Raw genomic sequence first — 144,179 nt, forward strand, 5'->3', positions numbered from 1 at the left:
TTGAATATATGTCGAGTTAAACTGAAAAAAATATCCTTGAACAGATTTTTCAAAAAATAATAAAATGTCAAGAGATAAAATGGAGAAAGCTGCTGCACTAACTCTTGCCCATTGAGAACCAAACAAGGAACAGTGTTTAAACGGGTGCAAATGAACAAGACTCTCCACAACTAGCTGTGAAAAACAGGAAATTAGAGAAAATGAAAAATGCTTTCTTATGGAGACAAGTGCATGCCTAACACCAAATTCGTGCTGTTTCCAAGACATTAAAACTAAATATAGCCCAGCTGCTGTACAGCATCAAGATAATGTATCTCAGTAGGATGTTCTGGGATGATGATGTGCATTCAGCTGGTTTCATCCTCTGTGCTGCCATTCCTTGCCTGCATTAAACAAAGGCAGAAAAGATGCACTTTAGAAACCAGTTTTTTTAAATCATCCAGGTGCTGCAATAATGAAGCTTGTTGCAGTGAATAATTCTGCTATTTGACTGGATACCAGCTTTGAGCCTTTAATATATTACAGATGAGAAGAAGCACACCAGGAGGTAAGATGCTGTCTGAAGCTATTACACATCCATGCAGGTATATGCTACAATTGCTGTGAGTTTGGAGAGGGGTTTTTTTTAAAAAAAATCTTATTTGTTTGTTTGTTTACTTATTTATTTAATTAGATTTTATACTGCTTTTGGGCTCAGCAGATTTTATGCTGCTGTTTATACCTGTTGGGCTCAGGTGGGTTCCACAAATAGAACACATCATCCAATACAATAAATACAATAAAATTCAGAACCAAAACCATATATTACAGTACCTATACATCTATAATTCTTTGAGGGCAATAAAATATCCAATTTATACTAAAATTAACCAACAAATCAAAGAAGGAGGAAAAAAGGAGGGGAGGTCAGAGATGGTTGCTGCCTCAGCCCCACCTACCTCACAGGGTGTTTGCTGTGAGGGGGGAAGGGCAAGGAGATTGTAAGCCCCTTTGAGTCTCCTGCAGGAGAGAAAGGGGATATATAAATCCAAACTCCTCTTCCTCTTCCTCTTCCTCTTCCTCTTCCTCTTCCTCTTCTTCATATGCTTAGTGGAACAGCTCTGTCTTGCAGGCCTTGTAGAACTGCATCAGGTCCCACAGGGCTCTGATTTAATTAAACAGAACATTCCACCAGGCTGGAGCCAGGGGCAAAAATGTCCTGGCCCTGGTCAGGGCAATTTAGACTTCCTTTGGGCCAGGGACCTCAAGTAAGTTCTCACTAAATGAACAGAGTTCATATGGTTGAGACTCCATATGGTTGAGAAAAGTGGGGTATTAATTCAAACTCCTCTTCTACTTCACCAAGCTGAATGCAGCCCACCAGTCACGTTTGGTAACTCACCAGCTTCTAGGTACACATAATTCTATTCCTTAAGCAGGGATTGCAATAACAGGGCTGTCAAGCAGCTGGTGAATTGCAAAATATGATTAGTGAGATACTAGGCATGAGGAGGGGCAGTTCACAAATTGCATATAGTTGTTTTTTAGTCACATATTCAAGTTTATTTCTGCTGCATCTTTGTGAGGACTCATAATTCAGTTCCTCTGACTTTGGCCCTTGCTTTGATTACATTGATCCCACGAGCTGCTTCGTAACATGGAGGTAGTAAGTGTACTTAGGCCCTTTCCCCACTCACCATAAGCCCCGCGCTACTCTCCGCAAGTAGCGCGGGGTCCCATTGCACTCCCCACGTCAGGGGCGGCAACAGCGCAGCCGCCTCGACGCTGCCGCTCTTGCGCCCGCTCAGCGCGCGGCATCCCTGCCGCTGGCGAAAACAGCGCCTTTGGCAGAGCGCGGGGGTAGCGCGGGATCGTGGGGACGCCCAGACGCGTGCTAGGGATGCCGCGCGCTCAGAGCAGCGCGCAGTGACGGCGGCAGCAAGAGAAGTGGGGAAGGGGCCATAGAAGATAACTGCCTATATTTCAATCCCTAGTTTTGATTTCTTGCTGCTCTGTCCCTTTTTGATCATCATGGGGAAATGAAAGTAAACTAAACATGTGGAAAAATATGATGTTATATGATGAGGTTTAACAACAACAACGTGTTAGTTATGTGTACTATACTTTTTAGCCCAGGATTTCAACACTACCAAGGACAAAAGCTTCTTATGAATGCATTCTTTTTCTGTGCATGTGTTTCCCAAGTTTTTTTCACTGAAACAGAATTCACGCTGAGGCATTGCAATATTGTTCACTGCATGAAACTATTTTGTTCTGCCTCAAAGGCAATACATTTTTATGTTTAAATTTGCCCGGAGTATCTACAACACTTGTTTATGTCCTTAGAATGCCTTTTAAAGAGATTGATTTCAGTGCCTTCCCAGTAAATCCTGCTTCGAAGATTTAATTCGATCATTTATGCAGCAAGACAGAATTTACATCTTATTTTGGCAGCACGAACGTCTGTTAGGTACACTGCAGCTATAGTACGATCCAGTTGAATACATGAGGATGGGTGCATAGATCTTTTATTCATCCCCTCACTAACATTTTAATTATGTCATTTTACTTAAAGTTTTATCACCAGCTCCAGATATCACTTTAGTTTGAAGCGCTGTTACGAAATTTTACATCTACAGTAAATCAAGTTCCTATAAATACTTATACTTTTTTCCCTTTCGTGAAAACAACAGGAAGTAATGAAGGCAAATGTAAGAAATGAAATATCTCATATGATGCAACATTGCTACCCATTAAAATGTTCTAAGTTCTTACAGAAAAATGGACACATAGAAAATATTATTTGCTGCCATTCTGGGGCTTTCCGCACTGACAGAGTTGTACTGGTTTCTATCTAGGTTCACCTCAGTGTATCCGCACTGCAACCGAGCTCAACATTGTTTTGTCTCAGCCCCCCCCCCCCTCAGAACTGCGACATCCCTGTCGCAGTTATGAACTGCACCTTTCTGCTGGAACAAGGTCGATACCGCTTCGAAGCTTCAAAGTGCGGACGCATCGAAACGATACCTCATCTGTTCAACCAATCAGGAGCCGCTTTTGTGGCATGTGCAGAATGGGAGAGTCATGGCGGGCATGTAACTGTAAACTGTAAACTGTAAAAACTGTTAAAAAAATAGAACGCTCCCATTTCCCGTGGTAACACAAGCTCCAATCACGATCGAGGAGCGAAACAGGCACCAAGATGATCCCACCTACTTAGCTCAGTTCCAGGGGGCCAAGTAAGTTGCTGTGCGGACATCCTGGAATCGCCCTTCACTGAAGGGAACTGAGTCGACCTTAGCTCCCTTCTGTAGTGCGGAAAGCCCCTCTGTCTGCAGCGGTAAAGGATACCTTTCTCCTTTTGAAAATAGAAGGAAATGGATGCACTTCCTCCCCAGCATCCTTTGGCTTCAAAAGGGGATTGGACAGGTTTATGGAGGAGGAGTCGATCTATGGCTACCAATCTTGATGCTAACTTCCATTGTTAGCAATAATTCTATTTGGATTCTATACATTTTACATAAATACAAATTATCTCCAAATTACTATTTCCAAAGCTGGTTCTACTCATATGAGAGATTATCACAGATTTTCATTTCTGGAAATCTCATTAAATATATTACAAAATTATTCCAGATTCTCATGAAGTCATCTTCCTTTTTACTTCTTGACTGCTTACTATTCTGATAACTTTTTAATTTTATTTTCCATTCCTTGTTCAGCAGCTATATTTATGAGCTGCCATGTTATACCATTATAAGTTTGTTGTTATTGGTAATCAGTGGCTGCAGTTGGGATTCAGGCAGCCCTTTCCAAGAGCTGGGCACCCAACCAGGGTGCCATGGTGACCACTGCCCCAAAGAAGCTTCCTGGCAGAGTAGGGAGGCTTGAAAAGTGAAAGAGCCTCCCCACCTCAGAGAAGCTTCTATTGGCCTCAATTGACCTATGCTACCCAAGAGGGTGACTTAAGTCTGAGAAATAATCCTCCAGAATAACATCAGCAAAATCTTCGCATGGCCATGCTCCTGGCCCACCCTCAATATGCTGGTGGTGGTGACAGGTGTCCTGGGACACTGGTTAGGCATTCAGCACCACATTTCAAAGCTGGGGGGTGGCAACACACAGGCGGAATTGCCCTTCTGCTGGGGTAAGTGCCCCAGGAAAGATGAATCTACTGGTGTGATGGTGTGCTGCTTCCAAGAGCAGATTTTCCCATCCCCCCTTTGCATTGTGCTCTTATCATGCAATCCTAGGAACATTTTCCTAAGTGGGGAATTGGCTCAGAGGAGTGTGTCTGCTTCACATGAAGATTGCTGCATGTTCAATTTCTGGCATCACCAGGTAAAAATATCAAGTAGTAAGTGATGTGGAAGACCTCTACCTGAGATCCTGGTGACTTACTGCCAGTCTGAGTAGACTAGCCTGGATGGACCAAGGGTTTTATTCAATATAAAGCAACGTCTAATGATCTGTTTCACTTTCCACAAATAAGTTCCATTGAACAGACCTATCAGTATCTTGCGTAGATTTGCTTAGGATTGCTATTTAATTTTGTATTGGGGACAATCTATTATGATTTTTGTTTATTTGTTCATTTGTTGTAAAACTGTATGTTGTTATTGTGCCACACACCAGAATTGTTAGATTCTATGGGTTGCTGCTGTTAAGAAAATAGCAACAGTTGCTTTAAATATCTTTAAGCTATTGACAATGATAATATCAAGATTCTTATAAGACTGTTTTGACAGAACTTAAGTACAATTGCAGCACAATTTCTGCTAGAAATATGGGATAAATTGAGAGGTATAAGTCTCAGATTTACTTCTTACATATCCCTTATAAATAATACGAACAGCCATATGCAATTATTAAAAATTTGATTGAATCATCTTGTGAATTGAGGTAGTTATTTAAAATCTTCAGTATTTAAATAAAGTCAACAAGTCTACTTGTTTAATTAAAACAGAGTTAACAAGTCTACTTGATTTCACTACTTGCAACAAGAACTTTATTTTGTCTGCTGTTAATAGTGGAAGAGCAAGAGCAACTGGGACTATTTTGAATTCCTTATTTCAATTTTGCTAAAATGAAAGGTATATTATCTAAACTTTATCTGCTGACCTTTTATAATTCAAATGTTTAAATAACAACTTTAAAATGAAATGGAGTAAAATTTTAAATGATGACATTTCTGATTCAACATGAATAAGAATACCCATTAAAGGTTCATCTTTAATGAAAAGTTTTATAAATTTCTGCACTGTTGGTATTTGATTGGTAATAGAATAAAAAAGACACTACTGCCGTTTTCATGTTGGAGCTGTTTTAGTGTATAAGCAGAATTTGCCCACAAGTGATGAGGTTGTACAACCAAGGCAAAATTTACATTTGTAAGGGCAGAAAGGCAGAATATACATTTTGCAAGCAAGCTAATAAATAAATAAGATATCAAAGCAAAAGCTTATATTTGAACCACTGAATATACTTTCAGGGCTCAATGATGGCTGTAACATCTTGAAACTGACCTGGAGTAAAATCTCTTCTGCGAAGGAAATGCTCCCTCGCTGTGCAGGAGAGCAGTGGTGTTAGTTCCTGGACCTATACAAAAATAACAACTTTCAACAATCCAGTAAAAGAAGGGGTCCCTCAGCTCCCTGGTCCTCAAATGCCCAGACTCTTCCTTTCTTCATTCCTCACATTATACTTGTTTTTTTTCCATCTCATGGTGTGGCATTCTGCCTTTCCCAGGTGATATTTTACTACCCCTCCTTCACAACAATGTACACAAGGTGATTCATTCATAGACTTTTTCTGCCATAACTCCTACATTGTGAAACACCGTATGAGGAAAGGATCCAGGCTCCCATTTACCATTCATGCATGACACTTTTGCCTCTCTACCCACTACATCCTACTAGGAACAGCATGCAAGTAAAATTTGAGATCTGCAGCAAGAAAGGGGCATTGGAGGAAATTATTGCACCTCTTCCAGTAATGAGAAAATAAGTCAAAGGCTGTGTTTTTTAAAAAGGCTTTTGGGGCTTCATAGATGGGGAACAGTGATATAATACATGGCAGCTCTTCTTATGTATAATATTTGTTGGTTTTATTTGTTTTTGGCTATAGTTCTTGTTACAGTGGTTTATTTATTTATTTTTAATTTGGTTATCTGCCAAGAAGAAAGATGGGTTTATAAATATTATAAAAATGTTACTTTCTGAACAATGTCACAAAATCAAGACCTAGTTCTCACTGAGAAGGTACACTCAGTAGTGGGATTCAAATAATTTAACAACTGGTTGTTTTGTCAAAGGCTTTCACGGCTGGATTCAACTGGTTTTGGTGGGTTTTCCGGGCTGTGTGGCCATGGTCTGGTGGATCTTGTTCCTAACACTTCGCCTGCATCTGTGGCTGGCATTTTCAGAGGTGTATCACAGACGGAAGTCTGTTACACACTGTGTGATACACCTCTGAAGATGCTAGCTACAGATGCAGGCAAAATGTTAGGAACAAGATCCACCAGATCATGGCCACACAGCCTGGAAAACCCACCAGAACTAGTAACAACTGGTTGTTTGTAAGCACCATTTTAACAACCGGTTCTGCCAAAGTGGTGCGAACCTGTTGAATCCCACCACTGTTGTCCCATCTCAAACTACTCACATAAATATGACAATCATTAAGTGTTGTACCTTATGATTCTTGACAAATGTATTTTTCTTTTATGTACACTGAGAGCATATGCACCGGAGACAAATTCCTTGTGTGTCCAATCACACTTGGCCAATAAAGATTCTATTCTATTCTAAATATCCACTGTCCATAGACAATCTTTGGTATAGCCAAGACACATAGGAGATGTAAACAAACCTACATTACCAAACCAGGAAACCTCTGCTGCTGAGAAACCCCTACTTACTAGTGCTACATATGTTTCCATTTTTTCTGTTATCATAATTTTCCAGTGCAAAATGCACATGGTATAGTTCCACTGAAAATGGAACACACTTGCATTTTACTGTTTTATACATTACATATGAAATACATGTTTCTTTAGAATCTTTTGAAATTGTGCAGCAGAACTCTCTGCCCCTAATTTATTTTCAGTAACTAAAATTATGAGCTACTGAAGAGACTCCCACAACTATTCTGGTAAGATGTGCAATAAATACCAGTTAAAACAGTGATTCACTCAATCTGCAAGTTACCAAACCCTGCATTTTTCACTTTTATGGAAAGTATTTTTAGTCAACCAATCTAATCCAGCACTGTGTGATAAAATTTCATTTTGGAACCCTTGCAGAAATCCCTATTGATTCCCAATGAAAAACCTGGGGTGTTGAATGTGTGCTTTCTAAGCTGGGAGACACAGAATAACAGCAGATTCCTTAAAGCAGATAATTGACATCATTCTCGTGTTATGTATTCTTTTCTTGGAATAGCATCCAGCATGCTGAGCCATTATTATGGCTGAATGGCATATTTCTGAAATAATTCAACTCAAAATAGCAGACAATAATCTGAGTTATTGTCTAGATTTTGTTAGATTCTGAGCTGTTCTGAATTCCCAGCAGGGCACATGTTTTCTCTAACCTTTCAAATAACAAGCCTAATATAGACAGAGAGGCTACTAACGCAATAACTTTTGATGTTACATACTATGGGAAAACAAGTTTCTCTTTTTCATATTTGGATACATTATCTCATTGAGAGAGGTTTTGAAAGAGAGACAAGTTTTCTCTTTACGTAAGTGGACAGAAGTAGATATTTCAGTTTTTTCAATGTTAGGGTATTTTCAATTGAGTTCTTGGGAAGAAGTCGCTGTCCATGGAAATATGTTAATGCATTCAAGGCTATGATTATTCATGTTGATTTTTTTGTAAGATGTTAAAAATCAAACAATGAATCCACATGGATATATGGGGGGGGAGTACTGATTAACTAGAGCTTTTTAAAAAAGGATTTCCCTCCATATACAAGTTATTTTTGAATTTTTAAAAATTATGATAAGCACCTTTTTCCACAGTGCATATAGCTGCTTTGGAAATTTCAATAGGACTGCTAGTTGTGTGCAAGTTTCTCCCCATGCACGGATATAGGATTGCTGGATGGCTGCAGAAGACAAATGCAGTAGCTGGGTTTTCATTCATGTTTTTGAAACACCCTTCCACACACTGGAGTACATGAAACTGCCTTCTACTGTATCAGACCTTTGTCCCATCAAACTCAGTACTGTCTACTCTGATTCACAACAGCCCTTCTAGGTCTCAGATACAGTTCTTTCAGAGTTCCTACAGTTTAATCCTTTTTAACTACCCAGAATCCTCTTGGCCTAGGGATGCTAGTAATACTGGAGATCAGTTCTATTCAGTAGACTAATATAAGGGTCACAGATAGCTTCTCTTCCTCCCATGAGTAAATTGGCATAGATGGAGAGCATTAGGTATTCTCTCTGAGCTCCTTGACTACTGATCTTCCAACCTGCACAAGAACTGACCACAGCCTTCTTTTCAGCTTGCCCCAATAAACTCACCTACATGGTCTGAATATCTAATAATTTCTTTTCTCTTCCTCCCCTCACGGAAAGAGATTTTGAAGAAAAATATCTACATTTGCACAGGTTTATTTTGTAGCCGCCAATATGAATGACCACCTGCGTTTTCCTAAGTGTGGAATCCCTTCTATTAGGAAACAGAAGGAATGGTACCCACCATAGACCATCAAAAAAGCTATCACATGGTTGCAATTCATCATCAGTCCTGATCAGCTGTGACAGCAATGTGTGCCAAAGGCTCGAGATCCTTGCCAGCCCCCTAAGTTGTCTGGCCCTGGGAAAGATAGATTCTAATCATCTGCACATTAGGTGACTCACAGCTATTTGCCAGCACTAAAATCAGAGTAAATGAAAGCTTTTATTAAAATTAAAGCAATTTGCTTTGCCATCTGCCTCTTCTTTCTGTGAGAATCTTTAGAGGAGTCATTGGAACTACTTTCTATGTCCATCTGCCACTAGCAAAATCACTAAGCATGCAGAAATTCTCTTCCCTGTAGGAAAAAAAATTGCTATCCAAATTAATATTCAGCAGAAGAGTTCTGTAGCATCTTTGTTGAATTGTACACAAAATGCAGCAATTTCAAGGCAAGTGCCTAAATTTACAGCCTGTCACTATCTAAGCCCCAAGTATTCAAATGGAGGAAACACACCAGATATTAATGTTTTAATATTCATCACTTCTTCCCCAACAAAAATATTTAATTCACAACAGACATTCAGCCCTAATGTCTCATATAACTTACTGATCAAAAAAGCAGGCAGTCATGTATTGGGAAACCCTGGTTTGGATCCTGACTTAATTTTCCTCTAATGAAAGTGTGGCGGGGTAGGGTGTGTGTGTGCAATGTTGTCAATTTCCCCATTCCCACCTGTAGACCCCCTATTTTTTTCTCAGCCTGTTCCTGAGGATCCCCTTCCTTTCAGGAGCAGCATTTGGGAAGACCACTGGACTGAAGTAGGAAGGAGAGGCTATAAGGTATAGTTCCACTAATGAAGATGTCTAAAGGACAGCATGGAATAGTAGTTAAGAGTGGTGGACTCTAATCTGGAAAACTGGGTTTGATTCCACACTCCTTCTCAAGAATGGTAGACTCCAATCAGGTGAACCAGGTTTGTTTCCCCACTCCTTCACATGAAGCCTGTTGGGTGACCTTGGGCTAGTCGTAGTTCTTTCAGCCTCACCTGTTTCTCAAGGTTCCTTTTCTGGGGGTTTGAGAATCCTTAAAGTAGAGAAATGTAGAGTGTAAAAACCAACTCTTCTTATTCCATTAGAATCTTCCATTAGTTAACAACAATTCATAAATATTCTGGTTCAAAGCAACATTTCATGTTTCTTTTATGTATACCTGATGTGAAAATCTTGACATCAGTTTTCTATTCTCACCATCAAATTTCCTGAGGGGAAAAAAATGCTCGTTTAGAATTCTGGAGTTAAAAGTTAAGTTGTACAAACTTATATATTTTCCAATTCTTACTGAGTTATTTAATGTTGTTGAGCCCTGCTTCAGCCCTTCCTGAGTTCTTTTTCTAAAAATCTGAACTCAGGCAATTCTTTCATGCAATCATGAACTAAATGACTTGTAGTATGTTTGTCTTCATTATGTTGCATTTTGTAAGGTGATTCGGATAAGTTTCTTGGAGAGGCAATAACAAACTTTGTTTGAATAAATAACTAAAAGCATAATGTTTTTTACATCTTTAAAAATTATTTCAGGGTAGGTGTCAAGTATTGAAGTATTTGCTCTATGCTAGCTAGGGATGCCTTCGTATTTTATGACCCTGACATGTGTAAGATCTATCTGTCTGAAACTACTATTCTCTTTATATAGTATTATACAGCCATATGTGGCCCGAATACATCCTGCCTGAATATGAGATGATCCGAATACAAGTATTCAGATCAGCTTGTTCTTATTTGGTCTTTGGCGCGGTGTGGGAAGATGACAAAAAAAAACCACGATTCCCCCCCTCGCAGTCACCGTGAGTGGCTTGTAAAACTTTAAAAAAGAAAAGAAAAAAAACGTGAATCCCCAGAGCTGCTGAACATGGCTTGTTAAAGTAAAAAAAAAACTCCTGGAGATTCCCGCCCTCCCCACCCATGGCTTGAAAAGCTAAAAAAAGGGGAAAAAATGACAATCTCCCCCCAATAACAACCTTGCATTCTTGTCTGTCCCAGGGGGACTCTTCTAGGGTATGTTATGGACCCTCAAAGGGGTAGCCCCCACCTCCTGTTAGTTCCCATTGGAAACCTGGAGATGGGGGCACCCCTTTTGGGAGTCCATAACATTGGACCCTCTGAACCAAACTTCACCAAAGTTGGGCGGCATCTTCAGAACAGTCTCCAGATGATACGCTGAAATTTTGGTGCCACTATCTTTAAAAATGTGGAATATGAAAAAATGTCAAAAAAAATACAAAACAATTCAGATGGACCCAAGTATATTTGGATATCCAAATATATTCGGGCATACCGAATATGGTATTTGGGCTTATTCATGCATACAGATACTTTTATGCCTGAATAAGCCCAAATCCGAATTTTACTGAATATTTAAGGTGTTTCTCAACCCTAAGGTTATCACCACATCAGTCTGAGTGAGAACAAACTGCTCAATCCTGCCTATTTGCAGGTCAGACTCTTTTGTTGGGAAATGGTGCAGGATATGGCTAGGAGCTGTATGTCATTAACTTCTCTCAGCTTTTCACAATGGAGTGTAGCATATGTGTGTGATCTGGCCAGTAGCCTGAACTTCATATTTTTTTTAGAGAGTGTGTGTGTGCTCATTCAGCAATGAGCCTCTTCTCCTTTACTGGCACAATAGATATGGCTGTCAGCCTGAGGCAGCACACTCTGTGGAATGAAAACAAAAAGGAGCCTGTCTTCACAGCTTGCTTGCTGTCGAGGCTTATCTTAACTATTCTGTCTCCTCACAATATAAGAACCTGTCAGGATGAAGCTTTTAAGTTGAAGATGACTTGAAATGCAAATCATGTGATCATGTACAGAACACAGTAGAAACAGACTAATGGGAGCTGGACTTTACATGAAGGGTGCTGGCAGCCATTTTGTGTAGTTGTTCCTGCTAGAAAGCAGGAGACTGGGATTAGAGTTGACGGATCTCCCATACTGGCCACTTACCAGCAGGCCTGCTCCCTCACTGCTGCTCACTTAATCAGTGATAAGAAAGGAGGGTTTGCCAGTGATGGTAATGTAGTGATTGCCACTTACAGAATAACCTAGAAATGATATCATCATATGGGGGGATGCTGTAGCATAAAACTATAGAGTTTTGGACAAATTCTAGAGCATCAGCCCTAGGTGATATCACTTCCAGGTTGAGTCAGAAATGTGTCAGAAACTATGTCACCAGTATGCCCCCACCATGGATCATCTATCTATGCAAGGTCAGTCTCTGCTCACCTTTCTCCATGCTTCAAAACCGAACCATGTGGCTTACTAGGTTAAGTCTCGGTTTCAGATAATGAATCCCCAGTTCAGGCTAAGGGGACCTGACAACATCTATGACCAAGGATTGATCTCCACAGAAGGATGTTTCTGGAACTCTGTTGTGAATTTCATCCAAGCTTTTGGAGTTACAAATGATTTGAGTTTGTATTTTGAATAGTGAATTTATTGGTTATGAATTCTTAACGATTGAATTTCATTTTCTGAATATTTTACAGATGCATTGTGAATTTACACATTACCACAGCTTTCATTTCCTGTAATGTTTTCCTCCCTTCTCCTTATACCTATTATCATTGGTATATGTATGCAATTATTTTCTTTCTAATTTTCATTATTTAAGTAAATCAAACCATATCAATGTTAAAATCAACACATCTCCAATACAACCAATATTCATTTGAAACCCATTATAATTACAGTTGTTAGGAAGCAAGGTCCCAATGGGGACCCAAAGCAGCTTACAATATCATCTCCCCTCCTCCATCTTATCCTTATAATAACCACCATCCTGCAAGGTAAATTAGTCTGAGAGAAAGGGACCCAGTAAGCATTTATGGCAAAATTCGGTTCCCAATGGGATCTTCCAAATCTTTGTCCAACACTCTAAATACTATATCATATTTACTCTTTTATCCCTATTTTAACTGTCATCATTTCAAAAAATTGTTTTGATACAATTTGATGATATCCTTTCATTCTTTTTGACATCTCTTGAATATCTCACATCATAGACATCAATATCTTGTAATTAAAATTTAAGCCACAGTAAACAAATCCCAAATAAATTCCCAAATAAGTGATGTCACCATTAAATGAATCAAGCAAAACATGGGCTCAGTACAGATGTAACATAAAACCATGGCTAAATTTAACTATTGCTGGTTTGTGAACCTAGGCTCAAAGATTTATTTACCTCATTCATACCTCATATTTCTCCCAAAGTGACTTGCATTCTCCTCCTCCTCTCTTCATCTTGTCTTCACAACAGCCTCCCAAAAAGCCTCATAGAGGAAACAAACAAACTGTATTCGTGGCACAAGTCTAAGGGCTTCACCGAGGGCATTCCCAGGGAAAAATCACAGTGGAAGCTGACTAAAGTCAGCTAATCCCCTGAGAACATCTCCATAATGCCCGCAACCATGCCAGCTGACAGCTTTAGACTGGCGCAGCTCTTTGGGGCACAGGCTGTTTCGGGTCAGCCTTAAATGGCTGGGTCCCTTTCTAAAGGTGTGCCTACACCCATATGAGCGGGTCCGTGCACTGAGGTCAAGTGGGAAGGCCCTCTTAGTGATCCCTTCTACTGCCAAGGTGACGCAGGAGGGGGCACATGGGAGGGCTTTTTCTGTGGCAGGCCCCAAGCTGTGGAACAGTCTCCCTGCAGTAATTCACCAAGCACCACTTCCCTTTTACTCAGGCCTTCAAATGTGTGACCCCCAGCGTCTCCTGTATTGGTGCCAGCTGAAGGGAGTGGGGACGGAGGGGTGAAGATTTTTAATTGATGTTTTTATTGACTGTTTTAATGGACGCTTTTATGGAGGTTTTAAGGTTTTATGTTTTTAGGATTGTAATGTTTTAATGCAGATTTAAACCTCATTATGTAAGCTGCTCTGGGACTTCAGTGCAAGGCGGGGTATAAATGGAATGAATGAATGAATGAATGAATGAATGAATGAATGAATAGGATGCCTCTGAGTCAGCTGGGTTAGTTTTCGGACTCTTCCCACCTTAATCTAGCAACCTAGCCAGCTGCAATGGTATGTTCCCATCATAATCACTGCTGTAATAGTACTGTTGTAATGAACTAGAGACTGACTCAGGCTGAGGCATATTGCAAGGCCTGGGATGCCATAAGTGATAATTATCTACTGCTAAGCTTTTTCATATGTTATGTGGCATTCTTTATAACCATAGGGATCTAGCAGTATAAAGTGGGCTTCTTGTCAGATTGTTGATTGAAAACAAAGGGCTGAAAGCAAATGGCTGATGTCTTTTGAGCTGCCAAAGGCATCTGCCATTTGTTTCAATTTTGAGCCAGGCAGCCATGCAATTGACTTGATCCAGAGCTAACCTTGATGTATATGCTGTGGATGGCCTGAAAATATCTCTCCAGGCTTGTGGAAATCTTGTATAGCCCACAAGTAGATTTTGTGATAATTATAGTAAAAATCCAGGCTTTGGATGAGGTTTACTAAAAGGGGCAGGACTGAGAAACAGGTCTCTCTAGTTGTCATGCATGGTACTGTTTTGATTCTAGAGGTAAAGGTGGGCACAACTGATATCTGACTCCACTGGTCAGAGGCCAGAGTCTGGCAGGGGGCTTGCTGTCTGGCTTCTTATTTCCTAGCCTCCCTGTGAGCAATATCTCAGCAATGACGAGAGGAGAATATGTTTCTTCAGCCTGGCTCCCTCTTTCTCTTCCTGCCCTGTGACATGGAGAACAAGATTCGTCCTCTTTGGCTGTATTCATGCAGGTTTACCTGAGGCAGAAGTTCCTCAGGCTCCCACCAATACATTCCAACATCAGATGACTGGCCTCCTGGCCAATGGTACATTCCACCCTCCATGTCTTTAAAAGCTTCTCCTATCTCCTTTACAGGATTAACTCCTGCTCCAAGCAGTTCTCGGAGGTTGCCCCCAGTTTCTGGTTACTGTCCAACAACTCCTATTTACTGTGAGGTAGTAGCAGTGGTGTAGCACCAAGGTGTTTGGGGGTGCACAATGCACCAAATGTGCGCCAGTGTGGGGGCATGGTGGGGCATGACAGGGCATGGCAGAGGCAGGCAGGGGCGCAGAGCACACATGTGTCCCGGGCACAGTTCCCCCTCGCTACACTCTGATAGCAAGGCCTGGGAATACTTCATTTCCCCCTCCAGCCCCCTTCCCATATTATTTCCTTTTTTACTGTTCCTGGAAGCCCCCATATATTCTTTCCTTTCCCTGCTTCCTTCTCCCTTTCCTACCCACTAGGGTTGCCCAACTCTACATTGGGAAATTATTGGAGATTTGGGATGGAGTCTTGAGAAACTGGGGTTTGAGGAAGACAGGGCTTCAGTAAGGCATAAGGTCACAGAGCCTATCTTCCAAAGCAGCCATTTTTTTCTAGGGAAATTGATAACTTCAGTCTAGACGTCAGTTGTAATTCCAAGTATTCTCCAGACCCCACTTGGAGGTTGACAGATTTAACATCCTGCCAATAACCAACCTTTTATCTGCTGTCCATCTTCAACTATATTTATTATTTATTTGCTTTATTTATAACTCACCTTTGTCCACAATAGAGACCTAAAGTTGCTTACATCATTCTTTTCTAAGGTATATTCACAATAACCCTGTGCGGTAGGCTAGACAGAGAGGGATTGGTTCAAGATCCCCCAGCAAGTGTCCATGGCGGAGTGGGAATCTGAGGCTGGATTTCCCCAGAGGCATTAATTTCTTAGAGCTACAGCTACTAATTATATTATTATTTTATGGAGTAAACGCCCCCACACACCAATATTTCACGTTTTTCTGAAAACCTAGAGATTTTCTCAGGTTTGTGGAAAGATTTATCTAATCTGTCTATGAATCCAGTCTCTGGATTATGTATCTACAGGTAGGCTATGTTGAGAATTAGATATATTGATTTCCTCCTCTATTTGATTGGAAGAAGTTGTAGTACTGATTTTGCTATAGCTATATAACTTATTCAAGTGCATTTTTAAAAAAGTTCAGAAGAATGAAAGGAAAAGAAAAGACAAAGAGGGAGGAAAGTGGATGGAAAAACAGGCAGGACTAATAAGACTGGGTGAGCCAGCAGCTGCAAGGATGAGGAAATCACTTATAGATTTGAACTAACTAACCAAACTTCTGTGCTTCTAGGAAAATGACACAGCAAACCCAGCAATGGAAATTATCATCAGAATGAAATTAGGGATAGACTGCCCATCTGTAGAAAATAAATATGTAGAGAATTATTAATTTAAAAAGTGAAAAGTAGAATGTGCAGGTACGTTAAATAAGAATCTATTTAATTTATTAGAATCTCTTGAAACCAAGTTGAAGAAAGATTCCCCAAATCATATCTTCCTTGTCATTTAAGGAAAGGCCAAACAGGATCGTATTGCAAAAGAGAATTTGACATTTCTTCTACTGGCATCTGGGAGGGGACGGAAAGGGGGGGATAATAATTCTGAAACACCAACATATGTGGTATTCTTTCTTGTGTTTGTTTAATGAGGATCCTGTTTTTTAAAAAATAATCTGATGTTTATCTGAATTAAGGTAATTTCTATACACAAAGGTAATGTGCAAAATAACTTTTTAAATATGGGGATTATACAGGCCTTTTATTTATTTCTTTTTGAAAAAGAATTGTTTATGCCACTTTATCTTTCAGAAAATATGGTCCGTTCTGCACAGTCTAAATAAGATGTTCTGGGGACACTTTAAAAGGTGTCCTGAGAAGACACTGTGCACAGCTTTCTTCCCAAGACATCCTCATAAAGCCTTATTTTATCTTAAGGTTCAAAAATGCACCTTTCCCCCTAAGCCACCTACAAGACATTTCCTGCTTTGCTGTGAGGAACGCAGAGCTCAGGAGGCATCGTATTTTTTTTTTTTTTGCCCAACTGCTTTGCTCTCTGGTCTTAATTTGTGCCTGACATTTTGTGTGCAGCTGAAGGGATTCACTCTGCTGCCATTTGCTAAAGGTTGCTGCAGGATGTTTGCTCTGCAAGTTCTGATACTGGGCACCTTTTCAGCCCCAAAAGTACATAGTTGAACTCTGCTGATCCTGCCAATTCTTTCATTATATAGTTTTCCTTTTGTAAATTATTTTTGATGAGATATCTCCGTAGCTACACAGACACAAATACGAGAATCTTAGCTACTCAGAAGATGCATCTACCTCCCATTGAGAAGCATTGGGTTGACCTACCCTCCAGAAACTGACTAGTTTTTCTGTGCAGTAAGAAAAAAATTGTCAGTCTGCAGAGGTCAAGTCAACTCAACACTTCTCAGTGGGAGGTAGATGGGTCTTTGAAGCAGCTAACGTTTTTATATGGATGTCTGTGTAGCTAGGATGATAGCTCATATTTTTTTAAGTAGGAAAACTATAAATTGCCAGAATCAGCAGGACAAACTGAGTACAACTATGTACTTTTGGGGCTGAAAATGTGCCCAGGATCAGAGCCTGCAGAACAAACATCTCGGGGCAACCCTCAGCAAATGGCAGCAGGGAGAATCCCTTCAGCTCCACACAAAATGTTGGGTACAAGCTGAGAGACACACTGAACAGAGAGCAAAACACTCAGGTGGGAAACAGGCTCTTTTCCCTTCTGATGCCTTTGCTGTCTGGAAAGCACACCAGAAGCTGTCTCTTTTTAAGATGCCTTCTGGACATCTTATTTTCTGTGTGTGGGGTAAAAAGAGGCAGTCAATTCTTTTCAAGATGTCCCACAGACATCTGTTTTGTGCTGCGCAGAACAGAACCAAATTGATGCATTTGCTTTATACTTGTGGTTTTATAATTTTTCAGTGGGAGTGGAAGTTACATTGTTTACCAAAATCTCATTATTTCCTGGGAATGGAATATCTAGGTAAAATGTAATGTTTGACTTTGTTTATGTCTGCATTTCTCCATGTTTTGATGTATTTTTCTGAATCTTGGTCACTTTGTTATGCAAATTAGTATGATTGGTGGTACTGAAGCAGCCATCTGAGGCTGTGTTTTGCTAGATATCTGAAGAAGAAAACATGGCCATCACTATACATATTTCCAAATACCTCATATGAATTTCTTCCTAGACCCTAAACAATCTAGTTTTGTTTTTGAAGTGGTACTAATAGATGTCTTTGTCCTGGTCCACCAAATAAGAGAACTTCATGATATATATCTGCCACTGCTCTAAATAGAGCTTGATAGACTTATTAGTTGTAGGAGTGGGTGGTATGCCTCATGGAGCTCAGCCAGTAGGAAGAGAGGGCTTGGCAGGACTGTGCCAGGCCCAGTGGGGGAGAGGGTGGCTTTATGTTGCTGTCCTAACAGACCTGGCTTGGTGTTTGGGGGTGGGTTGGGTTGGAGGGGAGGAAGTGTTGGCATAATAGTTCACAATTCCACTTAGATCTTTTAGTGGAAAAGGATATAGTTTCATTACTAAGCCAGACCCACCTCTAGGCTAAGGGGTGCCCCCTCCCATCCCTTGAAATAAAGTGGTTCTTAATCTCTGAGTGGAATCTATTTGGGGAGGTTGTAGGTTTGCTTGATGCCAGTCTTAGAGGTTCCTTGCCTCCAAGAAACCCTAAATGGGCAGAGTTGTCCAATTGCTAACAATGTCTGGGACTGCCAGATATGGCTTACCAACTGGTAGGAGCCCAGGGAGTTGGAACATAGGGATACTGTCATGCAATGCCATGGCATCACTTCTGAGGAAACTCAAGAGTGATATGACTCTGGTCAAAGGATCACCGGAGACTCTATGTAAAAAAAAAATCATGCCAGAGACTTGGAGCCAGGATTGGGGCATTTCCTGCTACCCGTGGGAACCAGAGAATCCATGTGACGTGACTTCCAAGTTTATCCCCAGAAGTGATGTCACAACATCACACAATGGTCTAGGAACTTCTAAAATCTCCATGGTGAAGTCATAGAGATACAGGGAATTCTTAGAGCATAACAGTCTATCCCAGCAATACTGCTGCAATGTACAAAATCCTCTGAAATGCACTGAAATTCCAGGGCACATGCGTAACAGAGCTTTCAAGGTAAAAAGTTTGGAAACAATTGCTTTGACTTAGAATGGGTTTAAATTATTCAGTCCATATTCAAAACCAGCATCTTTAACTTTGTATAAAAACAACAGGGGAGCCCTGCAGAACTTGAAAAGTACAGTGGATTTCCATTTTGAGTTTCCTTTGAATGCACTTCTTTAACAGGAGAGTTTAGATTTGAATTAATTATCCCTGTACATTAGTTTGAGAAGACACTTTCCCTCCCACCATACATCCACACACACGCGGAGTCAGACAGATGCAATCCTTAAGGAAAAAAACAGAATTTCTTCTTATTACAGCTTGTTTCTTGCTGACAGTACATATTTTCTTAACATAACATAGATATTATGTAAATTAATCCAAGGCTGGCTGCTGGAGATCTAGGAAGCCTCATGTAATTAAATATACATAGAGCATTTTGAAGTTTAATTAGTGTTAAACTTGTTGTAGGTAGCAAAATTGAAGTTCATCCTCTTGGCAGGATTTAAAGTTTGTAACTGAAGAAAAATAATGACTGTCAGAGTAATTGTTACTGCTTTGGGAAAGTAAAGTGAACATCTAATGTTCGGAAAATGAATGATGAGGAGAAACTGGTGCACAAAAAAGATTAGAATTCTGAGTGGGATTTTCTTAGGGAAGAAAACATTGCAAGAAATTGGAGTTTCCAGGAACAGCTTACAACATTGCCCAGCTGAACCAAGCTGTTAACCAGGAGCCTATATGCTGGTGTCACGCTTATTTATTTGTGGCATTCAAATTTTAATTAGATATTTATGCCCTTCTATTTTGTCCAATGGGGACCCAAAGCAGCTTACATCATCATTCTCCTTTCATCCATTTTATCCTAACAGCAGCAACCCTGTGAAGTAGACTAGACTGGAAGAGAGTGATTTGCTCAAGTTGAACAGCAAACTTCCCTGGCAAAGTGGAAATTTCAACTTCAGTCTCTCAGATGCTCGTCTGACACTACACCATATTACCCAAACTTGCTAGGAATCTGCTGAAATCTGCAGGATGAAAACTGATAATTGCTTCAGCAATATCTGCCAGATGTCTTGGATCTACTGTAAGCTTGCAAGTTTCTCCAAATTGAAAGTAGAAATTCTACAGAAAGATAATTCTTGTTGCTTCACTGTGACTTCCCCATCAACTTGGATACATTAAGGACCACTCCGCATGGGCCAACAACACTGGTGCGGACCTGGTAAAAACATCAGTTGGGGGGAGAACTTCACACGGCTGCTGCTTCTGAAACAAGGCAGGGCAGCACTGTCCTTTTCCCTTCCCCAACTGGAGTTTTTGAAACTCACTAAACAAGTGGATTTGTGTGTGGAGCTGCGCAGGGAAGAGAAGGTAAGTTTTTTTAAAAAGGACACGCCTCCACACGGAGGCACCTCTGCGAGCTGAAGCAGCTCCGGGGTCACCCACATGGAAGTATGCTAACAGCCCCGGGGCTGCGCCTGGGTCATTTATCCCAGTGTGCAGCTGCTTCACTGGCCAGTGCGGAGTGGGCCTCTGTGAATTGGCTATCTTCTGGTCCCACATTGGCCCACTTCAGTCAGTTCTCAGGATAATACATTTACTGAATTCGCTATCTTTTGCATTTCCTATGTAGACCAAAGTATAAAAGCTTCCAGTTTTGAGTTGGGGCTTTGGGAAATGGTCAGGTTTAAGCCTTGATGTTCAAGCTTCCTTTTTCTTCTTACCACCCCTACAACTGATACTTCTGATTTAACCATTGGCAAGGAACAAATTAATTATATATAGCCCTTTTCTGCATAACCCCTTGAAACCAACAATGGCTCCTGACAATCCCTGGAAATGCCAGCTGTGATGAACCACAGAAGAAAGTATGATTTTAAAAGTGCAGCTTTGACTGCAGCCATTATTGTTTACACTCAGAATGAAGCATAAAGGCCTAGAAACAGGGAAGCCACCTGAGGCAACCCTGTGCTCTGATCAGACGTAGAAGACTTGATTTCACAGAGAGGGTGGAGGTTATCTCCCTTTGTAAAACTGTTTGAAAGACTTTTGCAGTTTGAAGTTCCTGAAGTGAAAAGCTATTTTGCCTTTGGTATGTGACAAAACATACCAACTCTGAAGAAAGTAGAGGCAGTGTGATTTTGGCCTGCCCTACTGTGTGACCGCACTGTGTGCTGTGGTTGAAAACAAATATACATAGGCTAGGACAGTGATGGTGAACCTTTTAGAGACCGAGTGCCCAAACTGCAACTCAAAACCCACTTACTTATCGCAAAGTGCCAACATGGCAATTTAACCTGGATACTAAGGTTTTTGTTGAGAAAAAATGGTTGGCTCCGAGGTGCGCGTTACTCAGGAGTAAGCCTGTGGGCACCTTTGGAATTTTCACACAGGGACGCTTTTTGAACACACCATTTTAAATGTTTTTTAGGCTGGAAACAAAATGTTTCGTCTGTGGAGTTCCACACTGTTTTTTCCCAGGGGAGAAAATGGCCTGGCACAGCTTTGTTTTAGCTTTGTTTTGTCTCACTTAGGCAGCGGCAGAAAGCAAAAGTGAAAACAAAGGGCTTATACAGCATGTGGCTGCCAAACTTTGCAAGTGGAGGGGGGAGGTTTGGAGAGTGCCGGCAGCTTGAACTCTGTTCTCTGACCCGGTGGTGCACTGCAGCCGAGCCAGGGGAGAGGGGCCTGTCATTGCATATCAGCTGCTTCTTGAGTACTTTCTCACATGTGGAGGGATTAAACTGTAAACGGCGCCCACAGTCACTTTTCTATGGAAGGCACCACGCTGTGCGCCTGGGAGAACAGAAGCGTGTTGGGTGTCTCCACAGCCAGGAAGTGCCTCCACCAGAGCGGATTGTCCCAACAGCCACACCCCCGCCTTGGGGGCATAGACCCCACGCAGCTGTTGCAGGGCCACTGGCAGCTGTGAGATATCAGAGGAGCATTTTGCACACCATTTGCCCTTGTGTGCCAACATAGAGGCCTCGGCATGCCACTTCTGGCACGAGTGCCATAGGTTCGCCAACACGGGGCTAGGAGATCTGGTGGTTAGGTTATTGAGGAGCTCAGGCTGAAGAGCTATATATATTTGGGTGCTTCTATTGGTGAAAGCTGGGTAAGGGTGCTGAAGTTAATGTACCAAGCCTGATAATACCCTGTGTGTGAGAGAAGGAATCCATTAGCCAAAGTACCATATGAAGTATAAGGAATTATACAATTTAGGAAACGTCTTATTTATCATTTAAGCTTACTAAAACTTACAGCCCGGAAAACCCACTACAACCACTTACTGAAACTGTCCAAACTTATTTGAGACTGTGGCTGAAAACAAATACTGTTTATCTGCCAAAGCTCTTTTTGTAAATATTTATTTTTCCTGCCTTATCTATTCCTTTCTCCAAATTATTCATCTCCCATTCTCATTTCCTCCTTTTTAAATAAATATTTTATTCTGTTTAGGTTGTTTCTACCTTAGTTTTATTATTTTGCTGTACCTTATAAAGGGGGTTTGCTAAGAAAGTTTTTAAAATCCTTCACCCTTTGGAATAATTACAGGCTGAGGGAAAGTGCTTCTTGTCACCAAATGCTACCATATTAGAATCTGTTTCTGAGATGAAAAAGGTGAAAAAAATCTGACAAGCCTGGTCAGTGAGAGGTTTCTTTGCCTCAGTGATATTGGAAGGTGTGGGGGGTACATAGCACCAGCCTACAATCCTTCAGTTGATCATGTTTTTGGTCTGTCTTGTTATGACCATTGGTGTTGCAGTGGCACAAGAAATCTGTCTGAATTAACTCTCTAACAGTAACAAAGGCTATTGTTACCACAGTAACAAAGGTTTGGCCACCACGCTTGCACCCCTACTTCCAGGTCATTTATGAATAGGTTAAAAAATACTGGTCCCAAAATGGATCCTTGGGGGACATCACTCCCTGTGTCTCTCTATTGTGAGAACTTCTCATTTACACCCACCCTTTGTTTCCTGTTTCTCAACCAGTGATTGGTGTTCTGAATATGTTGCCACAGGAGGTGGTGATGGCCAATAACCTGGATAGCTTTAAAAAGAGCTTGGACAGATTTATGGAGAAGTTGATCTATGGCTACCAATCTTGATCCTCCTTGATCTGAGATTGCAAATGCTTTAGCAGATTAGGTGCTTGGGAGCAGCAGCAGCAGCAGCAGCAGCAGCAGCAGAAGGCCGTTGCTTTCACATCCTGCATGTGAGCTTCCAAAGGCATCTGGTGGGCCACTGCGAGTAGCAGAGTTCTGGACTAGATGGACTCTGGTCTGATCCTGCAGGCTCTTTCTTATGTTCTTATGGTATCCCAGGGAAGTCATTGCCACTGAATGTGCCATAGCAGATTAGCACATTAAGCAAAAATTTGATAGGGAGGGGTTGTAATACATGAATTATATGGAAAAAAATGAGAATAACTTAGCTGTAGCACTGTTAAGCTGTTTCAGCCATGCCTTCAGCAGTTACAGTAAGGGCTCAATTGAGCCAAGTGGCTTCTTGGGACACCAGAATTTGAGAAGACAGGAGCCGTGGACAAGCATGGTTTGTGCTCATCTTTTCACCTGAGGTCTACTGAACTGCTTCACCTCATGGGCTCTAGAAGCTCTGGCAGCACCATTAGGGTTCACCTTGTTGGCAGATCAACCTATTGTGGACCAAGATAACCTTGTTTGGAGGTCAGTGATGTCTCTCAGCCACCCCTTGGGGTGACTAGCAATACAGCATCAAAATGGGAAGCCCATTCCTTGATTTGGCTCAGTGTACCCACAAAGAGAAAGAACCACCGTGTTTCCCCAAAAATAAGACAGTGTCTTATATTAATTTTTGCTCCCAAGGATGTGCTATGTCTTATTTTCAGGGGATGTCTTATTTTTTCTGTGTTCTGTTCGTCAGGCATGCTTCCAAACAAAAACTTTGCTATGTCTTACTTTTGGGGGGTGCCTTATATTTCGCACTTCAGCAAAACCTCTACTACATCTTATTTTCAGGGGATATCTTATATTCGGGGAAACAGGGTATGTCTGGACTTGTCTGCCTCCTGCAAAATGCCTTTCTCACACTCTTCTTGACAGGATTAAGTGAACACAAAGACCTTGCTTTGGAAAGAGCTTCCATCTCCAGCCCTGGACCATACACCTAAGAGAAGACAACAGATGTGTTAATGTGATTGCCTGCCCTAATGCTTCTTCCTCTACTAACTTTAATGACCACCTCATTTACATTGTCATTGTTTTACAGCTGTAATTTCATCAGCTAAATTCCCCTTTAGAGGCATTTCTCGAGCTTGGAACATCAAGCTGATGTCTCAACCCATTAGACCAAAGACCCAAACATAAAAGTGGAGGTCTGGCTCTTGTCTTTCCCTGGAAAGGCAGGATTCTTCTTTGTCCTGGGAGATTAAGGATCACTCTGCATAACTCTGAGGGTCCATTTTTTCTTATAAGAAACACCCTATCCCAATAGCTAGTGTTCCATATCTCCGAACACTTCTCTGTCTGTGATCGGTCTTGATCTATATACTAATTTATTATTTTAAACTCTGTTTGTTACAATATGAACAAATAGTTTCTAACCATTGTTCAGAAGTGCTATTGGCCTAAAATCACTCACTTCGGGTGGATCTTTTTGGTTCTGTGGAATCAATGAACCAATTGATAGCATCTTTCCATGTTTCTGTAGCATCTTTCCATGTTTCTGGGATCTCCCCTCCTTCCATAATACTGTTGAATAGGGATTTCAAATGTGGCACCAGGATAAGTTGGAATGTTTTGTAGAAGCAGGCACCAAAGCAATCTGATCCTGGTGCCTTATTTATTTTTAATTGGGCAATTGCCTCTGATATTTACTCATCCTCTATTATTCTATTTATATCCTTTGTGGCTCCCTGATTTATTTTTGCAAATTTTTGATTTTCTAAGTACCTTCTTATATCTTGAACTGACATTTGTTTTTCTGCATATGATGCTGTAAAGGAAGGGGCTATTATTCTGCGCTGCCACCTATTTTATATAGCCCCACAAAAACTGATTTTTAATGGCCACCACCCTTTTTGGGAAAACGCAGACACAGACAGAAAAATAAAGACTGGAACAGTTTTTTTAAATGATCAAAACTCAAAACTTTTATTTGCTGGCTTAACAGAGGCTTCTCAGGTACTATGAGAGGTTGTAGCATACTAGTTTCAGAGTAAGTTTGTTTTAGCTTGACGGTTGCAGGCACTTCACTTCAGTTACTAAATTAACATGAACACTCACAGGTGTCACTTTACTTGAGATTTTACTTCTGGAAAAGCTGTTTCATACAAGACGTTTCTATAGAGGTTTCACACTCCCTCATAAAATAAACTTCAGTTCGCTGTACCTCACCACAAAATAAAACACCCAGTCTACGCCCAGTGGGATTCAGGCATAACAGCCTCCCTCTCCCACACTCCCAAAATCTGGCTTCTCTGCCACAGGAACTGGGCCTCCCAAGACTGGTGTTCACTGTATTGGAGGACAGACCTATTGACTTTTAGAGGTTTCCCTCACAACACACCTGAGGGCGGTCACTTTCCTCCCCACTCAGGGTTTTAGATGGCCTAATACAGGGGTCGGGAACCTTTTAGACTCAAAGAGCCATTTGGGCCCATTTTCCCCGGAAAAGAAAATTCATGGAGCCGCACGGGGGGGGGGGATTCCGCTTTCTTCTCTCTCTCCACCTACGCCTCTGTGAAGTGGGCCAGATGCCAGCGAGGTCAGCTTTCTTCTGGGGGGGGGCGGTGCAGAGAGCCACCTTCGGGCAGGTTTCACTTTCACCCGGCCCGGACAGCTGTTGCGGCTGCTGCTTCTGCTCCCCCTCCTTCTCCTTGCTCCTTCCCCCCTCCCTTCTTCGACCTTGGCTGGTGTTTTGGACTTCTGATACAGCGAAAGCCATGCAAAAAAATCCCCTGCGTTGCCAACTCCAGGGCTGAGCTGGGGATTCTGGACTGTGTCAGGAGTTTTTTGAGGCTGAGCGGCTGGGTGCTGGCTTTTTTTCTCTTCCACGGCTCCCCCCCTGAAGAGAAAGCCAACACCAACCGCTTCGCCTAAAATGCATGGCTGAAACAGTCCAGAATCCCCAGCTAACTCAGCTCCTGGAGACCAACATGAAGATCCCTGATGAGTTTCGCTATCAGAAGCCGGTAAAAGTCAGCTGGACTGAGCTTCCGCTGAGCGCCGGGGCGTGGAAGAGGCGGCTGATTGGAAGAGCTGGCGGAGACAGCTTTTTCTCTTCCCTGGTGGGGCCAGCGGCCGCCGGGTTGCGCTTTCTTCTCTGGGGGGGGGGGGTGGTGGTGGCCGGCGGCGGTATGCAGGCAGCTTTGCTTCTTCGGTGAGCCTTTCTTCTCTAGAAGTGACGCTGCTCATGTCTTCTCTGGGGGGGTGCGCGGCGGCGGTGACGCTTTCTTCTCGGGAGGCGCGGGCGGGCGTGAACGCGCTTTCTTCTCTAGGCTGACGGCATGGGAGCGCTTTCTTCTCACCAGGCGCGTGCTTGGGATTACGGCACAACGCTTGGGGCAGAGTGACTGCGCCGGGCGGCCTTTCTTCTCTCGGTCGGAATGACGCGGCGGCAGTCTCTCTGTAGCGAGAGGAGAGTGAGCGGAATCCCACGCTGCCCAGGAAGGGGCGTGGAGCCGCACCACAGGCTCTAAAGAGCCGTTTGCGCCTCGCGAGCCGCAGGTTCCCGACCCCTGGCCTAATAGCTTCCTCAGCTATGATCTAACAACAGCAGTGAGAGATCTAAGCAGATTCTTCTCACGCTGTCACAAAAAGCACCCGAGGGCACAAAAGCTCACACAGAGCCAAAAAGTCAGAAGACTCAAAAGCAAGAACCCTTCAGCACTCTTGCTGACAGTATTTATAGTATCTCCGTTTTTTCCCTGGCCAATCAGGGCTGGCCAGGGCTTAACTCTTTCAGGGGCGGTTCCACCCTGTAACCTGAATGCAGGATAAATGCATTCGTCACAGATGCCTCAAATAATTCCACAGAACAGTCCTGGATATTTTCCTTTTACAAAATATTTTTTTCCTCTTTAACTATACTGGTTACCCAACTCTTTTGTCTTTCCTTCTTAAATTTTGCCATTAACCATCTACCTGGTTTGTTCCTTTCAGTAAATTGCCTTTGTCTCTCTCTAATTAAAATTGATGTTCCTTCTTTTGTTTATTCTGTCTAGTTTCGTGTTTTGTCTCTATACAGCCTTCATTGTTTCCCAAATAATTTATTTGTGGGATATTGAATCTTTATTCAGTTCCTAAACATATTTTACAGCTTCTTCTAAGAATCCATGTTTTATTTGTACATTGCTTTTTCAGTTCCCACATGATTGGATTGTGGTCCAAAATTGTACTGAGTTTAACACATACTCTTTTAGTCTGAATAATCAAGTCATCACTGGCCCATATCATATTGATACATGAATGGGAGTGGTGCCTAGGTGAATAAAAGATGAACTCCTTGGCATTGCCTTCTTTAGAACACCATAGATCTTTCAGTTTAAAAAAACAGTTAAGAAGGATTTAGAAAGCATACCATATTCCCCTTTTCCCCTTTTCCTTTTTTCTCATTTTGTTTTTGCCTGTCCAGTTCCACATTTACCACCCCATTAAAGTATCCTACCAAAATTATCAATTGATATTAAAGCTCCAAGATTTTATTTAAAAGTATCTGGGAAAAGGAGCTCTTACTGTCATTAGGGGCATATATTCCCACCAATAAAATTTTCTGGTTATTATTTTCTACTTCAACACCCAGAATTCTAACCTCTGCATCTTTAAAGATTTCTTTTGGTATTAAGTTTTCTTTTATATACATTTCTATCCCTCTTTTTTCTTAGAGTGGGACACTGTAAATTCTAATTTTCTGCAGGTCAAATAATGTTCATCTCCTTGTTTCACATGCATCTCCTGTAGGCAAACTATATCAGCCCTTTCCCTTGCTAGACAATGAAAGACCTTCCTTCTTTTACAACTGTTATTTAAACCATTAATATTACTAAAGAAGATTTTGCAAAAAATATTACCCTCCATTATTGACATATAGCAATTGTAAATAAAAATACAAGAAAAAGCAAAATACAATATCAAATCAAGGAAGGAAAAGTAAAAAATAGAAATTACCATAAAAGAGAGCAGAATACAGGCCTTTCCACTAACTAACAGTGCTGAAGTTACTTAGTTGGACATTGGATATTCTTTTTTTTCTGACAAAATTCCTGTTGTTAAGTTCACTCTTTTGGAGTTCCATACAAATGAAACTCCTTCTGGAATGAGCCATCTGAAATTAATCTTGTTTAAACGAAGAACATAAGTTAATCCTTCCTCTTTCTAAGCAGGTGTATTAGAATTTCTTTAGGTATGTTGACATCACAGTTTTCTAAAGTTAGTCTTTTAGATGAACGTTTTTGCAGGATTAAATCTCTCATGTGCTTCCAAAGGCAGTTAATAAGTATTTTTTTTAATATCTGGCATACCTAGAATTCACTCTGTACACACTGTCTGCTTCCTTGTCAGCCTCATCTTCAGACATTTCCCAAACTTCTGCAAATAGTGGAAGAATTCTCTTAACTATATTATCATCTGGCAGCTTTTTCAGGCCTTTTACACAAATCATTGTTTTTTTGTTGTTGTTTAATTTCCAGAATAGCCAGCTTGTCCGATTGATCTTCTACTTGTTTCTGGTAAATCTCAAATTTGTCCTCTATTGACTCCAATTTCTCATTTGCTTCCTTTTTGGATTCTTTAATTTGGTTTAGGATAATGTCAAACTTCTTAAATGGAGCTGTCTCTCTTTTAATTTCCAAGATTTCAGATTCCAGTTTGTTCAGTTAAGTTTTATTGTCATTTTGAAAACTTGTCACAAGTCAAATATGTGTTCAAGGCAGTTGCCTACTTCAGCAGTTTTCTCCGGCATTCTCAGTTCTACAGAGCTATTGCTCTTCATGTTTTTTTTTTGTTATTAGCCATTTCAAGTTTCATTGTATTTTTTTAAATTTAATTTGCCACCAGAGGGAGTTCTTGCTGTTTTAACTGTATTTTGTTTGTTAAACATTTTATCTGATTGTATCCACACTCTGTAACTAAGAACGTACTATCCATTTCTCTCAATCCTTTCACAGATGGCTTCTGTTTAATTTCTGATCTTGTCTAGGCACACCTTTTCTTTATTTTCTTTCTCCCAATGGGGGGAAAAACTCAATTTACTCTGAACAGGCCTTTTTAATTTTCACAGTCTTTTCCCGTCACTATACTTAACAGCATTTTGTCTCTCCCGCAATGTAGTTCATACAGTTGTCATGTACCAGTGGCGAGGGAAGAGGAAAAAGCCACTCCCAATGGCAGCTGCTTTCTCTTGTTAGCCTACCCCTCATACCCCGCTTTACTGAAATATGGATCTCATATTATTTTCCTGTAACACTGTATTGGCAGAAGCCAACTTCTCATATTTGTGTGTGTGTGTGTGTGTGTGTGTGTGTGTGTGTGTGTGTGTGTGTGTGTGTGTGTGAGAGAGAGAGAGAGAGAGAGAGAGAGAGAGAGAGTTCACCCCAGAAACAGGCCAAAGGCAAAAGGTCCGTTTGCAAGATTACATCAGTCAATGAGTTACTCCAGTCAATAGAATCTGGAAGCCTCATGAACCATGGACATGCATCTTGATTACCAAACCCGCTAAGCTGTTCTGACACAATGGATCCCAGAGAACTCCCTGATACTAGGTTATACATTTCCTCTGCTTTTGAGAAACCATTTCCTCAACAATAGCTCCTTCCTTGCATTTTCTCCACCTTTAGATATGATCTCCCTAACAATCTATCCCTTCCTGATCCAATCTAAGCCTCAGCTAAATTTGAATACCTGAGCAGAAACTCCAAGGAGTTACTCTGCATAAAGCCATTCAGAGCTCCCTTGATGTAATCATGGAACAATTGACTCTATTATCCCAACACTTAGAAACACTAGATAGAGCTACTAATTAGCTCAAGCCAGCAATCCCAGCAAGGAAAATCCCAGAAGATTCAGGAAAATTAAACTGAAACTTGCTTGTTCCCACCCCCACCTGCGCTAAGGGGTATAAAAGTACTGTGCACCACAGCCTCAGCACTCTTTACTGGCTAAACCTCCCTTGGTCAAGTTGGTTTGAGACATGATATTGTCCTTCACATTGGGTTTCCATGCTAGCATAGGAATCCTTGCCTCCTTCAAGATGTTCTCTGCAGAATTTAGGTAACGTATAAGTCCCCCGCTCCCCCTCCTACTCTATCATCCAAACCTATCTTTTTCCTCCCTGCTTATGTCACTTAGGATCTGTGTGTATGCTTCTTAACATCTCACTGTGTGATTGTTTGCAACCAAAATTTATATAAAAATATTTAAGCTACAATTCGGTCTCTTGTGCATTCTCTGTAGAACATTTCAAAAGCCAATTCTGGTATAGCTGTCTAAAAGATCCCACCTAGCCTGCCTCTCGCACTGCCAAGCTGAGTTATTTCCCCATTGCTACTTTGAGAAAAATATTTATACTGTTAAGCTAGGTAACACTCTGCTCTTAAGGCCTCAAAACCCTTGTCAGAGCTCAACATACACTGGTCATGCCTCCAAACATCCAGATTTCAATCTTTTTAAGCACGACAAGGCTCATTGGTCATTGGTAAGCTGACTTCTTTTCATAAAATCCTCACTTCTCTGGTGACAGTAGAATATGTGGGTGTCTTCCTCCTCTATTGCTCTCTCAGCTACATAAGTAAATGGGGGGGATAAGCTTCAGAGTGCCACGTTGGCTCACGTTACCGAGAACCAAGGGTTAGCTCTAAAGCCTCAAATCTCCCTGAATATTTTGGGCTCACCCTTGCTGTTTTGGGGGTGGTCTCCAATGGAGATAAAATTCCAGGGGGGGCAAAGACTTCCCACACCTTCCAGGAAGTGTGCGAATGCTGCGATTGTTCCACTGGAAGTCCAAGGCTGTTCTTATGGATGCTCTCAAGCACAGAGAGAGGCTATATATTTATTGGCTGTGCAATGCTCATCATTGTTCCCACTCTACAAAAAGAGAATGTAAGAGAGATGGGAATGCAGTACATGTTTGATGTTCCTCTAAAAAAGGCTTGACATAGCAATGAGCAGACATTAATTCACATCTCACACCAAGACTCTCTTATGGACCTTTGTACAGCAATTCTGCAAAAAAAGAGTCAACAGACAGCACACCAGAGTATTGTTGTCTTGATGAACAGAAATGAAAGCAGACATGAGGGAAATAACACAGCGGGATAGCACAGTGACCCAAGTCACTGGGGAGGAAATGCGGGAGAACTGCTGCTGCATTATAAATAAAGAGTTTAATGAAGAACGCCATACTCACTTCACCACTTCTGTAGAACTTGCACTGTCAGCAATTTTCTAAAACACCTTAATTAAACACTGCCTTAAACCAGCAGTCTCATAAATTAAAATAAGCAGGTTACAAAGAGATGTTGGGTTTCCTGTTGTATTTCAAATCTGATGCAAACAAGATTCTTTGACATTCTGGAAACCCTTTATTGGAAAGTTCTTTTACCGCCATAATAGGTAAAGGTAGTCCAGTGTGCAAGCACAGGGTCATTATTGACCTATGACGTGACATCACATCACAATGTTTACTAGAAAGACTGTTTACAGGGCAGTTTGCCACTGGCTTTCCCAGTTGTCTACACTTTACCCCCATCAAACTGGGTACTTGTTTTACCAACCTTGGAACATTATGTCAATCTGGTTGCAACAGTGCCTGCTTATGAAGCATGGTCTATCTTGCTGCCTGCATGGAAGACATACTTGCAAAACCTGTGGATCTGTGGCCTGCAGCCAGAGGGCTTGTGAGTCCCCCCATTTGCAACACCTGGATCCACTTAAGGAGAAGCAGCAGCCCAAGACAGATAGGCCCTTCCCACACAGCAGAAAGGGCGCCTCTCCACTGGCAGAAATTATGCCGGTGGAGGTAGAAGGCCGACCATGCGGCATCGGAGCATGTGGAGTGGCCCGCATGAAGCTGGTGCAGGCAAGAGGTGGCTTCCTGCCACGCGGGGCCGCCTCTTCTGCAGAGTCCCTCACTCATTCCTAGTCCTCCAGCATCACTCTGGAGGCCATCAGAGACCCATGCCACGCTTCTGCCCTCCAAAACCCTGGGAGGTCGGAGGGCAACATGGGCCGAGGTCCCCTGACAACTCTCCCAGAGCCACGCTTGGGCAGGGCGAGGTGAGTGGAAGAGAGATAGAGGCGAAAGGCCCGTATTCCCCAGTGGTGCAGCCTTAACTGCACCCCTTTTGATGGGAAGATGATGGCGTTTTGAATAACCCTGGCTAAGCGAGCGAGGTTGTTAGAGCTAGGAGCGGACTTCACGCGCGCCCATGCTCCTGGGCTGACAGGACAGCTGCTGCGATCCAGCAGTTCCTCCTGTGCGAACAGCTGCCCAGGGATGGCGTGCTTTGCTGTCCCAGACTTGCAATAAGTATATTGTCTTGAGGGCGGAAAGGGCCCTAGCTTCCCATCCCTATTGCAACAGCCACTTAAGAAGCAGCAACCCAAGACAGTGGCTTTGGGCAACAACATAAGGATGCTATTCATTTGGGATTTGTTTGGGTGCAGTGTGTTTTGGCCCTGAATTATACAGGATTTGAAGATCTAAACTGCTATACATGTGTATACAAAATCTAAAACTAAAATCACTTTCTGGGGCAAACTGAAAGAATCCAAACAGCACAAACTCTACCAACTAGTACCATGTGTGAACTGCAGGATTTATGTTTACAATGGTAAAATCCATACTGAGTTTCCAGTACATAGTTCAGGCTCAAGCTTCAATGCTGTGTTGTATGTAACACAGTTCATTCTGAAGCTTCCTGCTTGGTGATATGTACATCACCATGAAAAGAATCTTGATGCAGCCTTACATTTCAAATCACATCAAGATAACTTTTGCAAAGTTTCTTCCATGTGAAAAAAAAGAACTACGAAGTTCACAAAGTACTAGAGAAACCCCCCAAATCATCATCTGAATTCTTCCACAAATATTGAATTATCCGATTGTGTCCCTGAAAAAGAAATGCTGCAGTAGTAATTCTCCATTGTTCTATTTAACTTAATTTTTATAGAGCACTAAGCATGTGTGGAATTCTGTTAGTTGGAAATCTGTTAGTCTGTATGCATCTCCCCTTCTTTATGTTATTAATGTGAATATGAACATTAGAATGGCTGCAAAAATGTTATAAATATGAGTGTTGCACAGTTCTTTTTATATGGATTTTCCACAGATGCTTCAATTCCAGCAGTAACTTTAGAAATTCTCCTAGGCTGTTTTCGCACGGCCGTCGAAACCTCCACGCCCGTGAAGAATTCTGCCTAAGGCGATGGGCGGAGAAACTTCGCTAAATGCAGATGCATGCGAGGCTGACCTCGGAGAGGAGCCGAGCAGATGGCGAGGCTGACTCCACGCATGGAGCCAGCCTCTTCCCCCTTCCCGTCCCACTCACCTTGTCCCCAGCCCTGATGCGGCCTGCTGGTTGCCGTGAATGCCCGCCATACGCTGCCCCTCCGACCTCCAGGGTCAGAGGACAGCATGAAGGCTTTCGATAACCAACGAGCCTGAATAACAGCTGAGTACAAGGTGAGGGATCGGGAACGGAAACAGGCGTGTTCGGTGCTATCTCGGTGACTGCGCCAGCACTGCGCGCTGGGACACGATGTCGAAGAGCTTTCAACCCTTTAAAGGGTTGTTTTTTCAGAGCTGACCTAGCGCCCGCACTGGGAGAGGCGGCATACGCTTGTGCAAATGAAAGGCTCCCTGGGGGCCGGCGTTTATCGATCCGTCCTAGAAGCTTCGACTAAAGAACCCGTCTTGAGAAGCGGCCCCTGGAGTTAAAATGAGAAGTAAGTGCAAGTGAAATGCAACATAGAAAGAATTCTGTACAATAAAAAACCTCAAAAAAGCCATCACTACATTACATACTGAACTTTATATCAAGTATAAAAACAAATACAGGAAGAAATGGATGAATGAATGGCTCCAATTGTTCTCTTAGTGATAAATAGCTAAAAATGATTTTCTGGATGACCAATGTTACAGGAGGAAACAAAGGGGGGGGGATATTACTCATTTAGTATAATAAGGGGGACATTGAACTTGTCTTAGTCTGCAGATAGTTGTCTTGCTGATGTATTACGGAAGGTTCACGAATCGTTATAGATAGTGAATAATAGTGAATATAGTAAATAGGATTTTTTGTAAACATTTGTGCGATTAATAACAATATGTAAAATTTTAATATTATAATATAATAATCTATATTTAGTAAGGATTGTTAAATTGTCATATATTTATGTTGTGTGAAAGCTTGATTATTGATGTATATATCAGTGATCTTTGGTTGGAAATAAATTTATTTTGGGGGGAAAAGCCATTGTTTCCTTTAAAATACATCATCTAGTTATGGACAAGACAACTATGTGAGCACATAATATTGGTTTCCAATAAGAAACGGAGCCATAAATGCTCTTCAAGCTGATTTTTCCCCCTTTGGAATTTCCCTTTGTATGCTTTCCAGAGAGGATTTTTGGATCTTGCTTGATCTGTCGCCTGAAATCTGAAATGGTGCTCAACACATTGATCCTCATTCTATCTAATTTCCGTAATGTATAATGAATTTAACTGGACTCCGGGAAGTGATATTTATTGATTTAGAATAATCACATAGCATTATTAATGAAGGTATAAATATATTTAAAATGAAGTAATAAATATAGATTTATTTTTCCAACCATTTTCAGCTGGACACAGCACTCTTTCATTCATTCCATGCTACCGATTTCTTTTCCTCCCAGAGACTTATGCCCTCCCTTCCCTTCATTTTCTCAGTATGATGCCATTTTAAAAAGGAAAGGGGGAAAACATCTTGAAAAGAACTCTTTTGGTCATTAACATTGTTTCTTCTGTCTGATACCGAGAGGAAAAAATCTTAGAGGTCTGAATCTTTTTCTTCAACTTCAGTAATTTGTAAGTTCATTCAGAGGTGCTGTGCTTTCATTTTCATTCCTCAGCCCCTGTAAAATGAGTCTCCATTTATTTGTGACATTTTGCCTTGGATTTTCCTCACAAATTACATGGGGGGGGGGGTGGATGGAAAACTCTTTTAATTTCTCTCTCTACATCCCATTCTTTTGATATTTGGTTACCTCCTAATTTCTTACTGAACTAATTACCTCAACCTCCAATCTTATATCACTTCTCTTTTGTACATTTAAAGAATTTCATATTGTTTTAGTCACTCTCTGAACAATAATTTCCCTTTTGTTTTATTTTTTCCCATGGTGAGCATCAAATATATCTAAAAGAGCCATTTTCTTTGTTTATTAATTTTGAAATGGAAGTGTTCTATTAATTTGCTGAGCCACCGTTATATATTCATGTGGCTTTACTCCCTTGATGCATTTTGAAACCCTTGTGTGTACATCTAAAGAGACAGATAAAGGATGAATTACCAGTTAGACTACCTACAACTTCGTGGACTGCTTCCACACAATGTTTTCCCCCTGTGTATTGACATCTAAAGTGGAGCACTTTTTTGGAACATCCACTAGTTTTTATTCTCTGTTTGATCTCCTTTTTGGGATTTCCCTGACCACAATATGCTATTTTCCCAATAAGTTATTGCTTCATTCTTTTTGGCAAAATTCAGCTCTGTTGCATTAGCACATCACATGGATGAAATAACACACTTTTTCTTGCTGCAACCATCCTGCTCATATGGTGCCATTTCCAACGGTTAGCCCATCACAGATGCTACCCACCCATTTTCCATGCCTGACACTGCAGGGTTTTTTCCTGTGCTTTTTAAGAACTGGCAATTGCTGTTATGCTATAATGCTTGTGGCAGAGGGCAAGTGCTAAGGCTGCATGATAGTTCCATAGCTCAGCTGTCCCATCCAGAAGAAAATGTAACTCGGCTGGAGGTGACATGACGCCTGTGACAGCAATCTACCACCCTAGGCATTGTAAAGGGGAAAGACAGGAGAATGAGAACACTCACTTGGTCTGAGAACAATCTGGAAAGTATGGAGAAGACAGTCAAGCAGTTTGTGGCCTCCAGGAGAAGCAGTGAATGTAAGCTATGAATGGGTAATACCCAAGAGTCCTGTAAGTTAAGAGGTATATGTGATTGCCAAAATATGCCTTTTAGTCCTTTCCATCCCATGCGATATTTCTGAGTTACTGGTGTATCTTGAAGGAATAAACTTACCTGACATTGGATGAACTTGTTCTAGAGCAGAAACCAGTCAAAGGAGACACACATGGGCTGATTCCGCATGGGCCAAAAACAGTGGAGTGAAAACGGTGTGAAAACAGTATAAACCCTTTTACACCGTTTTAAACCCTTTAACACCATTTTCACACTGTTTTCACACTGCTGTTTTTGGCCCATGTGGAATCAGCCATGGATATTGTAACACATGCCATTCCATCCTGTCTGATGTCATAAAAAGGGGATGCTACCCAACATGTGACAGCATTATAATGACCAATTATCTATGTCCATTTCAAAAGTTGATTCCTCTGAATTTCTCATTTTGTTTAAATAATAAAGCCTCCAGCCTTTTTCATCACAGAGATATAAGGGGGAAAGGTATGGGCAGTTCATCCCAATTGCTGGAAAAGATACTATTTGTATGTCACTAGGCAATATTGTTCTATAGTACTATAACAATCTATTGCCACTCACCTCTTTTTGTGCAGAAAAGAATTTTAAAAGATTGGCAAGTCTCTATGGCATCTGTGACAATTATGTCCCCAAGAGCCAATGTGGAACCACTGCACAAACTGTGTAGAAATTTTTTTTTGGGGGGGGGGATATACACAAAAAAGCCCTTCCATCTGTGGACATGCCATCACCAAAAGTACATGCCACCACATTTGTAGCAACAATGAAACCCACAAAGTCATTATTTTGTTGGTTGTGATGGGTTTTCCGGGCTGTGTGGCCATAGTCTGATGGATCTTGTTTCGTACTTCATGGAAGTCTCTCCCTTCCCAAACCCCACTTTCCTAAGGCTCCACCCTCAAATCTCTAGGGTTGCTGGAGCTAGCAATCTTAATGGGGAAGCAGGCAATTGCAAACTACCACTGAATATCTCTTGCCTTGAAAACTCCACCAGGATTTGCCAAACATCAGCTGTGACTTGATGGCACAAAAAAAATCTACAATGTAATCCTGAATTCAGGCATATATATATATAACTGAAATAATTCTCTTCCAGTTACCCATATGCACTCCACAGCCTCCACTCTATGCCTGTTAATAATGACATCTATTAAACATGTACAGAGCATGAATAGTGGCAAAGAATATGAGTTTTGATAGCCCAAATCTCCTCTCAGATAACAGCACATTAGATTGCCACAGGCCATTCTCTCATCTTAAATTCCCTTTTCTCCATTTGCAACATGGAGTTAATAATTCTGGCTTAGCTTTATGGACTTTTGTAAGGATTACTGAACAGTTGAAGTTAAGAGCTTTCAGTACTTAGGGGAGGTGTTCTACAGATGTTTATTACTATCATGTGGGGACACTCTAATAATCATGTGCACAGGTTGATTATATATTGGGACTCTTCTCCACAAACTAGTCAATGGTGTTTGGGTATTAGCTGAATACTTAATTTCAGCTGAAGAAACACACATTGGCAAGTATTATGCCTCTGAAACATTTACCTTCTGGATTTCTCCATCCACACAAGCAGTGCTTCTGCTCTGTCCTAAATTCACTGCTTCTCTCTGTCTACCAATATTAGCAGAGATATGATTCTGCAACATCTTTCGTGGCACCCCAGTTTGTACCTCTGCCCCTATCCCTGCTTCTGCCCCTGTAATGCTCCAGTTGTTTCCGCATGAGCACAGGGCTTGATTCATTTGCCCTGCGATGTATTCTACACATGCATGGTGTCATTCTCCCCCATTCCCCCACTCACTTTCACCGGGAGAGAAACCATGCATTAAGAAAGAAAAGCGGGCAAAAAGAAGAGGAACGATTAGCAACATGCCTTTGCCAGGCAGGATGGAAGGATAGCCTGTAAGCAGGAGGTGGCAGCGGCTGCTCCTGCAGACTCCTCCTTGCCACATTCCTGCAATGCATATTCTTGTTCCTTCCTGTGAGGGGGAAGATACTATTCCACACACAAGGGAGAGATGGCATTCCCTCTCCATTACAGAGGAACATGGCATTACTCCACCAATGCAAGGGGGAAATGGCATCCCCCTCCCCATGATGAGGAAAATGGCATTCCTCCTTTAAGGGAGACATGGCATTCCCCTGCTCTTGCAAGGTGAGATGGCAATTCCCCTAAAATGGCATTTCCTCCCTGGAATGGAGAGATGGAATTCCCTCTGTAATTGAGAGATGACATTCTCCACCCCACCTCCCTTGTGAGGGGGAGAGGTGTGCCCACCCACAAGGAGAAGATGGCATTCCCTCCACTGTAGGGAAGTAAGATGACATTCTTCCATCCCCACGATCAGAGATGGCATCCCCTGGATAAGAAATACACCTCCTGCAAGGGGTGAGATGGCTTTTCGATCTGTGAGGAGTAAATGGCATTTTTCTGTAATGGAGAGATGGCTCCCCCCTGTGTAGATAGCATACCCTTGCTGGTGGGGGGGTGGCATTTCATCACTGGGAGTGGGTGGACATTGGCATTCCCCCTCCATCTTGAGTTATGCAGGCCCTCAGATTTTTCCACTTTTCAAGCAAAACTTGACCTCCACATGGAAACAACTTTTCGTGCCCCAGCACCACTGCCTTTCTAAGATGTCAAGCCGCAGCTGCGGACCTTGCAATGGGTTGAGGGGGCATGTCATCGCCTGCCCAAGGAAAGGCTGGGTCCTCTGGCTTTGAGCGTTTCTGTGACTTATGGTTTTGTGAAAACATGGGATAGTCCTGTTTAAGAACAGGGCATGTTTTCTGAGATGTGGATGCCCAGCATGGCTGAGCTGGGTTGGGCTTGGAGTGAAGGAGGAGGAGGAGGGGAGGAGGGGAGGAGGGTGGGCTGTCCCCAACCTCAGCCAGCCCCTTCCCCACTCCAACCTTGGGAAAGGAAGGCAGGAGCACAGGACTGGCCATGAGCACTGCTCACAGGGTGTGCCCAGCAGGGCTGGGCTGGCAGCGACAGCGGAGGAGGGGAGGCATGGAAAGTGTTGGGCAGGTCAGAACAGTGAGGTGGGAAAAATACACTAGTTCTGCCCTGATTCCGCTCCTGTGTTGTTTGTATGGCAGCAGGGTCACACAGGGATATTTAAAAAGTACCACCTTGCTAGAGATTTTTGAAAGTTGTGGAGCAAAGGCACTATTGCAGGGCAATGCTGGGGAGACACCAGGGCAAACCCATTGCAGCTCCATGAGCTGTGCAGAATTCTCGACTGCACAGAGATATTTCCCATGCTCACACCAGTGCAATTTTGCCATGCAAAAACAGCCATGGGCACTGCATAATGGGAGCTTCTGCCTGTTCTCCCACACCATTTTCCAGAATGGTTATCATTGAGGGGATGGCTATTTGTCCTATTACCAAGGACCACATGACCTAGGATCATGTGATTGAAGTCACACCCTGAAATAGGGGCAAGCAGACTCCCCACAGACTCAGGAAAATAGTAGGAAGGTTAAAGTCCCTGTTATGCAGCCTTCCCAAGCTTCAAGGTGAATTCCCTGATGGTACATGTCACTGTGAGTCAGCCTAAATTATATCACATGTTTTGTGAAGATGAGCCTTCCATGCTCATGACAATGAAAAATACTTAGTGTGTCTGTTCAGCAATGACAGAAAAAGATAACAACAGATAAAAACCCTATAGCCTTGTTTCTACTCCTGGAATAATCAGCACAGAACAGAAGAATTGGCTATCGATACTGATGATCTCTGGAATCACAATTACAATTGACTGTACCATTGATGACAATTGCACCATAAGTAACAGCTGTGGAGAAATCTTGATTGTGCTGATTGCTGCCACCTCAGCATCTGCTATTTTGCAAAACACCAGCCACTTAGCTGTCTCCCTTAGGGATGCTACCCTCCAGGTGGGTCCTGAAGATCCACCGGAATTACAGCTCATCTCTAGATTTCCTTTCCAGTTCCTGGGGAGAAAGGTGAGTTGTACCCCATTGAGATCCCTGTCTTCCCCAGGCTCCACCATCAAATCTGCATGAGCTCCCTGGATTTGGCAACCCTATCCCTTATTCCCTACCAGTGGCCAGATGTGACTTGGTATCTTAATCTCATTTCATTGCTCTCCATCACATTTTTGCATGTTCTTGAAAAGGTGGATCCTTGGCTCAGCAGTAAAGCATCTGCTTTGCATGCTTTGGGTCCCAGGTTCAGTCTCCAGCATCTTCAGTTAAAAAGGATCATGTAGTGGAGGAATAAGAGGCATAAGTGTGTCCCTCCCATGTCCTATCCACCTACACTTGCATTCTCTCCTTGGCCAAGTTTACCTGCACTCCAAGAGACTGAGCAACTTGACTGAACAAATGCGAAGGCTGGAGTATGATTGAAAGTCATAGACACACATCCCTCTGGACTCTCTTAGGTCACTGCAAGGAAGGGGAGAACCAGGGGTCTGTTGAATCATGTGGAAATATATGGGCACAGAACCCACACATGGAAGGATTGTGTACATGAGCTACAGACTTCAGAGATAAGGGGAAAGTTCGGATTTGAACTAATTAGAGAGTCAAATTGTAGATGGCTGATGACAAAAGTATACCAACTGTTTAATAATGTTGATTTTTGAGCTGAAAAGTGAGAACAAAGCTCCACTGACCAAAGGCTGAAGAGTTAACTGGCCAGATTTCAAAGTGATAATACAGTCATTTTTAACTGCTTCACCAGCTCAGTCTTGCAGCAATTCCACTTCTTGTTGAATTAAAGATTTTGTTTATTTTGTTGCATGGGCTCACCAAGTGCTGAGCATTGTCACATATTAAAAAAAATTGTGCAATACATTCAGACACTAACTTCAACTCCAAACCCTCCCAATATTTTTGTAAGACTTTCGTGTTAACATTCCTTCTTTGTTAATGAGGAATGAAGCATCTTTACTGTTCCTGCTGACAAGATGTGGGATTTGTTTTGAGAAAATGGGAAGATAAATGAATAAAGATGCATGCATAAGTCAGATGTAATGAAAACAGAATAATACAGCAAATGGAAACTCCAGTTGTGAAAACCCCAGATGAATTTTCCCCCTTTTAATCATGAAAGGGAGAAAAAACAAGCACACAATGTGTGAAGGAAGGCAATGAGGGCAGATCACATTGTTAATTAAAATGCAGAACCTTCTGTTGTTTGCCAGTGTGACATATTGCCCTCTAGTTAAAACTGCAGTTTGCTCTGTGAGGACCAAGTTATGTAACAGTTTGCCATGAAGTTAAGAGTGTAGCTCAAAATTAGATTAACCCTTATCCATACGATACTGTAGTAGAGTGCATTGACAATGTTGGGGACCCACTAATAGCCAAACTAGAAGCAAAGGTGGGAGCAGAGATTATTTGAGCAAGTGTCATAGCAGGTGTTATGGAACAGATGGGTAGGAATGCATATAGACGAGGTATAGCTTCATGTTTCCACATGGAAAAACATCCTCTCTCTTTAGTAGAAGCTTAATGGGTGTTACTTATCAAATTATATTATTTACCTCTATGCCATGAAAAAGCTTCAGCTGTCCATTTACATAAATTAAGCCTCTATTATGGGAGCAGGACATTTTTCTCCAGACAGATGACAACTGAACTTGGCCACTGCAACGAAGAGGTGAAGGAACTGGGTAATACAAGGTTATCTTCACCTCAATCCAAGACACATTTCCTTGAAAGTAAATGTTATTAGTAATAACTTGCTTGTGCTCTTATCTTGATGTTGGCTAATCTTGGATCATAACAAATGAAATTAAATGTACTAATATTTTATTAGCCAGCCATGGAAATTAATTTCAACTTTGCATGGACAAGGTGATGTTGTTGGCAATGATGAGTCTAACAGTCCCATCCAAAGACCTAGTGGTGGGGCATGGCATTGCAATGACACCTCCCCACTGCCTCCAAGAGGGCTTTTCTGATGGTGTGGGGATGCAAACAACAAAGCAAAAACACACACCACTGCAGCCAGAGAGACCTCCATGGGGCTCTATGAACTTACATCCCACCCCTAGAACCACCCTCACCATGCCCCTGTTGCCTCAACATGGCTAGCGACAGTGTGGGAGTGCTGCTGTGGTGCTGGAGATCATGTCTAAGTGCCATGGGGTGCAGCAACAGCTGCCTGCCAGTGTTTGTGCCCCTCTGCCCTTGGGGAGGATGTGCACCATTTCCACAGCACAATTCTCTACCCCACCTTTTGATGGGGCTGTTATACCGGGATATCCAAGGAGAATGCATCCAGGAATTCCTTTCAAGTAGATCAGTTCAGGGTTGGTCTGCAATTAGGGCTGGTTCATGAATGAATGCTTATTTTGACAGCTGTAATATCAAGTGAAAGAGCCAGCATGATGTAGTGGTTAAGGTGTTGAACTAGGACCTAATTTTTATTCTCTTGGTTGCATCCTATGGAATATGTGATAGAAGGAATATAATTTCATTAAGAAGTGACTGCCTAGTTGTGCCAGCAGGATAGGATGGAGTTTATGAGCTTAGAAAGGTGTCGGCTGAGACTGTTTCTGCATCTGTTTTTCTCTGTGCGTTTTGTTCTTGCTTTTTAAACCATTTACCTCATGATGACTCTCGTGTAAATCTTGAATGTATCACTATTGATTTGTTTGTTTATTTGTTTGATTTATATCCCACCCTACTCCACCAATGTTGGGCTCAGAATGGTGTACAGCATGTTTAAAGAAATATACTAATACATAAAAAGTTATAACTATACAAATCATCAATAAAATAAAATATAAAATGTCAAAAAATTAAACCTATAAAAAGTCCTTCAGCCCAGTTCAGGAACATAAGCCCTTTTTAAATTGTCCAGGCATGGGTGGGTTTAGGAGGGGGAATCATACAAAGTGGTACTGTATTGGAATTGCATTGGTCCTTCTTGGAAGGCCAGTGCTGGCATCGGGACTCATGAGAGGCTATGACCAAAGGCATGACAAAACATATCCATCTTACAGGCCCTGCAGAACTGTTTAAGGCTGATTTTTCACAGTCAAAATGCCCCATGGTGGAACCGGGAGTTTACTTGTCGTGGCGCTTTCCCCCCTGCTTCTGATTCCCCATGGCTCCCCTATTCTTCCCAGGATTCGAGGCGGGGGGGGGGGGTTATGTCCCAGCTGTTTCTTCACAAGCCTGATGCTTTTCCATTTGCAGCACAAGCTCTTCCGCAATGTCTTCCATCCATGTGCGGACAACCTCCTTTTCCAGCATTCTGATTGGCTGAATCTCCTCCCATTCTCCCCACTCACTTTCACTATTTTAGTTTTAAATGACTCTGAACACAAAATAGGCACTGGGAATCAGCACCTTCAGTCCCCCCCCCCATCTAAAATCCTTTTGTATGCGAAAGAATTGCCGTCCTCCACCCCCCTGCTGTCTAAAAACCAAGCTTTCTCCTGCCGTGTTTTTTTCCACGGGGGAGGGTGCTGATTCTCAGCATCTGTTGATTGGTGGGGTGGGCCAGAATGGCAAGGCAGGAAAAATGGTCCTAGTTCTGCTGCTGAGGAGTTTTAAGGTGCCACAAAAGGACTTCCTTGGTTTTGCTGCAACAAGCACAGGTACTTGCCTGAAGCTGAATTAATTTTTTAAAAATATAATATCTTGCTCTTCCAGCACTATTCTAAAGCATTTGTTTTAAAGCAAAATGGGGGAAGGAAGGAAGGAAGGAAGGAAGGAAGGAAGGAAGGAAGGAAGGAAGGAAGGAAGGAAGGAAGGAAGGAAGGAAGGAAGGAAGGAAGGAAGGAAGGAAGGAAGGGAGGGAGGGAGGGAGGGAGGGAGGGAGGGAGGGAGGGAGGGAGGAAGGAAGGAAGGAAGGAAGGAAGGAAGGAAGGAAGGAAGGAAGGAAGGAAGGAAGGAAGGAAGGAAGGAAGGAAGGAAGGAAGGAAGGAAGGAAGGAAGGCTGAACAAAGCCAATTGCATTTTGCAATTTGTAATTCAGTCATTTGGCATTTGAAAATGAGCTGTGATACTTGGGAACATGCTGTCAAGTGAGTTGGAATCACAACATGCCCCAGAAACTGTAGTGTTCACACTTAGGAGCAAGTAAAGGTAACCAGCAAAGGAAAAAAAGAACAAACAGCATTGATAAGTAATATACTGAAGATCTCCTAGTGTGTAGTACAAATCATTCATAAAACAGGAAAGGAAAAAGGTATTAAAACAGGAGGAAACCTCCACAAGTGTGTGAGACTGACATTTTTTTGTTATTGAGTACCTTTATGAAAGCAACATCTGCTCCTATTTATATGTTAATTTTTGGCATTTAAAAATTTGGCTTTCAAAAAAGCCCTCCTCCGTCTTTCTCCTTGAACTAAAAAAGATGAAATCCAAAGCAGGTGTTGCTGAGGTTGTGGGGGCATCCTGTTTAAAATTACTCCAGTGCTTTCCTAATGAAGAGTCTGTGGTAATTAGCTAAGGAACTTATTAAAGGATGAAGCAACATATTTCTTTCCTTCTCCACTTAGCAGAGAGCCCAAGGGGGTCCGCTGAAAAGAGGACAGGAATAGATATTTTCAAGCATTAAGGGATTTTGAGGGAGTGGTGAGAAAGAAGCTTCTGAAAATGAATGGCTACCACTGTGAAGAGCCTCTAGCTATCACTGACTGAGCTTCTTAATTCTTAGCAGGCAAAAGGGTGAGTGAAGTTGCAGAGGCTTGGGACAGAAAGATTTAGGATCCTGAAGATGGGAGGAATGAGAGAGAGAGAACTCTGAAAGGGCAGGAAAATTTGGAGTAGGAAATAAATAGAGGGGAATATGGGCAAGAGCTGGTAATCGTATTGATTTGAAATAATTAGTAAAATCTTTGGCTGCAAGCCTCTAATGAGATCTTCTGTCATGACTGCCTGTTCAAGTATTGCACTGCCCCAAAGCCATCTAAAATTAATGTTCTTGAGCGGGTGTTCAGACAGTACAGTGGCAGAAGTGATCTTGATTTTATTAGTGATACAGATTTCACTTATCCACCCAGACACATAAGATACTTTCAGAATGGAAATCTGGATTACAGTTGTATCTTACATGCATGTTATTCATCTGCAGTAGACTAAATTGTGCATCACGTTACCCCTTCAAAATCAGTAATCTCTTGAAGTAGCATAGTACATATCTAAATCAGTGTTGTGCCCAAGGGTGGATCCCTTCTTGTGTGAGGCCCCTCTATAATGACACACATCACACCATTGCTGGGGTAATAAATTGGCCATAGCCATTTTATTGAGCAGAAGCGTGAGGCTAAGCATGGGTCTGGATCTGGTCATGCGGGTACATGCTACAGCTCAGCAGGGCGGGTGCCTGGTCCCGAGCTTCAATCTACTGTGGGGCTCTGCCGGGCGGCCGCTCCTGGCTAGAGATGTTCCCCCTTTCGGTGGTCGCCTCTTGTCTCTGTTGCCATTCCCAAGAGGAAAGCGTGGCTCCCTAGCCCCCTTCCCCTTGCCCTTCCAGATCAATACCCATGCGCCAAACCTCTGCGAACTAGGCTATGACATAACAGCATGCATTAACATAGAAAATTAGGGTGAGGTGGGTGGGCAAATTGTCAGCTGGCGAGCACATGGCCTGAATGAAGGAGGGCAAGCCCCTTTAAAGCCTCAGCTCACTCCTCCTTTCTTCCGGTGACGCTGCCCCTTCCCACAGTGGCTCCCTTTCCAGTTCCACCCTTGTCTGGGCAGTGTCAGCTGGGCTCGTTCCAACCCCCACCCCAATCAGCAACTCCGCCTCGGGGTAATTCACATGTGCCTTTTACACTGCTCATATCATGCACAGTAGATTTATTGTCTTGCTCGTCTGCATTTTTTGCATATCCAGTAGTAATATTCTCAGAACTGTTTGAGATGCAACTACACGGCTTTGACATGCTGACAGCATAAAATCACAGATAATTGAGGCATCTGTAAAAACCACTGTATTCATTTTTGCCCCAGGGCTACTAATACAGTTGCTAATTTATTGAGGGGCTGATTGAAAGTTATGTAAGAACTAGCTGATCTAATGTTATCAACCTCCAGGTAAGTCTCTTAGAATTACAGAGATTTCCAGACTGGAGAAGATGGAAGAGGGTGGACTCTATAGCATCAGCATCTATAGCAGCAGTTCTCAACCTGTGGGTCATGACCCCTTTGGGGGTTGAACGACCCTTTCACAGGGGTCGCCTAAGACTCTCTGTATCAGTGTTCTCCATCTGTAAAATGGATAAATGTTAGGGTTGGGGGTCACCACAACATGAGGAACTGTATTAAAGGGTCGTGGCATTAGGAAGGTTGAGAACCACTGATCTATAGCATCAGCATCCTTTTCTTCTTCAAGCTTCACCCTCTGCAGGCACTGCCCCCAAATCTTCAGGAATTTCTGAAGCCAGAATCTGCAACCCTAAGGTGATCCCAAAGGTCTATATTGTTCACCAAATGTCCTTTGTCTCTGGTAATGAGGGAGGGTAGGTGTGTGAAAGAATCACAGATGTCTGTATATTAAAAAGAGACGAATTCGTTGATGAACTGTTACTACCTGACCTACCTGTGTCCCTGAAGCTCTGTGACAGAGGGTGTGCTGGGTGACAGAAACTGAGAAGTGGGGTCACAGTGTCCTTCTCTAGCAATCCCTGTATATCTATATTTCAACATAAGAACCATCTCCCAAACATTCTTTATCTATGCACTTGCCATATGAAATCAAACTTGTTTTGTTCCAAAAATGCTTACGGAAATCTCTTTTAAAGGTACAACATTTTCCCCCTGAAAAAATTTATTTTCCTGCAAGTAGCCTACTAGGAATTAAAACTTTTAAAAGTAATCATTACTTTTAAAGATTTTGGTTGTTGTTTTTTATGAAGAGCAACAGATTTGCATCAATTGAAACAAATACAGCAAATAGTAAAAAAAAAAAACCCTCAAAAACAAACGCCCCAGTGTTAGGTTAAACAAATAGTTATAATTTCAGGGCATTATGTGTAATTGTTCCTGGGTGTTAAGCATTTCAAATGTACTTTCAGCAATTTCATGCACAACACACTACATAATGTTAAATATACCGCTAGCCCTCAATATGGTGCAATTTATGTGATTTCAACATAGATGATAATACAGCAAAAAACATCTGTCTGGTAATTTAATACAGTCTTCGGTAAGAAAAAAAGCTTCTAGTCTCAATAACTATATTGAATGTTTGCCTATGAGGTAAGAATTGGTTGACAATACAATGTGCATAAAATCTTGACAAGCTGAGTATACGGTAAAACTATTCAGCAAGGGATTGCATTTATGAATGATCTCCCATGTTCAAAAGAAGACCCTGTGAATAAAACACTAGAACATCTGGGAACAGGTTAATCTAGAATCTATCCCCTAATGCAGTATAGCAGAAATATGCCAGCAGAAGTATGTGAATAAGGATTGAATGTCTGAATACTGACCTATATGCAGTGCTCTCCACATATGCAAAATTATGTCAGGAAGCTCAACTCTCTGACAAGTTTGAGTGTGTAGTAGAGAAAGCTTTATATGGATACAAGCATTCAGTCTCCCATCTTCACCCTGTCAAGAAGTCCTGACTGAAAAACAGTCTTCTATGAGGAAAAAATCCAGCAGTGATCCAAAACAACTAGGAATTAGAAATCTCAACAGCTTTGAAAGACCTCTTAGAATTTTGGGAAGATTTTTCCTTGAATTTGCCTATGTGACATTCGCAGGTTAAAACTTCAGAAAGACCTTAAAGAAAGATCATTTTCACAATGTACATTGCTTCAAAGACAAGCATGAATCACAGAGTTTTTAACTCCACTCATTCTAGTTTTGCAAATGTATGAAGAGCAAGAGCTACACCTTCAGCAGGAGAACAGCAGCACGCCAGTGTTCTTAAAAAGGGGTCACTATGCTTCGGATTGCGCTCTAAATCTAGGTAAAAAGAAGAGCCTGATATTATGGCAACAAGATTTGGGTGCAACTGAGCTGGCACCTTGTTTACATTAATGGAGCCAGCAGAACTCAAGCACCCAAAGAAGACAAACTGCTGCAGAGAAACCAAGAATGCTGAACTGAGAAGCCTGTACAGTCATGTTATCTGAAAAAGACGCGACTCTTTCTATGGCAACATCCCAGAACCTCTCCCATTTTCCTGCTTCCTTCTCTCCTTCCCATGCAGCAGCCAAACTACCTTTACCTCTTATCTTCATCTTTCTCTCCTTTTCTCCCCTTGGCAGCCTGTCTGTGGGAAAAGTCTGGCCATGCTGCATAATGACTTTAAGAACAAACTGTAGAGCAGCTGCCATCACCAAGTCAAGCCAGGCTGAGTTGTTCAATGACCGCTGGGCCAGGTTCTACTGAAGCTTCCATCAGCAGGCTGGATTGAGCAGTAGCCTTAACATTGATTTTGAGCACTGGTGCGGTGGTTAAGAGTGGTAGACTCTAACCTGGAGAACTGGGTTTGGTTCCCCATTCCTCCACATGATGCCAGAACTTTTTCAATCCCACCTACTTCACAAAGTGTCTGTTGCAGCGAGAGGAAGTGAAGGAGTTTGTAAGCCACTTTGAGACTCCTTACAGTTGAAAAAAGTAGGCTATAAATCCAAACTCTACATCTCTTGTTCTTGTGGTAGGTGGCCTGAGCTTAGCTTAGTAACATGGGTATAACTACTGGGCTTGGCTAAGCTAAGTTCTGCAGTGGCTTCCACTGGCAAGCTAGGCTGGACAGTTGTTGCTTGATCAAGCCAAGTTATGCAGTAGCTGGGGCTGAGTTGAACCAGGCCAAGTTGTGAGGCAACAATGAGTGACTAGAACCAATGAGATGAAAAAAAAAAGTTGTATATCAATGGTGCAATGGCATTATTTTGTATATTGTATAACCAATTCTATAAACCAACATTATATATCATCACACCACAAGTGTAACAGTGTACATAAGGATCAAAAAGTATAGCAATCTAAGATATATAAGATCTTAAATATAATCCACTTTAGAACCTAAAGTCACAGCTTGTTAATGACAGCTTTGGAGATTCTTATATAGACGAACTCAGATACAGGTGCAGCCAATTACGTTTGTGGTTGCAATAGTCCGGAAGCCTCTAACTAGCTGCATAGGCTTGGCATTTATGCTAAAGTTCATTCATTTGGCTGGACACTTGGTCTTTGGAGTATCACTACAATCTGTCGATATAGATCATTATGATCTGGATTGCATACAATAATATACCACCTATGGACAGTGGCAGAGCGCCCATGGGGCAGAGGGCTCTGACATCCTGAGCACGCTCTGGTGTGGGGGCATGGGTGGGGCATTCAGGGGGCATTCCTGGGCGGGGCGGCCAGTGCCACGGCAGGGACACAGGGTGCATGCGTATCCTGGGCACAGTTCCCCCTCACTCTGCCCCTGCCTATGGAACAATGAAAATAAATGATTGTGGCTAACACATTTGAAAAACTCTGTTCTAAGAACTTATAATAGGTTCTAAAGTGGATTATATTTAAGATCTTATATATCTTAGATTGTTATTCTTTTTTATTATTATGTACACTGTTACACTTGTGGGCACTCATTTGTTCCGGCTGCATTAAGGATCTTCAATGCAAAGGTTGAATCCCAGCTACTCTATGGGGTCCCTATCTGGATCCAAGCAGTTAACCAAGCTCTGAATGTCCTCCAATCCAAGTTTTTCCACCAAAAAATGGGAGTTCCAAACTGCGTCCCTTACGCAGCCCTTTGTTTAGAACTGGGGCAAAACACTCTGGAACATAAAGCTTGGCTTAGAGCCTTTAGATTTTGGCTCCGCCTTCACTATCTGCCATCCGAACACTCCCTTGTCACATTGACACTACAGGACACGGAGGCTAACCCCTGGTTTTCTCTAATCGAGAGAAAGATTATTTCCATCGGCCTGCCTATTGAAACACTCTACCTAATGTCCTATTCAGAAGCTGCATAATAGGCTCCATGCTAGAGATCAGGCTTTTAGATCTAGAATTTGCAAATTTGCATCTAGCAGGTGCCAAACGAACCTGCTCTCCAACACACGTAACTCCTAATCTCCCATTTGAGCAGAGACGGTATGGCCTATGCTACCTCCATACCTTAATGAACCCACGCCAAGCATAGGGAGAGAGTCCCTTTACCATTGCACGTTTTAACTTTATGCCCTCTGCCCTATTAAAGGGTAGGTTCAGCAATTTAGATAAATCCGCAAGGTTTTGCAGTTGCAAACTTAATGTGATTGAAACCCTGACTCACCAACTCTTGCACTGCACCAGATTTGATAACATTAGATCTAAATATACCAACCTACATTTTTTCTTCCAATCTGGGCTGACTGATCTGACTAGGTTATCTCTATTGTTAAATAACTCGGACCCCGGTCTTTGTGAAGAGACCCCTTTCAACAGGTTCTGAAAGCCTCGAAAGGTAATTATCATGGATGTTGAGAAAAATCTTTCCAGCTTTATAAAGATCATTATTTTAAATTTTAAATATTAACTCCCCCAATTCAGTCCCTGTGGCGAAAGGCTCTAGAGCCATTCTTGACAGACTTGTGATCATGATGTCTATTAAGGGCCAGCTTACAATTTTGGAAAGGAAGGGACTATTAAATCTCAACATGAGCCTGGAATATTAATATGGTCATTTCAGTAAATTCACCATTGCCCTAATAATCTTGATAGTGGGTCTTTGGGACATGAATGATAATAATGTGGGTTATTATTATGACCTTTTCAATATTCTGACTTTTATCTGACTGGCCATACCCTTCAGCCTTAAATTTTTATTATATATAACACAGGTCTCAGAGCAGGTCCAGTCAGCAATTCCAATGCAAACCACTTCCTTACCCAAAGAGGCAGTTTAATGTGCTGAAGGGACTGAAAATCCATTTATATCAAACTGAGCTATGATGGTAATTTGAAGGATGGACCCAGTCAAAGAGTCAGCCGTGAAAGTCTGAGGGGAAAATTAGAGATTCTAAAGAACATGGAGCTGTCATCAGATTGTCAACTCTGTCTTGAGTCCCACCACCTTTCTCCATACAACATGTAGAAAACACAACATTTGGTATCATACATTTCCCAGCTCTACCACCACTGAGGTAAAGTCCAACCCCCCACCCTTTAATTATTGTTGTGAGGGAGTCCAGTTGGCTCTGACTCTGGCTCAGTCAAGTCACTGCTGGACCACCACCGTTAAGAGGGAATGGGTCAGAGGTGGGGTCCAACCAGTTCTCACCACTTCTCTAGAAGTGGTTACTAATTTTTTCTGAGTGTCGAGAAGGGGTTACCAAAGCAACCTCCCTGCCCAATAGGGACTGGAGGTGCGTGAGTGCAGTGGCCCTACTGTTTGAATCCCACCACCATCAGAACCTGTTATTAAAATTTTTGGATCCCACCACTGGAATGGGTCCTCTTAGGCAAAGCTCTGCCTCCTAGGCAAAGCAGGAGAGATGGTGCTGTTGGTTCCTGCTTATTATAAGTGTAAACAATGGGGCTCACTACTTTATACTTCACCTAGGGCCCACAAGGGCTTTAATGAGGTTCTGTGAGCCCCAGGGAATGAGAGATCCCAATAAAGAATCCTTGTGGAATTTACAAGTGAATTAAGCGTGAATTGATTCAAAGTTCTAATAACATGTCAGTTCTGGAGGTCCTGGAAGGCTGTCTTTTCAACTGTCACATCCATTTCACTAATGTTTTGTCATTGGTGGAGTGGCAGAAAAGTACCTGAGAGACCCAGGTTCATATTCTCCCTCTGTCATGGAAACTCATCATGTGAGCCTACCAGATAATTCTCTCTCAGTCTAATCTACAACACAAGATTGTTTTTGAGATAAAATGAAAATGGTTGGAACAATGTAAGCTGTACTATCTAAGTAAATTATTAAAAATTACTTTTAGACAGAGAAAATTAAAGGGCAAAAGTATGATCTGCAATGTTAGGTTGGAAACCACACATCTGCATGTTCCTCGTCAATTCTTGAGATTCATGTAACTTCCTTTCCATATGTGTGATTAACTAGGACATAGAATTGACTTTTTTTCTGAGACAGCATCCACTTTGTGGAATGCAGTGCGCTCATGGAGGTCGTGTAAAACCTTTTTTTTTTCTACAGGCAAGTTAGAAAACTACTTTTCTCCCAAAGTATTCTCATTTTGGTGAGGCTGGCCACAGATTGGTTGCTCCCTTGTGAGGCCCTGCCATGGTTTGTCATCTCTTAAATATAAAATATGATACATAAAACAAACGTAGAACTTCTTATAAAGGATAGGTATCGTCTCCAATCTGTCTAATCTGCATGGTAGGATACCTATTGCTGTATCATTTTGCTTTTAACTTGCTAAACAGATCTATTTTTATTGCAATTTTATATTAGATTGTATTTTTACATTGATGTGTAGGGGTATTTATTGTCATTTGCTCTGGCTATTTCTTTTAAAAAAAAATCTGAAGTGTGATTTTGAACCCCTTGAAGTCAACCGTCAAGTTATGTGGTCTATTTCCTTGCTACTGAACTATACTTGAGACTGAAGAATGTGTCTGTGTAAATCCTGATCTATTTATGCCTATTAAAGGTTAATAAAGATAAAGATAAAGATAAAGGTTTGTCATCTCTGGCAGTACCCACATTGGCTTCAGCTTTGGGCGCTGCCAGCCCCTCCCAGCCTTAAGACCAACCTTAAGACTGGGTGCCACCAATATGGGTTAGACTGTTATTATTGGAATTGATATGCTGCTTATTGAACTTTAAATGTTTTTAGATGTTTTAAGTAATTTATTGGTCTTTATTGTATTGTGAACCACGTAGAGCCCTTTGGGGATGAGGCAGTCTATGAAATCTTAACAACAACAACAACAACAACAACTACTACTACTACTACTACTACTACTACTACTACTATTATTATTTCTTGATAGCCTGTTATCACTGCTTTTTTAAAAAAATGGTACCTTTTGTATAAAATAATGATTTATGGTTCATTTTTCCCATAAAGAAGAACATCTCCAAACTTTTTTTCTGTTTCTCAGCCACTATGAAGTAATTATGAAAAATCATACCATAGTGGAAATAAATAGCACATTATCGATCCATTCTGGACAGCACAAATAAGACATCCTGAGGACATTAAGAAAGTGTCTTAGGAAGGAATGCAGCACAACTTTTTTCTCCAAGATGTCCTCATAATTTCAGCACGAGTCAAATTCGCTAAAATGTGTACTGCTCCCCTGATGTTGTCTGCAAAGCTCAGGAGCTGAGGCAATATCTTACTTTTCCCACCCTGGCTGATACCCAATATTTTTTGCTGCAGAGGTTATCAGTGCCCTCAGCTATTTGGTGAAGACGTTTGCTCTCTAGGCTTCGATCCTAAGTGACTTTTCAACCCCAAAGGTGCCTGGTTGTACTCCGCTCATTCTGCCAATTCTGGCAATATATACTTTCCCTTTTTTTTATTTCAATGAACTGTCTTCAAAGGCACAATATGAAAATTTGGCATGGATTCTGAAATCGTGTCTTCAAAGACAGCTCATCAAAAAAATTTAAAAGGGAAAACTACATATTGCTGGAATTGGCAGGATGAGCTGAGTACAACCATGTACTTTTCAAACTGAAAAGTCATCCAGGATTGGAGCTTGCAGAGCAAACGTTCAGGGTAACCTTCACCAGATAGCTGCACACACAGAGAATCCCTGCTGCATAAAATGTCAGCCGCAAGAGCTTTAAACTCGGGTGGGAGGAAATGACAGATGGGGGGGGGGAGCCTCTTTCTTCTCTGAAGCCTTTTTTGTCCATGCCGTCTGAACAAAATAGGAGGACATCCCCAGGACATCTTATTTGTGCCGTGCATAATGGACCATTTTTCCTCTGGTTATTATATGACTAAATGGAGGCGCCATCCATTTGTCCATCCCAGTATTTTATTTGTCAACTTACTTCTTAATATCCCACTTTCATTTATCCATGAACTATAAGATAACTCTACAAAACCCTGTGCAAAACCCAAAGAAGTGGAAACTATTGTGGGTTATAACTTACACATAAAGAACACAAATATTTTCCTCCCTTCCTCCACTGCTACAGGTTCTTGTGTTCCCAAAATGCAGTGGAGGTGGAGTGTGGTGAAGTGATTAGAGTGTCTGCCTAGGATCTGGGAGACTCGAGTTCAAATCCTTATTGTGTAAAGGACATTGCTGAGTGACCTTGGACTATTCATACACTTTCAGCCTAACCTACCTCACGGGAAAGTGGAGAGGATGTAAGCTGTAATATCTAAACACAGATTATATACAGATTAGAAGGAGGCACAATTTCTGAGTCAGTCTGTTATGTACTCAAGCAATATAAGCCACTTTGGCTCCCCATTGGGGAGAAAGTGGGAAATCAACTAAATAAGTGTAAATAAATAACCCAAAGGGTTGCAGTGAAAGGAATGTTTGGCAAAATTGTGACCTGTGACTGCACTGTTTTCAGTTCTGGTCGCCACATCTCAAAAAGGATATCGAGGAGATAGAAAAAGTGCAGAGAAGAGCGACGAGGATGATTAAGGGGAGAGGCTGCAGCATTTGGGACTCTTTAGTTTGGAGAGGAGACGTCTGAGGGGGGAATATGATTGAAGTCTATAAAATTATGCATGGGGTAGAAAATGTTGACAGAGAGAAATTTTTCTCTCTTTCTCACAATACTAGAGCCAGGGGGCATACATTGAAAATGCTGGGGGGAAGAATTAGGACTAATAAAAGGAAACACTTCTTCATGCAATGTGTGATTGGAATATGCTGCCACAGGAGGTGGAGATGGCCACTAACCTGGATAGTTTTAAAAAGGGCTTGGACAGATTTATGGAGGAGAAGTTGATGTATGGCTACCAATCCTGATCCTCTTTGATCTGAGATTGCAAATACCTTACCATACCAGGTGCTCGGAACAGCAGCAGAAGGCCATTGTTTTCACAGTCTGCATGTGAGCTCCCAAAGGCATCTGGTGGGCCACTGCGAGTAGCAGAGTGCTGGACTGGATGGACTCTGGTCTGATCCAGCAGGCTCTTATGTAAATGATAGAGGAGTTCGGATCTAGTTGAGCCTCAGTATCTTAGACCATCTGTAGAGAACTGGAGTTTGGTACATTTATTTAAGTTCTCGTAACTATCGCTACACCACTGGGAAGCTGAAAAACTTGAGGATTTTACATATAAGTTGGAGCATTTTAATAATGAAAAATAATTCTATTGAATAGTAATTTCTCCTTGCTAAAGTTAATACATCTTGTCCACATGCTGTGCAAGGTTATTTAGCTTACTGATTTTTTGTTTGGTCACAATTTGATTACACACAGCTCATATAGTCTTGCAAATCAAGTTACATGACTGCTTTCTTCCCCCTGTCACTCATCATTTGCAGCAGAAATCTTATTTTCCATCCTTTAGTGCATACAAAATAGTGTTATTTATTATTTTTTTCTGCTGATTATTGGTTCTAGTCTGCAGTGTGGAACAGGCATGGTAACTTATGGAACTAACGACTGTGAAAATTCAAAAATATTCACAGAAACAAATAATTAGTGGACTTTTATCTGCTTTCTGCTCTGTTTCTCCCTCCCTCATTCACTTGCTCAAATGTTGAACTCCCACATCCAGATCAAACAAGAAAGATTTAGCAGACCCGCAAAAAAGTTGACATTATCCTGTGAATAACCAGAGTGTTTCATGCTGACAACAGGAAAACAAAGGATTAAAGATTTCGGCATTCTTTCTTTGTCCACATAGTTCAGATTCGGTTTTAAAATTTCCTTCTGCAAACAACCAGCTGAATGAAGGCTTTATTTACAGTAGGCATGCAAAAATTATCCATAATTTTTTTTTGTTTTCATGAAATAAAATGAATATTTGCAGTTGTGGATAGGTGTCCAATATACAGATTAGGGGAGGGCACAGTTTCTGGGGTTTGTTAAGTGCTAGAAAGACTTCAGGAAGAAACTCATGGAGACTTCAGGAATCAGCTAGCTACTGTGGGTTTTCCAGGCTGTGTGGCCATGATCTGGTAGTTTTTCTCCCAACATTTCATCCGCCTCTATGACTGGCATCTTTAGAGTCACGTCACAGTAAGATGTATTTCCCTCTGTGTGACACAGAAATACATCTTAGTGTGGCATACCTCAGAAGATACCAGCCATAGATGCGGGTGAAACATTAGGAGCAAAAACTACCAGAGCAAGGCCACAGAGCCCCAAAAGCCCACAACAGTCACTTAAGAAAAGCTTCTTTTACCTGGCCTGACCAAGTCAGTGAGAGAAGAAAGAGAGATGAAAAAAACTCCTGGCAGCAAGAAGGAGGGGGGCTTTTGTGCTGATTTCATCAAGGCAGACAGAACTCTTACCGGAGGTCTGTGGGAGGCAGCCATCGCTGTGTATTGGCCTGCATACCTGAAATAGGCTTCAAGGTTGTAGAAACCCTGCAGAAAGTCCAACTTCCTAAGCTAAGGAACCTGCCTTATATTTGACATCTACTAGGACATTTACAGAGCAACTGTGTTTTACCTGCTCAAACTGGTGCTCTGCTAAGAGTATGCTTGAGAGCATTCACTTTTTAATGAATACTTCATAACTTTTGAAACTGGAAGTGGTTCTCTGACCACCACTATCTTAGGCTATTTTAAAAGAAGCACCAGGAGGCAGGGAAAAGACAGTCAGAAGAAAAATGGCTACTCTTCTAATGGTGCACAAGGCTTTAAATTGTCCTTGTGATAAACAGACACTGGATAGCAGGAGACACAGGCATTTTCCGCATATGCCATTTATTACATTTTCAGGCTGGAAATAAAATGTTTACATGAATTCTGTATTGTTGTCCCCTCTTTGGTTTAGAAACATTTCCAAAACACTTTCTCTCCATTGTTTTTTAAAATACTTTTACAATGTTTCTTGTTGCTGAAATGCCTGCAAGCTGGAATCCCTTGCACTGAGGTCATATTTAAAATGGTTTATCCTTCCTGCTGAAAAACCTGTTTTCTATGCCTCGATGACATTGTCCAACTTCTCTCTCAGAGTCATTTTTTTGCATCCCTCACTTCACTCCTTTCTCACATCTTTATTTTTGTCATTTTTTGTGTGTGTGGTTTGTTTTTGTTTTTCTGTTTTGGTTCAATGAACAAAGTAACAATTAAACAGAATTACAGAGCACCCAAGCAATGAATCAATGAAGCATTGTTTCAAGAAATAAGCAATTTAAAAAAAAACTCATGGTGGCCATGAAACAGGGACGTAGGTAAGTGGGGGTTCTCGGGTTAAACCCCCCATTACATGACAGAAGCTCCGCCCCGTTTGGGAGTTTTTTGTATTTTTTAATGTTTTTCAGTTTTTGGCCTGCAGGGGGCACGGTTTTTAGACTAGCAGCACCAATATTTCAGGGCTTTGTTTGTAGACCCTCCTTATGACACTAGCCAGGTTTGGTGAGTTTTGGTCCAGGGGGTCCAAAGTTATGGACTCCCAAAGGGGGTCCCCCATCTCCCATTGTTTCCAATGGGAGCTAATAGAAGATGGGGGCTACACCTTGGAGGGTTCATAACTTTGGACCCCATAAACCAAACTTCCCCAAACCTGGGAGGTATCATCAGGATAGTCTCTAACTGATACCACCCAGGTTTTGTGAAGTTTGGTCCAGTGGGTCCAAAGCTATGGACTCCCAAAGGGGGTGCCCCATCCCCCATTGTTTCCAGTGGGAGCTAATAGAAGATGGGGATACACATTTGAGGGTCCATAACTTTGGACCCCATAAACCAAACTTCACCAAACCTGGGAGGTATCATCAGGATAGTCTCCTAAAGATCCCCTGAAAGTTTGGTGCTGCTAGCTTAACAATTGCACCCCTGACAGCAGGCACCCCCCAAATTTCCCCAGATTCTCCTTTTAAATCCACCCCCTTCGGCATGGATTTAAAGGGAGAATCTGAGGTCCCCAGTTTAAGCATTGAAAATGATACTGTTTCAGGGTGGGGGATAATCTACCCCAAAAGAGCATCACTTTCAATGTTGTTTTAACTGGGGGGCATTCATTGAAAATGCTGGGGGGAAGAATTAGGACTAATAAAAGGAAACACTTCTTCACGCAACGTGTGATTGGTGTTTGGAATATGCTGCCACAGGAGGTGGTGATGGCCACTAACCTGGATAGCTTTAAAAGGGGCTTGGACAGATTTATGGAGGAGAAGTCGATTTATGGCTACCAATCTTGATCCTCCTTGATCTGAGATTGCAAATGCCTTAACAGACCAGGTGATCGGGAGCAACAGCCACAGAAGGCCATTGCGTTCACATCCTACATGTGAGCTCCCAAAGGCACCTGGTGGGCCACTGCGAGTAGCAGAGAGCTGGACTAGATGGACTTTGGTCTGATCCAGCTGGCTTGTTCTTATGTTCTTATGTTCTTATGGACCCCAGATTCTCCCTTTGAGGTGGATTTAAAAGGAGAATTTGGGCTCTCTCATTTAAACACAATTGAAAGTGATGATTTTTGGGGTGGATTCTAGCATCACAGCAGCCGCCCATGGGTGTGTGTGCAAAACTCAGATTTTGCACCGGGCTCAATTTTCCCTAGCTACGCCTCTGCCCAGAGGAAAGGGCAGAAGAGGTTGCCAGCTGCCGACTGGGAGCCCAGCTGGTGGGGGACATGGAGGGCGGGGTAGCGGAGTCTGCTATCTCCGGCCTCGGAGAGCTGCTTTTATAAACACTGAGGGCAGGGGTGGGCTTTGGGGAAGCATGGTCATGCCCTAGGAGCAAGTGGGGGCATGGCCCCACCTCTAACACCCCCCATAAAAATCTATACCTGTGTCCCTGCCATGAAACATTTGGAGGAGGTGAGTGTGGACAAATATTGTGGTAAAGGGTTGAAAACATTCTGGAAATGTTCTAAGTGATTTGTGTGGAAAAGGCCACAGAGGCAAGGCCTCAGAACTTGGAAGAAAAGCTGGCCCTTCCAGGGGGCAGTTCCTACCACAGCCTTGTGGGGGAAGCAGCTGATCAGAAAGACAGAAAAGCCCTCCAGGTATTGAGAAAACCTTGAATGGCATTGTTGTATAGGACCTACAGATCAGGATAGGACTATTATGCCATACAGCAGTGATGGCAAACCTTTTTGAGACTGAGTGCCCAAATTGCAACCCGAACCCCACTTATTTATGGCAAAGTGCCAACCAGGCAATTTAACCTGAATGCTGAGGTTTTAGTTTAGAAAAAAACAGTTGGCTCCCTCTTCTTCTGCCCCACCCGCTCGAGCAGGGATCACCCTGCTCTAGCCTCCAGCAAGTCTTGTGCACACCACTCTGTGCCTCTCTAGCATCTCTGCCTTCTCTGCGCCCCCCCCCGGGCCACAGCTACCCACAGCACAGGCACCAGGCCCACCAGCCGAGTCCTCTCTGCTCACCGCAGTGCACGCACGTCATGCTCAGTGGCCCAGGCCAGCCTAGATTTGTGTGGGTGGGTGATTTTCCACCCCCCACATAATGAACTCTGTGCCCACGTGCCCACAGAGAGGGCTCAGAGTGCCACCTCTGGCACCCGTGCCATAGGTTCGCCATCACTGCCATACAGTAAGCAAAAGCTATGGATCACACACCTGTCATGTTCTAAATTGTTAGGGTAACCAACAAGCTGTCTCTGCATAAGATCATCTCCATGCTCTGGTTCTGTAGCTCCAAAGCTGGGCTTACCCCCCAAAGTGCTGAGAAAATTTCACAAACCATTTTTTCTAAGAAATGATGGCAGTTGGATCTGTACATTTTAAGTATTTGCTAACCACCATACGATCTTTAACGGATGGTGGCAGGGGATAGGGAATGTTGGACAATTAGACTTTCTAAGTGCCCATGAAATTCTTGGAACGACAATGTCTGTTACATAATTCTATCTCATTCAAAGTGCCCATTTTCATAATAATCTATTAATGTTATGACACGTTGTAAAAGAAAGGTCAGGCCAGTTGTTTTTATGCATTGGAACATCGATTTGTGCAATATATTATCGGTGACTGAAAGGGTTTGCAACTATCACGGCTCAGGCAAGTCTGAAATAAGCTAAAAGGCTCTTGCAATCTGCTTGACACTTGATGATGGGATGTAAACAATTATACTCTACTGGGGGAAAGAGGGAAAGCCTGAGACATCGTCCTATGAATATATATGTGTCTGAACTAGATTTCATGTTTTCACTCACCAACATTGAGACTGGTGTCACAGTTTAGTTTGTGAACTGAAATTAAAAACTATCAGCTTCGCTGAGTTTGAGCCCTTCGATCTGAACTCATGGCATTGCACCAAGAAGTTCACAAATAACTTGGAGATTTACTTCCTGCTCCTATTTGAGTTAGGTGAATTTGATGAAGATGACAAATTTACTTCTTCGAATAATTAATCTGGCTTTGGTGGCATTAATACTGTGGATCCTTCTAACTGCTGCTATATATGCAATTCAGAGCTGGGACAGAGTCTAAAATTCAGTGGCCTTCAGTAGCAATTTGTGTCCTTCAGTGCAGTGTTACTATATTGGGAAGCTTTATTATTTTTATTAATGTGAAAATGGTCAAAAATGAGTACATTATCCAGAGACTTATGTTTTCATATCTTTCTGTGTATAGTATTCACCAAAAAGATTTGGTGTCTTCCTTGCAATATGTGTGTTTATCTTCCATTGGCCCTGTTTATTTTCCTGTAACCTCAAAAGAATATTTCATGTGGAAACATGTATAAGAACATGTTATTTTTACAACTATCAAATGATTAATTTAACTGAGTATAAGTAAGTTCTCATTTTTTGCTACTATGACAAAAATCCTTGTTACCTTTCCTTTGCCAGAATTGAATCCATGATTCTCAATTTTCAAGTCATTTTCTGTTTTCTGTTTTCCCCATTATTTCTTTTTTGAGAGCCAGCATGGTGTAGTGGCTTAAAGCAGGTTGACTCTAATTTGGAGAACCAGGTTTGATGATTTCCCACTCGTCCACATGAGTGGTGGACTCTTATTTGGTGAACTGGATTTGTTTCCCTGTTCCTAAACATGAAGATCTCTGGGGGATCTTGGACTAGACACAGTTCTCTCAGAACTCTCTCAGTGCCACCTACCTCACAAGGTGTTTGTTGAAAAAGGAGTTTGTAAGCCACTTTGAGACTCCTTACGGTTGAGAAAAGCGGGGTATAAATCTAATGTCTTCTTCTATTTAGTATATTGTAATCTACCTTTTCTCCATGGTGCTCAGGATGGCACATATGGCTAAGAACATAAGAGACAGCCTGCTGGATCAGACCATCTAGCCCAGCACTCTGCTACTCGCAGTAGCCCACCAGATGCCTTTGGGAGCTCACATGCAGGATGTGAAAGCAATGGCCTGCTGCTGCTGCTGCTCCCGAGCACTTGGTTTGCTAAGGCATTTGCAATCTGAGATCAAGGAGATCTCAGTAAATCTGTTTAGTATTGCACTGTAAGAGTAACTTGTGTTGACATCAGAGATAGGCTCAAGGATCTCAGAGACAGAAGCTCTGAGCATCCAAATGCTCCCCACAACAGTGTCACTAAAAGTGACAGTAATGCAATAAAGCAGTAGTAGGGACCAGGGAGGATTGGCAAGAGCCCTTCCTATGGAAGCAGGTAAGTGGCACTCCTAGACGCCCATTTTCTTCCTTGCCAGTCCCATCACGCCCAGCCTTGAGATGAGGAGCACAGGTACATCAGCACCCAACTTTGCCCTATGCTGATATCCTGCAGCTGCTGAGAAGGAGCACAGGCTGATAGAATTTTAAACCAGGTAGTTAACACGCAAACAAACACATCTCTATCTGCTTCATTTGAGATATTGCTATGGGATATGTGTGGGAAACAAATTCATTGTTCCAGTCAAAATGTATTCAAAGCATCAGAATTGTTGTCCTATAAAATTCTTTTAGTAATAATGCTCTTGTGGACTACAGTAACAGTTTGGTTACAGCTTTGATGGAGGAAAAATAATTCTTCTGTGGATAGTGGACTATCTCTCCATGCTTTTCAGTTCTGTTTAATCTCTCCCTGCCTCTCAGCAAAAGAGATTTTTCATTACTTCCATAATAGTCAATTCCTTGCCCGATGGTCAATGTTGATTGGAGGTCTCTTTTGAAAAGTCTTAATTGAACCCTCCATCCATAATGGTAAAGTTAACAATTCTCAAGCAGTCAGATGTTAAAGAGGGGGTAAAAGAGAAGAGAATGTCTTGACACTATGACATTAGACACTATGATATTAGTAAGGGGGCAAGCTTGGTATGTCATCTTGATCAGTGCTAATTTTTTGTCTCATTTGTCTCCCTGGATATCTCAATCTATTCAGATCTCAGAAGCAAAACAGTTAGCAGTTGGATCAGAGCCCACCAAAGAATACTATGATTGCTATGCAGAGACAGGCATTGGCAAACCACCTCTAAACATCTCTTGCCTTGAAAACCCTATGGGATCACCATATGTCATTAGTGATTGGATGTCATAGCAACAATTGCTTTGAACAATTACTTTTTCTGGCATCACCCAAATCTTCTTCTCAAAAATTGGGGGAAGAGCAAGAAGGAATGACAGAGGGATGTGAACAGGGGTTCTCAACAACAGTTTAGGATTCTCCCTCTACTTTCCTGAACTCAAAGCCAAACAGTCAAGTGCCAAAGTAATGGCAGATGTATTGTTGAAAGCTTTCATGGCCAGAATCAGCTGGCTGCTGTGGGTTTTATGGGCTTTGTGGCTGTCTGATAGTTTCTGCTCCTCGTGTTTTACCCACATCTATCGCTGACACCTTCAGAGGCATGTCATGGAAGACGTGTTCCATTCTGTGGTTTGTCTTACTGACAGATGCTTCTGAAGATGCCAACCATAAATGTGGGCAAAATGTTAGGAACAAAAACTACCAAACCACACCCACACACAACCCAAAACCCCCACAACAGCCAGTAGTTGTAGATAGATTTGAAGAGTTCAAAATATTACTGGGTATTTTTTTTAGTTTTTAATTATGATGAGCATATTAACAAGTAGAAGTTTATGCTTTAGTTTTTGATTATACTTGAATACACATTACTCCTGCAACTTTCCAGTCCATTGACAGAATCAGTGATAACTTTATATTGTTTGGGCACTAGGATTACCAATCTTCTTACTATGGTTTTACCATAGGGTATTTGCATATCCTACAGTGTCTCCTCAGATAACTTCCAGGTTTTGGGGAGAGTGACATCAGCATGCCAATGAGATGCTGACATGACAGTCTTCACCCCCAAAATGCTCCCAGGAGTTGCCAGTTGCAGGTTGTAAACCCTGATGAGCACAATCAGCTTGTGAATTTTCACTTTTAGCTGTAATGCTGATTCTGCAGAAGTATATGTCTTTGTCAGATATTATGTCTTCTGGAACAGACTTTCTTCCATTCATTGCTAGCAGGTACAGAAATTGTTACTTCAGCCTACCAGTTCTTCTGCCTGTCTCTCCACCCACAAATGGTGTCTGGGACTAGTTACACATATATTTTCACAGGTACTTGAAATTGTCCTATGTATTAGCTTCAGCAATAGCTGGTTGCTAAAAGAAAAACACAGGTAAAACTATCAACTAGAAAAGGGTCACACATTCAACCTGGTTCCAACATGCATGCTTTAAAAAAACCTGGTGCTATCAGTAGTGAGTGAAAACTTGCATTTGTGAATGAAGCATCACAATCATCTACTTTCATACTCCCTCAAATCTCAATGAAGAAAATTAAATAAAAACACAGAATTCTTGAATCAGATAAGTCTCTGGATCACACATATTTACTGAGATTAGGGCCAACCATTTTTTCTGCTGGTAACATGGGGAAGAAATGGTCCCCTTTGGCCACCCAAACAGACTGTGCCAGGATAACAGGACCTGCATGGACAAAAGTCGCCAATGATAGGGTCTGTAGTAAGGAGGAGAACTGGGCAAGATTGAGTGGGAAAGATGACTGGATGTCATCCTGTTTCTTAATTGTTAATTTGTTTGACTTTGTAAATACAGGTCCGTCAATTAATGAACAACACAGCGGCGGAAACGGCGAGGTCGGCGCATTGCGCGCCGACCTGAAGACACTGGGACCGTCCGCATGGACGGTCCTGGAAGCAGCCGGGCAGCCGGCGCCGCGAGAGCCGCGCTCGCCGAATTCGCTTTGTCCCTGGCCTCCGCACGCCGGTGCCTGGGACACGCCCCTGGTTCTGCACTGCTCCAGCAGCGCAGGGTGGGCGAACTCCCCAGGCCTCGGCGACGCGCCGGAGGCTCCAGGACAAGGTGTGGGGCGCCAGGCGGCGCGGAAGCCGCTGCCGCTCACTCGTAGCGGCTTCACGCTACGCATCCCCAGAAAGAGGGCTTCCCAGCTTCTGGGAATACGCCAGCTTCAGGTCGGGCGGGCGCGTAGGGCAGCTGCTGCAGCTGCACCCCTGTAGCGTATCGGCGCAAGCCTGGAGATCGCTTACCATCTCCAGGCCGTCATTTTATGCCCGTGCGGAAACGGCCAAAGGTTTAATGAAAAAGGTTTTTTTTTAAAAAATCAGAATAACAGGTATCAGCCATGCAAATAAAACTCTGTTAAGAAAAATATTATGATTTATTTTCTTAAAATGTTTCAATAATGCCTTCACATTCCTTCTAAAAAGACTAGTAGAATCAGATTGAAGCCATCACTGAAAATGATGGTAAGTGGTAACTTTTTCTCTGCTGGTGATAGAATCCACAAGATCTTCCTTTCTTTATCAGCCAGCCAAATTCATATTTTTCATATTCAGGTGTAAGACAACAAGGCTATCAGTCAGTCAAAATGTATTGTATATGGCCACAGGGCATTACAGTTTCTCACAAATCATTCATAATTATATATTAAATACAGAAATTTTAAAAAAATAGAATTCTCATAAACAATACTACAGTAACAATAAGAGCTTGGTAATCAAGTGAGGAGAAATTAAGAGGGTTACTTCCAAATGGATCAGGCAAAATTAGCATCAGTCTCTTGGCATGCAACTACATGGAAAGTATATATTCTTTTTCAATGAGACCAGTGGGTATTCACTGACTGTTCACTTTGTATTTTGCCCACAGTCCCCCACATTCAGTATCCCAAAGCAGGATGCTTTTCTTCTGAAGTAATTAATCAAACCATTATTTTTAAAATTTAGCAGTTATTAAGTGATCTGCACATCTGTGAACTACCCCAAGCCTCTTGGGTAACAACCATGTTAACTGCCTGGGATTCTCTCTTCCTTGGCAATTTGCAATACAATCATATTTAACCTTAGCATTTATTATTATTGTTTTCCAACTCAGATCAAGTTGTTTTTAAAGATATGAGCAAACCTCAGCAGCTGCCAGCTAATTATGCAAAGGTTAAAAGAAGTCAAATAAAAATAATCCCTTTGCATCTGCTGAGCTAGGAAAGATTACTGGACTGAATTGATATGCTTTATGAATGTTTGCTAATCTTAATCTTGGAAAGATGTTCATGAGCTATGAGCTATGCCGCTAAACAACAGTCCAGTGAAGAACAAACAGACTGAATTTCTCTCCAATCTTAACTCTTTAGCCTCACACTATGAAGCCTTAGGAAGAAAAATTTGTTACAAGTATTGAGTTGGATTCTCTGGAATAAAGATGCAAGCAAAGCAATTCTCCTTCCCACAGCAGCCCTCTGACCCTATCCAAATGGAACTGACAGGGGCTGAGTACTGCATCTCATGGGCAAAAAGGCTACTGTGGCTGCAGTGACGAGACTGAATCAAGCAAAATGGCCTTTCTATCCTCTTCTGCCAAAGTTTCCCCTGGGTACAGATTTGATAGTAATTTTAATGTTTGGAATGAATAAATGTTCGGAATATTGAAAGTGCTGTTTTAAACATTTTGACATTTGGATATGGTTGGCACACCACCCCTTTGCACTTTCATCATGACCTGGGGAATACGCACATACATGCCTACATGTGGCTCTGACTGAATGTGCAAGAGGCCACCCAAAGGGGTGGTTTGATTACAAGAGTTATATGCATTTAAGCCTTGGTTTATAGTAAAGATCCATACACTCTGTGAGTCCTTGCACATCTCATATAAGAGCTACATGTTGGGACTTCCTGTAAATGTGACTCCAAAATTAGAGGGTGGTTGTTGCAAGCCTACAGGTGGTGACTGGAGCTCTCTCGCTACTTCAAGTGATATCCAGTGGACAGAAATCAGTTCACTTGGAAAAAAATGGCTTTTGTGGATGGTGAACTCTATGACATTATACCCCACTGAAGTCCCTCCCCTCTTCAAACCCCACCCTTTTCAGGCTTTTCCCTCCCTTGCAAAAAAAATCCCCAACAAAATTTCCAGTTATTTTCCAACCCAGAGCTGACAACCCTACTCTATAATCCTAGTTTTCAGGCAACAGAGGTGCAGATTGTCATGCTTTGATACAGATTAAAATTCATCTATACTATGTTGGTTGTGAAGAATGCAACAAACGTACTTCATTTTCTTTTTTAAATCCATGGAACTGCGGGGGTGGGACAGGCAATAATGGTCTCTTCTTGATTTCTGCTTCCACATATTGTAGCAAAGAAATTTGCAGGTTTTATTCATGGGGATGAAACAACTGAAAGGCAACAGGGATGAATAATAATAGAAATAAACTGTGTTGAGGCTAAATACAGTACATGTGTGCTAAATTCCCTCATACAAGGTATATATTACTCAATGCTTGCATAAACTTTACTTGCTTTCTGTATTTTAAATTGTATGCTGTATCTTTAATTTTACTTCAGGCCAGTGTTACTTGCCTGATTACTTACACATGCCCCATTGGCAATTTAAACTATGTGGGGGATGATCCTCCTTGGATGCCAACAAACATTTTTTGTGGTATCAGGTATTCCTGGAGAGCTATGTTTCTAACAGAAGGCTTTTGGTCACCAGGCAAAGGGCTTTTTTCTTCTGGGCAAGATAAAGCAATTGATTTCTTAAGGTTAACATTTGTTGCAATATTGATAAAAATGTGAGGACACTTGTTGAGCCCATATACTGTACAAGCAAGAAACTGATCGAGTTGACCTGCCCCTAGAAGGGTTGTTGTTTCCTTATATGAAAACTCTACACCGAGGAAGAATTCACAGGATTTGAAACAGCTTTAATTAGTGGAGAACTGTCTGGTATCCTGTTCTTGAGCTCTTCTGAGATACTTTGTTATCCCATCTGCGTTATCCTGACATCCTGTTCCTATATGCATTTGAGATACTTCGTTATCTTATTTTTGTTTTATATATTTCTGAAATATTTTGCCTCATTGTAGAAGTTTAGAGAAGTGCTCAAGAAGCATTTTTGAAAAGCATTGATTTGATGCTTACTTGTATCCTTAGTCCCAGTTAATGAGCATCCTGCCTATTGACTTTGCTTTGTAAAGTATGTCATGTAATTTAGTCTGTGTGAAACAACTGAATTTATATTGAGTCATATGAGTGTGGTACAACAACTTTGGAAAAATATTTTGTACAGCAGAGGATTTTTTATTTGCATTTACATAAAATGAATGAGAGACCTTTGTTTAGAATAATATTCTTTATTATGTATATACTTAATAGTTATATGAAGTTTGATGTTTGTTTTTGTGCAATTTAGTAATATACACCTTGTATAAGGGATTGCATGAGCATGTACCACATGGGCAGTTTAATCCAGACAAGGAGTGGGGGAGCACAGTGATGAGGAAGGTGCAGCTGCATCGCAGCCATGCCTCCTCCTATTGGATTCCCCTGTGGCACATGCAAAGAGATGACCACAAAATCCTCCTGTCCCCAGGAAACACCATAAGGGAAAAGAAACTTGTACCATGAAAATGGCTGGCAGCAGTGGTAGCCAGAGCTCAAAGCCCCAAGACAGCTGCCTTCCATCAGCTCCACTTCTGGGACCAGCCCCAAACACCCCCGTCAGCATGCAATTCCATGCCAGAGAGAGTAGCATGGCCACCTGCACTTCCAGGTGCAGGTACTGTGGAACTCTGCAGCAGCACCCCCCACCCCAGTAGAAACATGGGTGTCTGGCAGTGGCAGTGGTGTTCCTTATGCCAGTAGGGTGGGCAACCCTGTCAGTGTGAGCCCATGCTGCATAGAGTGGGGGATTTGGTCCTCTACTCTGGATTGGGCTCTTGGCCTCAACTCAGTTTATTTCTATTATTTTTACACATGTGTACGTCCTTCATGAGCAAGAAGTATATCTCTATTCAGTACAAACAGCATCATGAATAGCCATTCTAAGGACACATTCTCATATCAACAACATATACCAGGTTCCAGTTAACCTTGCTCATTAAATTGAGCCCTTTGGGGATAGGGCGGTATACGAAATCAAATAATAAATAAATAAATAAATAAATAAATTGCACCTTTGGAAAGGGGAAACAAAAGATTATACTTCCAGTGCTCAGTTGCAGTCACACTAAGGTTCACATACTAATCAGAGTTCTCTTTTGGCATAACTGATGCCGATAGCATCATCTGTTACTAGACTAGTTACAAATTTCTATCTGATCTGGCAAGCAGTGAATCCATTTCTTGTTTTCAGAGGCCCTTCCAAACAATATGGATGGAAACCCTGAAAAACATGGCCAAGGAAAATGTTTTCCACATCCAGTTCTGGTTGCATGATATACTATTGCAGGGTTAGTCAAAGCATTTATTGAAAGTAAAGCAAGTAAGACAAAGCAAAGGACTGTGGGGCTCAAATTCAATCCTCAAGATTTGTTGAAGGATTTGAAAATGCAAACATTGCCTGCAGACTGTAAAAGCTATGTTGGTTTCCAGTGAACCTTTTTCTTTTGTTGAACTTTTCTAAATTGGTGCTTTGGCCTGAAATATTTGTACTTCTGTATCTTCCTCCTGGGCTGTAGAAACATGTAGAAAAAACATGAAACATTGACATAAACCTGTGTTTTGTGATGTTGTCTCAATGCATCCCTTCAGTACACCTCCAGAATTTCTTTCGTGGTGCAGCAAGTCTTAGTGGCAGTTCTCACATTTTGTGAATCAAGCAAGCTTGGGTAAAAAGAGGCAACATAAACTCATAAAAGAGATTAAGGCCCCTTCTGCACATGCAAAATAATGCATTTTCAAACCACTTTCACAACTGTTTGCAAGTGGATTTTGCTATTCCGCACAGCTTCAAAGAGAACTGAAAGCAGTTTGAAAGTGCATTATTCTGCATGTGCGGAATGAGCCCTAGATACAAAGCACATGCTTGCTGTTTTCTTTTCCTGCTACCATTTAATTTTTTTAACTTAAACATGTTTTCTAACACTCAAGCAACAGCATGTTTCAAAATGAAAATAAAGTAGCAAAGGTGGATTCCGCAAATATAAAGATGTGGCCTCTCTGGCAACAGGCTCACCATCTGGTCAGGAGCTGCCAAGCAGAGTTGCCAACTATTGTGGATCTCCTTTGGTTTTATTTTTTATTCCCTTTCACCAACCACCACTATCATATGTGAGACTTATATGACTTATTTCTTATTGTTTTCCTGTTCCACTCTTAACATGGTTGGGAGATCCCCCAAAATGCAGTCTTTATATATGTTAGTAGATATGGCACAAGAGAGGGTTAAGGAAATAAAAACTCCAAACTGTTTTAATTGTCTATTTGGAGGGAATTGAATTGTCAGGTTTTTAGAGAGGTTTCAAAAAATAAACTTGGTAAAACAACAGGAATAAGGAAACGTAAGATGTTTATAAACAATAGATATTTTGTAATCAAGATGTATCTGATGTAGGGTTGATAAGTGTTGATATTTTTGAATTATACTGAAATAGAGTTCACTTGGCACTCACTGTTTAGTCAAATAAATCTAAGCTTCTTGAAACAATATTTTCAGTGTTCATGGAGTCAGGAACAAAACATGCAAATTCACAGTTTTCTTCCATAAAACTGGTTAGAGATCAAACCCTTTTCTTAGGAGCTGGTTAGGGTTTTCCTCTTTCCTTAGGAGCCAGTTTCCTCAGGGAAGGACACTCAAATCACATCTCTTATACACATGGTGCTTCTTAATCCTAAACAAATGTGTTCCTCTTACTCCAGCTGCCAGCTTCAATAGTCAGTTTCTAATTGTCCTTTCTAATGTTTCTTTCAACTGCCAGTTGTAGAATTCTCAGGGGTTATTTTGCTTGTTCAACCTTCTGTCACTCAAGGTTCTTGACCAGGACAACTCATCATTATGAAGTTGTCGATCACACTAATATCTGCACTGGGCCTGGAGTTCTCCTGAGTTTTCAAATGATCTGCAAACTACAGAGTGCTCCTGGAGAAAATGAAAGTTTCAGGAGTTAGACTTTATGAAGTCACATACAGTTGCCTCCAGTGGTGGGATTCAGCAGGTTCGCACCACTTCGGCAGAACCAGTTGTTAAAATAGTGCTTGTAAACAACTAGTTGTTAAATTATTCAAATCCCACCACTGGTTGCCTCCCCTCTATTCTCCACAAGTACCACCTCCCCCAAGCCTTCAGGAAGTTGCCAAACTGGAGGTGATCTCTATAATGTCAAGCCCCATGAATTTACATGGAATTACATGTGAACCAACAGTAGGTGAATCAGAAAATAACTTGTGATAACAGCCTGCCTCCTGCTGTTTCTTTTTATCATTGATCCACCTACTCACTGACCTTCTGTAATGTAACATTGTTACATTAACTTTTTCTTCCATGTTGTACTTTGGAGAACAGATTACAGTACAATAAAAAAAAAACCTGGCATTTACCTCTGGCCACAGGATTCTTGTTATGTTTGTAGTAAAGACTTCCTTTATTTAAGGGTCAGCAAGTTCAGATCTTGTACATTCAAGTGAGACTTTTCATCTCTGTACTTCTTAGTACCACTCTCATAGTATCAGAATGACATTTAAAAGCCAAATGGTGGCTAGCTGTTTCCAATTCTCATTACCTTTCCAATGTTGTGCTGCATTTCAGACCCCTAGCTGGCACCCTTTTTTGCCAATACTCCTGTTTGCTTGATATGCCTGGCTATCCTCTGCTGCTCGCATTTCCAATTACAAAAGAAATCCATGCCATTGTTTTGAAGGGGCATTAACATCAGAATTCTTTCTTACAAGGGATTTTTTGTGTGTGTTTCCATCTTATCATCAGACATGTCTGTTTCTTTTCTGTTTGTCTTTTCCTCTTTTGTGCCACCCAAATGTAGTTTTAAAAAAACCTCTTCAGAAGCAATTATTGTCAAGGTGTTCATAAGTATCTTGTGGATATAACCTTTTCTCTTTTCTTCTGAATGGCCTTCATCAGGCTGCAAAGTACTCCTGCAAGATTTCACAAAAGATTTCACAACTTCCATATGCACTCTTCATAACTATTTGCTTAAGGCTGCAGATTGATAATGCATGGTCCCTTGTAGATAAGTGCAAGGACAATCAACATTTTGAGTTTATTACCCTGAACTTTTCCCCTATTGAAAGTGCTCTTCAGTGTTTTTCTCTGTATTTTTTTCAATCAAGTGTTACTTTGTAAAGGTATCTATCGAAGGTAGCCAAAAACACTGAGATCTTCTCTTTACCTACTGTGGCTGGAACTAGGAACAGCAATGCAGTTGCTTCAGCCTTCTCCTTGGTGGCACAACAAACTATGCTGAGAGATCTTCTTTCACACTATCTCCTTATGCTGGTCAGCAAGAATGTTCACATATTAATACCCACCAATGAGACATATCCCTTTCCAGCCTGTGTTCTGTTTAGTAAGGAGTCTGGACATCTCACCCCTCAGAAGACATTTTTAAGCATTACTTTAATATATGATAATGTGGATTATGACAGCCAGTTTGGTGTAGTGATTATTGTGCTGGACTAACATCTGGAAAACTTTGGTTCAAAACCCTCTGTCATGAAGCTTATTGGGTGACTTTGGGCCAGGCACATTCTCTTTGCCTAGACTACAGATTAAATCTTCTCTCAGTTGGGTCATATATTCTTGGGAACACCTGTCATATATTCTTGGAAAAAAGTTCACAAAATTGCCTTGACATCCAGCAAAGCTAAAAGAAGATCTCTGTGGCCAGCATTAATGTGAAATAAAACAATGGGAATTTGTATTCCAAAAAAATATGTTATGCATTTCTCAGATACAGCATTTTGACACTGTGTGCATTTTCATATTCTTTTGCCAAAGTTGTGCATTTCTTATATCAATCATTGTTGTCATTAGCAATTCCCGCTGTCTTGCAGGCATTACGTTTCATTATCCTTGATAATCATAAGTCTCCTGTTAGAGATGAAACAGAGCAGAAGCTGTAGCAGATGCTTGGATGAATTATGAGCAGTTCTTTGAATTGGCTGGAGCAGCTATTAGCAAGGTATTGGAGGAATTATGTCTCATAAGAAGTAAGTGGCTGAAGAAGATTCTGGGCACATATCACATCGTTCTTAGCAAACTGGGAGGTAGCCATTGACTCTGGATATCCTAAGCCATAAAGGGAGAGATAGAAATAAAATGTACGTACAGTAGGGTATGGCACGTATGCTGTTCGAACTTCTTTTTGATTTTCTGCATTTAGGGGGAAATTGTACTAACTGGGTTCTTATAGGATAGTTTCTTAAGAATGTCTAGTATTAAGTGTACATTTCAATGGCTCACCTTTGTGTCCAGCACTGTATAAAGTAGATGGCTTTTCATACAGTCATGGAGGCCAGGTCTATCCATAACTTTTAATCATGATGGTAGGGAGAGTTGCCAAGTGATGGTGCCTGGAGATAGGAAAGTTGGTGGACAACGTGATGCCTTTTCCATGTGACATTCTAGGCTGCTTTCCCTAGTCTCTGTAATAGTGATTTGGTGAAATTCCTAGAATGCCAATATGTGAAGGCTTTTTTTTATTTCCAATTCTCAGTTCTTAAGGGAAAGGGAAATTGGTAGAGTTGCCAGATCTGGGTTGGGAAATACCTGGAGATTTTAAGGTGGACTTTGAGGAAGGCAGGATTTGGGTAGGGGAGGGACTTCAGCAGAATATAATGCCATAGAGTCCACCTTCCAAAGTGGCCATTTTTCTCCAGGTGATCTGATCTTAGCTGCATGGAGGTCAGATGTAATTTCAGGATATCTCCAGCTGGAGATGGGGCAATTCCCCATCCCAGCTAGGTAATTTCCCATGCTGACTAGGTAAATTTGAGGCCTATATGATGACAAAATTGAGACAGCACACTCAGTGGCATTATTCTTCAAAATATTATGTTTGTGGAGAATGATAGTAAGGGAAGGCTCATGTGTCTGTGGGCCATTTGAAAATCTGGCTGGCTACTGTGGTAAATAGGTTGCAAGTCTAGAGGACATGATCCAGCAATGCCCTTTTTTATGAGTTGCCACCTTTCATTTGAACAGTCCTGCCTTTCAAAATTGGTACAACTTCCAAGGATAGGAATGTGCAAAATGGGGCTCAGCCCTGCCATACTTTTTAACAGCATATAGCCTGCCACTTAGTGAATAGAGAATGGATATTTGCTGTAGCCCATTTCAATACCCAGCAATATCATTCCTGAGGTTCTGAGAGCCACACAGAGGAAGTTCTATATATGTTAGAGTGGTGCCAAGATGTACACTGATAGGAATTTATAACATAGGGTATGAAATAAGGATATATTAAAGTATCTCTGAGCAGCTATAGAATCCATTCCCTTGGTAACTGATCAACTTCACAGAGACCTAATATCAGAAATTAAAGACTTCCAGATTCAAGGTGAGATTTCCAGAAAACTTATGGCTTCGCATTTTTTTTCTTGAAACTGAAGCATTGTCCAGGAGCCCATAGACATAACACCATAACCAAAAATTGTGATTGAGCCACATCATGACAATTACATCATCATTTCACACCTACTTATCTTTTTGGCCAACGAAAATGTTCTTATCTGGCACTATGACACTGAAGAGACAAGAAGTCAAATTGTAATATATTGATCAAAGCCATACTGATAAATCCGGTCTATCAAAATGACAGATACATTATCTGTGACTTCTAATTCTTGTTACATTGACTGCTATCCACTGAGGTTTTACTTCCTGAGAAATCAGGATCACATCTATATGAGAAGATGCTATTCATAATAAGAGTTATTCTTTTATTAGTGTCAAAACACTTAAAATATGAACAATCCATGTTGTTGTGAAGGTGAATTAGATCCAGATGACAGAAGGCACTCCTGGCCACTATACCAACCTCTTTCCATCAGCAGTGTTATCCAACAATGGTTAAGTCATTATTCAGAAATGGAAACAGAAGCACAAAGTCACGTTCAAATACTACCAACTTGCTAACTGCTAGATATCTTTACTCTTAAGCCTGAAGCATTAGCTGCATGTTTGCAGCACTAGTTGTCTAAGATCATATGATCAATCACGTCTCATGGCATGGATGACTGATCACTGCTGCAAACTATGAAAATATAATTGTGGTTATGTAACCCCTATGCCCAGAATGGGTTGGCCCAGAATGGGTTGACCCAGTAAGGGGGTGGAGACTCGGAGCAGCAGAGAGGCTGCAAGAGCTCTTTTGCAGAAGAAGCAAGGCTACCAGACTCGGACCTTGATTTCTATAAGCCCTTAACACCTTGTTAAGGTAATTGCAATATTGTTGGAAACTACTGGGAAGGTAGTTGTTGTTTTGCTGTGTTGTAAATGTTGGAGTTTATTGTTTCAGGGTTTTCTTTTGTGGTTGTAATGGGTGAGAGTTCTCCTGGAGACCTTCATCATGTTGCAACCTGTTCATCAAGCCCTTGGAGTCTTCAGGAGCCAGCCAACTTGCAAAGAAGATTTGGACTTGGCAATATCAGTAGACTGTAAATAGAAGGACTTGAAATGCAAGCTGAACAGGACCTTGAATTGTAATGTTAAATGTTGATGTTTTAAAAGTGTTAATTGTAAAGAAAAGTAAACCATTTTGTTGTTTAAAAATTGTTGTTGCAACTCATTCCAAGTACTGCCCCACAGAACCCACAAGCTGAGGTTACAAAATGGCGCCCAATCAGCGTGGGGCTTGGAAGTGAGATTGCAAATATAAATTGTTTGCAATGAAAGTGTGCAGCAAGTTGGGGTTTGATCCCCATAAAACTGTTTTGTTATGAAAGTTCAAGAGATGTTGCTGTGTTAATTTGAAACACTGTTTGGCAGTTATATGAAGGAAGGGATTCCAGTTGCAATCCCCCATCCCTTCTGCAAACTGCTTTGCTGAATTTGCAACATTTGCTGGAAAGTTTGCAAACTTCCAGTGCAGCTAAGTTTGGAACAGTTGGAAATCCTTGCAAGGGAAAGACAATGTTCTGCATTCAGATGCACCAAATGTGGTTCCTCCAAGTACAGGAATCTCTGGGGAAATCATTGTGCAATGATTTCAAAAGTTGCATTGCAATTACTGTCGGGACGACAGAATTTTAGTGGGGGAGAATGTAACCCCTATGCCCAGAATGGGTTGGCCCAGAATGGGTTGACCCAGTAAGGGGGTGGAGACTCGGAGCAGCAGAGAGGCTGCAAGAGCTCTTTTGCAGAAGAAGCAAGGCTACCAGACTCGGACCTTGATTTCTATAAGCCCTTAACACCTTGTTAAGGTAATTGCAATATTGTTGGAAACTACTGGGAAGGTAGTTGTTGTTTTGCTGTGTTGTAAATGTTGGAGTTTATTGTTTCAGGGTTTTCTTTTGTGGTTGTAATGGGTGAGAGTTCTCCTGGAGACCTTCATCATGTTGCAACCTGTTCATCAAGCCCTTGGAGTCTTCAGGAGCCAGCCAACTTGCAAAGAAGATTTGGACTTGGCAATATCAGTAGACTGTAAATAGAAGGACTTGAAATGCAAGCTGAACAGGACCTTGAATTGTAATGTTAAATGTTGATGTTTTAAAAGTGTTAATTGTAAAGAAAAGTAAACCATTTTGTTGTTTAAAAATTGTTGTTGCAACTCATTCCAAGTACTGCCCCACAGAACCCACAAGCTGAGGTTACAGTTACTTATGAGTAATCAAGTAATAGGATAAAGCTATTATGCACCTATCTAAAGCTGTAGTGAGTCTTCTTCATTAGCAAAGTTAATTTATCAATCAAATAATCCAGTTTATTTTTTATTTATATTTATTTATATATTAGATTTAGGAACCGCCAACCCCCGAAGGGCTCTGGGCAGTGTACAGCAACCCATAAATCAACAGCGATACACAATAAATAATTAAAATATACTAAAGACTCTATAAAAGCATAAAAACATAGCAGCATTACACATTCATGTAGTACAAGTTTGGCAGAGTGAAGTGATCTTGAAAAAACATCCACACTTCAAATTAAGTTAGACTCTTTAACATTTCACTACTAAACAGAGTCTGGCCCTTAAAGTAAAAAAAAAAGGTGTAACTCTGCATCCAAGTGCACTGTAAAGAATCCTCTTTAAGAATCTTGATATGTTTACAGTCATGGTAACTAAAAAGGGTTTATTTCTTCTTCAGAATCAGTTGTCCACAATAAAGAGTGGCACTGAATCAGTGGGGCCCACCTTTGCTGCCCAGGATGGGCACTGCAAAGAGGTCCCGCCATGTCAGGAGTGGAGTGGTGTCCCCGCTCTTTGGCGGTTGTGCATGGGAACTGATCTGATGGTGAGGGGAGCTACAGAGCTAACCCTCTTTGGCGGAATCTCCTTAAGAGGTTTGGGGTGGAGCAAGCCGTGGGTCAGGATGCCCAGTCAGGGGCTACTGAGGCTTGCGCCCCTTAGCAGTTAAATGGATCTTCAGACAGGGGCTGAGTTCCACTATTGCTGTGCTGTGCAAAACGGATCCCCAGAAAGTGGCCTCCGCCCAGCTGGGTTCCACAGTTGCTGTGCAAGGTTAATGGAGGAAAGTTTTCACTAGGGGACAGCACTCGGGCTGCCCAGTGTTCAGATCAGATCCCATGCTGCGCCTCACACTTCTTTTCATCCTTTGTCAATAGAAAAGTTTGGCTATGGCCAAAATTTTAACACAGAGACAAGAATGTTGTGTTGTTATTTTGGTTAGGAACACTGAGCAGTGCCAGTCCCGCCCTCGGGTGGCAAGGGTGATTGTCAGTTAGTGACATGGATGATTATATTTTTTTTCAGAATACAAAATCTAATGTTCTGCCCAGTGTAGGCAAATATTGTAGGCAGTCATTCAGAACCATGATGGACTGGTTAAAGTATATACCTTTGTTTTTCTGTAGCATGAACCAAAATATCTAATTAGTAGGTTCATATCAGCCAAATCTGGCTGCCCAGAAATTTGAACTTAAGGTTTTTCTTAAATAAAGTTACATAGTTTGATGTATAGGACTAGTAGAAGCAAACCAACTCTTTGTGTTTGTATTTTGATAGCTGAGAAACATTTCATGCTTCCAAACTGGAGGTCCTTTATTCTGATCCAATTTGTAATCATAGTTTATCTGACTCCAAATGTTTTATCTTTTCACTTAGAATTATCTTGCAAATAACCCAACTTTAATTTATATCATTTCACCGACCCTTTTGCTTAATTTATTCACATTTCTGTACTTTTTCTGAGCACACTTGGAGCTTATCCATCACTTAAAAGACATTTGGTAATTTAATTAGCCAAACTTAATTTTAAAAATCACACCCTAAATATTATCAGGTCATTTCCTTAATCCCATTCACACCAGGAGGTAGACCTAAACTATCAATTACTTAATGTCTTCATTTCCCATTATATTTACTTTAAGACTGCAATAAGCATGACACCGTGGTAGGAAAAAAATAGGTCACACTCAGACAAAAGCTCATATTTTTTCAATAGTTCTCAGAGCTGGCTTCTCAGCTTCAATCTCTTAGCAATTTTCAGGATGTGCAGTGAAAGTAAGCGAGGCAAACGACTGAGTCATTTTAATGACAAAAGGAGACTTAGAAAGTGCATATTATTTTTCTCTGTCCCATGAACTAATCTCCCTAAAGAAGGGGACACTTCCTGCTCTAAAGGGGCAAGGTAGGAAGGTAAATAATTTAGGAGACTTTAGGAGATAGATGAAGAAAGAAGAAAAAATGGGGTGGTGTGAGGTATTTCAAGGGAAATTGGTACAGTGGAAGCCTACTGCTTGGGGAAACCTGCACTCTAATTATAGAGGAGAAAGAAGTAGACACATACTGGCCAGTTTTACAAGATTCCAAGAGAGATCTTTCCAAGACAGTTCTTTCAGGGTAATGAATCTTGTCTATTTGAAAGAGGAATGTTGAGGTGTTTCAGCCACATTCTTATCTAGAACTGATCACATTCCTACATAAATGTGAATTCCATTGACCTGAGTGAATGAGTCTGATATTTATTTACCTACTTTCTTAATTATGTACTTCATTTATACCCTGCCTTTCTCCACAATGGGGACCCAAAGTGGTTTACATCATTATTTTCTTCTCCATTTCATTCTCACAACAATCTTGTAAGGTAATTAGGCTGAGAGTGTTTGTCTGACTTAAGGTCACCCAGAGTCTATGGCAGAGTGGGGATTTGAAACTGGTTCTCCCAGCTCTTAGCCTGGTACTCTACTACTCCAAACAGGCAGAATGATCTAGGATTCCAAGAAATTGTATTTTTTTTCATCATAGAGTTTGGGGGCAATTCTAGAGCATCCTTCAAAGTCGTGATATCACTTCTGGTTATGCAGTCAGAAATGATGTTGTGGCATCATGGGGCACTGTTTCATGAAGACCCACTTCTCTACCTTTAGTATCCGTTGTCAACCCTACTGAATAATGTGTGGTTTTAAAAGACAGTTTCTGAGCAAAGACCTAATAGAACATGAGGATACCAATAAGAGCTGGCACTCAAACTTTCAGAACTATTACACTCTAAATTTCAATTTTTGAAAAAAGAGTTAGTCTACAGGCATGAGTTCCCCCTCTCCAGATCCTGCTGTTTTTTGCCTGATCTTTGACCTCTGCAGATCCTGCTGTTTTTTGCCTGATCTTTGACCTTTCATGAATCCAACTGAAATGGACTACTTCCTTAATTTTGGGATGGAGCATAGGAGCTGCCATACCAAGCAAAAGGGTCTGGTGTTCCACCACTTGGAGCACTTGTCAAATCTAATTCTAAAAACAAACACAGAATAAAACCTAAGCAAATAGAGTCCCTGACTACATATGACGGCAATTAATTCCAAAACCTGGGCTCATTCTGCACATGCAGAATAATGCACTTTCAAACTGCTTTCAGTGCTCTTTGAAGCTATGCGGAATAGCAAAACCCACTTGCAAGCAGTTGTGAAAGTGGTTTGAAAACGCATTATTTTGTGTGTGTGGAAGGGGCCCTGGTTGTGTGTTATATGAAGCATTACTTTCATTTGTCTACTCTCAATCAACTTCACAGGGTGACCTGGGATTCCAGAATACAATATTCAAAAACCCAGATGTGTTCACACATGAATTTCTATTTTGTAACATTTTCTGAGCTCACTCCACTGCCCCTCACCTGTTTATTTGCATGATTGCCATTTGGGTTTTGGGGGGGAAGCTTATCTTTGAAGGATTAAGTAAAACAGTGCAGAGAATCTCAGCACCATGCTGTAAAGCATAGAAGCATCAATTCAACAATGAACTAAAACAAAGGAAAATAACATAATGGAGGCCATGGATCATTTTGATGGGGTGAGTGCAGAGATACAGCATGGTCAATTGGGGAATTGAAAACATTTTAGAAATGTTTTAGGGGATTTGGATGGAAAGGACCATAGTCATGTTTAACAGCAATCTTTTTTTCTGAACTAAAAGAAGGATCTTCTGCTATTTCTCAAAGGGGGTGATGACAAATCCCCTTGGCAAATTACAGTGCAATTCGAAGCTGAAGTCCTCACCTTAGAAAGATAGAACTCTGCTTAGGATTGTCCTGTAATGTCACCATTTTCCTGCTCTTTTGTTTCTTTTGCCGTGCTGAAAATGTATTTGTCATAAATACTGCTGATGTTGCCTCATTAAATTTTCTTTAGAAGCAAGTTCATTTTAAAAAATGTAATTAATAGCAGTATCATTTCACAACTCCATTAAAAAAGATACTAATGGACTAGGCGCATTCGTAATGGATCAAGATTGGTGGGGGAGGCAGGGGAATGCAGCTATGGAACAGAGTAGAATTTAAACGGCAGGAGTTCTGGGATGAATAATTTAAGTGTATGGACTTCAGGCTACTGACGTAATTTATTGAAAGAGCTGGCAGCTATGTTATGTTGCACCTGGAATAGAGACATGCTGGCCAAAAAAGAGCACAATTTAGTAGAATCATGGGAGTGAAGAAATACTACAGGCTGCCAACTTCTCTTTATTATTTTCATTGCACAGTTCACCATTTTCCCCAGGCTCTTGAAAGAAGCATATTTCTGAATTAGTAGGCCTGTCCAATGGTAGGATCATTGAACTATTAAAGGCTCCTTTGAGGAGACAGAGAACAGAACACCTTGGATGAACTCTTTTTATATCAAGATGTGGATCCAACTTATGATTGTCTTCTCCAAGGACAACTTGAACAAAAAGAAATTTCCCTGAATTTTGCCTATACTAGACATATGAGAAGAACAATGAATTTCACTGATTTGATGAAGAATGAAGTTCTAAGCATTTTGATAGAAAAAAGGACTTATGAACTCACTGGTATTTACTTGTGAGTCATAGGCCCTTTCTGCACGGGCCTTTGGGCGCCCCTGCACTGGCAGGAATTCTGCCGATGGATGGGTGGGGGCTGTTCGCATGGGAGCATGCGAGCGGCCCCCAGTGAGGCCGGCACAAGAGAGGCGGCTCCGCACGGAGCCACCTCTTCCCCGTCCCTCTCCCACTCACCTCGTCGCCTTCGTCGCCCTGCTGGCCTCCTAAGACCCGCCCACACTGCCCTCTGACCTCCAGGGGTCGGAGGACAGCGAGGGAGAGTCTTAGGAGGCCAGCAGGGCGACGAAGGTGACGAGGTGAGTGGGAGAGGGAAGGGGAAAACAGCACAATCCCGGAGGTGCCGTTCACACCACGCCGCCGGGAATGCGCTGTTTTCCAAAAACCTCCCTCCAGGAGGGAGGTTTTTGGAGGCGGCCTGATGCCGCCCTGGGGGAGGGGGAGGAGAGCCAGGTCAGCACTGCTGCATTTTCGCAGCGCCGCCTGTGCGAACGGCTCCCTGGGGATGGCGTTTTTGTCGTCCCCAGGGTGCCGTAAATGGCCCGCGCAGAAAGGGCCATAGATAAAACATGCAACAAATTAATTGGAATGACATTGGGGGAAAATCTGACAACAATAGCACTCTTTTTGGAAAATGCAATACCTAACTGAAATTATTTTGCTGTTCATATTGTGGGTTTTCCATGGATGTGAACTAAGCATAGCACAACAATGTCTTTAAAGAGTCAACATTAGTATTGCTTAGGGATATATTTAAACTGCTTCTGTTTATTTATTTTATGCATTTATTAAATTTGTATCTTACCCTTTTCTGACTACAATCAAGCTCAGGATGTTTCACATCACAATTTAAACAATAAATTGAAAAATCAATACAGTAATTCAACCCTTATTATTAAAATTTTAACCTTAAATCCAATGGCACCCTTAATAAAATTTAATACCTTGATGGGGACAACCTGCAAAGGAGGGAAGAGAGGAAAAGAGAAAGGAAAAGTAGCAAACCAGAAAAGTCCAGACAACTAAAAATGCAACAAAAACAGAAGTAGGAGTAAGGAGGCCAGCAAGGTATAACTTTTGCTGTCTCAGGCATCAGTTACTGGATTCATAAACGTCATAGACTTAGCAGAACATTTCAGTCTTACAGGCATTGAGGAATTGAACTCTCATAGGGCCTGGATCTCATTCAGCAAAGAATTCCACCAGGCCAGGGCCAGAGCCAGCAGATTATAATGCTCTCTAGGGGATGTATCATGAAAGGCGGTCTGACAGGTATGAAGGTCCCAGACCATTTAGGGGTTTGAAGATTAATACCAAAACCTTGAATCTGATTTGGTACTCAACTTGGAGCCAGTCCAGCTAATGGAGCACTGGATGTATATGTGCTCTACATAGTGTTAGTGTAAAAATATAAAATAGTAAATAATCAGACTCTGCTGGTTAGCTTAAGTAAACTTTACTAAGAAAAATAGAAGGGAAGAGTAACATGGTAGAAAATAATAAAACAGTCCTTTCTAAACTGAGCTACCTGCTGCTTCTACATTGTGAGAAGGTTGAATCCAACTGACAGAAGAAGAAATAAGCGAGAAGTTTACAACTTCCTCTCAAAGGCCCCTTCCGCACACGCAAAATAATGTGTTTTCAAACCACTTTCACAACTGTTTGCAAGTGGATTTTGCCATTCTGCACAGCTTCAAAGAGCACTGAAAGCAGTTTGAAAGTGCATTATTCTGCATGTGTGGAATGAGCCAAACTTCCTCAAGTTTGTACAGCAATATATTGATTAGCCAGTGACAATCAATGGATCACTCAACTAGTTATTTGATGCCCCATTGGCTATGCTAATCTAGGTAATGTTTACTAATGAACTGCATCATTAACTCTTTCATGAGCGAAGAGCTGATACTTGCATATACCAAGATGCTTTCTCAAGTATTAGTCACTGAAGTCATGAAGGTTCAGTCTCTTGTACAGGTTCTGAAACTTTCCTTCAGTCAGTGGCTTGGTGAGTATGTCATCAACCATGTCTTCTGAAGGTCAGAATTTGATATTGGTGATTCCTTCCTGCTACATCTTTCTTACAGAAGAATGCTTGACAACAATATGTTTGCTTTTTGATTGGATGCTTTCACTTTTTGATAAAGCGTTGCATGAATGGTTTTCCATTAGTAGTTATACAATTCACTTAAGACCACTGCATGCGTTTGTAGCAGGGATGTCTTCAGACTCAGTTTTTGATAGGGCAACTTGTGATTGCTTTTTACTAGTCCAGCTGATCAGGGTGTCTCCATAGGAGGACAGGTATCCACTTGTTGACTTGTAATCAGTTTTGTCTTCACCCCAGAGTTCATGTATCCAATTGTGGGTTGTCACAAGATGAGATCTTTAGTCTCAAATCAGCTGTTTGCTTGCAGTATCCAGTAGGCTTGGTAAATACACTAAAATTCAGTAAAATTCATATTTGGATTTATTTGGGCATAAAATTATCTGTATGCCAGAATAAGACAAATAACATATTCGGATATACCTGAAAATTCGGGTATACCGAAAAATTTGGGTCCGTTTGAATTTTTTGTATTTTGGGTGTGTTTTTCATGTTTCAGCCGGCAGGGAGTGCATTTGTCAGGCTAGCACAGGGGTAGGGAACCTGCGGCTCTCCAGATGTTCAGGAACTACAATTCCCATCAGCCCCTACCAGCATGGCCAATTGGCCATGCTGACAGAGGCTGATGGGAATTGTAGTTCCTGAACATCTGGAGAGCCGCAGGTTCCCTACCCCTGGGCTAGCAGCAGGGAAATTTAAGGGTATCACCTGGAAACTGTTCTGATACCATATCAGTTTGGTGAAGTTTGGCTCAGAGGGGCCAAAGTTATGGACCCCCAAACTGGGTGACCCCATCCCACATTGTTTCCAAAGGAAGCTAACAGGAGATGGGGGTGTAACAGAGATTGGAACGCTCAGACTCCCTTTCCGGAGTCTGCCTCACTCCAACTCTCCCCAGAGGAAAAAATAAAGCCCCTGACAAAAACAAATGGAGGGAAACTCTGTGAGAGGGTTTTGGCTTTTATGCAGCCAGACACCACCCTTTGTAGACACACACAGGAAAATAGACTGGAACCTTTTGGTAACATGAAACAGAATTTGTAAAGTTTATTTGGCTAGAAATGAAGGTTTCTCAGTTGACTTGAGAGGTTTTAAATGCTTGTTGGTTACAGAGAATAAAACTTATTTCTTGAGAGGTTATTCAGTTACACTAAAGTTTTCGGTTTGGTCACACGCAGGTAGCCACTATACTCCTTCTCTTAATGAGATTCTGGTTCTTAAGCTTTATCATACACGTAGGTTCTGATTTACTTCAACTTTCTCTCACAGAGGTTTCAGCTTTTAGTTGTTACACACACAGACACTAGATTTTCTCTGTTCCACACCCTTTCCAGTTCACATAACCACCCAAGTCTTAAGACTGGAAGGATTCTGGCTTAATACTCACCACCTTCTCTTTCAGTCCCCTGTTAAGGCCTAACCACCCCGTTTATGGACTGGTCTTCTCCTGTCTGGGTTTTGAACTGAGGTTGGATTGACACTAGTCTGGACAGCCAAGCTGCCAAGCACCTGAGCGGCGGATTCACCTTCCACCAAGCCCAGGGCTTTCCTTCACACTCTTTCAAGCCTCCTCAGCCTGAATAGAGCAGTCTGACTTCTTTTCAGAATGCACAAGCAGCAACAGATCTCTCTTCCTGATCTGCACTCAGCTTTCTGGAACCTAGTCCAAGAACGAACCAAGACAAAAGAACCCTCAGCACTCAAGCTGCCTCCTTTTCTTTTCCCTGGCAATTTCCTTCAGCCAATCAGGACTGAGCAGGACTTCCTCTGGGTGGAGGCATTTCCTGCAGGGCTGCTGGTATGAGTCTCCTGAAAGGAACTAGCCACATTTGCTAAAGTTTGTGTGGGAGAGGAAAATGCTGTGGGCACCCAGTTGAAGGTGAACCTGATGCCCACAGCATTTGCCCCTCCCATGCAAACTTTTGCAAAGTTGGCTGGTTCCTTTCAAAAGACTCACACCAGCAGCCCTGCAGGAAATGCCCCCACCCAGAGCAAGACCCCCACCAGAGTACCTCCCATTGAAACCTCTACCACAATTCCCACCATAGAACTTGCTGAAGAGCCTGGCAGTTAGGTTCGGGGGGGGGGGTCAAAGTTATGGACCCTCAAATGGGTAGCCCCCATCTCCTGTTAGATCTCTTTGGAAACAATAGAGGATGGGATCACCCTGTTTGGGGGTCCATAACCTTTGCCCCCCTGAGCCAATCTACACCAAACTGAGATGGTATCATTAGGACAGTCTCTGAGTGATACCTTGAAATTCTGGTGCTGCCAGCATTAAAAATATGTCCCCTGCAGGCTCAAATGTGAAAAAAACACCAAAATTCCCCCCCCCCCAAAAAAAGCCTGAATACCTTGTATTCAGATTCGTTCATATTTGGGCAGTACATATTCGAACAATTGTTGTCCAAATATGCCCGAATTAGCCCAGATTCAGACCGAATCTGGTATTTGTTTCATCCAAATCTCCAACCCTAGTATCTAGCCAGTATCTCTACAGTATTCCAATCATTCTGACTGGGTGAATCCATTTTTCTGCTTAAGATTCCAACAGCTGTAGAAATGTCAGGTCTTGTCAATGTACTCAGGCACAGAAGTGTGTCAGTGGCCTCGTTGTACTGTTGATTGTTCTCAGGCAACGTTCCATTCTCTAGTTTGAGGTAAGCTAGTTCAAGTGGAGTGTTTACACCTTTGGCATCCTTCAGACCCATAAACTCAACACAGTCCATAATTGTATGTTTCTGGTTCAAGAGAAAACTTCCATCTTCGTATCATTCAATTTGTATTCCAAGATAATGGTTTCTATCCCCCAATTGTTTGTCTTCCACTATCTGGCTCGATTTCTTTTGTATGTTCTTTGCTTTGACAGCACAACAATAAATCATCCTAAGAAGATAGCACATACTGGTACTGGTCATCTTTCTTTCTTGTGAATAGGCAGGACTCTGCTTTTCCTTGTTGGAAACCTTGACATTGTAGTAGTGTAGTCATCTTTTCACTCCGTGTTCTGGCTGCATGTTTAGGCCCATCATTGAGGAATGCTCTTCTGATATCCACATGTCCATCATGCATTCCCCTCAATGCTGGAACACTCAGAATAACTGTGATGGAGGTGCACTTGGCAATAGGTACAAAGTTGTAGAAAAATCAATTGCATTTTTTCTTCATTATCTGCAAGCAGTTCAGTTTTCTCCTCCCTACTTGAGGTTCATGTTCATGTTGTTAATTTGTATTAAGAAACTGTGTGGTTTTCCTTTGTTCCATCAATCTAATTGTCTCACAGTACTCTCTGCTTTCTCTGGCCCAGCTTCTCCTGCCTCCCCTTCTAGTTGAGGGTTCTTTTGTTGAACAACAGTCCTGGTAGGCAGCCATCCTGCCATCTCAACAAAAGAGACTTCTCCAGCTTCATGGCTGGCTTGCACTGTGAACTCAATTTGTTTGTTAGCTTGTAGTACATTGCTTTCATCAATGTGCACCACATTGCAATGTGCACCACATTTTGACCAAAAATGTCTTAGGGACCATAATTCTGTAACCTTTCCCACTTGGAGCATAGTCAACAAAGATTTCCTCCTGAGCTCTGGGGTTCAGCTTCCCCCTTCTTTCCTTGGGAACATGAGCATAGGCTTTAAACTCTATGGAAAAGCCTTATAAAAATCCTTTTTGGTTCCTTCCAAATGCCTAAGATGTTTCACCCAATGAGGAAAATCTTAATTCACCTTAAACTTTGATTTTGGGAAAAGATTCTATTAAAAGATGTTTCAGTTCAAATGTTTTGGAAATGGACCATCTAAAGCAGGATCTATTAAACTTTGTCATGGTTGCCTCAAGGGTAACAGGGAAGTTCTAAACAGGGTTACACTCAGAGGTGGGATCCCACCAGTTCTCACCACTTCTCTAGAGGTGGTTACTAATTTTTTCTGAGTGCCGAGAAGGGGTTCCTAAAGCAACCTCCCTGCCCAATAGGGACTGGAGGTGCGTGTGTGCGGTGGCACCACTGTTTGAATCCCACCACCATCGGAACCTGTTATTAAAATTTTTGGATCCCACCACTGGTTACACTTTTCCAAGTCCATCGAAGTTACTTGGCTTAGAAGACTAGAAGTCTGCTTAGGATTGCATTGTAAGTCAGAACAAAGATAAATGGATTGAGACATTTCAAAGATTTCCATACTGTTTCTAAGGCTAAAAAGGGAACATGGTTTGTGATGCAGAGCTTTACAAACACAGAGTATTCAGTTGTTGTCCTTCTGACTTGGTTACAGAGAACTAAAAACATGCTTTTCAAGGATGTGGTGGTGGTATACCCCTTCAAAAAGACTTTCCTCTGCATATTTCATTGAATTTCCTAGTGAGACTTGTTCACCTTTCTGAGCTATTCTATGAGTTGCTTTATCCCTTAGGGCCCCCCTATGCAATTGTTCTATTAATTTGTGGGTCACTACCAGCTTTGTGCCTTGGCTGGAAGGTGCCAACTGTGTAAATCAGCAGTTCTGAACAGATTAGGGCTGCTGTGAATTTTGTCATGAATGAACATTTTCAACTAATGATCTTGTTATGAATGAACATTTTGTCATGAATGAACATTTTTATCATGAATGAACATTTTCAAGTAATGCTCCAAGGTATTGACGGGATATGAGCTCATCAGCCAGCCTGTTTAGTTTGTGCTAAAAAGCTGTGGAAGCCTGCCAAAAACATTAGGCTCAGAAAGTCTGACTGGCCCAAAGTCACCTAGCAAGCTACCAGGCAAAGCAGGGATTTTAACCTGGGGCTCCTAAATCCAAGCACAACATTCAAACCACTATTCTATCCTGGTTCAAAGTGCATGGCCTACTTTACTTCTGGATGTGTCTCATAATGGGCCCTGGTTTGTTCAGTCCCACTGTACATCTCACTATGCAGTGCCTCTGTATATGCCAGCCATAGATGCAGACAAAAGATTACTTCCAGACCATAGTCATGCAACGTGGAAAGCCTACAGCAACCAGTTGATTCCATCTGTGAAAGCCTTCAACAACATAATCTCACCATAATCTCAACAACAATATAATCAACAACATAATCTCTCACATTCACAGGCACATTGTGTAAGACATGCATACTGTAGCATTAGAGTCGTTGAGCATGATAAATTATTCTCCCCACAAAAGAAAAATGACAAACTTTATAGCAAATTCTGAATTAATCTCAGCAAATCCCAGTCTCTGAGATTACTATAGTAACTGACAAAAGCTTCATTACAGCTAACTCTGAGTAACAGAATACACAATGAGACTCGTTAAGTTAGTTGAATGTGTTTGGACAGCTAATATCTCCACACATCCATTATCTGTATTGATTACAACACTACATAATGTGATAAAAATTAATTATATTCTTCACAGCTTAACAATGATTATCTCACTTAGAAATATAATTACCTACTGTTGTGGTTTTCAGCAGCATTTATTTTAAATATCATTGTGTTGCAATTCACTTTCCCATTCTTCATTTAAATCTCCTTCTCCATGCATCAATTTAATATTGCAAATGTTCTTAATCAAAGTTTTGTTGTAGATTTTATGTGTTATATAATGCACAAAGTGTGTTATATAATGCACAAAGGAGCATTTGGACTTCAGGAAACAGCCCAAACCTATGTATGATTACTCAGAAGCAAATTCTACTGTGATCAATGTGATGTATGATATTCCCTCATAATTGTGCATAAGAATACAACACAAGGCATAGACATAATGACCAGCCAAATCAAATGCTGATACATTCAACGGTCATGTGATATTATGATTAGAATGTTCTCTTCTCAGTGTTCTCTTTTGTCTGACCCATCATTTAACATTTTTTTATGATTCAGAGATGATCTGCATCTATAATGATTTAACTTGGCTGTTTGTTGCTCTAACAGGATTTTTCTTTGATTCTGTATGGTCTCCTCAAAAATAACCTCTACCCTTAGGGTAGTTCCTACAGACTGTTGTGAGAAAAAAATAAGATGATCTCACAAATGCTACCATGACACCTTGGCAACAAGGTAGCATACAATTAAACAGATAAATAGGAATTGATGTCTCAGGGATTGAAACCCACATTGAATGGGTCCTCCCTTGTAAATGTTCAAGAATGTTCAAGAGCCCCTTGGGGATGGGGCGGTATATAAGCTTAAAAAATAAATAAATAAAAAATAAGAAGATAGGAGAATCAACCATCCATTTTATAGGTCATTAAACCTGTTGTGCTTTGCAGAATGTGGAAAGTGAGGTTTTAAGTTTGAAGACTGAATAGTTAGCAAAATGAACATTGTAGACAGCTAGACAGCTAGAGGAATTCAATGCTTAGAAAGATTCAGTAATGCTGCTTCCACACTTACAAGTTGTTCTGATTAGAGTGTGCTTTCCTTGGATTACCCAAGGGAAATTGCCCTTGAATGCACAGCATTCATTACAGAGGTTGATAATGCACCAGAAACAGTGCCCCACCTATATACAAGAAGTCTCCAATCAAACCAATCTATGACTAAGATACATTGAATGACTAAGCTTTTAAATTTTGTTGCTGTTGTTTTAAAAATCATACACACACAATCAGTCCTATAAAACACAGATGGAAGAATTTATGGCTGTCCTGCTCTGTATTTATCCTGCTTGATGAAAACTAGTTTTCCAGGAAAGCCTCTGATCTTGCAGCAATCTGTCACTATCCTTCACATGCCAGTCCCATGTTCCAAAGTTTCCACGTTATCCAAAACTGTAGGTCTATTTCCTAGCTCTCATTCAAACTACTCACAGCCTCTGACTGACATAACACAGACAACTCAATAATCCATTTGACAGCTATGACTGCTTCAGAAGTATGATCTTGATAGCCAGATTGTCACCTGGGACTTTGTTGCTTCTTTGATTGACAGTGTGCAAGTGTGAGAGTAAAGTGGGCAGAGTGCTGGACTTGAACCTGAGAGACCTCAAACCATGACTCATACTGGAGGTTCTCATGTATTAACATATTGCGAAGGTTTCTTATCCAAGAAACATTCCCCCTTTGGATTTTCTGCTAATTGTTTCAGTTGAAAAAAATATTTTGCACCTTGTGGCCCCTGACTGGGTAGAAAGGTGGCATAGAAATGTTTTACATAAATAACAAATAAAAGGAAATCCTGTTTATATTCTGATTATGTATTTTCCAGGGGGTTTAAGGGAGCCACACTTCAGAAATATCATAAAAAGGTAGCAGAAAGAGGGTGAGCTGAGAGTGGGAGAAGAGATTGCCAGACAGCATCGTCCCCATCTGGCCTGACTGACCTGAGTCAACAGCTGCCTGAGAGGCTGGACACAGCCCAGAAGGTGACAACTGATATTCCTTTATGTATTTACCGTATTTGTAGACTATGTGCAGCCACAGAAGGTTCTCAAAGCCGTTTGCCGTACAGAATCCTTAGAGCAATCTGTTGAAGTGTTATGAACAAACAGATCTGTAAACAATAAACAAATTTATCATTGAAGCATATTTTTAAAAGCTTTTTTTAAAAGCCCAGCAGTAGTCAATTCCCAAAGAAAACTGCTAATTCAATGACAATATTATAGCATTGGTGGAATCAACATACCTCGAGCTGCCTTCTACAGGAAGGCAGTAATGCTGCTTCCATAATAATAAACTATTCAGAAAGCCTGTGAGCTCCAGTGACTGGTGTTATTATGGAAGTGAAATTCACTTTTTAAAGATGTTGTAATTGATTTTTCCTATTCTCTTTTTCCTTGTCAGAAAAGGATTTTCTGTTACATCTCCATGAGCCCTTTTGCAACATTGGCCCTTGCAGTTACACACCACATGGTGCTCTAGCAGGGGAATGTAAATGTTTGGGAAGACACTGCCTACTTCTGAATATCTGCAGAATAAAATTTGGAAATTCGGTAGAACTCATTTTCATGTCCCCCCCCCCTTTGGATTTCTCTTTGGATCAAAATGGAATCGATTTGAAACAGACTCCCAAATCCTTAAAAAGGGAAAACTCAAGCCACTTAACCACCTTCAGTTTTCCCCACCTCAAAATGGAAACCCACAATGTCAATAAAAGTGCAATAAAAGCTTTATTGATTGATTTTTTTTCCTTTATTATTGTCAAGGCACGTTTGACTTATGAAAATCCCTGGTGGGGTTTTCAAGGCAACAGACATTCACAGGTGGTTTGCCATTGCCTGCCTTCTCAACACAACCTTGGTGTTCCCTAGAGGTTTTCCATCCAAATACTTGCCATGGTCAACTCTTAGCTTCTGAGATCTAACAAGATCAGACTAGCCTGGGCACTTAGCATAATTAATAATATTCTCTCTCTTCAGATATGGGTAATTATTAGCAGGCAGACTCTGCTAACTGCTAACATCTGGGCTATTCCACCCTGGCTCTGGACTCAGCTGCTGCTGCAGCTGGCCTTGTTTATCCTAGCCTTCATAGAAATTTTTACTGATTACAAGTTTGGCTATAGAAAGCCCCTTCCTAGCTGGCTACACAGCCAATGATCACCAAGTTTTTAAAAACTTCCCAATGTAATGTAACAATTAGGCCCAGCTCAACCCCCTGTCTTTGACATGGAAGCTCACTGAACAGCCTGGGACAAGTCCCGCTCTCTCAGCCTAACTTAGTTCAGAGGGTGGTGGTTGTAAGGGTGAAATGGAGGACAGAAAAAGGATGTAAGTGGCTTTGGACCCCCACTGAGGAGAGAATGGGGGTATACATATCTAAATAAATAGTTGACTCAGGTGAGGTACCAATACATTTTATTAGCAACTGGCACAGTTCTTTCCATTCCTAGCTAGACTCTAACCAGGTCTGATAGACCAGACTTGGGTCAGTCTTCACTTCCTCAAACGGTGCTGGTACTCCATACCAGTGAATATCATGACAAAAGAGAGCATAACCAAACCTCCTGAAAAATATGGAACAGGAAAAAGGACCCCCCCTTACAAGTTAATCTGAGGGAAACCCTAAAAAGGAAACCACCTAATCCAATTTTGGGTAGGTCAGCAGGTTAATCAAAAGCCTGCCTGTGAAGGAGAAGGACAGCCTTGCCTTCCAGTGATCGAGAAGTCACTTGGCTCAGCTGGGGCCCTGAATAAACTATGTGCTCCATTTCGAAATGAACCAAAAATGCTTCCTGTTGTCCTTCGAATGACGAATGAGCTTGTGTATTGACACTCCCCAGTCACTAAAAAGGGGTCACAAATTACCAATTTCCCATGTGGTTGGTCCACTACAATAAGTTGTTGATGGCTAAATGGCCATCAGAATTCACTCACAATTACAAAAGAGCCATGCCACGGCAATCATTACCACTGCATGTCCATCTAGTCGAAGCACATTAAATTTTGAAGTTACAGAATGTTTAAAAACATTCTTGAGCAAAAATAATCTCTATTCAGACAGAGAGGATTCTAGATTTCTGAGATGGCTTCTCCAATATTCTTTGCAGTTCTTTTTATTTGCACACACTCCAGATGGTATGACACATCATGTCAAAAGATAATAGGCTTAATTTAGTTTGATGACACTGACAGCATAATATGTCTGATGACAACATAAAGAAGGGAATTTTGCTTGATGCATTCTGTGTTTTGAAATGTAAGCCCCGCAAGGTGAAAGCGGTATAAAAAAATGGATTGCACTGATTGATGTTCATGCAGATCTTTAATGTGTTCATCCATTTGGTACTATGTAGAGCAATTAAGTCAGATATTTGTGTAAGAATGGATTGTTTTTATTTAAACTTCACCTGAATAGAAATCTCTTTTGCGCTCTCAAAACAAGAAGACATCATAATTCAATTGCATTTTTATACCTGTTACATATTTCTCAGCCATGAAAGGCGTTCTCTGTGTGCCATGAATATATTGAATCACGTCCTGGATTTATCTAAAGCATGTTCAGGAAAATATAATATTTATATCAGTATATATTATTTTAGGAGCTTTTGCAGACAACAGACAGTAATTTTCATCTATTCTAGTAATATGCTTTTAAAAGATACTGAGCAATCTTTTTAGATGTATGTGATAATCCATATAAAGCGAGCAGACATAACACAACTCTGCTTGGATCAAGGTTGGTTCAGGGAGGGCTGACAGAAGTATTTCTGGTGCAATGATTGGTTATCAGATCCAAAGTATGAGCTAAATGGTGAGTTACAGAAAGCCTGGAATGGCCTCGGTGACAAACCCAGGTCATTTAGAATTCTAGAAGGGCATAGTGATAGGCATAACACACTAAGTGCAAATATGTATGGAAGGAAAGATAGGTTGATGCTGGAAGATGGGTAGACTAAGTGTGAACAGAGGCAGAAATTAAGACCAGAGACAAGGGGCAGATATGTGTTACCCAAGATTATGAAATAATATTTTTGTGTGCCTGAGACAAGCTATACAAACTGGATCCCCTCTTTTAAGGCATGGCCACCACTTCTGGACTAAGCGCCGATCTCTACTGACATACAGATGCTGTGAAGGAACTGGTATTCTCCCTTAGTGTGAGGGCAGTGGGGTATGCCAAGGACCCATTCTCTACTCTCTGCTTGATTCTTCTCAGGGGTCTGTGAGTTAGCAGTATTATTTGCTTTTTTCTGTGCTCTGTCCAGGACAGCTGCTCTGCTAGCACTTCCCTAATTGCACCACTAAGAAAAGCAACAACACTTTATCTTTACACTATTTATAGTTTTGTTGCTTTTCTTAGTTTTGTCATCTATACCTCTCAGTTATTTATTTTGATACCTTAGTTGCACCATTGACTGAAGCGAAGCCCCCAAATGTTCTTAAAAATTGTGTTAGGTGAAATTTAATGACAGCCAAGAGATATGCTGAATCTTCCTGAAAACTTTTGCTGCTATTATCTTCCTTTGCTCTTATCAAAGCTTTTATGGCTTCCACTGAAATTCTTTTGCCATCTCTAGATTGTCCCCGAATTTCACTTTTGGTGGCAGCATGGGAAAGAGAGGGTGATGTAAGAATACCTTCTTAATTACCCCATGTGACCAAATATATATCAGGGCATTCATCCATTCTATCATTTACATTCAAGGAGCTCTCTGCATTATGCTTTCAGAAAATGAGTTATGCAACTGAATCTGCACAGTCTCCTCTTTAGGAACTGCAGAAAGAGACAGAAAAGGGCATAAAACAGTGACTCGGCTTACTACTGATCTTTTGGGTCCTGGAAGATTTGTGGAGGTACAGCAATATGTTACAATGCGGACATGAACAAAGCAAAATGTCTTAAAGTTCAGACTTTCTCTAATGTCAAAGAATGGAATGAATTGAATGCTGAGGAAGACATTCACTTGACACAATGGGGACAGTTCTGAGGAGTCTTCAAAGGAGGTGATGGTGGAAGAATAAATTAATCTTTGATCATGATACAAAGCTGATGAGTTGAAAATAGAAGCACCAAGGACTGTGTCAAGAGTGGAGTCATTACATCATCCTTCCAAGCACATGTCAGCTGAGGAATATGTTGTGGTCAATAAGTTCTCTACGGAACAAGAGACTTTGAAGGAAAAGATACAGCATCTCATTGTAGGATGAGTTTAATGATGGAAATTCAGGTATCAATTATTATTTCATTTCACCAAGTTATGAAAATATAATTGCTGTCCTTCACCTTTGCCAATACCAGAGACCGAGGGAGAAATTTACCATAAAGAACCTTTAATAATATGATAAAAAGTGATGCAGATTTTTGCAAGAGTGTTCTTGCAAAATGAGGCAGATAAGTTTTGGCAATGAAGACATTTTTAATGGGGTAAAGTGAATGCAGAGAAAATGTTCACTTGACACAATGAGGGCAATTCAGAATATTTTCAAAATGTGTAGTAGTGCGAAATAAATTAATATCTGGTCCCTACTGAGTAGAGCTCAAAGATTCTGCAAGATCTGAAGAACTAGGGTAAAATTATGTTAACGTATTTTATTGGCACCTTTTTGAAAATTGATCCCACAGTCTTTCCTAGCACTCATGAAATTGGAAGGTGGGGGTGCTACCACTAAAGGTTTTTAGGAAGCCTGCAAGAAAAAGAGTTAGATGTGAAAATAGAATGTACACCAGTCCTCATTCTGGGCAATGACAAATATCTGCTAAAGAGTGAAATGCAGAGAGAAAAGAAATCTCTAGTCGGATTTATAGAACATACACAGTCACAACTGGTAATGTTCCAAACCAATTCAAGCCAAATTACATACATAGGGAATACATACAGGGTTTCATTTTTAACATTCCAAGCTGGAATTTATTTAATCAGAATACCAAGAAAGATAGATCATATTTTTAAAAAAATGTTGAGCAACAGTCAACATAGCCTTTGCCAGGGCAGGTAGGATACACCTTCACCTTGTTGTTATTTTCTTGATTTACAAAGCAATGCTGAGCAGAGTGACACCTTTCTAAGCCCTTTGATTTCAGTGGACCTAGACAGTTATTACTCTGCTTAGCATTGTTCTGCTGGGAAGATATTTCACACAGTAATGGTCCAGATGCCAACAACCTTTTGTAAAATTTAAAGAAAGGACATTTCAAGAACTGCCAAAAATAACTTGAACAAGGCTAGTGGAATTATTCAGATGAGTGTCACATGTCCTACAAGTGGGAGCTTGTTCTAGGCCAACTTCCTGTCAGGATTCCCACACACTCAGATCTTGTTTTCTATCATGAGGAGCGTTTGTGGGAGAAAAAATGAACAAAAAATGGCCATCAAGCCAACAGCATAATGTCACTTCTAAGGAAAACCGGGAAGTAGCATCATGCATCTTTAGGAACTGCCACTGTGTGGTTTTATTCAGCACAGATATCACACACTGCCCTCCCCCTTGGCTCCCCCTCTTCAGATTCCCAACTACTACCAAGCCATGCCTGGTGAACCTAGCTTATTCACTGACATATCAAGTTGTGCCTTATTCGATTTTATTTATGGAAAGGAAAGAGACCTAACCATTAGAATCATTAAGATAGCCTCTCTTAAACCTTATTTAAAATCTGTAAGGACACTGATAGAACAGAACTCTGCTTACGATTGCACTATGAGTTCCAAACTATACAAAACATTTGGACACAAGTCACTTCAAAGTTTCCTTGACTCAATTCACATTTCTCCACAGCCTCATGGAAACTGTAAAGGGGAACTTATTACCCAAGTGCCACAGAGCCCAATTCAGATCAGAATGTGCATGCCACAATGGGGCAACCAGTGCCCTTTGGGGCCATTTTGGGTAGGGATTCCCCCACATTCCCCCACATTCCCCCACATTGTTATCTTGATCTGAATCAGGCCTTGTATAAGCTCCCCACAAGTGTCATGAGGCACTGGGGAATGAGATTCAGGTAAGGGAAACCCCAACACAACCTGTGTCCAAACATCTCATGTAGTTTGGACCTTAGAAAACACTGGTATTTGTGAATGCACACTATTCTCTGTCATGCTGTTGCTAGTAAACTACTGTATTTTCAGAGATGTCTTTCATTTACCCTGATATAAAGGTTTGCAGAAATATGTGTGCTTGAATACAAAGATATTTAAAAACCCTAAATATTAAAGCCTTGAGGTCTATTGTTTCCTAAACCAAAAATATTTGTGAAAGTCAAATTCATCCTTCATTTTGAAAGACCTTGAAGCCATTCAGCTTGAAGGAGTTCTTCATTCTAAAACCAGACACTTTAAACAGAATCTGCAAAACACTTTTCATAATCCCTCCCTGAAGAGCACTTCCAATAGAAGAACGAGTTGGTTGGGATTATACAAGAACCACTGAGAATTGGATTTATTAATTCCAGAGGTACAATCTCACAGTGGAAAGAGAAAATCTGCCCTGAAATGGGAGGATTGAAGAAATGAAAAGATATGCCCCTCCAAAAAGCAGAGGAATATGAAATGCTTAAAAATTATCTATATTGTTCCAATCCCTACTAGTGGGCTTCCAAAAAAATTGAAGCACCCAAATACGGCAGCAAACGTTTGTGGATGCTTGTTCACAAAATTATTTGAGCTAACCCAAAAGCAAATGGAGGGATAGGTTAAGCATTAAGCAGCAAAATGGGAAAGAGACTGCATAGAGTCAATAGTGCATGGCAGTGCCTTTTCCTTACCAAGTTCACAGCATAAGCTCCCAATTATGTCTGGCTTGACCCAAAATTACTTTCTCTTTTGCTGCAGGCCTCATGCAACATACATAGGCAGAAACTGATGGATTGCCCAAGTCAAACTGGAAACCAGAAAGTCTGATTTTAAAAAAAAATTAACCCTGCCCTGAAACTCAAAATTGTTTGTTAGTGTGATAGTTGAAGGTCTGGATACTGACACTTCCTTCTAAGGAATTATATGTCCTATTTTTGTTGCTGTTGTGTTTGAGTCACAATGCAACAGAAAGTTCTCAGGAGAACACAAATTTTAAGCAGTTGTCTTATATCCATGAATAACTGTGTCTGTATCCTGCTGTGCAGTTGGGTTACCAGCCTAACTGAAAGAGAATGACCTGACCTGTTTTCTGTCCCTCAACACCAGTTGCCACAATTTTATATGTAGCAATCAAAATTCTTGATTAGTTTCTAGAATTTTTTTTCCCAATAATGCCAGGATGTTCTTTTATAATGGTCTTGTATTCTCTTATATTGTTTTTTATTGACCATGAATAATCGGAGCAGCTGATGAAAGCTCAATTTCATAAAATTTTCTCTACACAGACCTGATGGAGAATTCCATCAATATATAGATAATTCAGTAAAATTATGGGGTTTTTCTGTAGGATTCTGGGCTGTATTCTTTTATAAAATGAGATCAGTTTATCTCGAGGCACTATTAAGGTCAAACAATGAAGCGAGACATTATGGCTTCCAGTTTGCCTGCACACCTGCTGAGTAGCTGACATTGACATTCTGCTGGCTTCTCAACCATCTGAATAGTGTTACCCTCTGGATGCCCCACGCACCTGTTTATAATTTATCTCCTGCACACATCATCAATGCCGTATCAGGAAATAATGTGTTCTTACGAAACTTTTGCTGTTTTGGGAACAAAGACACTATTTGAGCCCAACTGAAAACTAAAGTCAGTGAGTTTCTTTTTTGACAGTATCAGTGATTGCTGGAACAGGTCCTTCGGTGATCTTTCAGCTTTGGCTAATTAATCCTCTTCATTAGCTACTCCCCAGGTTTTAGTCCTCTTTCTTGTCACTTCATGCCATTGTACATTATTCTTGTCTTTTTAATATTAATTGTTTGTGAGCAATTACTTTAAGATTAAATCCCCTCTCCTTCAAGATACCTGTCATCATTCTCTCAGTTTCCGAGGACAGGGAATTGGGATATGCCAGGTGCAGGCAGACCTATTAAAAAACAAATCTGTGCTAACTGATGGGTAATCTCCAGCAAAAAATCACAAGCAACAGTACCAGATGCCTGGGGAAAACTGTCATTGACTAAATATTCTTCCTGCTAGTTCGGATTTGGCACCTGTGGATTTTGTAGATGTTATAAAAATCTGACCTTGTAGGTTTGTCCTTACATGAGTCTATAAAGTTCACTTCTGTGTACTACTTTCTTCAGTGTTGGGGCTGGAAATTTGATAAAGCCCAAGTCTTGATTACCAGAGTATGTGTACATAATCTATAAAATATAATCCTTAGTATAGCAGTCAGACCTCTGGCTCATCTGGGTCAATAATTTGTTGTTGGAGTCACCAACCTTTGGACTTCAACAAGAAGTAATGGTTGTCATCACAAAATGGTTGTCATAGGGGTTGGAGCCATTCTGAAAATGTTGGAAATGTCCACAAAATGTTAGGAGAGTCTACAAAATGCTAGGAGGCTGCAAGCTACTGATTGCAGCTGTTTCTGAATGGATGTTCCCTGCAGATAAGAACGCAATGTCTCCTGAGTCCCTCTGAAGCATTTCTTCCTCCAGTGGAAGAAAGTCAGGGCTGGCTATTTATTTTGAGGAAAATATGTTTTGGTGAAGGAGCAAACCAGGAAACACAGCAACAGGTATCATACTTACAAATCACTGTTTTGTTTTGTTTACTTAGTGGCAATGGCGCTTCAGGGCATCAGGAGGAAAAAGGTGTTTCTCAACATTTGCTATTCAAGGCCCTTTAAGCGGCTAAGGGCACAACCTGGGACTCTACGCATGTAAAGCATGACTCAATCACTGAGCTATTGTCCATCCCTATACCATTGCAACTACCCACTTTGGATAAGAGAAAATAACTAGTTCCTAGAATATGGTTTGAAGATGCACAATATAGGAACCTTGCTTAAGCTAAGCAGGTCTAGCTCTGGTCTGGTTTTAATGGGAAACTTACAGCCCAATTCAGATGGCAGGAAGCAAAACAGCATTTGGGAGCAGCAGAGGACCTGACTCACATATTTGCCCCCTCCACCGGAATAAGGTGCACAAACGCCAGTGGAGAGAGCAAGCATGCCAGTGTCTAGGTGCCACATTGCTCCATGACAGCCAAACCTGGAAGTAGGCACCTTCAGGGAGCTATGCTGGCATGTGAGAAGACGCCAACATGGAGGGGGTATTCCTAGAGGTGAAGCTGACTTTAGTGGCTTCCATCGGTGTTCCAGCCTGGAAATGTTGCCCTCTAAGTCCATAGACTTAAGCCACATAAAGATGTGGCATAAACCTGTTTTCCCAAAGGAACAATTCAGGCTGCAGGAGAGTTTTTTTTATTTCCATCCTTTCTGTATCACTCGGAGTCCCTTGCCATGCTGTCCTTGGTCAGCACAGCACTCCTCCTGTATCCGGATTGCACTGCCCCTGAAAATTCTGTGCATGCAAGCATGAATTCCAACATAAAAAAGGGTTGGATTAAAATGTCATGAAAGAAACACATTCAAAATCTAAATTGTGATATCTCTAGCCAGCTAGATATAGTATCCTTCTCTCTAAGAAAGCTGCTAGTCTGCTTTCACAATTTACAGGCTTTTTACTAGATTAATTGTATATTGATCATTGTTTCTGCAAAAGGGCTTTGAAATATAAAATGTTAACAATCCTGTTCCCCTTCCCCATTGTTCACTTTTAACAACTTTTTTGTTCAGCTGGTTTCCAAAGAACGGCTGCTCTTTTTAGTTGTTATTAGCAGGATGTCATAAAACCACAAAACTTGTGATCACAAAAGTAATTGTTCAGCTGTTGGAACATCTCAGACTGAATCAGAGATGGTGCGTGCACTGAGGGTGAAAGCTGATGGCTTTCTTCAAAAATGTCTTCTCACCCTCAGATAAATTCAATCTAGAGGTCTTTGTCCACCCACTTCAGATTAATTTTCCATATGGCCACCCAATATTATTTACAGCTCAAGACTGTGCTTTGATGAAGAAAAACCCAATCCTGTGGCAGTGGGAGGGGGTTAATTGAAGGTGATAAAGTACTGTAAATTTGCTGCAGGAGCTCAGAGAAAACTACTTGGAAATTGTTTAAAAAAACTCTATTCTCTGCAGTATTGATCTTTTTATACAATGCACAGTCACAAAACCCCAGCAGTTTTCTCTTCTCAGATTGTCAAATGTTGAGTTGTAATTTGCAGTTGATAAACAGAAGGCACGCTGTGCATTCAATTTTTAGATTCCATTATTTTCATCTGATTCATAACTGCTTAATAGCCTGGATTCCACCAAATGAATATATTCCCATCCTGGGTTTCATTGTACTTTCATTTCATTGTTGGGGATAACATGCCATCAGGAGCATATTTGTTCCACAAAGTTCTGAGGCGTATGAGAGTTTTGCACAATTACACAAAGATGGTAACTGGCATATCTGTCCTGACAGGAGCTGAAAGTTATGGAGGGTCAGTTGTCCCAGGTGTGGGACAAGTATGCTAAATGGGAGTCCAAGATAATGTAATACATTAGCAGTTTGTTGGAAGGTTATACATTTTTTTTTCTTTTTAGCCAGATCTATTAAGAAGAGTTTGGAATGACACCCCACTTTCCTCAACAGTAAGGAGACTCCAAGTGGCTTACAAACTGCTTCCCTTTTTCTCCCCACAACAGACACCTTGTGAGATAGGTGGAGCTGAGAGAGTTCTGAGAGAACTGTGACTGGCACAAGGTCACCCAGCAGGCTTCACGTGTATAAATAAACCTAGTTCACTAGATTAAAGTCCACCATTCTTAACCACTACACCTGTCTTCGGGATAGTAGATACAAAGCCAAATGCTAACTTCATAAGCTTACCAAGGGCAACTGGAAAGACTGGGTGGTACTATCACAGTTTTCCATTTGTCCTATGCTTCCTTCCTACCATAGTAAAGCATAGACAGATATTGCTGGTGGGAGAAAAGAAAATCAGAGAGGTTTGATACTTCATTGAGGTAAAGATACTGAGCCTTACACATGAACTCAATCACCACATGAACTTACTTATCTCAATTAGTCGTGGGGGATGCAAAATAGCCCCCCCCCCCCCACATTACTATGCCACTGAGCCTGGGAGCAGGAAGCAGTGCAGCTGCAGCTGGAAGCCCATATATGCCCCCATAGTGCTGGTGTAATGAAAACATTGACTCATGTCTTACTTTACTGTGACTTGTACAGGGATGTTAGAAACCCCCTAATTTTACCTCTATTGTTCAGCCACCTTAGACATCCTGATGACTTTGCTTGCAAATAGGGAGGACACAGTTTTGTGCACAGTAGTTTTGCTACTGTTCTTACAAACTGTGGACGGTTTTGATTGGTAAATCTACCACAGATTTTTTTTTAATTGTTGCTGTGAAATGTCTTAGTTCTGAGTTTTATTGTGCTGGTCTATGACTGTATTTAATAAACTGACTGACTTTATCTGTGAACCTATTGTGGCTCTTAGCAGACCTGGTCACATCTAAAATAATTATTTGAACTCAGAAACCTGCCTTATAACATCAGACCAGTTGTAGTCCAGTAATGTCAATTCCCACTGGCACCCAGGTGTTAGGGATGTCTTCCCCATCAATTGCTTCTTGATACTTTTGACCTGGATATGCCAGGCCTTGAACCTAGAACATTCAGCATGAAAGGAATGTGATTAATTACAGCATGAATCCTGCCTGGTGATTGACTTGATGCTGCAGTGGTTCCAATCTGGGTGTCAGAAATGAATTTCTAAAGCTAGTTATAATGAGGCTGGCAAATATTCCGGCTGCAATGCATTTCTGCCCTGATAACTCTTATTAAACTACAAAGATGCTTTCTGTTTCAGAAGCAGCGAACTTGCTCTGAATCACAAGAAATGTATGTGTTGGATGTTCAGTTCCCAAAGGGAGATAAGTACTCAGAGATATTTTCCCCTTATGATTCAAGATTAATTTAGGATCTGTACAAACATTTAGAAGTTCAAACAACCGATTTGGTCAAATGGGCTGAGCAAGAAATAAAGTCATAACTGACAAGATAGCACTTGAAAAGCTTCCTACACTCTAAAGATAAAGTATTTTTTTAGGAACTTTAAGAGGTTTCATGCAAATGAGAATTACAAAGCAGATTCTCATCAATTATGAGATCAGTTCTAAGTTTATTCTAAACAGACATTTTGTTCACTGACTTGGGAGAGTCTCGCACTAATGTAGGGTTGTCCTGCACCAATTGCTTTTATCGTAGTCGCATGACTACGCTTGAACAGTAAAAAATATCAGTAAATTTTGGGTTTGGGTTTTTTTTAACCTAGACATTTTTAGTAAAGCCAAAAAACCGATATCTATTTTCAACTACTCCTGAAAATATTCAGGTTAAAAAACCTGAACCCAGTTTTATTTCAGTTCTCCTCCTCCCTCATGGGCTTGGGAAATGGTGGGGGGAAATGAGGGCTTGGGAATTGCAGCAGGGAGAGAACTGCCTCTGTTGATGCTTCTCAAGCCCTACAGAGCTTGAAAAACATTGGTGATGGATAGGGGCTGCATTCAGGACTGATCTGCATCAACCCTGCATGCAAGGTCTGGTCAGCTCTTCCTCACCATTGCTTTTCAAGCCCAGGTGGGGGACAGATCCTGGATGCGAGGCTGATGTATAAAACAGCTTCCCAAATTACTTTTACTTATTAAATTATGGACAGTATAATTTAGTGGCGTACCGCCAATGAGGACATGGTGTATCGCATGTCCCCGGATGCATGTTATTTGATCACGTGGGGAGGTGCCATGGTGGCTCCCTCTGTGCTTGGCGGTGGGTGGCTCAGGCAGGTTCCATGGCCACAGGCTGACAGAGAGGGCCTGCTGACAGGGAGGCCAGGGAGTACAGGAGCAGGCCGGAAGCCGTGGCTCACCTTAGCTGCCTGCCTAAGCCGCCGGCCACCAGGTACAGAGGGAGCCACCATGGCCAAGACCTGGAGCACCACATTGGAGTCTGGTGCCACGGGGAGCCAGGCCTGGGGGGGGGGGCAGGGAGCCAGTCATGCCCCAGGTGCCATTTTCGCCTAGTACGCCTCTGGTGTAATCCTTTGCAGTTGGGTAGGTTCATAAAGAAGTGGGTAGCCAATCAGGTATCCTCACCACAAGCCATATAGGGCTTTTAAGGCCAATGCCAGCACCCTGAACTGGGCCCAGAAGGAAATTTTGAGCTAGGGTACCTGGGAAAAGGCTGGAATGATGTAGCCAACATTCTAGCTGCAGCCTTCTGTACCAAATGTAGCTTCTGGACAGCCTTCGAGGACAGCTCCATGCAAAGTGTATTGCATTAATCTAATCTAGATGTTAGCAGGGGATGCACCACAGAGGTGAGATATTTCTTGCCCAAGAAGGGTCACAGCTAGATCGTCATCTGAAGCTGGTGAAAGGCACCCTGTTCATCACTGCTGCCCCCTGTTTATCAAATAGGAGGCCTGGCCATATTCCCAGACTATACATCTGCTTCATTAGGGGGAGTGTATCCAGAGCAGGAGCTCATATCCTGAGTCAAACCTTACCCCAATCTGTAGCACCTCCATTTTGTCATGATTATGTTTCAGTTTGGTAGCCCTCATACATTCCAGGCTTCCCTTAGGCACCTGTTAACAGTCTCCACGGTTTTCCTGTGATGTGCCAAATGCATGAGAGAGAGCTATGTATCATCTACCTGTTGGGAGCAACTCATCCCGAATCTCAGATCTTTCCCAGGGGTTTAACACAGAGGCTGAAAAGCATGGGGAATGAGATGGAACTTTGCAGTAGCCTGTAGTTTCAAGGTTAAGAGCAGCAGTTCCCCAGCCCCATACTCTGAATGCTATGTTGGAGGTAGGTCAAAAACCACCACATAATAGTGCCCCCAATCTAAACTCAGAAAGGTGGTCTTCATGAGTTTAGAGATGTACAACACATAAACATCAAGTCTGAATTTTTTGGGAGCAGGGCTTATTGGAAGGGTGCAGAAGTTATAGAAGTGTGTATTTAGGCCACTGTAGAGCTTGTAGAACATGTCTGATTTGGGGGTGCTGGTGCCTCGGAGTCAATGGGGGATGTAAATGGTGCCCTTGTAGAACTTGGAAGGGAGAGTGTCTGATTGGGGGATACATGTGCCAATGTGTTTGTATTTGGTTGGTGTTTGTGTTTGAATGACCCATGGTCTGTTCTGTGCTCAGTTATGAGCTCCCCTGCTATGCTGAAGGCAGCTTTGGCTCTTTGAAGCACTAAACCCCCAGGTCCCTGGAGGCTGGCTCCTGCTCTCCCAAGGTGGGTGAGGCCTGGGAAGGGCAGAAGCTGGCCAGGAGGGGGGCAGGGCACTACCACTGCTGCCTCATTGTCTTCAGGCTCCCTTGACCCCTCCCACATAACCATTGCCATGACGCAGGTAGGGCTGAGGGAGCCTGAAGACCATGTTGTGTTCAGGCTTCCTTGGCCTCACCCACATCGATGATGATGTGGGTGGGGCTGAGGGAGCCCAAAGATGACAATGCAACAGGACTTTCTGCAGCCTTGTCATCTTCATGAACGCATTTGGTCATGTGGGGAGCCAATTTTGTGCCCCCATGTAACCAGATTAGTTGCACCTCTTCAGTCAGGTTACCCCCTGTCCCCAGGCTGATACACCACTGCCTCACACATCTGTAAGCATTACCTTCTCATCACAAGTGTTTTGTGCCTTAATTGGGAATTTAGTTCTGCAAGTGCAAAATATATATCAATTGCAACACCTATTTATAACGGGACACATATGAATGGTCCTGTACTTGGCAGAGCTCCCATTCTGGGATACTGCACTAAGACAAAGGCCATGCAAACAAAACTTAATAAGAGGATAATACTTGAATTTCTTGGACTGTAGTTAAGTAATCCTGGCCCCTGCTTTCCATGTAATGACTATCATTCATCTATGCCATCAGGCTGGTAAAAATAGAGTATTTGAGATTTAAAGTGCTTAAGTATGTGTTACTTCAGCACTAGTAACTTGCAAATTAACAGACATCCTCTTTAAAGAAAATAATGTAACTACTACTAGCTGGATAACAAATGAGCCATTAGCTTCACAGGCTACTTGGAAAAACAGTATGACGATATCCAATTATTATGATTTGTTTTCTCCTTTATTAAATTGCTCCCGCATTTAAAGAAAATATGTTAATGACAATTTCTCAGAGACATTAATCTTTCTATTGGTAATAACAGTACTGAGCCAAAGCCTTGGTTAGCTGTTTAGCACAAGCCTTGCTAGTTTCAAAATTTGTTCTACTGTTGTCAAGGTTGCTCAAGACCCTAAAGAACTAAAGATTCCAAATATTATTAAGTACATCCCATATCAAGTGTGTGAGATATTCTTTCATCCAACCTGGAAGGGATGCTCAGTAGAAGCGCAAGCAGAGTCCTGCTCTTGAGATAGATGGGATGAGATAGATGACCTTTGCCCCTCTTCAGTCAGGTTATCTTCCCACTCTTAGAACCTACCATCACTTAAATTCTGGGTTGGGTGTTGGGGGATATTTGCATAGCATATCTTGGCACAGTTTAATTTCAGTAACACAGTGAAGATCCTTGGGCTATGAGGGCAGCTACTGCCAAAGCAACGTTTTAAAAAACGTGCACAGTCAATCAAATCTCCAATGTTCTATCAGAAGCTTTGCTAGGAAAACGTCTATCTGTCCCTACCCTCTTCCTAAAAACACTTGGCAGGTGCAAGGAAAGGTGTTGGTGTGGACCCCTGGAGACCCCTGCCCCATTGGGAACCCCTGTGGCATCTTAAACAAAGAATCCTCCCCTCTCTCATTTGGTGTTCAGATGTTATAGTTATGGAATACCAGTAAAGTTTGTAAATGAAACCTCTGTTGCATTTTTGTTATGTATTGGAAAAAATGATAATACTACAATAGAAATAAGATCAAATACCACATATAAATGACACCCTAAATGACATATTGACCACCCACCTAATCCCATCACCAGATTCTCAGTAATGTGAAATAGGTTAGGGTTATGTGTTTGGAATATGCTGCCACAGGAGGTGGTGATGGCCACTAAGCTGGATAGCTTTAAAAGGGGCTTGGACAGATTTATGGAGGAGAAGTCGATTTATGGCTACCAATCTTGATCCTCTTTGATCTGAGATTGCAAATGCCTTAACAGTCCAGGTGCTCGGGAGCAGCAGCAGAAGGCCATTGCTTTCACATCCTGCATGTGAGCTCCCAAAGGCACCTGGTGGGCCACTGCGAGTAGCAGAGTGCTGGACTAGATGGACTCTGGTCTGATCCAGCTGGCTTGTTCTTATGTTCTTATGTATGTCATCCCTTCATTCTCCCCACCTTCCCCTGTATCCAACAATAGCCATGCTACTTTCACAGCTATCTGTGGGATCTTGTATCCCACAAAATCCAAAAACTCAATGAAACTTGTGAAGCAAAATGTTGCCTCCTCCCTTTCCCACTGCAGCCCACTGAGCTCCCTTCCCCTAAGGGACCCTCATGAACAGCAGACAGGAAAAGGGAAAGTCTTCAGTAGGAGATGGAACTGGCAGAAATGGTTCCTCTGCTGATGGAATTGCTCTTGTGTTATCTGGCCTTGAGAATGTCTACTCACAGCAGAGTACAGAAGCCACTGAACTATGGCTGGTGACAACAGTCATGAAGGTTGCAGCTCTATGGTGATGTGTATGCATATGATCCCACCAATTTCTTCAAAGAGGAGCAGTTCCTTCAGAATGCGAGACAAAATAGTAACACAAATTATCCAAGAAACATCCGTTTTGTCATGCTGTCTAGTTTCCCCTAACAGTCTGTCAAAATGGGGGAGATATTAACTTGGTTTCTAGTAGCAGAGCTTGTTAGTCTGTTTCTGTCTGTAAATATCTTGATAGATGATCAGATTAGGTTCATGTGTTTCCAAAATAAAGACTGTTAACAAGATGTACTCTCATGCACAAAACAGTAATTTTGTTGTCCTCTCATTTATTAACAGATGCATGGATGTTTTGATACATGGAAGAACTTGATATGTGAATGAACCAACTTCCATAATCTCCAATGTATTGGTGTCATAAAGCCTGATGGTGTCTCAGCAGCAGTGCCATCTCAAGACATGCGGGTTGTTTCTCAGGCAGAAAATCCATGTCAATCGACACACACCTACATCCATATTAATTAACACTGGAAAGCTGTTCAGGACAATCCACACTGAAATGAAAGACAGCTGAAACATATGTACAACCTGCATATGTATTTAAACCTAATCAGTGGATTAATAAATTAATCTGTTAGCCAACTGGGAAGTTTCCATGGAGAAATGGCTGAGCACTGTCAGAAACAAAGGGATTAACCTTTAGTCTAATTCTGAAAGGCTGTTATCACATTTTTGTTGATATGCCTCTAGGCTGGACTGCATTGAACCTGGTGAAGGATTATGTATGTTGCATCTAGTGATGTTTTCTGTTTATATGAGCATGTTTCATACTAATATGTGATCTTCCTTGTGCTATCATCTACTCCTATTTAAACTCACAGGTTCTGTAAGTATATCTGAACATATTTGATCCCTTAAAATAAGGAGAATTTCCAGTTCTCAAACTACCTGAGACCTCTCAATTAAGCTACTGTGTGGTCATGCAGAGTCTCTGTTACTACCCTGCCTTATTAGTACTCTCAAACCTGCCTGGGGAAAAAAAAATGAGTTCACTGTTGTCCTCATTAACTTAAGGTCAGGGTAGGAGGGATGGAGAATAAAACTGAAGAACAAAATGTATTTAGAGTTTTAGAATCAGAACTCCTTTCCAGTAAGATGGGCGGAAGATTTTGCCAGAGACTACAAATTTTCTGAGGCCAGGTGGACCCTTTGCACTGTAAACGTTTTCTTCACATATGCCCAGTTGTTTATTAACCACATTGTGCATTTTCCATGAGATTGGTGGTAGAAAGTACTGTGCATAGCTGACATATGGCAACCCCATAAGGTTTTCAAGTCAAGAGACATTCAGATGTAGTTTGCCTTTGTCTGCCTCTATATAGTGACTATGGACTTCCTTGTATGGTCTACCATCCAGCTTTCAGAGGAATATTCTGCTTAGCTTCTAAGATTTAACAAGCTCAGTTCAGAGCTTCATAGGGTTACTATCTCACAAAAAATATCACTCTGTCATGTTTATTGGGAGAAGTTCTCAGAAGTAAAAATATTCTTATGGTCCTAACTTCAAGATATCATCCCATCCAGCATTGTTTCCACATATCTTCCTATCTTTAGTTCCTTCCACACAGTGGTAGAGAGGTACCCTTTGTAGAAAGTAGAATGCAAGATTAGCATCTGGGTGAACCAGCTTTAAACTCACATTCATCCATGGAGTTTGGTGGCTGGCCCTGGGCTAGTCATTCTTTCTAAGCCAATTTCACAGGATTGTTATATGAGAATAAAATGGAGAAGCAAGTCTCATATGTAGCCTGAGGTTCTTTGGGAAAAGGATGGGATTTTTAAAAATGTACAAAATAAATAAATTTGTATTTAACATGAACACTCAATCAAATCAAGTTGATTGTGTAGGAACTATACCTTTTACAGGGAATGATAACAATATAGCCTTAAAGGAATTCCAGAGAAAGAAATTATTAGTTCAGAAGTCTCCAGCATGGTGTCCAGGGCTGCCATGATGCCCACTGACACCTATTCTGGTACCTGCTAAGTTTTTTAGGAAGTGAGTGAGGCCAAGCTGAGCTTTTGCCCGACAAGGCTTTTGATTGACTAGTGGGGATTTGATTGGCTGTGCAGATATTTTTTTAAAAAAATGTTGCTTTGGCAGTGGCTGTTAACAGAACATGGGATCTACACTGTGTTACTTAAGTTAAGCTGGGGCAATCATAATGTAGCTGGTTCTGCTTCCTGAAGCAGCCATTTTGTGGCAGTTGTTTTGTTAATCTGCCCACTGAGCCATGCCAGAATTCAAAATGTACCCATGAGTTAAAATAGTTTGGGGACCTTTGCTGAAAAATAGAACGGGAGGAGTCCAGTAGCAACTTATAGATGAAAACATCATATTCCAACATAATACCTTTCTAAGTCAGAGCTCATTATATCAGATGCATTGGGATGTATTCCCACAGCCATTATTCCATTATTTATAGAATTACAAAAAAAAAACAGACATATGGTTGTGGGAAGAAGTTACAAAGAAATGTCTGTTTGAACTAACAGTCCTTACCATCAGGAAGTTTTTTTCTGATGTCTAGGTGAGATCTCTTTTTGTTGTATTGCAATGAATTAGCAGAGTAAATAATAAGACAGAGCTGTGAGTGAGTTGTTTTGTAGAACTTTACTTAATAACAAATGAATTTACACTAAATATAGCAATAGCAAACTGTCTATGCAAATGCTTAGTATGGGTGTCTGTTCACTTTATCTGTGCCTGTGTGTCTCTCCATTTTTGCTGAAAGAAAGGAAAGATCTTTCCAGAAGCTCAGGTGATTCTAAGCATGTGACTTCAACAATTAACTGTTGCTTGAATGAAGCAGGCACTTGTAAGATCCTAACAAACCCCTCCTTAAGTGTCAGCTTCTGAAATCAACCAGGCATAATTTCTAATGGAGATTCTCAAATTTCATCTTGGTAAGTGGTTTTGTCAGTATGTGTAATGAGTCTAACTCTTCTTTAACTGCCATTATCATTTTTCTTTTTCATATGAAGGCAACTTCATCATTTCATCTTGGCTTTTGGGTTCATTATGGCTTTGCACAGGTGTATATCTTTGATGCCCCCCCCCCCCTTGTGCTTCTTTCTGACCTCCTTACAATTACTACAGCCTCTCTTTCTGTTGGTCTGGCTCCATCTTCTTCCCCTTCTGGTTAGGAAGTCTCTTGTTGGGCCACAGTATAAGCAGGCAGCACTGTTATCCACTCTGTAAATATGACTTCTTCAGTATCATGTTTGCTTTCTTTTGTGGAGTCATCTCATTTCGGAGCACACAAAATGCTTTTTTCATCTACATAGGCATCTGGACATCATGACTCTGTAGACTCTTGAATTTGGATTGTAGCCAACTAATATTCCAACTTCAGCTCTTAAATCTTGTTTTCTTCTTCTCTCTTTGGGAATTTATACATATGTTTTTGCTCCAAATGGCATCAAGTGTTTTAAACTGGGTTTCTTCTTATGCCATATTTCAAAAAGAGTCATTCCAAAAGATTTGCATGGTGTTCTCTTATAGAAATATTCATCTGTATTGACAACTTCAGCCCAACAGGTGTCAGGTAGTCGAGCCTGTATTAATCAATGTGCAGTTTCAAGCACTGTACCATTAAAGCATTCTCTTAGACCATTTTGAGGGTGCAAGTATATCACTGATCTTGCATGTTGTGTACCTTCTTGTTCTAGTTAATTTTGGAATTCATTAGCACTATTTCCAGTCCCATTGCCTAAAAATAAATTTTCTGGAGCTCTTCCATGCTTGTTTTTAACAGCTGCTATCTAAGCTTTGAACTTATTCAATACTTGATCTTCTGATTTGAGAAAATACACATGAGCAAATCTGCTTGCTGCATCCATAAAAGCCTCAACACATATTTGTTTCCACCACCAAAAGGCACTAGAGGTCCAATTAGGTCTGAGTGTACTTTTGTTAGCACTTCCTTTTCTCCTGCTCCTTGATGCCCTGAATAATGAGGAACAGTGCATTTGGCCTTAACACATAATGTTTTCCCACTGAGTCCATACTTCTGTGGCCTAATTTTACATACCAACTGGAATGAGAGCAGTCTTCCTTTTTATGTGAAAAAATGGCTCTGCCAGCACTTTCAACATCTCTTAAGGTTCCAGTCTTTTCAGCTTTGAACTCCCTATCAAGTTTTGGATTATAAATGCAACATATTTCTCCATCCATTATAATCTTGTTTCCACCATTCAGCAATCTAGGTACTAATATTAAATTTTCCCTTGCATCAGATGCATACAGTGTCTCTATTAGGTCATACTGTACTGTCTCTCCAGTAGAACTCAAAATATCAATTCTCACAGTATCTTTTTTTGTATTCTTTCAATGGTTTACTATCAGTTTGCAAAAGTTTATCTTCTTTCTTTCAATTTTTCAGTATTGGAAACATGGGGAAAAGATCAAAAGAAATAAATTCACTTGCAGTCATTTTTAATCATGTAAGCACATTTTTTTCTTTGTAAGCACATCTTATCTTTGTTTGTAAGCACATATTTTCTTTGTTTGCTCTGTTTCTTTAACTGAAGTGACATTCTCTCTCTTTTTTTTGAGTCAGCATCTGAATTCTCTTTGGAGTCTTTCTTAGTTTCCATGTCATACAAGATCATCAGTGGGACTATCGGGTAGCCGGCAGGTTTTCACTTCATGGACTGCTTTTCTAGCATGGAATTGCCATAGGCCCTCCTTTGATGACCAAATGGATAGATTCCATGGGTCTAGCAGAATGTAAAGCCTCCTGTTATGCTGGGAGGTCCTCCTCTTCCAGGATCAGCTGGAGATATGGAAAGGTTGACCAGACCATCTGATCCTCCTCCAAAGAGGGATAATGGAAATCACCCAGCGATGGTAAGGGGGAGTGGTGATGTTCAGGTCTTTCCTTCTCTGGGGAGGGCGGGCCACGAGCTTCCCCTGTGGGTGAACACCTTGTTTACTGCCCTTGGGGGGTGTCCTTTCTCAGCCCACAGCTGTTGGTTCCTATCTGGAGCGGGTCACTGAATGCATATCTTTCTTCTAGGAGAGGCCCTCTGGGGAAAAGTGGTAAAGTGGTAGAAATAAGTCTGCATCCTTGTGGCCTCCAGTTGTAAGGCCACTTTGCAGCAGTCCACCTTAATCTGGAAAACCCTCTGCTTGCAAACCTTGCTTGTAAATCTGGAACAGGCCTTGCAGGAGGACATACAGCGGCTCTCCCCCAGGCAGATGATGCACTCAGCATGGTCATCATTGGCCACTAAGGCTGCACTGCAAGCCTTCTTTTTTTTTAAAGCACCATCTTTCCTCAATTTTAGCATGAGGTGGCACCACACCTAAGCACTTCCGGGGGAAAAAATATGAAAAAAACAAATTACTTTAAGTAAATCAAAAACTACAAACTCCTAGACCCACACATCATCCAAGAATAATGAGTAGGCCTCGACCTGAACAGTGCAACTGGAGGAAGAAAGAATACATCTACTCCTCATGGTGGCAAAGAAGTTACATGACCTGGGCAGACAGGGGAAGGTAAGTACCCAATAAGTGACCTAAAGCTCTTAAATTGCTATCAAAAAAGCTCTGTGGCTAGCCTGCACAAGCACAGTCCCACATGGGACTGCACAGAGGGCACAACGATGAGCTATGATAACCACAGATTTGATATTGCCTAACCAGGTGAGCTGGATGAGCTATCAAGTTCGGGCATCTGCAGCTAGAGGTGACCAAGGGGAGTCTGGTGCTTCTGCAAGCATTCTGTTCTCTTGCTCTTGGCTGGTCTGTGGATCAGCTTCATCTCCCTCCTGAGAGGCTTCTGGGTGTTCTTGGACCTCAAACAGCTGAGGCTCTGGTGAAGCTGAGTCATCCTTCCAGTACTCTTCCTCTAAGGATTCCTTGTTGGCCAAACTCAGGCCCACAAAATATCTCCTTCTGCAGCATAAAAACTGATCCTTCATTTATTTCAAACCTTTATGGCTAAAGCATGTACAGTTTCTCCTCAATTTCTCCATTCAGAAAAGCAGATTTTACATCCAGTTGTTTGGCATGAAACTGCTTGGTTGCTGCAACATTAAGTAATGTTTTGATTGTGCTGTATTTGACTGCCAGAGCAAATGTCTCATCATAATCATCCAAACTAGACAGATCATAATCTGCACCAAACTTTTGTGTATATCCTTTAGCCACTAACCTTGCTTTATATCATTGCCTATTTCCATCCTCATCTAAGTTTTGCTTAAACACCTATTTGCAACCTGTAGCCTTTTCACCGTTTGGCAATTTAGTTAGCGTCCAAGTATTGTTTTTCTTCAATGCTTCAATTTCTTCCTTGGCTGCTTCTATTCACTTGGCAGCTTCTTCTGGAGAAAGTTTGTCAATTTCTTTCCTATATATAAAACTAGTTTCTGAGAGGTTACCAGTTATAGTTGTTTCAGTAACTTTTTCCAGTTGATACAAGTTTCATATCTTAGTTTCATATCTTAGTGTTTCAAATCTTAGTGTCTTGCCATTGTTATGGGTCACTTCAACTCTAAACAAAAAAAATTAGCTTTCTAGTCCTTTGTTTAAAAACCTTAATTCCTACCCTCAGGTAATTAATTCCTACCCTCAGGTAATTATAACTCAAACAGTTCCTTAAACATTAACCCTAAAAAATATTTCCAGTAGAGTGTCCCTCACACACAGGGCTTGTAATAGAAGGATGGCTGCTCCCCCTCAGGCAGCACCAATCCTCTCTCTATATAACTCCCCTCCACACCCCCAACAGAGCTTCCCTGCTTCCTATATGAATGGGGTTCTCCTCAGAGAAAACTACCAAGCCACCTGTGTGATTAATCAGTGTTTCTGGGTTATAGCTAACTCCTGGACATGGGAACAGATCCCCTAACTTAAATCTGTCATTCCTGATCCTTAATCAGAGTAGCACAGCTCACTTTGAACTGGCTCTCAATTACCAGAGTATAGAGCTACAACAGAACCGTTCATATTGGTTCTCCATTCAACTGTTCACTCTGGTTCTCAGAACTCCCTGTCCTCTGACTACAGAACACTGTGTGGTTCTTTCAGTCAAACATGTGGCGTTCCTGATTAACCTTTTGGGCTCTAAACATTCTACTGCCCAAATGTGCCTAAGTGTCTGTATACAGTACACCCCTCTCACCAGAAATTGTATTATTCAAATTAGGTTTCATCTCTACCACCTGAACCACCCCTTTTATAAAATATGTTCTATGTTGAACAGTCAATTCAGCCCTTTCCACATCCAGTATGGAAAGTGCCTGCCCTATTCTTTCTCTGTCAATGGGAAGAAGCTTCCTTGAGGAGCGCCTCAACTCTTTGGCAGCCACAGCTGTCATCTCACACCCAAGCAAACTCAATACTCAAACAGCACCTGCTAGAATACCACAATGCCTTCTTTTTTTCCCACTGAGATTGTTGTCAGATTGCAACTCTAGCAGTGGCCCATTTTTATAGGAACAATTCTATTGCCTTCTATTTTCCCAAAGCCATCTACGAGCCAATAAAGTTGTGAATTATGCAAGCCTTGAGGGCAAAGTGTCTAGCAATCACTTTTATGGAGTCTTCCCTTTCTTTCTAGAAGCATCTGCTATTCTGTAAGGTCTCAACAGAGTGGATATTAAGACAAACTTGGCTTATCTATGAAAGCAGTAACCTCCGTTTTATTTTCCAGCTGTTGATTTGCAGGAAAGTAATTGCAAAGAAAGGTTGTGTTGACTTGGTTTATGACTGAGTGCTGTAATGGGAAGAATGAGTCGTGACAATGAGAACCTTTATATGACAATTGTTTGAATTATTTAGACAGGGCTCACATCAGACCATTGGGAGCTTGTGCTCTATTTAGCCTCAGCAAAATATAGTTTACAGAACAGCCTGGCTGGATTATGTAAATGTAGATCTGGTATAAAAAAACATACACACTGCTCTAGGGGATCAATATAATGGAAAAAGATCCAGAATAGTCTGGCATAAACTCAATATGTTTTTCTTCCTTTGCTCTAACCTGGCCCTGAGAATACAACTTAGACATATATTTAAGTGTCCTGGGAAACCTGCGAGTTCATGGGTTTCCTATGAGGAAAATCAATGCATTCTGAAGGAAGAAAACTTAGCATTTCTTCAGCGAATATCCTATCAGCTTTCCCCATTCAAATCTAAAAATAAAAATAATCATCTTGGGAACAAGTTGCAGTTTAAAAACTGAAATATTAATAAGAACATAAGAACATAAGGACATAATACTGGACAACAACCAAAAATCAAGCTCGTATATAGAGGCTGGAGAATCTGAAAGAGGAGCAATGCATCCTCATGTGCAGCTCCATCCGGGGGCAGGGATGAATCCACAGCTGGAGGTGGCATGGGGCCACACTAGCAAATTTTCCCTCTCTGGGACACTTGCTGGAAGACAGCTGCCACTGTCCTCCATGGTGGTTGAATGCTGCACAGAGTGCCATGCCAGCGTTCTTGCACCCCCAATGCCAGTATAGGGGCACTCCAGAGGCATGGCTGAGGGAGGAATCAACACAAAACAGCTCCCACCCAGCCATTGCCTCTGTTTTGCTGGTGCCCAGGGTTGAAGTGTAGTTAGTTGTGTCATGTGTTGAACTGTTTTTTCTTAGAGTGGCAGGTGTGAAAGACATTGGAAAGGGAGGATGTGCCACTGCTGTTCTCCTGGAGGAAAAAAATGCAATTTTCCCCCTCCATTTGAAACAGTGAGAGGTGTGGGGGGATGCTGTTATGCCCAGCTGGCACTGTGCTGGAGATTTTATTGTGTATGAGGGGGTGGGTGTCCTCTTGCTATGGGTACAGGCACAAAATTTGCCTCAGGGCTGGTGGTGATTCTCCTCATAGGAACCAATCCACTTTGTTAAAGTTTGGGTGGTGGGCAATGCTATAGGCCCCCAAGTGTAGGTAGAATTGGTGCTCACAGAACTGGACCCTCACCCACCCCCACCCAAACTTCAGCAAAGTTGATTGGTTCCTGTGAGAGTCACACTCAGCAGCCCCATGGCAAACGTAGTGCCTCTACCCACAGCAAGACTCCCCTCAGAGCTTCAAATAACATCCCCAGCACAGTGCAATTGAAGCAGAACAGGAAATCCCATGTCATTTTATGGTGGAAAAAAGTAATCATTTTTCCCACACATACAAGTCTATGATGATGAAGCATACCAGATTATTTGATGTTGACTTGTAACCAATGGAAAAATTCTGGAGGTGTCTGCGGGGAGTGCATTTTTAAGGTAGAGGTACCAACCTTGCAGGGTGGTTTTGGGAAATTCTCTTATTAGAGCACCCAATGTTGGTGAAGTTTGGTTCAAGGGGCAATGGGGGATGAGGCTACCCCTTTGAAGACCCATAGCACTGGCCCCCCTGAACCAAACTTCACCAAAACTAATTGCTCTTTCCAGGAGGGACTTCTGAAGCCACTCTGAAAGTTTAGTGTTTCTATCTTGAAAACTGTGCTCCCTGGATACACACCCAGAAATTCTCCATTGGCTACAATAGAGCTAAGTCAGTTCAATAGAAGAATCTGGGGAATTTCTGGGGGTGTCTGTAGAGGGTGCATTTTTCAAGACAGAGGCACCAAGTTTGCAGGGTGGCTTCAGGAGACCCTCCTGATAACCACATCTAGCTTGGGTGACATTTCAGGAGGGCCAGTGCTATGGGTCATCAAAGGGGTAGCCCCCATCTCCCATTAGAAACCACTGGAAACAATGGGAAATGGGGGCACTCCTTTCAGGGGCCCATAAAATTGTATCATAGACTATACCTTCTGAAGTGACCATTTTATCTAGGGCAGGGGTAGGGAACCTGCGGCTCTCCAGATGTTCAAGAACTACAATTCCCATCAGCCCCTACCATCATGGCCAATTGGCCATGCTGACAGAGGCTGATGGGAATTGTAGTTCCTGAACATCTGGAGAGCTGCAGGTTCCCTACCCCTGATCTAGGGGAACTGATCTCTATCACTTGGAAATAAGTTGTAATTCCAGGAGATCTCCAGCTACCACCTAGAAATTTGCAATCCTAGACTCCGCATAAGGCAGGATTCATTTGTGTTGATTACAATTTAAAACTGAGAGCATTTAAATTCCTTTTGCATCTGTACAGTGACAACATTCAGTATAGCAGCTTACTAGGTAGTGGCCATTGTGTGCACATAGTTGCTGGTTTACTTGGATTATAAATGCCCAGGTCCGCCATAGGCAGGTTATGCATCACTCAAAATCAACTGTATTAAAATGTAAGTGCTGATCGTGTAACTACATAGTAACTATTTTTATCAGGACTGGAAAAGCAGTTTGTGAAATGTGTTTGTGTGTATCATTGGCAATCTAATTTCACATGTGCAGCATTAATTATTTGTTGTGATCTAGGAAAAATTACCTGCCATCAAGGTATCATCACCTCTTAAAGATGTTTCAACAGCTTTTTAGAAAAGTGGTTCCCTTTTCAAATAGTATGAATTTTTGTAAATATTTTTTGAAAAAATTACCAGATGCTATTTACTAGATTTGAAGGTATTGTTTAACTTAATAAACTCTCACAATTCTAACATTACTTGTTACATGTCCCAAAATATTCCTTTTGAGAAAATGAATGAATTATGCATTTTCTTTTGTGTAGCAATATTCTTTGAATGTTGCTTTAGTTTTTGTCCCTCAGTTGTTCATATATTAGAAAAGAAACACCAGGTTATCTAATCTGTTTTTAATAGAAAACTGAAGATTTGCAATACAATCCTAAACAGCTATCTCCTTCTAAACATTTGACTTCAATGGACCTAGAAAGGTGTAACACATTTAGGATTAAATAAGGTTGTTGTTTTTAAAAAAGCCCCAAAGAATGCTCAATTTCTCTTATTTTGAATAATTTATTGTAGGATGGGTGTAGAGCAGGACAAGAAATAAAAGCCACAACCCAGATAATATTTTAGCATCAATTTATGAATTATATATACCCTGTTTCCCCAAAAATAAGACATCCCCTGAAAATAAGACATAGTAGAGGTTTTGCTGAAGTGCTAAATATAAAGCATCCCCCGAAAGTAAGACATAGCAAAGTTTTTGTTTGGAAGAATGTTCGTCAAACAGTATACCAGAGCACGCAGCTGTGGAGCGGAAAAATAAGACATCCCCTGAAAATAAGACATAGCGCATCTTTGGGAGCAAAAATTAATATAAGACACTGTCTTATTTTTGGGGAAACAGGGTATATCCTACCTTTCCTTAAGCAGAGGCCATTTATAACAATACAATGCAATCCAACATTAAACTATTGGACCTCTTCTTCTGACACTTCTCTGACTTCTGAGATTTCAGCAGTTGCAGTCTATATCCTCTCAAGCAAACCTTCATAGCCATAAGGGGCAAGACTACATTAGTCAGTTTAATTCTGCATGGAATAGCACACACTGTGTGTCTTTTGCATTCCCATCACATTCCAGAATACATCTGTCTTATCATATTTCCATAGAGCAAAAATCAGCAAACAAACTGAATCCTCCTGGTATTTTGGCAAATCGCTTGATGGTTTATCTAGATGATTTCTGTTCTGCCTCCCCATTGGTATTCTCCTTGGATGTAGAAAGTCACCATTGCACAAAACAATTTGCAACAGATTAATGCAAAATTATAGTCAACAGAAGGATCATCACAATGAAAAAAATATTCTTGATGGAAAAATTAGAGCATTTAATCTCTCTCTTTCTCCTTCAACACTGTTGTTGTTGTTGTTTTCCCCAATGATAATTGCAGAAATAAGAACTGGGCTGAATTGGAACCCTCCCCCAATGTGAGCAGCAGTGATGACCAAAATATTATGAGTCACACCTATGTACACACGTTCCCATGAATGCAGCTTTCTGTCCCTGGAAAGGCTACTGCTGGGGATGTATTAAGTAAGCATTGTGCAGAGCAGTAAGCATTGGCAGGAGGGGAGAAGTTGCATCTGAAGATGAGACACTATATATCTAGATTTTTGTTAAGTGTACATAGAACTCAAGTGTCTCAGTGCAATGTCTCATTTCAGAAGTTGCAGTATTCCAATTGAACAAGTGAACTAAGTATAGTTAAAATAGTTATCTGGGGATTCTTCATTATCATGAATCCAAAATCAACAAAAGTAGCAGCTATCTCACAGGAGTGTTGAAAGTAGGGTTGCCAGGCCTCCTGGTATAATGGTATAATAGGAGACCACATGTGCTCCATTCCTATTGTTCAGCTGGAAGCAAATTTTATGGCAAACTGAGCATCTCCCAGTGTGATGCCATCCTTTCCAGCAGGACCCAGAAGTGACATCATCATGCTGGTGACAGTATTTTAGGGTCATATTGGAAATGACATCATTGGGCAAGTGATGCATTGAATTTAAGAAACCATGCATACTGTATTGTTGAAGACTTTTATTGTTTGAATCAACTGGCTGTTGTGGGTTTCTAGGCTGTGTGACCATGATCAAGTAGTTTTACTTCTGGCATCTTACCATGACATGCCTTTGAAGGTGCCAGCCATAGATACTGGTGGAATGTTAAAAGTAAAAACTACCCGACCACAGCCACTCTGTCCTCTTGTTGACAAAAATAGTCGGGAACTTTGTAATATTTCACCTTATCTGAATGTCTATAGGATTTGTGGCAAGTGTGTCAGGAGCCAATCTAACTGACTGACGAATTCTTCTTCTACAGTACACCCAGAAGATACATTCTGTTTCATTTTATTTATGGACCCCTGTGGAAAGTCTCGCTACTATTCCACCTTCAGCCTTGACTACTAAATAAAACTCCCAATTCGCATGTCTGTGTATTGTCTGCACTCAGTGTATTTCAAGTCAGATCCACTCCTTGACTGAAATTCCTTCAGAGTAGATGCTTTAATACATGCATTTAAGGGACTTGATATTAACGTGCAGGAATCGAAATCCAAAAGCCTAGGCCGCTTCTTAGACGGCTCCCCAGGCAAACCTCCATCGCAAAAGAATTCTCTGCCGGCATGGAGGCGGAAGGCCATTCGCATGCAAGACATCGCGGACCGGGCCTCTGGAGAGGCCGACAGATGGCAGGCGGACTCCACATGGAGCCGCCTCCTTCCCCTCCCATCCGACTCACCAAGTTGTCCCCGTCGTCTGCCTGCTGAAAGCCGTTGAAGCCCGCCCGACGCTGCCCCTCTCTGACCTCCAGGGGGGTGGGAGGACAGCGTGGTGGGCGGGCTTCAACGGGCCAGCTGCGCTTACGACTCGGGACAAGCGAGTTGAGTCAAGGATTGGCTTTAACAGCTGTTCTCGGCGGTGCCTGTTAAGCGACCACTGAACATCGCCGAAAGTGCGCTGTTAAAGTTATGAAAACAACCCTTTAAAGAGATTAGTTTTCTCAGAGGCGGCTTGACGCTACCATGGGGAGGGGGGAGGACGGACGTAGTCTGCTGCCAAGCTTAGCTTAGCTTAGTGCTCCCTCTGTGCCTAACGAATGGCTCCCTGGGGACGGTGTTTATCCCGTCCCCAGGGCACCATTAAAGGGTCGTGTGGAAACAGCCCTACAAAACTTTTCATCTCAAAAAGATACCTCCGCCCTCTCTGAGTCAGCTGGTTGTTCCACCCATCAGAGAACAGTCAGCTTACCCAGCCAGGGTGTTTTTCTGTTCCTAGGACAGTGGTGGCGAACCTATGGCACGGGTGCCAGAGGTGGCACTCAGAGCCCTCTCAGTGGGCACGCAAAAACAGAGTCACCCCCCACACACACACACATCTAGGCTGGCCTGGGCAGCTGGGCTCGATTATTAGCATTAAACCTAAGACCTAGTTTTGGGGAAGCAGTGTAGGTAACCTTGTTAAGTGCTGTTAAACCCCACTGATTTTCATGCAAAGTACTAAAGCACGATTCTTTATCTGGGAGTAAGCTTGTTTGCTGGCAATGGGGCTTGCTTCTGAGTAAACCCTTCTAGGGTTGTGATTCACTCGTTGGAAAAGTTGCATGGTTGCTTCAAAGCAAAACCACTGACTACCACCAAGCTTACTCCCGAGTAACGCACACCTCGGAGCCAACCATTTTTTTCTAAACTAAAACCTCAGTTTTCAGGTTAAATTGCCATATTGGCACTTTGCGATAAATAAGTGGGTTTTGGATTGCAATTTGGGCACTCGGTCTCAAAAAGGTTCGCCATTACTGTCCTAGGAAGTTTTCCCCCACTGTTGAGATAGTACCTTGTTCCACTGACTGACTTGCAATTTAAACCTCTTTTTTACTGTGCAGTTTGTCACACACAGCTTCTCCCCTAATGCACGATAATGACAGCCATCACGGAAAGTTGTTCAGTCATCCCAGTCAGGGATTCCTCTTTCCACAGAACACAGCAAGTTTGCCTTTTAAAGTTCCCATGTCCTTTTCTTTACGGTTTACATCACTAGTACTGCTTTCCAGTTAGAGAATTAATGGACTATTACTCTTTGAATGTGCTGAATTATTTAAAAGGGTCTTGAGATTTGTGTAAGTCATTTTGAAAAAGCAGACAGTGGGAGAAAAAGCCTTTACCAAAAGTTCATAATGTTAGCAACACACCTCCTTCAGTTATGGATTTTTTTCTGTCAGAAATATGGAAACATTATGATATTGTCAAGAAAACAAGGCTTTTGCAAAAAAATATTGCATGGCTCGGCTATCCATTACTGAAACGTGCGCCTAAGAGAAAGCACTGTTCCATCCTGGCAAAGAGTGAAAATATAACATAATCTTATAAAAATGATTTTTACTTCAGTGAGGCACTCTGGGCACATAAGAAGGACCACATTTATTTGCAATTATATGTATTGAATGATGTCTTCATAAATAGGTTCATAAATACATGTGCCGTACACATTGCAAACAAGCATATAAATTCCAATCCTTTTTATTTAATTGCCCCCTCACACATATCAAATTTAGGAGCAAAATGAATGAAGTGCTATGAGGCCCTGGGCGCTTTCTTGTAGAACAATGATATTTCAAATGTTGTCTTCAAAATGTACTGGAATAAAGTGTTCAGAAATAAAACGGCTGGCTCTCTTGAATGAGAGTTTAGTAAACAAGGCATAGGTAAACCTAAGTGGAAAATATGAGTTGGATACTGAGCAGTTTTTTTTCTATGGGTACAAGAACCTCTGTTTGTGGACTGCTATTTTTTCAACCTTTCATTTCCTAGAAAAGCTTGAAACGTACTCCTCTCTCCTCAGGAAATCATGTGAAACCTTTTAGGTTCACCCACGAAGGAAGGCAGAGAAATGGTACTAGTGCCCATGGAAATGCTACTCAGGATCTAAGACATAGGCAAGATTAAAAAGGGAGGTATGCTGGAAGGCAGGAAAAATTCATACCAACAAGTGTTAACACCAAAAGATATCAAGGTATGGAATTAATTTTAGACTGGTCAGTTCTGGCCAAGTCTAGGAACAGCTTTGAGAGGAGAGGCCTGGAACATGTGGTAAGGTAGGAGGTTTTTTTAAGGGATGCCAATTTCCAGGAAGGACCTTGGTATATTTTAGGGATGCCAGCCTCCAGTTAGGACCTGGGATCCCTTGGAATTAAAGGTAATCTCCAGACAGAGATTAGTTTCCCTAGAGGAAATGGCTGTATGGAGGGTGGGCTGTATAACATTATGCCTATCTGGGGTCCCTGCACAAGCTTATCTGCAAAGCTGTGGAAAGTTGACAACCCGAAAGAACCAAAAGTAAGGTAACTGTAATCATTTATTGCCAAGCATGGTTTTTCCCAGCTTCCGTTAATGCTCTCCAGTCCTATCTGTAGCTTCTTCTTACTACCTGACATGGATTCCTCTGTAAACTCCCATTGTCAATGTTTAGGGATGCCAGTAGGCCTTCTATCTCATTGCTCATTGATGCCCAAAGCACTGGTGAGAGGAAATGGGAGGACTGGCATCACGTCAGCGAGCTTTCATCACTTCTGGTGAAAACACAAGGTGCGGATAGAAGAAGGGAATTGGGTTTATAAACCCCTTTGAGTCTCCTTGCAGGAGAGAATGGGGGGTGGGGTTATGAAACAGTGGCGTAGGAGCAGCAGTGACGTAGGAGGTTAAGAGCTCATGTATCTAATCTGAAGGAGCCAGGTTTGATTCCCAGCTCTGCCGCCTGAGCTGTGAAGGCTTATCTGGGGAAATCAATTAGCCTGTACACTCCCACACATGCCAGCTGGGTGACCTTGGGCTAGTCACAGCTTCTCGGAGCTCTCTCAGCCCCACCTACCTCACAGGGTGTTTGTTGTGAGGGGGGAAGGGCAAGGAGATTGTAAGCCCCTTTGAGTCTCCTGCAGGAGAGAAAGGGGAGATATAAATCCAAACTCTTCTTCTTCTTTCTTCTTTCATGCCCATTATTATATCATTCTCTATTGTCAATAACAGCTATTAGTATTAATTGTCTATTGTCTATTAGATTATTATGTATTACATCATAGGAGCAATTTCTTTTTTGTAACAACTGTTTTGATTCCTCCTGTTCTTTTTTTTATCTTTTATTTACATATACAGAACGGAAAAAGAATAATACAATTGCATAGCCCTATGAGTATGACAGACATTCTCACAATCACGACTGCAGGGTTGCTTGGAACGTATATTATCTTCTACTGCCTATTTTTAATCCTTCCCGGCTGTGAGCATTCCACTGTGTTTTACAAGACAAATGAAGCATACTCTAATTGCCTTTTGTATGTCATACTTTTGTTCTGAGCCTGAAAGTTTTGAGAATTTAATGTCAAAACACACCACTGCAAAGCTCAGGCTGATCTCAGTCGGCTAACCCCTTCCAATATGTTAATTGTTGAGAAAGAAATGCTAATTATGAAGAATATGGGGACTTCAATCTGTTTTCAGGCCTAAGTAGATTATAGTGCTTAATTTGGAGTCTGAACAACATAAATTGGTTCAGAATTCTGAATGAGGTAATCCAGCATGGTGTCCAACTGCCCCTGCATGGAAGCAGTGTGATCACTTCCTAATAGTCTAATCGGTTTATACTTCACATAAATCACTTATCTTCATTTGACAGACTTTTGACAATACACTGTGGAATTTGGACCCAACTGGGTAGTGACATATTGGATATCCTGGAAAATCTCTTCACTGTGTTAGAAGAAAATTATGTGGATTTTTTCTTACTATTCTACATTAATTTTGATTGGCTTGCAATATAAACATGTGGACAATGTCAAGTTCAAGTTCAACCTTTATTAGGCATAAATATCAAGTGGTAACATGACAAAATCAGTTAACAAAACAAATTAAGATTCTCTTAATGACAGTACCAACAACAAATATTGGGCTGTATTCCCTAAAATCTCAGAGTATTACTATTAAGTAATTTTATAACATGTGAACAATATCATGTATAAGGCACTTTGAGGGAAAAGGAGTCTGTACATTAGTAGCTGATCACCTCACAGGACAGACTGCACCTCCCATTATTAAGTACAACTGAAAGGGGAGATGAGTATGGGGCTGGAGGGCATCATAAGAAGGTAAATGCTCCAGAGATTCAAATATAGCACCATGCAAGTACACAACTGCTGAACGGATAGCAGCAAATAAAATAGGAATCCCATGGACAGAGGTTACTTCATCAGATTCGCTAAAGTGTACATTAAGCCAAGATTTTTGAGTACATAAGAAGAAAGGAGAAGGGTGTTACAAAGAGATGTTGATTTCAAGCACAGTTCAATCCAAATAGTAACTGGTTGACTCAGAATTAGGCCACCGTTCTGGCTAGGTCTCAAGGTGGATTATCAAGTGTCAGTGTTGGTTGCTACCAAGATAGGTAAAGTAGGATTAACATACAGTCTAGTACAAGATAAGCAGATAAAATGGAGAGCTACATAGCTGAACCAGTTGACAGGGAAGTGACCAGAATCAATGGGGAGAATCAATGGGTTGAAATTAAATCAAAAGACATTTTGGCTAAACATTAGGAAGAACTTCCTGACAGAGTGGTTCCTCAGTGGAAAGGCTTCCTTGGGAGGTGGTTGGCTCTTTTTTGGAGATTTTAAAACAAAGGCTAAATGACCATCTGATAGCAAGGCTGATTCTGTGAACTTAGGCAGAACAGGAGGAGGAAGAGGAAGAGGAGGAGGAGGAGGAGGAGGAGGAGGAGGAGGAGGAGAAAGGATGAGTGAGTGCTTGGTGCTCATGGCCCTTTCTTAGGCCCCTTCCGCACACGCAAAATAATGCGTTTTCAAACCACTTTCACAACTGTTTGCAAGTGGATTTTGCCATTCCTCACAGCTTCACAGAGCACTGAAAGCAGTTTGAAAGTGCATTATACTGCATGTGCAGAATGAGCCTTAGATGTCCAGGGTAATGCAGACCATCACTTTGGGATCAAGTAGAACTTTTCTTCCAGGCCAGATTGGTCAGGGATCGTGGAGGTTTTCTGGCTTCGTCTAGGCATAAAGTGAGAAGGGCAGGGGGGAGGTAGTTCCTGCATTGTGCAGGTGGCTGGACTAGATGACTACTGATGCCCCTTCTAGCTCGATGTATTTATGATATGCAAAATGTAGTGAGTGAGGAATCCCAGGTCCCTGTTAAGGCTTGCAGAGAACAGTCCCTGATGTGTGTGGTGATGACATCACATGCTGACACTGAGTCCTGCTAGCCATCCAGTAACTAAACTTGCACAGTCCTTCAGTCATGGCCCTGGGACCTCAATCACTACCTCCTATCACTGGGCCTTTCCCCACTTACCGTTTGCGGCGTGCTACTCTCAGCGCGAGTGATTTCTGCCACGGGGTTGTGTTCCCCACTGCCCCCCGCTCTGTGCGGGGAAGTCAGAAGGTGCCTTTTCTTCAGCGCCAGAAATGACGCGCACTGAGGGGACGTGAGAGTGGCAGAGTCGGGGTGGCTGCGTTGTCGCCATCCAGACTTGTGGGGAGCACTGCTGGACCACTTGCTATTTGGGGAGAGTAGCGTGCAGCAAACGGTAAGTGGGGAAAGGGCCACTTTCTGGAAAGGTCATCACATTTCCCCTTCCTCTTCAGCAGTACTCACTTCTGGAATCACTCTCTGCAATTAGTGCTCTGTATAGCAGGATGTGGGTCAGGGCAATCTAAGCTTACTTCCTTAACTTCTTTCTCTTGGTCTACGCCATCAGGTTATTTCTCAAAGAAACAACTTCATTTTCTGATCTGCTTGAATGTCACTTGGCAGCTTTGCTTTACCACAGAGGTAAATGTGGATCAGCTAAAAATCTATATGAAGGACTTGATGATATGCAGTATATTGATTGTGTTAATCTGACCAAAAAAGCTCCAGAGAGCCGATTACACTGTCTCTGCATGATTAATTTACTGTACTTCCGCTAGTGCATAACAGTTGAGAAGGGCTTTAAAGAGACAATGATAAATTGAAGAAAAGCCACAGAAGATTCATTTTGTCCTGGAAGTTCGAAACTTCCCTTTTGAGTGAATTAAAATGTCCAAATATCCACTTCTGCTTTTCACTATATTTATCATCCTTCCTGGTTGCTTTAGCATGACTCCCATAAGACTTTCTGCTATTTGAATACAAGCACAAATATATGAAGCTGGCTCTCTCACCTAACCAGAAACTGTGACAATTCAAAAAAAGTTCTTCAGTTTACAGTCTAGCTGGGAGTCAGTCATGTGAGTTTTTAATGCCTGATAGTTTTCTGATGTTCTGAGCAATGGAATGATTTGTAGGAGTCATTCCATGTCTTGAAAAAAAAATGCTGGAATGAAATGTGATGCACATGTAGTGATTAAATTCTTGTTTTCTAAGATAGACTCTGGTCCTACCTAGATAAAGGAGTTTCAATACACAAAAAAGAAGAACTTTCAATATTATTGTTGGAATCTGTTTAAACTTGCTTCAGTTAGCTTTAGTTATTGACATGCTTACTCAGCTTAAACATTTGAACTCAGCCCATAAAAGCGGCTGTACAAAGAGGACAGTAATATTAACTACTGCCTACTTGAATAAGGGGCATATGTGTGCAGTAGGGAGTGAGAACGTATTACAGAATGTTTTCAAGAGGTGGTCGGAAAGTCTGAACCTCTCAAGCACCTTTGGCCTAGGAGGGAAGAGAGTGGGGATTAAGCGTTCAGGTAAAGGGTATAAATTGGAAAGATTGTTGTTGCTGCTTTGGGAAACCTTCCAACCTATTGACTTGACATGACTTGAACCTATTGCTGTGAGAGGTTCCCCTTTATTTGCAAATAAGGTACAAAAAGATCCTTCGCCTCTGAAAGATTTTATTGGAAATTGCAAATATAACACTCACATAATAAACTAGGCCCTGTGTTGCATCTTCATAGTCTAATAAGACATGTGAACAAAAGGATGAATCTGTTGTTGAGACTTCGAAGAACCTGGAATCCTGCAGATTCCTCATGAATGGGTTTTGTTCTGGATGAAATCTAAATGTGTACTTGGCAATCAAAAATATCTGGTCTGGTCTGGTCTGACACACAATCATATGAGTAATTGGCCTATCAATAGCTTATAACTGTCAAGACGCCCTTGACCAGACAATGAAGACACTTGAAAGAGCACAAAGTCAGGTCCAGAACAGGTCCAGAACAGGTCCAGAACTCATATAAGCAATTTCCCCCTTCCCTCTCCCATCCAGACCAAGAAGCAGAGAAGCAGTTATGGGAATGTGGCCTTCAAGAGGCCAGTGCCAGGGCACAGCTGATAACGCACCTGGCTGTTGGCAGGCTGCGAGCTAGCAAGCACAAGAATTCATACAGAGCAGAAAAAACCCAAGTCCCCACCAAAAGCAGGCCTGACAATAACCAGGTGACCTGCAGCAGCGTCACATGGCTGTATTTAGGGAAAAGGCTGAATACAAAGAGGAAAATTTGGAGAAAGGGAAGAAGTGCCAACTACAACTGTTTGTGCACAACACAAATAAAATGTTTTGAGGATGGAAATAGAAGCATTTGGAAGAGGGGTTCTACACAGCTTTCCCAAAAAACATTTTGAAAACATTTTATTTCAGTCCAAAATGGTTTTATTTGGAAACACTTAACTATCAATCTTGAGCCTACTTGATCTGAGATTGCAAATGCCTTAGCAGAACAGGTGCTCAGGAGCAGCAGCAACAAAAGGCCATTGCTTTCACATCCTGCATGTGAGCTCCCAAAGGCATCTGGTGGGCCACTGAAAGTAGCAGAGTGCTGGACTAGATGGACTCTGGTTTGATCCAGCAGGCTCTTTCTTATGTTCTTATGTTCTAATCTTTTTTCCTGAAACTTTTCAAAACGTTTCCTGTTTGCTGTGCGGAGATCAGGAAACATTTTATTTCTCCAAAGCTTTCACTTTTGTTTGTCTGCTGTTTGCTGCTTGCCATTTTCTGCCACTTCTCTGTGCTGTCAGCCATTTGCTAAATGTCCTACGGATGTTTCCTCACCTAGCATCATGGCTGTCCACCATTTCCATTGCTGTGCATTAATAAACTCAGTATTGCCTGCCGATTATGCGAACATGTAGTTTTTCTGGGTTTTTCAAATTTTCCATGAGATATCTTTGAAGCCACATAGTCACAATATGAGAATCAGCAAGGCTGCACAGATTTCAAATCTCTGTAGCTTCAAAGATGCAATGGCATTTTTTTTTAGAAAAGGAAAGAACCATTTTTACCTGAAACACTTAATTTTTCCACGCTATGTGGGCAAAAAAACCCCAAAATGGCTCTTTTCAAAACATTTTAAATCCTCTGTGTGAGAAAAGTCCATGTCTGGTGGGTTTCAGCAGTGAGTTAAAGTCCTATCCTGAGGCTTCAATATGCATATTGGCCAAGGAGAATTTTGAGACAAGCCGCAGAAATCCCTTTGTACACTGAAGGGATGGGATCGTGTTACGCTAGCTCAACAGTTAAGATGTTTTAAAATGGCGATGGGGAATAACTTAGCTTGGTAGCAAGAGGTAGGCTAGCAGTGGGATCTTTAAAACAACTATACCAGAAAATGGCTTGAAATGTTCCACAGAGAATACCAGGAGACCAAATTGTATTTTAGATATTTTTATAAGTTTTTGGCAAAAACATTCACACAGTGAGACGCAGAGAAGCTTACACAAAGTTCCTAAGAGATATGAAAAGGTTGGAAAAATAGATTTGGATGAAAGATTACGAAGGGGTAGCGGGGACTTATACATTACCTAGGTTCAGCTGAGAAGTTCTTGGAGAAGGCAAGAATTCAAATGACCAGCATGTGGATCCAAGTGAAGGACAATATTGTGACTCAAAACCAACTTGACACAAGAGAGGCTCAGGCTAGTAAAGAGCTGGAATGAGCCAGCAAGCTCGCCAGGAGCTAGCTAGCCAGCCAGCTAGCACTAGAGCTAGTAAGGAGCAGCTCTGAGCTTGGGGTGCACTTTATTTTTATAGCACAGTTTGGGGTGGGAGCAAGGAGCTCTCTTCCTGAAACTTCCTGGATGTCCATGCTGGGATGGCTGGGCTGAACTAATTAATAGCTCATCTATTGATTTCTAAATGTCGGGACAGTAGGACCAATTGTCTTGTGATTGGATTAGGGTTTGCCTTGAATGGTTTACACAGAGTTTCTTTTAGGAGTCTCTGTCCAGATATGTTATTTAAATTTTGCTGAGGGTTTGAGTGGATCAGGGAAGGAACGATTGTAAACATTGATGGTTGCTAAAGGCGTTCAGATAGAAATCTTGTGACAAGGTGTATCACAATTCCTTTGTGTTACAGTAACTTTAGCAAGGTGTGGTAATCAACACACATGTCCATGAGGCTTCTAATTTCTGTTAACTGGAATAACTCATTCAATGATTTAATTTTACTAGCAGGCCTTTTTGCACTTGGCATGTTGTTGGTTTGGACATTCTGCTACCCACACATGGCTGCTGACATTTGCCAGTACATGTTGCAGAAAATCATATTAAATCCATATTTTAATAAGGCAGGGTATGAAGGGTAAGGCAACAATCGTTTCCCACTAATTATGTTAAAGAAAATCATACATTCCAATAATAAAATGGGTTTCTTAGCAATTCTGCAAAAGTATTGATATTTCCTTTACTGACAAATGTCTTTTTCAACACTTCTCTACTTTGCTGCCATCTCAGATTGTTATTTCAACACATTTTTTCAAACTTCTCTGTTGTGTGCATCAAAAACACATTCTGATCTTCTTTTGATAAACCTGATGTTTGATTCTGTCTTTTTTTTCCCCCTGGTAGTGCAAGCATGTCACATACAAGAGTAAAAAAACCAACCTGTGAACAGTTACAAGAATTCTCCAAATATTGGCACGAACAGACAAGATCTTTCTGTCAGCAGCATTCCCATACAAGTGCTTAAACGGCGGAACAAGAGGACTTATGGTGCTTTGAGCAAAGAAGTGATGTGGAAACATATCCATTGGGAAGGTAATCAAATAGTCTTAAAGCTGCTTCCAAATATCAAATAGCCACTTTATCTGAGTCTTAGCTGAGCTCTCCTTCAGTGAATTAATTATTGGATATGCGAGCAATATGGTAGCAGGAATCATAAACCTTACACTATAGAGTGCTGGGTGTAGAAAAGTAGTTCTCAGAAGAGTTGTAAAAATCTTCTGCCGTTGTCTCTCTTTATTGTGGTAATACTTAACAAGCTAGATGCCATGGTTAGATGTATAGAAAAAACAATTTCACACCCTGTTTGCTTCCTTTATCACTAAATGTTCATTAATGTTCATTAAAGCTGTTTTTAAGTACAGTGGGATAAATACCACATGGAATGTATAGATTGCATTATACGTTTGAGTCTAATTAGATGTATATGCTTACTGTATACTTCTAGGGAGTATCAGCATGCCCTGGTTGCATATGAGTGACAATAAAATGCATTTCTACTATATAATGTTATGTTGATTACTATTTGGGTTTTGCTATTGGAATATCCTTTTAAATATCCTAATTATTTTAGAAAAGAACAGAATGGGAACTTCGTGGTGCCATGGTAACAATAGGGGGGATGATATAGTAAGTGTTGTTGCACTGGGTTTTTAGACTATTTCAAGAGAAAGGGGAGATAAATATAAAATAAAAGTTAATAAAGGGCAGTACCTGCTGGGACATGCACACAATAGCTGAATTCTTTTGGTCTAGGGAGTCAGGTGCTATCATAGGGCCAGTATTACACCATTCCCAGTGCTTCTTTACCTTGGCCTATTAAGCTTGTTGCTACCAAAGGTTCTTTCCTATTCCTAGGTCGGTAGGTCGGTAGAGTCCCAACAAACCTGCAGCAATTCTTGCTCCATCTTGAAACAAATTGGATGACTTTCATCCAGTCACTAGAATTCTGTAAAGATTAGTTCATAGGGCTGTCTTCAAGATTAACTGAGGAAAAAACTCTTATTTAGGATGGTCTGAGCCTCTTAGGTCAATTCCCCCCGGTCAATTATCACGTGATACTCATGCGAAATATTAAGGTTTCAGCAAGAACTCCCCACTGCTTAACTGCCGATCCCGGCAGATTCATCCCGGTTCTGGTGCACTCTCCCCTTTATCACATGTTTTTTAATAAATTTGCATGGAAGTGCACCTTTTTAAAAAATACGCACTGAAGCCGGATCAGTGGGGAGGTTCATGGGACAGAATCTAGGTTTATTTTCCTGCCATAGAGAGTGACGTGGAGCCTTCCAGCCAACCAGAGTGCAGTGGGCTGTGTGCGAAGTGCGTGCAGCCTTTTTTTTTGTTTCGTGCCGGCGGAGGCTACATTTAAACAAGGCTGCGTGGAAACATGTTTTGACTTGTGTGCCAATTGTAAATTGTAAACAGAAATTAGACTTTCGGGCCAACGAAGCTGCATGTGTAAAGAGTTTATAAAATGTCAAAGCCACGCATAAACATAGCTGCGTGCAAAAAAAACCCAGCTATCGTTCCTTCTCCAACACAATAGCCAATCAGAAGAAAGCTGCTCCCCACATAGGGGGGGAAATTCTATCCATGCATCTACATAGTGATGTAGCTGTGCAAAAAAAAAGTTTTTAAAAATTTCCTCCCCAACACAACACAACAGCCAATCAGGATGAGGAAGAACAGAGCCGCTGAGCAGATTGCAAGTTCATGGGGAGTGCTGCACTGTTTGAAACCATATCCAGACATCAATGTCCTCATCAGACACACACTGAAGTGGGGAGGGTGAAACCGTGATGAAAAGGTGCTGTTTCTTTTGAAAGCTGGTTGTATCTGGCTTTAGTTTCTCAGTGGGGAAAACTTCTTAGAAGAAAGGCAAGACACAAAAGTGGGATTTTGGAAGGGAGCTCATAACACTCATCAGTTGATTCTGCATGGTCCACATATCCTGGCATGATCAAGGGAACCCTCCTGGTTTGACCCTAAAGTGGGTTTGTCCCGCAATATTCTCCTCATTCTAGGTCTTTCAAAAACCGCTAAAATGTCGATCTTTTCCCAAAATCCCATGAATTGCTTCCATGGGAGCATAAACAATTTATTTTTCCCACCTCACCACCTGACCTCTCTGCCTTACATCATGTCAGTTTCATTTCTGCTGAGTTGCAGCCCGCCCTTTCCAAAACATTCTCCAAGCAAGTTTTCTCTCCTTTGACAGGAGCAGCAGTGGCATAGTGGTTAAGAGCAGTGGTACTCTAATCTGGAGGAACCAGGTTTGATTCCCCACTCTGCCACTTGAGCTGTGGAAGCTTATCTGGGGAATTCAGATTAGCCTGTACACTCCAACACACGCCAGCTGGGTGACCTTGGGCTAGTCACAGTTCTTCGGAGCTCTCTCAGTCCCACCTACCTCACAGGGTTTTTGTTGTGATGGGGGAAGGGAAAGGAGTTTGTAAGCCCCTTTGAGTCCTCTACAAAGGGGGGCTTACAAAGGGGGGATATAAATCCAACTCTTCTTCTTCTTCTTCTTCTTCTTCTTCTTCTTCTTCTTCTTCTTCTTCTTCTTCTTCTTCTTCTTCTTCTTCTTCTTCTTCAGGAGCCAGGCAAGCAAGACCATGCAGGAAAGCTCCGTTCAGCTCGCTCTGACCAAGTGCCACCCACAAGCAGAGCCACAGCCTGACCAGTCCAGTCCTGCAGCTCCAGGCTCACATTCCTAATGGGATTCTGGGAGGGGCTGGGAAGCTCTTCTGGGAGCCAAGGAAGTGAACACATGCAGGAAAGCATGAATGCTTGCCCTGTTTTGCTTGCTCTCGCCAAGCACTACTCACTAGCTGAGCCACAGCCTGGATAGCCCAGCCCCACAGTTTTGGGCTCACATTCCCAACAGGGTCCTGGGGGGAGGGCTGGGGAAGTGCCTGCCTGGCAGGATGCTCTCATTCCATGACAGTCCCAAAGACCAGTCAAATGTTATTTAATATATCAGGGGAAAGGGGGTGAGTGTCTTGTGCTGTGGTTTCTTGCACACTTTTAAATGTGGATGGGATATAGTTATCTGCCCAGTATTGGTCAAAAGGTTTTACTTTGTATACCATAATGTACTTGCTGTGTTGCTCACTGCTCCAGCTCCTTTTCAAAGCTAGTGAAAAGGGTGTGTGTGTGTCTTGCTTGCTTTTCCTGTGGTTGCTGTGGATCCATTAATCAGAAGCATTGCCTTTGGAGTGAGGAAAAGCTAATCAGAATGCAGCACACCAGGGATGTTCAAGCATGTGTGCTGCATCTGCATTATAAAAGAAAAAAGCCAGGCTCATGCAAAAGAAATCAAAAAATTTCCTCCCAGTCTTAACTCAGTTCCTTCACAGAAACGGCACCCATGAGCTGGAAGAAACCAGAATAAAATAGACCTGGATTTTGGAATACCTACTATAACCCAGTATAATTATCCTGTGCAGAATTGACCATCCATGTAACAAATTTCGTGTCAATCCTCCCAATAAGTTCTTTTCAAACATTTGACAGACCAGGAACCCAGCCTCTCTTTAGGAACATAAAGTTATTCAATGATAACTTACTTCCATTGGCACTGTTGAAGATTATCATGAGCTGCATGATCCATAAGGATGTCTGACAGAACTTTACTGAACTCGTTCTGACTTAATTCAATCACATTTGGAAATACTGAAAATCTATAAAGCTCCCTGGATTAAGAACTTCATTCCCACTGAAACAAAGAGATTACAGATATCCCAAAGTTGTGGAGGTAACCCTAACACTCACCTCACCTCATTATATTTCACTGAATGCTGGGCTGGCCAGGCCAAGCCTAGCTTCAATGCTCTGCCCCCTGCCCCCTCCAAGCCCATGTGGATTGCAGTGGATCAGAATGAGGAAGAGATGAAGTGGGGGTTCTCCCCAGCTTTTTTAATGGTGGTGCGGCTAAAGCGATCTCAAAAATACACACTCCTATTCTTATATAAGAGCTTGTTGAAGTGAAAATATATTTCAAACTGTGAACTATAGTGAGATGAGGTGAGTGTCAGGGTTTGAATCTGTTGACTTCAGAGGCGTGGGGGGGGGGGGGCACACCAAATGCTATGCTTGGCTCTGTGCTGACTCCAAAGGTTTTCTTTCCTTTCCATCAGCTCAGTGATGAGTATGCATTGTGTCAGGCATACTGTAGTTCACTTGCCTATTAGTTAGGCCCTGCCAAGTGTCATATAGACATGTCTACTGGCTCCTTCCTCTCCAGCTCCAAGCATATTGACTACCTCTTCTCTTTAAGAGAACAGCCTGTGGACTATGGTCCTGTAGAAAAGTAGGCCATAGTTCTATGATAAAAAGAGCAGAAAGACCTCACTTGCAGGGGTGAACTGGCTGTTGGTCTCACTGGGGAATGTTCTAGTAGGTCTCTGTGCTTGAGAACCTGTGAAATGGGAGGCTTTGTTGTTTCACCTGTCTGTTCCTCAAAAAGCTGCACTTGAATATTTCAAAAACATTTGTTTTGTTAAATAAGGCTTTACTAATGTCAGTTAATTGTGTTGCTGTCTATCAAAACTGGAACTTCATTCATTATTGCGTAGAAAATCACAGCTAAAAGTTGATTTCTGCCTTTTCCCCACTTGCTACTATCTTAAAGTGACCAGATGGTCACCTTTGTGATCCGGGACGGGGGAGGCGGCTGTGCGCACAGCCGCAGGAGCGCACTGCCTTCTGGGGCTTGCCATTTCCCGCCCTGTCACAGGACGGCAAACGACAAGCCCCAGAAGGCAGTGCACGTGGCTGCAGGAGCGCATGGCCTTCTGGGGCTTGCCATTTCCCGCCCTGTCACAGGATGGCAAACGGCAAGCCCCAGAAGGCAGTGTACATGGCTGCAGGAGTGCACAGCCTTCTGGGGCTTGCTGTTTGTCGCCCTGACACAGAGCGGCAAATGGCAAGCCCCAGAAGGCAGTGCGGCAGCCTCCCCAAAATCGGGATAATTTGAAGAACCCGCGGGACGCGGGACAAATTGTTTAAAGGCGGGACGGTCCCGCCAAAAGCAGGATGTCTGGTCAGCCTATACTATCTCCTTCAGTGCCTTGCAGTTCTTGTACCTTTCTCTGTTTCTCAGCACTGCTAATTAATGTATCTTTATTGCTGAGGAACTATAATTATTTATATTTATTTGATTCATATATACCCTGCTTTTCTCCCAAAATGGGGACCTAGACTGGCTTATATTGTTTTCCTGTCCCCCATTTTATCCTTGCAAAAACTTTTGTGAGAGGCTGAATATTTGGGTCTGGCTTATGGTCAGCCAGAAAGCTTTCATGACAGAATGGAGATTTGAACCTGGGTTTCCCTGATCCTAATCCAACATCATAACCAGGGACATAGGTATAGATTTTTTAAGGGGGGATTCGCGGGGCGGGGGCATGGCCCCATCCATCCCTGGGGCATGGCCACACCTTCCCAAGCCCCACCCCACCCCAGTGCCTTAAAAGCAGCTCTTCAAGGCTGGGGACAGGAGACTCCCCTGCCTTGCCCTCTCCACCCCACCCCAACAGCTGGGATCACAGCCAGCAGCCCCTTCTGCCCTCCACTCTGGGTAGAGGCGTAGCTAGGGAAAATGAAGCCTGGTGCAAAATCTGAGTTTTGTTCCGCCCCCCCTGGCCACTGTAATGCTGGAATCCACCCCAAAGCAGCATCACTTTCAATGGTGTTTAAACTGGAGAGCCCAAATTCTTCTTTTAAATCCACCTTAAAGGCAGAATCTGGAGTCCCCAGTTAAAACAAAATTTAAAATGATGCTGTTTTGGGGTGGATTCTGCCCCACCCAGAAACAGCATCATTTTCAATGTTTAAACTGGGGACCTTACATTCTCCCTTTAAATCCATGTTGAATGGGGGGGATTTAAAAGGAGAATCTGGGGAAATTTAGGGGGTGCCTGCTGTCAGGGGTGCAATTATTAAGATAGCAGCACCAAAATTTCAGAGTATCTTTAGAAGACTCTCCTGATGATACCTCCCAGGTTAGGTGAAGTTTGGTTCAGGGGATCCAAAGTTATGGGCCCTCAAAGTGTAGCCCCATATTCTATTAGCCCCCATTGGAAACAATGGGGGATGAGGCAACCCCTTTGGGAGTCCATAACTTTGGACCCCCTGAACCAAAACTCACAAAGCCTGGGTGGTATCAGTAAGATACTCTTCTGATGATACCACCCAGGTTTGGTGAACTTTGGTTCAGGCAATCCAAAGTTATGGACCCTCAAAGTGCACCCCATCTTCTATTAGCTCCCATTGGAAACAATGGGGGATGGGGCACCCCCTTTGGGAGTCCATAAGTTTGGACTCCCTGAACCAAACCTCAGCAAACATGGGTAGTGTAATCAGGAGAGTCTCCCAAACAATCCCTGAAAGTTTGGTGCTGCTAGTCTAAAAACTGCTCCCCCTGCAGGCCATAAACTGAAAAACACTAAAAAATACAAAAAAACCCACAAAAGGAGGGCGGCGCTTCGGACATGCAATGGGGGGAGGGTTAAACCCGAGAACCCCCCCTTACCTGCATCCTTGATCATAACCAATATACCACACTGACACTTCCCCTCCAATCCCTCCCATTATTGGACACCTTACATTTCTGTGCTCTTTGACCTGCACCTTGATCCAATAAAGGGTTTTTTCAGGGCCATTTTTGATTCCTGATCTGCCTGATGTTTAGTACCAGTGGGATTCATTGCAGTGTTCCTGAATGAGGGCCACTCGGGTGGGGAAAGAGGGAAATGCTCCCTAAGGTGAACTTCCCATGGCTAGGTAGTATCTGGGGAGTGAGAAATTGGAACATAGCACAGAAATCTTCAACAGCTAGAAACATGGTTTCCTGAGGGATTTTGCTTTTCATATCCATTTGGAACAAAGGTCAGTGTCTGCAGACCTCTTCAGAGTTGATTTCCACATACCACAGATAGGTCTTTTCTGTGGCAGTGCCGAATTACCCATGAGATGGCTTCGAAGAAAAGGAGGTCAGCTGTCAGGTATGAGAAATATGTTGCTCAAAAAAGTGAATCCCAAGCCTTGAAGAAAAAAGAAGAAAAACTTTTTAAAAATAAAATAGTCAAGTTGTCCATTTTCACAAGGAACACACAAAAGTATTCCAGATTTCATGGAACTTTTTCTTTCAAGTAGAAAATCTCTACAGGAAGACTTTTCAAAGATGACAGGAAAGGATTTTGAGGAAGAAAAAGGTGTACATTCAACCAACAAAACAGCTAAGGTAGGTTTATGTATCTCTTCCCCACATTGGTCTGATCAATTGCCTGCTTTAGAAATGAATAAGAGTTACCACTATGGCAGGAGACCTCTGTCTGGAACCCTTCTTTCCTCCTGCCTATCAGAGTGGTGAAAGGAGAAAAACAAACAAAACCGTCATTAGTGATAGCATGATGACTTTTGGAAGTGACATCAGTCTTCTTTAGGAGTCACAAGAAACCCATGCCTCTGCTCCCCATCTCCCATTCTTTTTCAAGCATGGCCTCACAATCCTAAGAGTGAGAATTCAATCATGCTTTACTTTGCTTTTGAGGAAATTTGAGATATTCAAAGGACTTTCTACTGAATTCTGTTTAAAATGAAAATCTGAAGTATTTTGTTCAGTCAGGGCCAACCATGGGGTATGTGTGGGAGGGGGGAAGGATTATTTGGAATGAGCTTCACTTTCATGGATGACCTCAGATTTAGACTTTTAGCATTATCTCCAAATTAGGTAGCGTATACAGTCATAGTGTGTCACAGAGTCACAAAGAGAGACACTGACAGGATTGAAAGAAGGTGGTGTTAATCAGACATACCACTTTCAATTTGTGTCCTATTACTGTGCTACACTACCTATACCACAAACTATTAATTAATATCCTCCTTTGGATAGTGACACTGGAAGCCTCAAAAAATGGAAGTTGTCTTGACCTGTCTTAATCTCTGAGTGGCCTGTGTTTGGGTGAATATAGTCAAATATAGTTTGATGATAAGTGAAAGTCAAATATAGTTTGAAGTCAAATATAGTTTGATGATAAGTGAAACCCTTCTCAGGAGAGGTTAGTATATCTCAACATAGGATATTAGAAGTGAAATAAATAATGTAATAGGAATGCATTGTAGTGTATCAAATAAAAATGAGATTAATTAAAGGTTTTTCTTTAGTGGGCAACATCTGCCAGTTTGTGTGGCATGTGAGAGAATCAATTTGCAAGTTCAAATGTAGCCAGCCAAGGAAACAGAAGTCTGAGTTTTGTTTATGGTCCATTCCACATAGCCTAAATAAGACATCCTAGGAATGCTAAGAAAGGCATTCTGGGGGGGCACTCCACCCAGCTTTCTTCCCAAAACATCCTCAGGATGCCTTATTTTAGCTCAAGTTGTCTTTTTTGGAGAACTCTTCAAAGTACACATTTTCCTCTAAGCCACCTGCCAGGCTGTGTAGAATGCAGAGCTCAAGAGACATCTTATGTTTCCTGCCTGACCATTTTGCTCTCTAGTCAGTTCCACCCTCAGCTTGCACCCAACATTTTGTGTGCAACTGAATGGATTCTTCATGTTGCCATTTGCTGAAGGTCGCCCCAGGATGTTTACTCTGCAGGCTTTGATCCTGGGTCCCTTTTTCAGCCCAAAAAGTACACAGTTGTACTCAGCTGTCCTGCCAATTCTGGCAATATATAGTTTTTCTCTTTTTTTATGCTTGATGAGGTATCACTGTTAGCTACAAAGACACAAATATGTGAATCTTAGCTGCTCAGAAGACCTGTCTGTCTCCCGTTGTGGGCCGCACGCTGAGTATGAAACTGACCAGATAGCAAAACAGCTGGGAGGGAAACAACCTATTTTTCCCCTCTAATGCCTTTGCTGTCTGGACAGCACACCATAAGCTGTTTCTTTTTGAGATGCCCCCGGACGTCTTATTTTGAGTTAGCAGAGTGAAAAGAGGCAGTCGCCTATTTTTAAGATGTCCCACAAATTTATTTATTTATTTATTTTTGTGATTGGCAAGAGGCAACTGACATGCTTCCAATGGATGCTGCTTGCTTGGTTTGGGAGGGAGGATTATGCCGACTATTTCAGTCTTTCTCAGGACCCACCTGCTCCTCTATGCTTAACCTGTATATTTATAACTCAACAGATAATACAAAACTGCTGTTAAGTCATTCTGGCCACAGAGACTCAGACCTGTAAAAAGGTGACCCTGGAACATCTGGCGTAGGAGGTTAAGAGCTCGTGTATCTAATCTAGAGGAACCGGGTTTGATTCCCAGCTCTGCCACCTGAGCTGTGGAGGCTTATCTGGGGAATTCAGATTAGCCTGTACACTCCAACACATGCAAGCTGGGTGACCTTGGGTTAGTCACAGCTTCTCGGAGCTCTCTCAGCCCACCTACCTCACAGGGTATTTGTTGTGAGGGGGGAAGGGCAAGGAGACTGTAAGCCCCTTTGAGTTTCCTGCAGGAGAGAAAGGGGGGGGGATATAAATCCAAACTCTTCTTCTTCTTTTCAGGAAAGAGGGGAGATGGACACATTGTTTTCAATGGGGTTTGTACTTCAGTTTCATTTCTAGTCCTTTAATCTGGCCCCCAGAAGGAGAAATTACAATTAACTTTTATGAACTGTCCATCTGTGTTTACAGAAAAGTGTATAGGCATAGTTTCAAAACGTTTTGTTTTATAAAAAAAACTTGACTATCAATGTTCAAACTATTACCACACATTTCCCTAATTAGCTGTATATATTTTTTGCCAAAAAGACAAATGTCAAAGATGCAACATCTAAAATAAATTGATGACAATCCTCCTACATAACTCCTGTGAAAAAGGGCAGTCTGACTGGATTCATTATATTCCAAATACAATTCAAAGAAACAATTGAAAAACCTGTTCAAGAATCACAATATTCTACTAAACCTATTTTATTTCTGTAATTGCCTCATTAACAAATAATCAGAAAGGGATATACTACCCTGAGGTACAAAACATCATGTTAATAATCTCAATTGTTGTTTAGGTCTTGACCATTGTTGTTTAGAACTCCATTGTTGTTTAGATCTGGTGGAATGACTATTTATTTATTTATTTATTTATTTCTCACTCAGTCTTATAGACCGCCCAACCCCCGAAGGGCTCTGGGCGGTGAACAACATAAAATAACAGTTACATAATAGACTGTAAATAATTTAAGTTAAAATGCAGCAATTAAGAATGACTAATAACAGCAATGCCCGCAACAATCCCTGTTAAACTCTCCCAGAAGGGGAGAAAAAGAGTGGGCTCATAGATGGTAATGGGCCCAAAATGTAGGAGGAGGCGGGGGCACTTTATATCAGCCGGGCTGATTGACTTCCAAAGCGGCCCGGTGGAACAACTGCTTCTTGCAGTACGTCCCTGCGGAACTCACCAAGATCCCGCAGGGCCCGGACAGCTGGAGGAAGAGTGTTCCACCAGGCAGGGGCCAGGGCTGTAAAAGTCCTGGCCCGCGTGGAGGCCAGCCAGCCGGCATCATTGAGGGGCCAGGGATTCATCTCAGCAAATTGGCCCTCCGGCTGAACGTGAAATGGCCTAGTAGGGACATATGGGGTACGCGGTCCCGAAGGTATGAGGGTCCTAGTTACCAATGAAGGCCTTAAAGCTGTAAGTACCCATACCTTTTGAAGATGATCCGAATTCAACCGGGAGCCAATGCAGGTGGCGCAGTATTGGTTGAATATGATCACGGAAGGCACCCCCCGTGAGCAGCCGGGCTGCTGCATTTTGGACCAGTTGTAACCTCCAGATCAACCGCGAAGGGCAGGCCCGCGATAGAGCGAAGCGTTACAATAGTCCACAGCCTGGAGGTGACCGCTGTAATGGATCACAGTGGCCAGGTTCTGTGTGGGAGAGGAAGGAACCAGCCGCCGGGCCTGCCGGGCTTCTAAGATGGAAAAAAACGCAACCCGGGTTATATGGGCCACCTGGGTCTCCATCGAAGAGAGACGGCCGCAGGTGGACCCCCCAGGCTGCGGACTGAGGGGGCCGGGCGCCAATGAGGCCCCTCCCACACCGGGCGGCTGGAAATTCTCACCCTCTCCCCATGACCAAGCCAGAGGATCTCCGCCTTCGATGGATTAAGTTTCCAACCTGCTCTTGTTGCAATCCAACCAGCAACCGCCTTCCAAACAGTGCTGAAGAGCTGCAGGGGCGATGACCGCCCTCCATCAACAGAATGAGTTGAGTATCATCAGCCGCACTGATGACAGATCAGCCCAAAGCTCCGTACTCAGCCGAGCAAGGCCGTCGATGTAGATATTAAATAACAGCGGGACAGGTAGCCCCTGGAAGGCAATCTCCCACAATGAAGTGGGCGGACCGGAGGTTTGGTCCCCACACCACACTTGCTGACTCCGGATCCTGAGGAACGAGGGCAATCCATTGAAGGACAGTGCCCCAGACTCGAAGCTGCCAGGCAGGGTCAAAAGCGTTGTGGCTCCACTCTCATATCAAACGCTCGTGGTTAGATTCTCCAACAATACCAACAGCCACGATCCGGCCTCTGGTCAAGCTGCATAATGAGCTGCATCTGTGACAGCTGCACGAGAACGGGTCTCCGTCGCTCCATGCCCAGCATGGAAGCCAGACTGGAAGGGATCGAACGCCGATGCGTCATCCAGGAAACCCTGAAGCTGCTCCAACACCACTCTCTCAATTACCTTCCCCAGAAACGAAAGATTCGAGATGGGGCGGTAATTGGCCAGATCGCCAGGATCTAAGGATGGTCTTTTTAAGAGTGGGCGGACCACTATGAGTGCTCCCAGATACACATTGCTGATAGGGGCTATTTTGCCAGCTGTAGAGCAAGTTTTTCTTAGTTCTCACCTCCCCAGATACTGGGGACCTTAAAATTTGACAGGTGGACTGCAGAGGTCTGGATTCAGACCCACAAGTTCTGAAAAAAAATCTAGAATCAGCAGTGTAAATGAGCTATTGAACTCTCAGAAACAGATTTTCCTCCTCCTGCCCCTTCTTTTTTCCTCAGTAACTTTCTTTTTCCTTTCTTGTACCTTTTTGTTGATAGAACAAAAATTTTTTTAAAAAAGATCTGAGCCTGCTATTTCTTAGAGTTGCCAATCCCCAGGTAGTTTCTGGAAATCTCTTGGAATTCCAACTGATCTCCAGATGAGAGATCAGTTCCCCTAAATAAATTGGCTACTTTTGATAGTGGACTGTACAGCCTCATACCATGGTGAGGCCCTTCCTCTCCAGGGGCATATGGGAAAGAAGTGGTGCCCAGAGACAACTCCTTCTTTGGATGCTCCACCCACCCCGGCGGCCCCACCCCCCTGTGCACGTGCCAGCTGGCTTTCACAAGCTCTGGCTTGCCTGCATGGAGGCAGGGTTGGGGACAGGACCTACCACCCCTGAGCCCCACCCCCTGGTCTGCAAGGTGGTTCTTATTTTAGCAGGCCCAGTCCTGCCTTGGACTATCTTTTCAAGTTATAGTGAGCAACATACCCATGAGACTTTGCTAAATATGCAAATACATAATTGGAAAAGACAGTTCAAGGCAAGACTGAGCCTGCTAAAAGAAGGACCTCCTTGCAAACCAGGGGGTGGGATCCAGGGTTGGGGGGCTCCGACTTGCCTGCATGGAGGGGTATGTGGGGTGCTGCCTGCACAGTGGTTGGGGGTGTGGCCATGCCCACCTTCCCCTCCATGCTTTCAAATGCTCCGGCTTTGGTGGCTGGAGGGAGCGGGGCTTGGTGGATGCAGCACACGCCATTTGGCCGCGTGGGGGGGAGGTGCCTGACATGACCAAAAGGTGTGCACCTGGGGTAATGGGTGACTCCATGTCCCCAGGCAGATATGCCACTGTTCCTTTCCCCAAACTCTGCCCCTTTCTAGACACTCTCAAACATCCAGGAATTTCTCAACTTTGAGTTGGCAACCTTAGTACTGGTTCCTACATAACAAAAGAGGTTCAGAAACAAGTGTCTGATTTTTTTGGAGGTGTGATCAGGTCTACTCAGAAGCAAGTCCCATTTTATTGAGAGGGTCTCATTCCCCAAAAGTGTGAGGGCTGCAGCCATATTGATGCCTATTTTTTGAGCAACCTCACTCACTCAGGAGAAACTGGTTCTGGCACTTTAAACTAGTTCTGAACATTAAAATTGTTCTTAAAAGCAGTCCATCTAACAACTGAGGAGAGAAGAGAGAACACTAATTATTTGAATTATTGATAAGTGTAGCTATCCTTTGGTTTGTGACACAGGAGAAGCTAGGCTGAATACAGTGGAGATGAACCACCAAAACCATGATATCTGCAGGTGCCTGCATGCCTTTATTTAATAAAGAGTTATCTACTAGCATTATTAAGAAAAATTCACTTAATTCCTCTTTGCCCAATTTCACCATGAAATTTAACAATCTGTTTCTTTTCCTCTTCTTAGGAATTTTGATTTGATCAAAAAGATATTGGAAGTGGAGGGGACAGAAAAAGAGGTTCTACAAAATTTCTGGATTTCACTAAGTAGATGCTGCATGACAAGCAGTGTTTTCCTAAACCTGTGACAGTCAGCGTGGTGTTGTAGTTAACAGCAGGAAGACTCTAACTGGACAACTGGGTTTGGTTCTCCACTCTTCCACATGAGAGGAAGACTCTTATCTGATGAACTGGATTTGTTTTTCTGGCTCCTACACATGAAGCCTGCTGGGTTATCTTGGGCTAGTCACAGTTCTTTGGACCTCTCTCAGCCCCACCTACCTCACAATATACCTGTTGTGGAGAGAGGAAAGGAGTTTGTAAGATCCTTGAGTCTCCTTACAAGAGAGAAAGGGGGATATAAATCCAAACTTCTCCTCCTCCTTCTGCTAGCCACCACCTTGTAGTGTGCAACATAAAACAACTGCAAGAGCTGAAGTCATATGAGGGTGCATTGATTTTTCCTCAAAAAGCAGTGAAAGAGGAATGCCTCTTTTAAAAGAGGATAAGAGGAATCAATGACTATTATCTAAAAGAGTGAATAGGAAAAAGAAGTGCCCTTT

Source organism: Sphaerodactylus townsendi, unplaced genomic scaffold (assembly GCF_021028975.2).
Source record: "Sphaerodactylus townsendi isolate TG3544 unplaced genomic scaffold, MPM_Stown_v2.3 scaffold_18, whole genome shotgun sequence".
NCBI lineage: Eukaryota > Metazoa > Chordata > Lepidosauria > Squamata > Sphaerodactylidae > Sphaerodactylus > Sphaerodactylus townsendi.